This window comes from Myotis daubentonii, chromosome X (genome assembly GCF_963259705.1).
Source record: "Myotis daubentonii chromosome X, mMyoDau2.1, whole genome shotgun sequence".
NCBI classification, from domain to species: Eukaryota; Metazoa; Chordata; class Mammalia; order Chiroptera; family Vespertilionidae; genus Myotis; species Myotis daubentonii.
The window spans coordinates 132,960,432-133,104,610 of NC_081861.1; the positions used below are offsets into that span (position 1 = coordinate 132,960,432).

Below are 144,179 nucleotides of genomic sequence, written 5' to 3' on the forward strand. Positions count from 1 at the left end.
GGGTATGAGGGGTGCAGGAAGAGACTGAACAAAAATCGTGCACCTATGGATGAGGACAGTGGGGGCGGGGGGTAAGGGTAGAGGGTGGAGTGGGAACCGGGTGGAGGGGAGCTATGGGGGGGGAAGAGGAACAACTATAATAATCTGAACAATAAAGATTTAATAAATTAAAAGAAGGAAGAAAGAAAGAAAGAAGAAAGAAAGAAAGAAAGAAAGAAAGAAAGAAAGAAAGAAAGAAAGAAAGAAAGAAAGAAAGAAAGAAAGAAAGAAAGAAAGAAAGAGGAAGGAAGGAAGGAAGGAAGGAAGGAAGGAAGGAAGGAAGGAAGGAAGGAAGGAAGGAAGGAAGGGAGGGAGAAAGGGAGGGAGAAAGGAAGGAAGGAAGGAAGGAAGGAAGGAAGGAAGGAAGGAAAGAAAGAAAGAAAGAAAGAAAGAAAGAAAGAAAGAAAGAAAGAAAGAAAGAAAGAAAGAAAGAAAGAAAGAAAAGCAGAGAGCTCCTAACTGGTATAAATACAGGGTTGGATGGCTTTCTCTTTGAGGTAATAAACATGCACATGGGGAAAAGGGTCTGGTTTTGTGGTATACATAGTGGTGAAGAACATGAAGGAGAGCAGAATATGCCACCCCAAAATGTATCTCTTGGGCATATGGGTTATTGAGCTGATTATTTTTAAGGAACAGCAGACACAGGAGAATCTCTGAAAACAAAGTAGAAGTTTCCCTTTCATGAGCAAAATACACATTTGTGAGAGAAATCTCCATTTGTAAGGGTGCCTCTCTCGCTATAACAGAAAGAGGATGGTGACTATAAATTTCTAGAAACTCTTATCAATGGAGAAGCCAAGGACTGAAATCTGTATAATAATCTTACCCTTGTTTACTGTGCTTTTGCTGGTCACCTCCCATAACTGACCCCCTCCCCACCTCAAACACCTTTTATCTCTAGCTGGGAATGGTATTTAAGGTGCTGGCTTTGGCCATTTCAGAGAGTTACTCGGTTTTCTTGGGTCTCTCTCATGTGTACAGGAAGTTTACATGTTATTGAATTTCTGTTTGTTTTTATCCTGCTAATCTGTCTTTTATTAGAGGGGGTCTTATCAAAGAACCTAGGAATGTAGAGGGGAAAATTATTTTTCCTCTCCTACAAACATTACTTAAGAGTCTGAAAGCAGAAATTCCAATCCCAAGTCAGCCCCTCCTGTGAGGCCCAAGAACACTTCACTTGTCACCTTTGGGCATCGAGTTCTTAACTATGAAATAAGGGGTGGTCCAGTATAATTTCTGACAGTCCTCCTACTGCAGATACCAAAATTTTAAGCTTCAAAACAAAGTAACCCAGCAGATATTGTTACCAGTTAAAAGAACAATTCAAAAAACAGAAACATTTATACATCAAGAATATTAAAATGAATGTGCAAATGGGGACTGGCCTTTGTTCCAGGAGTTCTGGGGAGGGAACTCTGAGTGATAGAAATGTCTCTATTATTCAAGGTGGGCCCTTGTAAAGGAGATGACTCAGGATGGAGACAAATCATAGGATTAGACTAACCATATGATCCAAGGGTTGGGGCTCTGAGCCAGGTGATATAAACCCAACCTCCAGGGGGTGAGGGGTACTGTTAATGAGTTCTATCACAATCAATCATGCTTCTGTAATGATACCTCAGTAAAAACTCTGGAGACCAGGCTCTGGTGAGCTTTCTGGTTGGGAAATACATATGTGTATTGAGGGGATGATGTGTCCTGATTCCACAGGGAGAGGGCTTGGTAGCTCTGCATTTGAGACCTTCCCAGACCTCACCCTATGTGTCTCTTCATTTGACTAGCCCTCATCTGTATACTTTATAATAATACTATAATAATAAATATACAGGTTTTGAGTTCTGTAAGTCATTATAGTGAATTAGCAAACATAAAGGGGTAGTGGGAATCCCTGAATTTGTAGCCAGTTGGTCAGAAGTGCGGGAGGCTTAAGGACCACCAAACTTGCAGCTGACATCAGAAGTGAGGACAATATTGGGGACTGTGCCTTTAACCTACTGAGTCTCATTAATTATAGGTGGTTAACCTCAGAATAGTATTGCAGAATTTTAGAGACAAAACCCTTCCTCCAGTGAGGGAGGGAAGTTGATGGGACTTTCAGAGGACAGAATTTGCATGTCCATAGACAATAGTTGTTTTGCTATCAGTTATCCACAGCTTACAGTTATAAAATAGCTTTCATAGACTCAAAATGAGATGATGGGGAACGGTGATCTATAGATAATGCATAGCTTCCCAATGAAGCACTAATTTTTATATATTTTCTTTACATACAGAAGAAATGGAACTTAAGATGTCATTAAATCCAATCTCCGGCATCTAAGAGAGTCTGCCTAAAACCAGCTCAAGCTGAACAATAAACAGTGGTCAAGTCCCAAATTTAAATAATCAGAGAAGATTAACTCCACCTCCATTGGCACCCAGTCAGGAAATTCTTTCAAATGTGTAACTCAGCACAACCCCGTGCACCCTGTGAACATTAATAATCATGAAATTAATAAATAACCAAAACCCCTCTGTTCAGATCCTCAAGGCTGGTGTATCCTCCAAATAAAAGATGTGCATCTCATGCACAAATCAGCATTCCATCATCTTCCCAGTCTTTCCCTCTCCCCTCCCTGTACACACACTGCTCTCTGCATTGGGGCTTATTTCCCTTTATGCTCCCAACAGTTTATCCACATTATTTTTCTTGCTTTGCAGTCAGCTGCTGTTTTGTATGTGAAACCAGAAGTTCCTGTCATGCAAATCACATCATGGGCATCCAAAGTCAGCATCTTCCATGTGACTCCGAGTCCCATGCTAACTTGATCTACTGGGGATTCAAACATCTACAAAGAAAGAGGTACTTGGGTATAAGTCCTCAGAGTCATGTGTAAGTCATCCTTTAAGGTTTAGAAATAACCAGAGCAGTGGTTCTCAGAGCCTGGTCCCTGGCCTATCAGCATCTTCTGGCAACTTGTTAGAGGTACAAATTCTTAGGCACCACCCCAACCCAGACCTTCAGAATCAGGAACACTTGGGGTGGCCCTCCAGAGGATTGTGTTGCACACTGAAGTGTGAGAACCACTATATAGATTTTTAATTTTACTGGAATTTGAAACAGTCTGGCAAAACCATTGCCATAATGAAATGAAATAGTTTCTTGTCTCTGTTTCTGGTCATGACCTGGATACACAGCTTTACAGGCAGACTTGCCTGAGCTTTTAGGCTGAACCTAACAGAGTTGTTGTACTCCCAGGTTTAGTCATCTCTTTGCCCCAGGAAAGACTGCCCCTTGAATAGGAAAAGACCCATATAGAACTAATGGGAAGTTTAGAAATATCATTTTCATTCTAACCTACATTTTTGTTGGCTCCACATCTCCATCTGCATGTGGAAAAAGCTTCCAGTGGGCTCAGCTGGGCAAAACCACCACAGTGTCTCCCAGATGTTTTAAATGCTTGCTTCCAGATCACTGGACCCAATAAAATCTGGGGCAACAAGCTCATCCCACCTACTTGCCTGACTTTAGCCATGGTTCGGAGGGCCCCTGTTATATACTGTTTCTTGCTATTAGCATCCTCCTCCCTTCATTGGTATGACTCATCTTCTGGCACTCGATCCTTTCAACAAGAGGATGGACTTTTAATCATAGTACAAAACACATGATTCTCTCTTATGACATTTATTAAAACTTCTTTTCCAAATCTCCCTAAAGATTGCTGCCAGGGGTGGTGACTCCTCTCAGATGCTCATCTTGAAACTGAAAGTGCCCTCTAAAAGGGGGTGGAGAGGATATTTTTAACTTGGGGAAATGTCTTCCACTACTGTGGAATCTGGAAATAAATGCAGGAGGCTATCTTCAAACCAAGGCTGTGTAATTAGGCACTTCTGATGAAAATGACAGTCCGCAGGTGGCATACCACTTTGGAGGTATGATCACAAAACCATCCCTCTCAGGAGATAAGGTAGAGGCCTTTAGTACTTAAATTAGTTTATCGTTAATTTGCCTTTGATTTTGGTGTAACATTTGCCCACTAGGAGGTAGAGAGTTGATGAGTTGAAAGTCACTGTTTTGCATAAGAGCTACTTTCGCTTCAGCAAATCTGTAGAACTGGCATGCCTATGAACTCTGCATAGTTCACACAGCAGACTCTGCTAGACTAGTACACCGTAGGGGTCTTAGCTGTGGGAGGGGACATTTGGATTTGGAATACTGGTGTTCCCAGTAACGATTCCTTCACAAACATTTTCCCTCGCACTTGCAAACATTTCTTGGTAGTGAGAGGGAGACATCCTTATAACCAGGGTGTAACTCTTACAAAAGAGTAACTTCTGTTTTCAGAGATTATCCTGTGTCTGCTGTTTCTCAAAATAAATGGCCCAAAATGATCTTTATGCCAAAGAGGCATATTTGGGGGTGCCATATTCTGTTCTCCTTCATTGTATATTAGAATCCTCTGGGGAAGTTCTAAGAAATCCTGATGCCCAGGCCATATTCCACACCAATGAAATAAGAATCTCCGGGAGCAGGATCCAGGTATCAATACCTTATAATCTCCCCAGGTGAGGCCAATGTGCAGACAAATTTGACAACTGGGGGGGCGGGGAAGAGAACACAGGAAGGCATCACATTTCATCCATATCCTCAATTTGTCCAAATCCTGTTCCTTCCAGTGAATAGAGATTGCAGCATCTCTGCCTACACATTATGCTGGAACATAAGACAACCTGAGAACAAGATGCATTATGCTATTTGGGGATTGAGTGTGAAGATAAGCCTCAATCAGAAATCCCAAAGTGAGCAGCTTCCCTACCTGCCTTCAGGCTCTGTTTTTATAAATTCCTACTAAGCTATACTCTTTATCTTGGAAGAATTATTCTTAACCTTGGTTGCACATTAAAATCACTAGAGGAGATTTTAAACTCTCAGTGCCAAGGCCACACTGCAGTCCATTTAAATGGACTGGAGGAGTGGGGAGTGGCGGGGAGGAGGTGGTCATTGTGGTATGTGTTTTATTTAATTGAAATTTGTGTTGAGATCATTATAGATTAATGTGAAGTGGTTTTAATTTGCATTTCCCTAATGGCTAATGACGGTGAGAATCTTTTCATATGTTTGTTTGTCATCTATATACCCTCCTCAGTGAACTGTCTGGTCATATATTTTGCCCATATTCTAATTAGATATTTATATTTTTACTATTGAGTTTGAGTATTCTCTAGCCTAGTTACTTTGTAACATGTAAGGTTTGCCAATATTTTCTGCCAGTCTGTGGTTTGTCTGATTCTCTTCACAAGGGCTTTCACAGAGCAAAAGCTTTTAATTTTCATGAATTTACCCATTTTCCCTTTTATGGATTGTGCTTTTGGTATAAAGCCTAAGAACCTGCTACCTAGCCCTAGATCTTGAAGATCTTCCCCTATGTTTTCTTCTAAAAGTTTATAGTTTCACATTTTATAGTTTAAACTATGATTCATTTTTTAGTTAATTTTTATACAGGATGTGGGATTTAGGTCTAGGGGGGTTATTTTGTTTTGTTTCTGCCTATGGATGTCTAAGCATCAGTATTTTTTAACAGCTATCCAAGGTTATTTTAATATGCACTCAGGGTTGAGAACCAATGGCCTGGTGATTGAAGGACACGCCTGTTAGAAACTGAGTCCTAAGATCTTTTCATGAGCAACACAATAAGGTTAAAAAAGAATACAGAAATGTGTGCTTTTAGCACAGCACTGTCCAAAAGAAGTACATAGTTTTAAATTTTCTAGTAACCCATTAAAATTAAAACTAGGTAAAATTAATTCTAATGTATTTTATTTAGCCCCATATATCAACAAATTATTTCAACTTGTAATCAAAATACAAATAACTGAGACATTTCGCATTCTTTGTTCTGAAATAAGTCTTTGAACTACAGTGTGTATTTTACATTTACAGCACATCTTAATTGAACTCACCACACTCAAGTATTCAACAGCCACATGTGGTTATAGCTACCAAGTTGAAAAATACAGTTTTAAACCAAGACAGTCTTGTTCCCTACCCCCTGTTCTTTGCATGTTCACTGACTGAATATTAAATTTCTGTACCACTCTACCTGGCATAAATGTAAGACTACTCACTTCAAATAATAGAGGCTGTATTTAGAAAACCCGTTTCTGCTTACGGCAGGATGAAACAAATCTCTTCCTGACAAATGCACTCCTGGTGGAATATACTGTCATAAATATTTATGTTGGACTGACAGTGATGGGCCCACAGTCTTGGAGTCATGATGTCCTCACCCAAGCTTTGATTCTTATCTTACTTTCCATCAACTAAAGTTATTAAATTCACATGAGTTTTCACAGTGTTCTAAATTCATGCGGGCCTTGTTTATAGATGGAACTGTGCAGCAGTGAGGGTGGGACAAGGTAAATCTTACATGTCATCATTTACTGTCTAAGGAACAAAGAGCTGAGCAGGACTGATTTCCACTCTACAAATGAAAGGATGCCAGTTTAAATAAATGGACCCTTAGCCATATGACATGGACTAGAACAGAATTTCTCATGCTTAGCACAGTTGCCATTTTGGATTGGACCATTCTTTGTTGTGGAGGGTTGTCCTGTGCACTGTAGGAGGTTTAGCATCATCTCTGGTTTCTACTAGCCACACATTCTACAGTGTAACAACCCCAAATGTGTCCAGACATTTTCAGATGTCACCTAGAGGTCAACATTTCCAGAGATGAGAATCACTGAGCTAGAATAAATTAATTTCTGATTCGTGTATGCTTGTGTGTGTGAGGGGGGTAGGGGGGTGTATTTTTGGCCTAATTTGAAATTTTACATGACTAGCTGCATTTAAACTGTTAAAAGATAAACTGGGGCATAGTAATTTTTTATGAGCTTATTTGAGCAAAAATCAATTCAAATTGTGCAGTATCCAATCTAACAGATAGAAAGGGGCTCTAAGGAGCTGTACAAAATGAAAGACGCTCATAGGCAGAAGGGAGCAGGAACAAGAAAGTTGTTCTAGGCAAAAAAAGGAGGTTGGTTATTGCAAGGTCATTTTCCTCTAGGGGAGGGCAGGGGACGATCAGGCAGGTTATCTAACTAGTGCTGATCAAGTGATTCCTGATTGATTGGTTTGATTCTATTTTGGGGAGAGCTGAAACTAAGTTAAGTAGAGGTTTGGGGACATGGGGCTTAGCATAAGCTACTCCATTTTGGGCCTATTGTCTTGCTTTTTTTTTTAACACTTCATTTCAATATTATGGAATAGTTTACTCTCCAATTTGGAGGGAAATTATGTTTTCACAAGTGCCTGTGACAGTTTTTAATCAGTTAGAAAATGGCACCCTTAGTTTCAGATCATGGTACTATGGACTCCTTGAGACATAGAAGTAGGATACAGAAATTCTCCTCTAATCTTTGATATAAGATTTATCTTCAAAATAGACCTCTATTCTCTGCTTGATGAATTCCTACTCCCCCTGTAAGGCCAACTCAGATGCCTCCTCATTTGTGAAGTCTTTGCTAATTTCCCAAGAAAAATGATACCTTTGTCAGAGGTCTCCTTGCTTTTTGCTGAAGCTCCGCTAAAAGCATCTATTCATTATGACTGTCGTCCTCACACAGTGAGTGAACAAATGAATGATTACAAATGACATTACAGGTAGAAGCTGGAGGGTGAGGCACAGCCAACTCTTATTAAACCAAGAAGCTCATTTCATGTACATACAGACAACAGACAGACCAAAAGTAACTAGTAAATAGATAATGCTTTGAGCATGGCCAAGTAGCTTTCAAAAAATTTAAAAATTAATGAAAAGGATTGACAGCATCCATAAAGAGAATACAAAAGACCAGAGTAGTTATGAAATATGGTACTGCTCATAACCTTAAGTAAACTGGAATCAGTGTTGTAAATTCATCTTATCTCATAATCAGCAGCTTTCAAGATATATGAATTATTCACAGTAAATGTCGTTTACAGTCAATAGTCTGAATTGCCCCGGCCAGTGTGGCTCAGTTGGTTAGGCATCACCCCCTGTACTTAAGGGTTGCCAGTTTGATTTCTAGTTGGGGTACATGCCCAGATTGAGGGCTCTATCCCCAGTGTGTGGGGGGGTGGGGAGTGGGAGCGGGGGGTGGTAGCCAATCAATGTGTTGTTCTCACATCCATGCTTCTCTCCCTTCCTCTCTCTATAAAAATCAATAAAAATATTTTAGAAAAAGAGTGTGAATTAAAAAGTTAGTAGGTAGAAGCTGTTGATTTAGGTTTAGAGCAGTGGTTCTCAACCTTCCTAATGCCACGACCCTTTAATACAGTTCCTCATGTTGTGGTGACCCCCAATTTCATTGTTACAAATTGAACATAATTAAAGCATAGTGATTAATCACAAAACAATATGTAATTAAATATGTGTTTTCCGATGGTCTTAGGCGACCCCTGTGAAAGGGCCATTCGACCCCCAAAGGGGTCGCGACCCACAGGTTGAGAACCGCTGGTTTAGAGACTTTGAAGCTATTTTGTGAGGAATTGAGAAGTAACTGACTTTTTGGTCTCATTATGACCTGCCATTTTTATTTGTGTGGGTTTGCTAAGCTACAAATAGCAGATGACATGAAGAAGGGAAGAAACTTTAGATACCTTCACTTGAAGAAAAGGAATGAAACGTTGAGCGTGACAATCCTAATCATTGTTCAGCATTCCTCCCCTCTTCTTCCCAAAGGGGAGCCTAAGGTTTCCCATCTAAAGGGCTGACCAGCAAAGTTGTTTTAGATTATGTCATTTAATCAACCTTGAACTTCAGCTCCCACGCTCCTTGCCAAAGAGGAACAAATGGGCAGGTAGAGCAAAGACCACAGCACAGATGTGTGACTGGCTCATGGGATGTTATCAGAGGCTATCCAGGGAGAAAATGCATGGTTTTGAAGCTACTGGTTCGAGACCAACTTACAAATCACAGAGGGGTGAACATGGGGTGAGTAGAGGAGAATACTTGGGTGACCAACTTCTAGTATGGGGCAAATCTACAAATACCAACTGACCACTTACTCTGTGAGAGGCATGGTAGTGATACACTACAAGCCTGTGGGAGAAACAAGACTAAGTAAGATACAGTTCCTAAAGATACAGAACTTATTTATGTTAGTTTCCACGTGGCTCTCCTTATGACCAGCCTGATAGCACACAAACCATAGTTTCTATTTCCTGCTCTACTTGCATTTGTTTATGTGACTCCCAACTTACAAGAGAGGAAGGATGGGAAAGATCACAGCTTCTGGACACAGCACACTTGGGTTTGGATCTTAGCCATGTTGCTCACTATTTTTATAACCTTGGCCAAGTCACGTCACCTCGATGTGTCTCAGTTTCCTCATCTGTAAGGAGAGAACAATGATAGTACCTATTATGTACGTTTGTCATAAAGATTAAATTATAATATATTTAAAGTGCTGAGAACAGTCACTGACATATACTGAGCACTCAAAAAATACTCTTATTGTAACATACCAAACAGAACCTGTATAGCCAGTATTTTGTTAAATTAACACATTAGAAACAAACATCATTTTAAAAATAAAAATATTAGCAGGCCACAGCAGGAAAAGGAAGATTATTTTATATGTTGAAAATATGTTTTTATTGATTTCAGAGAGGAAGGGAGAGGGAGAAAGAAATAGAAACATCCGTGATGAGAGAGAATCATCAATTGGCTGCCTCCTGCACTGGGGATCGAGCTCACAACCCAGGCAAGTGCCCTGACTGAGATTAGAACCCTGACCTCCTGGTTCATAGGTAGATGATCGACCACTGAGGCACACTGGTGGGTGGAAGATTATTTTAAATAATGGCTCCAATATACATTGCAAAGACCTCATTTATAAGATGTTGAGGAAATATATTGGGTTCAAGTTCATTGTTCACATGCAGATAGTAGCCTAGTTGCCACTGAGCATGTTTATCTGTAAGTAGCAATTGACCCTGCCAAAATGAAGAAATGGATCAGGTCATGGAATGAAAACTAATAGAAATGAAATGATTTCTAGTAGTAATGCAAATAAGCAACAACAATGCATATATAATTTCCTATTTTTTCTTTTTTATAAAATATATTTTTATTAATTTTTTTTTTACAGAGAAGAAGGGAGAGGGATAGAGAGTCAGAAACATCGATGAGAGAGAAACATCGATCATCTGCCTCCTGCACACCCCCCACTGGGGATGTGCCCGCAACCAAGGTACATGCCCCTGACCGGAATCGAACCTGGGACCCCTGAGTCCGCAGGCCGATGCTCTATCCACTGAGTCAAACCGGTGAGGGCATGCTTTACCAAAATTTATTTGAGCTTGTTGTCATGTGTTTGAAATGTTATTTTCAAGAAGCTTGAACAGCAACTTCAAGTCTAACAAGAAAAGAGTTTTAATGTAGTCCTCTTCGAGATGGTTGCCAGAAAGGTCAGCAGAGAAGTTTCGTAATGTGAACATCTCAGCATTGCTTTCAAATTAGTGCTAGCACATGTTCTAAATACAAGAAACCAAAGACTTAGCTGTCAGAAAACTGATGCTAGGGGAAAAGGGTCATGAGACCCTCTTGTAGCAAAATAATCATATCATGCTTCTCCTTTTGCTTTGCTATGCAGGAAACAAGGGTGTTAGGTGAAAGAGGGAAGAATCTTTGACCTGAGAAAGAAGAGCAAAATGTTATGAAATCGGTGTAAGCATGTGACTTTTCTGTTTGTGGTTCTGATGGGAAGAAGCAACTCATCAGCTGAAAAGAGAACAATGAAAAACAATTTGGTTCTAAAACCATGGCTTCAGAATATGAGTTTACATCCTTAGATCAGGATTTTGCAAACTCAGCACTATTGACATTTTGGGGCTGGATGATTATTTGTTGTAGGGGCTGCCCTATGCACTATGGGATGTTGAACAGTATCCCTGGTGTCTCCTCACTAGATACCAATAGAACCTGCCCAGACTTTGCAATTTTGAGGATCAAAAATGTCACTAGACATTAACGATTGTCCCCTTGATAGAGGGGTAAAAATCACAGCCTATTGAAAACCACTAGATCAGCGGTTCTCAACCTGTGGGTCACGACCCCTTTGGGGGTCAAACGACCCTTTCACAGGGGTCGCCTAAGACCATTGGAAAACACATATATAATTACATATTGTTTTTATGATTAATCACTATGCTTTAATTATGTTCAATTTTTTTTAGTATATATTTTATTGATTTTTTACAGAGAGGAAGGGAGAGGGATAGAGAATTAGAAACATCAATGAGAGAGAAACATCTATCAGCTGCCTCCTGCACACTCCCCACTGGGGATGTGCCTGCAACCAAGGTACATGCCCTTGACCGGAATTGAACGTGGGACCCCTGAGTCTGCAGGCCGACGCTCTATCCACTGAGCCAAACCAGTCAGGGCTAATTATGTTCAATTTGTAACAATGAAATTGGGGGTCACCACAACATGAGGAACTGTATTAAAGGGTCGCTGCATTAGGAAGGTTGAGAGCCACTGCACTGGATGGTGTGATCCAGAACAGAAGAGTTAGAGCAGTGCTTCTCAAAATATCTATAGTGAAATACAATTCTTTTTGTAAGATTCACATGAAATAAAATTATTCTGTAAAGTTGACAAAAAGTTTCTGAATGCTCACTCTCCATTTCTGTACTTATGTGGACCAGTAATGAACAGTAGACTGGCCTAGCCTTCAGTACCACTAATTTTGATGACATTAGAGTTAAAGAGAGAAAACAATGCATTCAATCGAGTAATACTTGCAGCATACACTATTCCCCCATTATCCTTGGGGGATATATTCCAGAAACCCCCAATGGATGCCTGAAACTGCAGATAATATGGAGGTCTATATATACTATTTTTGTCCTATACATACATACCTATGATAAATTTCTAGACTAGGTACAGTAAGAGATTAACAATAACTAATAATAAAATAGAACAATTATAATAATATGCTATAATAAATGCTATGTGAATGTGGTCTCTCTCACACTCTCAAAATATCTTATCCTATCTAATAATAGACAAACATGGTAATTGACTGTACCTTCGCTATGCCTCCCATTGGCTAATCAGCACAATATGCAAATTAACCGCCAACAAAGATGGCAGCTAATTTGCATACTGCCGGCAGGGCGGGACAGTGTGAGCCGCCAGCACGAGCCACCATCCAGGCCCCGTGTGCAACCCCAGAAGCTGCCTGCCTGCCGCCCGTGATCGGATCCAATCCCGGGCCGCAGACCGGCCCCAAAAGCCCCAGAAGCTGCCTGATATGGTAGTAACTCTATCAGTAAGCACTCTGAAAGTCAGTGGCATAAATGCACCAATTAAGAGACAGATTATGAGCGTGAATCAAAAACAAAACCCACTTTAAATATAAAGACACATATAGATTAAAAGTAAATGAATTAGCCCTGACTGGTTTGGCTCAGTGGATAGAGCGACGGTCTGTGGACTGAAGGGTCCCAGGTTTGATTCCGGTCAGGGGCATATACCTTGGTTGCGGGCACATCCCCGGTGGGGAGTGTGCAGGAGGCAGCTGAATTGATGTTTCTCTCTCATCAATTTTTCTAACTCTCTGTTCCTCTCCCGTTCTCTCTGTAAAAAATTTTAAAAAAAGTAAATGAATTAAGCTGCAGCCTGTTTTGCACAGTGGATAGAGCATTAGCCCGTGGACTGAAGGGTCCCAGGTTTGATTCCAGTCAAGGGCATGTACCTCAGTTGCTGGCTTGATCCCCAGTCCCTATCAGAACATGTGCAGGAGGCAACCAATCAATGTGTCTCTCCCTTTCCCTTCACTCTCTCTAAAATTCAATGGGAAAATATCCTTGGGTGAAGATTAACAAAAACAAAGTAAATGGATTAAGTAACATTAAAGAGATTATAATAAAAATATATTCCAAATTTTGTTTTTTGTATAATGGTTATGTTTAAATTATTAACACCTAAAAAATTGGGTGAAGGGTACATATAATATGCTGTAGTATTTTATAGGTTTTTTTTTACATGTATGAGATTATTTCAAATTAAAATATTAAAAAATTAAAAGTTAATAAAATATTAATTTAAATGTATCTGCATTACATGAAAAATATCCTAGTTGCTTCTAACATAATTTATTAAATTGTGCTAAAATTTACAAGGGTTCAATTAAAAAATATCTTAATTCTAAATGATATAATAGAAAATATATAATAGTGCAGTTATAAGCACTTATCTGAAAATAAAAATTTAAAGAAGTGAATTTAAAGAAGGGATTAGCCAAAGAAAATATATGCACAACCCACGGACACAGAAAACAGTATGGTGATGGCCAGAGAGAAGTGGGGGGCAAGAGCTGGGTAGAGGGGGCAAAAGGGGGAAAATAGGGACATCCTATATAATAAAAATAATAAAAGGCTCATATGCACATTGACTGAACGACAGAATGACCAGTTGCTATGATGCGCACTGGCCACCAGGGGGCAGACGCTCAATGCAGGAGCTGCCCCCTGGTGGTCAGTGCACTTCCGTATGGGGAGTGCCACTCAGCCAGAAGCTGGTCATGGCTGGCCAATGCAGTGGTGGTGGCAGAAGCCTCTCTCACCTCCGTGGCAGCACTAAGAATGTCCAACTAACGGTTTAGACCTGATCTCTTGGGGGTCTAAGCCTTTAGTCAGACATCCCCTGAGGGCTCCCTGGTGCCAGAAGGATGTCTGACTGCAAGCTTAGGCCTGATCCCCCGGGGAGTGGGCCTAAGTCGACAGGTGGACATACCCTAAGGGGTCCTGGACTGCAAATAGGCACAGGCCAGGCTGAGGGACCACACCCCCCCCCCCAGTGCACAAATTTTTGTGCACCGGGCCTCTAGTTGTACTATACTTACCCTCCTTCTTGTGATTACATGAGATGATAAAATGCCTATGAGATGAAGTGAGGTGAATGGCATAGGCACTGTGACAGTGTTAGGGCACTATTGACCTGATTATATGTCAGGAGAGGATCATCTGCTTTGAGTGGTCCTGGGTCATCAAGGCATGATGATGTTGATGGTTGGATGTCAAGAGAAGACAATGTTGATGTTTGGGGGAAATTTCATATTTTTGGACCATAGTCAACAAGTAACTAAAGATGTGGATGGAAAGTAAACTCACAGCTAATGGGGGACTACTGTACTAAGAAATTATTAAGTTTTTATATTTGTTCAAATTTTTGTCACCTTTAAATTACATGATTTAGGTCAACTTTAGTAGTTTTATTGGTCACTTTTACTGAATTGTTAAAAGGAATAAATGCCTTTGGAAAAGCATGATCATTTATAGCTATTATGTATGGCAAAGCTGGCTGTGAAGACTCCAGCTGAGATAAAATGTTTGACTTTTAGATAGTACATCATTTCTCTGATTCATTTATTTATTCGTTAATTCAACATGTATTTGTTCAACAACCCATACAGTATCAGGCATTGGGCTGGGCCCTGGGGATCCAAAGATGAGTGAGGGAGAAATTTCACCTATGAGGGAGGATAGTGGCATCCAGAAACCTTCCTGGAGAAAGTGATACCAAGCAGAACCCAAGGCATAGTAACAATCTACTGGGTGAAGGAAAGGAGCAGAGAGTGTGTTTCTGGCAGAGGGTACTGCCTAGGAGACAGTCAGCAGTTATTCCGGACCCTTCCAGGGAACTGTAAGTAAAACATGGCTGGAATTGAGAATTGAAGAGGAAGAGGCAAAGATGATGCCCTTGTCAGCGAACAGTAACACTAGCATCACCTGGGAGATTTTTGTAAATACAGACTCCCAGGCTGTACCCCAGATCATTGATGAGGCAGTGGAATATTCTAGGACGGGTTGGAAACTACAGACTATAAGCTAAATCTGACCTACCACTTGTTTTTAGAAATAAAGTTTTATTGCAACATAGGGCACACACTTAGATATTGTCTATGGCTGTGTAGAGGAGGAAAAATCATTTTTCTTCTACCTTTCTAGGTTCTTGGCTGATATCCCTCCTGTACTCAGGAAAACTGAGTAACTCTCTGAAATGGAAATACCATCCCCAGCTAAAGACAAAAGAAGTTTTTTGGGATGGCTGGCAGTTGTGGGACATGACCAGGAAAAGAAGAATACAAAGGTAAGGTTGCTATGCAGATTTAAATTGATGCCTTCTGCACTGATACGAGTTTCTGGAGGTCTAGAGTCACCCCTTCCTTCCTGGTACAGAGAGGGAGACACAAATGGAGATTTCCCTTAGAAATGTATATGTTCATTACAAATGGAGAACTTCCACTCTGTTTTCCTGTGTCTGCTGTTTCTCAGTAATAATCAGCTCAAATGTCTTCTCCACAACAACTACAACAAAAAAATGTTAATGTGTCATATCGTGGATGTGTTAACTAACCTCATTGTAATAACAATTTCATAATATATATGTGTGCCAAGTCATCACATTGTATACCTTAAACTTACACAATGTTATCTGTTAATTATATCTCAACCTGGGAAAATTAGAATGTATTTCTATTAGGTGTATTAAATGCATTTTTTAAAAATATTTTTATTTCAGAGAGGAAAGGAGAGAGAGAGAGATAGAAACAGCAATGAGAGAGAATCATTGATCGGCTGCCTCTTGCATGCCCCCGACTGGGGATCGAACCCGTAACCCACGCATGTGCCCTTGACCAAAATCGAACCCGGGAACCTTCAGTCCACAGGCCAACACTCTATTCACTGAGCCAAACCAGCTAGGGCTTAAATGCATTTTTGAATTAAGATATTTTCAATTTACGATTGGTTCATTGGGACATAATACCATTGTAAGTAGAGGAGCATCTGCCCTCTAGCATGAAGTGAAGTTCTCAGCAGAATTTCTGCCTTCAGAGAAACATCAAGATGGAAAATAAGACTCAAAAACGAAATGCCATTAACACACAGAGAGACAGGGTGAGATGAAACAATTATATGTAGTTATATCCAAGTCTGTCAATACTTTAAAAATGCCATTAACTTTATGCATACTTCATGCAATCAAGTCCCCTAAGTTAGGATACTCATACGCCCTTGAGGTCTGCTTGGATTTGCTCTTTGTGAAAAAAAGCCAACAAAGATGGGTGTGTTTCCTGGAGGTGGTAACTGCTGGTGGACCAGGAGCTCAGGCTCAAAGCTGTGTGTGGGTTGGCTGAAACCCTGCAGAGCAGAGCAATAAGGCTGGCTCCCACAGTGAGCTTTCATCGTAGTGAATTGCAAAAGTGTTTCACATATTTAACAGATCCACAGAAAGATAACAGAAAAACATTGTTCCAAATAGGGATGAGAAGGAAGGGGGAGTCAGACATATGCAATCTGGTCATGACTAAAATATAAACTAGCTGTAGGGGGTAAAATATGACATGGAAATGCAAATCCACAGGAAGTACACATAAATACGTTTTCTTTATTCATTCATCCATTGGTGGACACTTAGGTTGTTTTATGCTGTAATGAGCAGGGGGGTGCATATACCTATTTCAGTTAGTGTTTTCATTTTCTTCAGGTAAATACCGAGAAGTGGAATTGCTGGATCATATGGTAGTTCTATTTTTAACTTTTTTGAGGAGCCTCCATACTGTTTGCCATAGTGGCTGCACTAGTCTGTATCCCCATCAACAGTGCACAAAGGTTCCCTTCTATCCACATCCCTGACAACACTTGTTGTCTCTTGTCTTTTTGATAATAGCATTGTAACAGGTGTAAGGTGATATCTCATTGTGACTTAGACTTGCATTTCCCTAATGATTAGTGATATTGAGTATCTTTACATGTACCTGTTGGTCACTTGTATAGAAAATTGTCTATTCAGATCCTTTGCCCTTCTTAAAATTGTTTTGTCATTGTTTTTTGTTATTTACTTGTATGAGTTCTTCATGTATCTCGGATACTGGCACCTTATCAGATATGATTTGCAAATATTTACTCTCATTTAATAGGTTTCCTTTTCATTTTATTGATGGTTTGCTGTGCAGAAGATTTTTAGTTTGACATAGTCTCACTTGTTTCTTTCTACTTTTGTTGCCTTTATTTTTGAAATCAAATAAAAATAATCATCGCCAAGACAGATGTCAAGCTTACTGCCTTTGTTTTCTTGTAGGAGTTTTATGTTTTCAGGTCTTAAATTTCAATCAATCAATTTTGAGTTAGTTTTTGTGTGTGGTATGAGGCAGTGGTCTAGTTTCATTCTTTTGCATGTGGCTGTACAGTTTTCCTAACACCATTTATTGAAGAGACTGTTCTTTCTCCATTGTATATTCTTGTTTCTTTTGTTGTAAATTAATTGATGATATATGCATGGGTTTATTTCTAGGTTCTTTATTTTGTTCCATTGGTCTAATGTCTGTTTTTATGCCAGTAACATACTGTTTTGATTACTGTAGCTTTGTAATATAGTTTAAAATCAGGGTACATAATGCCATCAGCTTTGTTCTTTCTCAAGTTTGCTTTGGCGAATCAGGATCTTTTGTAGTTCCATACAAATTAAATTTTTTTTTCTATTTCTGTGAAAAACTGCCATTGGAAATTTGAAAGGAATTGCATTGAATCTATAGATTGTTTTGGATAGTATGGACATTTAAACAATATTAATTCTTCCAAGCAAGGAGCAGAATCTCTATTTGTGTCTTCTTCAGTTTCTTTCATTAATGTCATAATTTTCGGTGTACAGGTCTTTCACCTCCTTAAATTTATTCCTAAGTATTTTATTCTTTTTGATGCAATGATAAATGGGATTTTCTTAATTTATTTTTCTGATAGCTAATTACTGTATAAAAACACAAAACATTACATATTGATTTTGTATCTTGCAACTTTACTGAATTCATTGATTAGATATAATAGTTCTTTGGAAGACTATATGGTTTCTCTATCTAATACCGTGTTATCGGCAAGTTGTGAATTTTATTTCTTCTTTTACAATTTGGATGCCTTTTGTCTTTATTTCTTGCCTAATTTATCTGGCTAGGACTCCCAATACAATGTGGAATAAAAGTGGTGAGAGTGGGAGGAGAGGGACCTTTTCTGAGCAAATGTTGATCTGAGAGCCAGGGTGAAGAGGTGAAGGTGGGTGGTTGAGTTGGAGAATTCCAGGCAGAGACATAACCAGACCATAAAGAGGGAGAAAGGGTTAGTGAGGCAGGAAAGGGTGGGAAGGGCCAGATCATTCAGGAATTTGTAGGCCCAGTTAGGAAATTTAATCATGGGCTAAGACATGGAAGCCACTTCAGGGCTTTAATCTGGGGAGTGACATGAGATGATGTGCAATTTCAATGGGTCCCGAATATCCTTGAATGCAATATGGAGATAGGACTGCAGAGTCTAAGGGCATGTCCAGACACTTCCTGCGATTGTTGCAGAAGTCCAGGTGGGAGATACTGTAGATTAAAGAAGTGTGTGTGTGGGGGGGCTGACAGAGGAGAAGGAGAGAAGTAGAAAGGGGAGGGGTCCTGTGGGATCAAGGATAAAGGTCAGGTTTGTAGCTGGTATAAATGGATGGGGGTGGTGCCATCCATTGAGATGGGGTCTGGAAGACTAGGTTCAGGGGAAGATCATGAGTGGCTTTTGATATTTTGTGATGAATACCTGAAAATGCCGAGTTGATGGTAGATATATATGTGTAGACTTAGAACAGATGTCTTGTTAGATTATCCAAGGGTTAATGGCTTACTGATGCTAAGTGTAGCCCTGGGTGTGGAGGAGATCCCAGTTCTAACTTTAACATCTTAAAGACTTGGTGGAGGATGATGAGCCAGTAAAGGACACTAAGGAGTGTTGATGGGAGAAGAAAAACAGGAGTTCATCTTCTCAGAAACCTAGTGGTTGGTAGCCAAATGCTGCTCTAAGAGCTCACTTCAAATTCAGGCTGAAGTATGTCCATTGATAAATGACAAGGAGGTAATTGCTGGACTTTAGCAAGTACTGTTTTGTCAGAGTGATGGAAATAGACATTAGAATGGAAGAAAAAACAGGGAGTGAGATAGAAGTGGAGATACGGTGAGGAAGGAGCCTTCCTAAAGAGGTTTGTCTAAGGTGAAGACCAGATTTCAGTTCTGATTTTGGCCCTATGTGAGCAACCTCACTAACTGTAACTCTCAATCTTAGAACATTACATCCCCCCAAATACAAATCAAATTCTTTATCTGTTATCAACATTAAAGTTTGAATTCACTAAGCTATGGGTTACTATATCCGTCTCTATCGGCCTTTGGAGTCCCATGTTGTTCTGCATCAGGATACTTTGAGTTGCTGGTGAAAATTTGAGCGAGAAAGAGCTGAAGATTGTTGTAAAGTACCCGGGTATTCCTAGCGGGAGCTCTCCCCACAGGAGCTCTTCTGTTTCCTAGAAATCATGTCCTTTAGGAAAGGAGACCATGCCCACCACAGTAGGTGTGGCACTTCTTCTTAGGTTACCCTTTTCTTTGTAAATCAATTTTTATTTTCTCCGATGGGTTTGTATTTCTACCTCTTTTTCTGTTTAGAAGATAGACCTATCTTATTCATTTTACTTCAATGGAGCAGTAGCTGCCACCGGGAGGTTGTATTTTCTAGTGGCGAGGGGATCATACCAACCCTCAACCATACCCATATCTATGCCCATTGCACCAGGACCTCCTCACAAGGACTGCCTTCCATGTATGTGCTCAATAGTCAGACAGGAAGGTATGCGGGTGGAGATAGGGATAGCGGGGGGAAATGGAGTAGCTCTGGTGATAGGTCTCACCATGGAGCCCCCCTGTGTGACAGTGATTCCAATGCTAAGTCGGAGGAAAAGAGAGCTCCAGTGAAGAGAAGCCAGACCCTGACATGGGGCCATGAAAAGGAACACAGTAAGGACAGGTCACCTGATAAAACACGTGCATCTTTGGAAGTTTGCAGGGATGTCCTTATAAAAATGCAAAAGTAGTGCAAAAGAAATTAATGTGACCTTTAAAAGATCAGAGTGAGCCTGAACATTGGTTTTAAGATGCTTTATCAATTAGAGACCAGAGATTTTTTTCCTGATGATATTTATTTCATAAATGTAGTTATTTTTCTAAAACATATTAAAATAGAAAACATGTTCTTTGATCAATTCATACAAAGAAAATACCAGTATAGTAATAAAATACTGAAAATATATGAAAAGCACCAGAACATTAGAGAAATTACACTGGCAACAATTCTAGGAATATATTTTTTTGCAATTGTACAATAAAGTGCTATTAAATCCAGTCAAAATTAGTGGCAATATATAAAAAGGTATGCTATCATTATGAAATTTGAGGCTAGGTTTACCAGCAATTGCATTTTTAGGCAACTTGCAGATCAAACTAATGATATCTCAATGTTTTCATGCAAAAATCTATTCATTTCCATCAAGTGAAAACAATCTAAATCTACATATATGTTGGTTCTTGGTAATTTGGTCATGAAAAAGTAATGACATGATTCAAAATAAAATAATTATAGAGTACCAAAAATAATCATACAAATGTGATTAAATAAAATCAAGACAGAATAAAATCATATGTAAAAACAGTGATTAATCTAAAAAAAACAGTGATTAATCAAGACATGTACACAAGTTTAATGCCTTTGATTTTATGGTAACTTTTCAGTAATATTGCTAGTCACATTTAACAGACACACAAATGTTAATAAGATATGTTATTAAATTCAACTGACCAGACATTAAGGAAGAACATTTTAGTGAATCAATGGAATTTTTATATGAAAAATTAAAGGAAGACTGTTAAGATAGTATATTTCCAATTTTGACTAATTATTTCCTCGTTTATTTGCTGAGGAACAAAAAGCATACATTTTGGTATTTGATTATATTAAAGCCAGAAATCTAACATATAAGAGAAAACCGCTGTGCACAAACACAGGGGGATACTATGGATAGTACTTAGGGTGGACTGCAGTCACTTTCACGTCTGGAGTTGGCAAACTGAAACAGAAAAACCCAAATTAAGACAGAGTATCAGACCAGTGTCCTTTTAAGGACTCTAGTATATGGCTCTTCATAACTCAGTCTTGGAATCATCAACTTCTACAGATGAAAACTATCAACACTACACCTCAGAATAAAAAAAAATCTCCAAACATGACTCAATGAAGACTCACAATTTATTTTACAGGCAGGCTATTTTTTTCTTTCATATAAAGTAGATTTACATGTGAACCAACATGGACTGAAACTGGTGATATTAATGAGGACAAACTAATTTAATAGCAAGGTGCTTCTTTTTAGGAATTTAAGAACCGCCTGGTTATTACTGGGACAAGGCAGAGAATCAGGCAAGTAACTTAGCCCTGGTCTGAAGGTTTTACAGCTCATCACGAGTTGTTTTATACTTGTAAAGTGAAGAGCTGACACTTGAGTTTTGCTTTTTTTTTCATGCTTAGAGATACTCCAGTCTTTTGTCAAGTTCCCTTTTTATGGCTGACTTGAACAAGGAACTGAAATGTAAACGAATTCTATTGCTATTTATCTCAAAAACTAACTCTGCAAAAGATTTTATCTAACTCTTTTAAGGAAAGAGGGTGAAGACGGCGCAATAGATGACCAGGATTTTATAACAAATGAAGCAAAGGGGTGAGGGTACAGCCATAGTGAGCAACATGAAAATGGCATAAAAAAGACTGGAAAATGGAACTGAAGAGATTTTCCCTCTGGACATCACCAACAGAATTAAAAGAAAATCCAACCGAACTTAGTTTTTGAAATTCTATCTAAAGGAGAGTGTTCAGAAAAAAATCCCAGCCCTGGCCAGTGTGGCTCAATTGGTTGGGCATCGTCCCATGCACCAAGAGATTGTTAGTTCGATTCTTGGTCATGGCACATGCCTGGGTTGTGGGCTCCTTCCCCAGAAGGAGGCAGCCAATTGATGTTTGTCTCTCACATCGATGTTTTCTCTCTACCTCTCCCTTCCTCTCTCTCTAAAATTGGTAAAAACATGTTTAAGAAAAAGTCTGGCCCTAGCCGGTTTGGCTCGGTAGATAAGAGCATCAGCCTGCGGACTGAAGAGTCCCGGGTTCCATTCTGGTTAAGGGCACATGCGCGGGTTGCGGGCTCAATCCCCAGTGCAGGGGCATGCAGGAGGCAGCTGATCAATGATTCTCTTCATTGATGTTTCTATCTCTCTCACCTTCTGCCTCCCTCTCTGAAATCATTAAAAATATATATTTTTTAAAAAGAAAAGAAAAAAGTCTGAGACTAATAAAATGCAGGCTGTTAAGGAAGACAGAAAAGAAAGGCAAAAGGTGGCTTGGCATTAAGTAGTTTTACATTCCAAAAGAATATTGACTAACATCTTCAGAAGTAACTCTCAAAATTACAAAGTCATGATTACAGAAATTACTCTGTATGTTTTGTTTCAATATACATGTTCTATATATACAGTATAAAAAAGCTAATAAGTTGGCTCAGCTATAATAATCATGTCATAAAAAAATCAGATTTCATTCTTTTGGCCGCAACAAAGCATGTTATAATTTTCAGTTCTGCTAACATATACATAAGATAAAACTTAAGCTTTAAAAGTATTAAAATCAAAAGAAAAAAATAAGTTATATCTAAACTATTAATTTACACAACAAATATGCTTTTACATATTATACTAACCAGCTATAATCTCATCAATTTCTTAAGTGTTTCTTTATTCTAACAGTTTGTTTTCAAGATGTGTATCTGTTCCCCTTTAAGTGTTGCACATTTCCTTTTAGGAAGCACAGATGTGTGACACTGTTAGTAGCATGGTGGAGAAGTTCTGGGTTTTACTTTTTCCAACTAATGGATGAAACAGTCATGTTTCCTACCAAGCACCACTTCTTTGGCTGTATAACAAATAGAAGAAAGAGATGACAAAAGCAAGCAAGAGCACTGTTAAGGAAAGCAGCAGCTGCTGGAACCAGATACAACGCTGAACTTGGTCTTCAAGCTTTCTATTGCTTTCTAGTAAACGATTGAGCTAAACAGGGAAAAAAGGATGAAAGATTTGTATTAATAAAACTGTACATTAATCACGTGAACGACAAACAGGAATATTAGAAACCAATACATTTACAGGATGGGTCCATTTATTCTGCAAGGCTGGTAGCTGGAAATGCAATGAGGAATTAGATTCATTTGGTGACAGACGTGCATTGGCTTACTCTTGTTTTGAAAAGGTCTAATTTCTAGTTGAGAAAGGAGCAAAGTAATCACTCCCTGGAAGTAGCAGAAGCAGCTACTCAGAAAGAGTATTCCGTCCTCTTTTTTAAAATTTACCAGTAATGCACTGCATGGTATCTCTTCTGTGAGACAGAATTCTTTGATTACATCCCAAAGCACCATGCACTTTGTGATATGGTTCCTAGTTCAAATTGAAACGGCCAGAACTTTGCCCTGGCTTGTATGGCTCAATTGGCTGGATGTCATCCCATGCACTAATGGGCTGCTGCTTAGCTTCCTGGTCAGGGCACATGCCCGGGTTTCGGGCTTGATCTCTCTTGCAGGAGGTAGCCGATTGATGTTTCTCTGTCATCAATGTTTCTCTCTTTCCCTCTCTAAAAATCAATAAAAAATCTTTGAAAAAAAATGGCCAGAGCTTTAAAAGTTAGTAGACTTCCAAAAGTAACTCGCAGCTTACCATTTGTGATTTGGTTTCCCTTTACAAAGAAGAGAGCATTTCTGTTGTGTCTATGCCAAAGGTTTTCCTTATGTCAGTGGGAAAAAATGGATTTCTAATGTTAATTAGCATTAACAACATTGTTTTAGTTAGGAAGAATGAGCACTTACTTGTAGACACATATCTTCACTGGTTTTATCTGACATGTTAAAAGCACCGTCTTTTAATGTAAGACTGGTTGGTTTACTGCTCTCAACAATATGGCATCTTAACCTATGAAAATCCAAAGGAAACATAACTTCTTAAAATTAATTTTTAAAAATAAAAGTAAAATATAAAATTTTTAAAAACCCACAGAAGTATATGTAACACAGGTAAAAATACTCATTCCTCTACCCTGATTTACCTAAGGTAGCAGTGTATTTATCTTTGAAGGGGACATAATTTGGCACAAATATTATCTTAACCTCATTAAAAAAAAATACAAAAAAACAGCAGACACCGGAAAAGCTCTGAAAACAAAGAAGTTACCCCTTTGTAAGAAAGAGTTACATTTACAAGGGAATCTCCATTTGTAAGGGTGCCTCCCTCTCTGTACCAGGAAGAAGACTAAATCTGTAAACTTTTATCAATGGAGAAGGCATTGACCTAAATCTACATAATAGTCTTATCCTTGTTTCCTGTGCTTTTCCTCATAACCTCCCATAGCTGGATCCTTTAACCAACATCATCTTAACTGTTGATGGTATTTAAGGTGGTGGCCTGGGCCATTTGGGGGGTGTTTTATTGTTTTCTGGATCCCTCCTATGCACACAGGAGGATCTATAATAAAAGTATAATATGCTAATTAGACCAGAGGTCCTTCTGGAGGACCTTCCGGATGAAGCCGCATTGGCAGGGGCCCGAGGCAGAGTGGGCAGATGCCATGGTGGTGGTGGGGGGGGGGGGGCCGCGAACCCCTTGCATGGATTTCGTGCATCAGGCCTCTAGTTTACATATATTAAACTTCTGTTTGTTTTTCTCCTGTTGTCTGTCTTCCATTGTGGGGGTGGGGGTGGTCTCAGCCAAGAACCTAGAAAGGTAAAGCAAAATTACTTTTCTTTTTCCTACAGTATGGTGACCCACTATGGGACCTGCTGAGACACCATACTCATTTGGGAGCCTGCAGGTTGGATCCTGGAAACTGGCAGAAGCTGGCAAAGGGTAAGAATTCTTTAAAAAGTCAGCTCTCCTGGATCTCACTCTAGCACCAGACTGAGAAGGGAAAGCCCTTGTCCCCTCCTTTCCAAATTTAGATTAGAAAGAGAAATATTTGTGTGAATTAGTTCCTTTGGTATTGGTATAGTGGTTTTGGTAGAGAGTTTTGTTGCATACTCTTATTTTCTTTTTTGTTATTGTTAATCCTCCCTGAATATGTTTTTTTTCCATTGCTTTTCAGAGTGAGTGGAGGGGTGGAGGGAGGGAGGGAGAAAGAGAGAAAGAGAGAGAGAGAGAGAGAGAGAGAGAGAGAGAGAGATCCATTGGTTGCCTCCCACACACACTCCAACTGGGGGCGGGGAGCGACTCACAACCCAGGTGCCCTTGACCAGGAATTGAACCCTTGACCCTTTGGTGCATGGGCCCACACTCTAACCACTGACCCACACTGGCCAGAGCAGTACTCTTGTTTTCTATTGATCCTTTTCCCTCCCAGAGACAGTCATTGTTTTCTTTTGTGTCATTTGTCATAAGGAGAAGAACCATGTGCCCAATGAAGTTTTCCTTTTGTCTTGTTCTATGTCTTGAGAGTTTGGCTTTGTGACCAATTAAGGATATTCTCTCTGGAGACATGCATGCATCTGGTGACCAGCTGAATAGGCTTGGGGATCAGAGACACAAAGTGACAAGCGGCATTCTCTTTGTCCGACTGTGCCAGCTCCCATGGAAGTTTATCATAAGGGGCCCTGGTCTATAAGGGACATTTGTTGTCTCAACCTTCATTGTCTCCTAAGTGCTAGAAAAGTCCCATTCCAGTAGCACCTGCCTGGTGTCAGAGATTAGTGAGTCTGTGATTGGAGGCATCTCACATTTCTTGTGGGAAACCAGAGACGTGCTTGCACTATACTATTTTACTGCCTGAGACAATGAAGATTTTTGCTTTCTTAATATAGCTAACTCTGCAAGTGAACTTTTTGAACTTGTGAGGACTGCATTTTTTGAACCCTCTTTTGGGATACCTCTTGCATCCATGGTTAAACCATAAAAAGACTTATATTAATCTCATGCGCCATTGAGATTAATATAAGATCCTACTGATCAGTGGCCAGGTGATAGATCCTATGAAATGTAAAACCATCCATGTTTGAAAAAAATTTTAGACCGCTCTCTTCCTAAACAATTTTCTTATTGGTATCTATGGAAAGACCAAATTGAAAGGACAGGAAATAGTATGGCAAAGTCCCTAGCCTTAGGGACTTTCTTATCAAGATGAAATGATAAGGCTCTCTTTCCCTCTACTTTCAGAAGATATCTATCAAATTTAGAGAAGAGTTGAAAAAGATCAGTGGCCATTCAGTCCCTAATCACAGGGACCATGACTAACTGCTAAATCACACTCTTCCCACCCATGATTATACTGAAGTTATCAGACAATATCTGTGCGTTGACACATCCACATTCTTGTGACTGGCCGGAAAAACTAGTGTCTGTCTGCTATTAGCAACCATCTTGAGAAACTCCGGGTCTCATTCACCTGGGCACCCCCACAGCCTCACAGAACTCAGGGCCCACACTAGATGCCTCAATGTCTGCCAAGCACTAGAAGGCATGCCTGCCTAGCCCACGTAGGCACATGTCTTTTTCTGATCTTTCCCACCACATTTGAATGCCTGTGAGTAAAAGCATACCTGTGCTCCATCACTTTGTTCCTGGGAACTTCTTTCCAGAACTGAGCCAGTTCTGCTGGGCCTGTGCCAGATGTCTGTTCCATTTCTGCAGCCATTATCAGAAACCGGTCTTGGGCAGAGACTGCAAAGCCTGTGTTCAAAAGGGCAAAATATTTGAACAGGAATCTTTACCAAAGTTTAGGTGTGTGGCTTAAGGTGTTATTCTAGAAAAAAGTAAGGAAAATAGGGATATGGAACTACCGTAAAAAAGGGAAAAAGTTCTAAAAATGAGTTCGTTTTTGAAATTCATTTCAACTGGTATCAGCTGAAACAATTTTATTCATTAAAAAACAAGTGAAAATTATTTAACGCTGGGAAGGACTTGGGAGACCCATTTGCCCATTTCATTTTACATGTGGGAAAACAGGTGCCTACAGTGCAATGGCTATCATATGACAACTTACCCCCGTGTGGAGACACAACTATATCAATTGTTGCTCCAGGGTCACAGCTGCTGTTACTAGGCTTGACTCTGTATTTTTCCGGAGCAGTTGTTCTCACCTGTTTATCAATACAGTTGTCACATAATAAACTCTATGCTTTTTGGGGAAATGGCTTAAAAGGGACTTTTAACAAAATTAGCAGTTAATCAATAACCAAAATTTATGAAATAAGCTTTGATGATTATGCATAAAATATATCTTTCACCTGAATTAACACAAATTCAAAAACCTGAATCCACATGTTACAATAGTGTTCAAAAATTAAAAAAAAAAAAACACAACAGCTGATAATCAAAGGACATCCAGACATCCTAATGGTTAAATTTAAATAAATAGAGGACTTAAGGAAGTAATACCTACAATATGGGATGTGGTGAACTCAGTCTTGTGACACTAAATGCTCAATATCAGATTAGTATCCAGTATAAACTAATATTCCTGCATATACTATACTTGGGAGAAAATGCACATTTGATTTTATAATTTTAAGAACTATTATTAAGAACTATTCATATAATGAAGAGTGATTTCCTTGGGGTTTTTTATTTACAACAAATGTTAAACCCTGGAATTGATTTGGGCATTAGCCTATTATTGTAAATAAAAGATTGAAATACAGATCCCAGGAAAAATTTTAGATAAGCTAAGGCAGTATCACATACCTAAAAAGATCATAAATACAACCATTGTGTAAGTTCAAAATTACCAATCTTTCAATTAATATTGTCTAAAATCACTTTCCATGTCAAATTTTCACACATACTTTATCCTATATTTCAGAAATTTACCTTAAATGCCACTATGTTTTTAGTTACATTTGTCAACACTATTAAAGTTTTCTTCTCTCCAGATTCTGTACTTCCAAAATACAGTTCTTCTGCTGGGCTAAGTAATGACAAAAACATAAGACATCTATATTACTCAAAATAAATGACAATCTAATCTAACTTGAAGAAAAAAATTTGGTTAATATTTTATGCTCATTTGCATAAATAAGTTTTATCAAAAAAGACAAGATTACAAAATGACCTAATATATTTTGTATTTTAATCTTATTAATCAAATGCCTGCTATTTAAAAATTCCTATGGTTTCCCCAAGATCAAAAGCAAAATAGGGGAAAAAAAAGGCAAAATAGGAAGAAACACAGAATTAGATTCTGAATTAGTCCTATAATCAGCTCCAACTTAAGGTACACTTACTTGAACTCTTTGGAAGGTTACAGACAATAATCAAAGCAATGACGGAATTGCTGCTTCAACTTCATCTAATTACAACAGATTAGAGTGGAGCATATTTTTATATACCAACAGAGAAGAGCATAACTTCAAAAGAAAGATCATTAGAGATGTATTCAAGTAACAGAATAATTTCTTACTAATAAAGGCCTTTTCTGTGTAATAGGGAAGAAAAAAAATAAACACAAATAAAATCTAGGGTGAGAAGTGCAGGAAGAACTTGTCAAACAGTAAAGTCAGAGAGCTTCAAAATACAAATTTTACTGTTCTTGGCTACTGTAATGCCCGTGACCTAAAATGAAAACACAAACACTTCAGCAAACTTGTCCAAACTAGATCAGGTGCCTCCAAACAATGGGAAGGACAGTATTTTTGTTTTTGTTTTAGATAAAAATGTGAATTCTTCAGATAGCTCTTGACGTAGAGCTGCACCTTTAAATAGATTCATGTTATGACAGGAATGTCTTCACATCAGAGATGTTTATTCATTTAGAGAACATACATTTTTTAAAAATTTTTTTAATTGATTTTTTACAGAGGAAGGGAGAGGGATAGAGAGTTAGAAACATCGATCAGCTGCATCCTGCACACCCCATACCGGGGATGTGCCCACAACCAAAGTACATGCCCTTGGCCGGAATCGAACCTGGGACCCTTCAGTCAGCAGGCCGATGCTCTATCCACTGAGCCAAACCGGTTAGGGCGAGAACATACATTTTTAAGGAAGTGCTCTCCCAGTAGGGCTTTGCCCAGCTTTGGATAAGACGGTAAATGATCAGGGCTGTTGGTTTCCTTTTCGGACTCAAACTGAAGTATGCCACAGAAAAGACAGAAGGTTTTGGATCTCAGAACTGCTCTCAGAAACCAGCACAGAAATTGTGAGAAGCTCTAGGGAGGCAGACATAGGCTGGGTCCTTGGGTGTATGTGGAAGCCCTGTGACTTTCCTGGGACAGAGGCAGGTAATGGCAGAGACCCAAGTCCCACTTAGGCTTTCTCCCTAATGAGCTCTTCCGGCCATACCATCTATAATATTAAAAGCGTAATATGCTAATTAGACCGGACAGCCCCCGCAACTGTGAGGGCTGAGGCAAGCCGCCGTGGCTATCAGGGCCAAGCCCCTTGCACAAATTTTGTGCATCGGGCCTCTAGTGATATTTATAAGCCTTGATATTACAAATATAAATATAAATATTTATAACCTATGGTTTTGACAGGCCTCTAGTGAACAAAAATGGAGTAACTTCCAAACCAGTAGAGGGAAAAATGGGAAACAAACTTCAAAGAGGTAAAATGGCAAAGAAAAAACATGGTAAACTGAACATTCACGTGTGTTTCTGTTTCTCTCACATACATACAGACATGACAAATCCAAATATAATAGTAATCATAATAAGTGTAAACAAACTAATCTTGTCAGTTTGAGAATCTCAGATTCAATTTTTTAAAACTTTGGCTGCATTGTTCATAACAGACATAACTAAAACAATTACATTGAAAGGTTTCAAGTAAAGGCATAGAAAATAATATATTAGGTCATCACTAAAGAAAGATGGTATAGCAACATTAATATAAGGCTAAATAGATTTACCAACCAAGAAGCATCATTAGAGAGAAAGAGGTCTTTGCATAAAGATAAAGAAACAATCCTGAATCTTTTGAATTGCACAACCTAGAAACAAGAGATGGGCTGAATTTAGCTTTAATAAAACTATTTTTCCGGTTCAGCTTTAGCTTTTGGAAGGTCAAAGGGATAAACACCTACATTTCAATGTTGTTTCTGGAATCTTTGAACTTGTGCAAAGTCTAACAGTATCAGTACAATGAGAAAAATACATGTCATTCAGATTTACTGTTAATATATGAATATGCACTCTTATTACCTGATAAGATATGAGGGCCTTTTAAACACACCGAATGGAACATAACAAAAAGGTAGCTAAAACTATCCATTATGTCTGGAAACCAAGGTCTTCAGATAACCCTTAATTTTTGTATTTCGCCAGTTTCAAAAATAGTATAGAAGTTTTCTTACTTTGCAGTTCCCTGAAGATCAAAATATGTTATGAAAGCATAGCTAATAAAATCTTCCATTATTACCTGATGTGTAATAAGGGCCCTTTAAATACACTCAATGGTTTTTTGAAAGCTTTAGTCTTGGAATCAACTTTTTCATTTTCTTCTGCTTTGGAAGTAGATTCAGTTAGGTTAATCTAAAGATTAAAAAAATATGAAGAAAAGATCAAGAAATTTAGTTTCATACTTGATGGTTGGGCAGGTCAATAGGTCAAAAAGTAAACATTACATTGATTCAATGCAAATTATAATCCTTAATGTAGCTTTATACCCAAATTATATAATTAATATATATTAATGTTACATTAACATACAATTGAGTGCCTACTATAAATGTGATTATAGAAAATATAACATGGTCCCTCCCTTAAGAGTCTTTGGATTTGTTTTAAATTATAATGTATTTATCAAGCCCTTGATTATAAGATGACAAGTAAGTGCTTTCTAAAATATGAAACAAAAAGAGGAAGTAGATCAAGAAGGTAAAGTTTTTATTTTATTTCAGATAAATAAAAATATTTTAGATAACACCGTCAAGTGCATTTTGCCAATTTTTATACAAAAGTATGGAATCACCCCATCCCATCCTTCTTTCTTTGTACATACAAAGATGCAGAGGGACAGGAAGTTGTGACTTATCCAAAATCACATAGCAAGCTATTAGAATTGGGGCTAGGCCACAGCTTTTGACTTAATTTCATCTTATTATTAAAATTACCTTTTTCAGAAGAGCTGTTTGTTCTTCACCAAAAATTGTTTCCAAGATGTCTTTGCCATCACTTTCTGTATCTTCCTTACTCGAAGCTTCATCCTCACTGGCAATAGGCCCATTTTCGCACAATGGTGTCTGGAAGTCATCATCTACTAGTGGTGGATAGCTATACTTGAAAGGATCCTAGAAGAAAAGAATTTTGGATCAGCTTGCTAAAGGATGTGTAGAAAAAGAATTCTCTTAGTAAAGGTGAAATCCATTCATTTGGCCAAGGAAATAGACTGAATCAGACAGTGAAATTTAAAACAAACCAGAAAAGGAAAAAGTAATCAGTGGTGTGAGACAATTGGCCAGCCATCTGTAAAACAAGCAAACGGGATCTTTAGCTCACACTTTACACCAAAAAGAATTTCAGATGGATGAAAGATTAAGTGTGTTTGCAAGTCTGTGTGTGTATTTATTTTTTAAAACCATATAAGCTCCAGAGCAACACACAAGAGGATAAAAAAAAAAAACTAAGCAGGAATAGCCTTTCTAAGCATAGCACAAAAAATAAGAAGGCATGCAAATATTGATAAAAATTAAGCACACTAAAATAAAACTTTTTAAAAAGGGCCACAAACTGGGAAAATGTACACCACACATAGAATAAAAAACCAGCTTTTATTAATATATACAAGTAAACAAGGAAAGAATAACCCAAGAGAACAAGGAATAAAGGAATAATACAGTTCACAGAAAAATAATGAAGGCTGCCTTTTAAGTCATTAAAACATGCTCAGCATCACTGACAATAAAAGAAATGCAAATTAAAACTATAATGAAATATTTTTCACCCGAAACTGGCAAAAACAATATATGTGGTATTGTCAGAAATGTGGTTCAAATGTTCTCACACATTATTGGTAAATGACCACAATCTCTTCAGAGGAAATTGGCAACAGCTATAAAAATTAAACACTAAATATACCCATTGACCTAACATTATTTCCTGGAGTTTATCTTCTATATATACTGCCGCACCTGCCCATGAAAAATTATTTACAAGGATAGTCACTGCAGCACTATTAGTAATGGCAAAAGATTAGAAAATAAGTAATGTACCTTCAAAAGAGAACTGATTAAATATGTTATATCCACACAATGGAATGTCCTGCAATGGTCAATGCGTCAGGTAGACCTCTATGAATCAATATGGTATAACCTAAAAATAAATGATGTAAAAAACTCCACAACAGCCCTAGCTTCTTTGGCTCAATGGATGGAGCGTCGGCCTGCTGACTGGAAGGTCCCAGGTTCGATTCTGGTCAAGGGCACATGCCCAGGTTGTGGGCTCAATCCCTAGTGGGGAGCGTGTGCAGGAGGCAGCCAATCAATGATTCTCTCATCATTGATATTTCTCTCTCTCTCTCCTTCTCCCTTTCTCTCTGAAATAAATAAAAATATTAAAAAAAAAACCACAACAGAATACATATAACATGTGACCATTATGTAAAATAGTATAATGGACACAATATCTCCAGAAGGAGAGAAACTTGGAGGAAGACATACTTTTCACTGTACTGTTATACTTTTCAGTCTTTGGTATTCTTTTCTGTTAAAAACTGTGTTACTTTTTGAAGACAAAAAAATGTAAAAATATTAGTAGTCCTAATGACAATTTTGACTACAACCTGAAGAAATATACCACTAACATCAGAGAATGGGAAATAAAATAACCTTTTATACCTCTAAAAAGAAAAATAAATTTTACTAAATGCTATTAATTTTAAGATACAATTCTATGGGCAAATGTTAAAAAATGTCAAATCAATAAAATCACCATTTTAACTAAGGGTTGTACTTGAAATGAACCATAGTCTGGTTTTTCTAGGTTAAAATATGAAATATGAAGTCCCAGAATAGGAAAGCATCAAACTTCAAATTAAAAATATTAGTTCAAGTTTTTTTAATCAAAGAAAACAAACATGGACATACCAAAACTTTTCATCTTGCTATCCCCTTGGTTCTGGTTGAATACAATTTTGCCAGGCAGGCAGTATACAAAGAAGATTATAAAAATCAAATAGAAATATTGTCAATCAAGTTAACCCAAGGCATACCACTTCTATAGGATTTACAGTTTATAAATAAAGTCATTATCACAATATGTTTCATTATTATGTGGTATTAAGAATTTAACACCTAATTACTCCTAATTACCTAATTACTCCTGATCTCTTATTTGTAAATAGTAAAATCATTTGCAAAAAATCTTGATAGTATACATTATCTTTTATTTATTTTTTAATATTTTTTATTGATTTCTGAGAGGAAGGGAAAGGGAGAGATAGATAGAAGCATCAATGATGAGAGAGAATCATTGTTGGCTGCCTCTTGCACGCACCCCCACTGGGGACCAAGCCTGCAACCCAGGCATACGTCCTGACTGGGAATCAAACTGTTGACCTCCTAGTTCATAGGTCGATGCTCAACCACTGAGCTATGCTGGCTGGGCTACATTATTTTTTAAATGAAAAAGACTGTTCAATAGTAAACAAATGGAAACAAACTAAAGACACATCAAAAAGAAACTAATACCTAATGGTTATTAATAAATAATTTATGATTCATCTCTAGACACTGGAATATTTTGCAGTCAGGAATTAGAGTAAGACAGCTTGTCACATATTGATTTGAAATTATCTCTGAGACATGTAAAGAAAAAAGCAGGATGCACAGTAGTGTATAAATATACTACTTGTTTAAAAGAGAGGGGAAGAAGGAAGAATTGTATATGTACTATATTTGCTTATACATATATTCTACAGTTGCTTATATAGGCAATACAGATTCCTGAAAATAAATATAATAAATTATGGAACTGGGGAGGGGCACGGGGTGACTGAGATAGCAGTAGAAAGACTTTTACTGAATACTTGTTTCTAAATACTGAATACATTTTTACTGAATACTTTTCAGTTAAGACCCATTCAAAAATAGCAATCTAACAACTTGAAAACTTAAAAAAATGTAACACTGCTTATTATTTTGGTGAATCTATGATCTTCCTTTGGATATTATGACACTGCTTTTCCTATTTCCTTGAGGAAAGAATACAGGCTCATGTGCCATGACCCAGTCTTATTTTAGGAACAAGTTTCAAGTACTGTACTTACAGTTCCACCCATGTGGGAAGGCAGGTATTCTACACTGACATAGTCTTGGACTTCATGTTTATTTGTAAACTTCAACAAACTCACTGCTTCTGGACCGAGCCAGGATTTCACAATTTTGAAAGCAGCTGAAGAAAAAAACAGTTACTTAATTAAATTCTTTTCATTCTCTATCTCAATTAATTTTACTGTAGATGCTAACTCAGGTCTTCTGAAAATAGGTTAGGCTAAAATTTGTTAATATGTATATTTCCATGGCATAATACTTAACATTGTCTAATTCCTATAGGCATTTACACTGTGACTGTCCCTTACAGATTTCAATGGTCCATAAAGATTCAAAATTCAATTACTCTAATGTTCTCAAATACACTCATCAGAGTTTTGGCCTCTGCACAAATCCATCAATAATCCCAACTACTAAGATTTCCAGACACTAAATCAAACAGCACTGAACAGGGAATAACTGCACAATATTATGGGAAGAGTCATTTGCCTTATGTTTCTGATAAAACTCCCAGTCTGAAAAACTTTCTGAAATGGGAAGTAAGGAAGAGAAGTAGGCCACCTCATAATGGGTGTGAGCTGGACCCAGATTTCCATTCTAACCCTAACCTTCTCTGCCTTTCTCTCAAGCCCTCCAATCTATGTAATTGTGAGGAATTGACAGAATCTGCAATAATAAACTGTTATCAAACCCAGCTGTTTAATAATTATAATCTGTTCTGTCATGCCATTCTGTAAATACTTAATTTTTTAAAGCTTCTTTCAATTGTGACATTCCAGACACATTTTAAGAGGAATCCTGCATTAAATTTGCAAAAGCATCAATTTAAATCAAGAAATAAAACAGTATAATAATGGAAGGAGCTTTGACTTGGGGTGGTGAATACATAATACAATGTATAGATGATGTTACAGAATCGTACACCTGAAACCTATATAATTTTATTAACTAATGTCAAGCCAATAAATTCAATGAAAAAGAGAAAATAAGAAAAAGAAATAAAACAGCATAACAAATGCTGAATATAGTAGTTCAGAAAATTATATTTTTACTTTGGCTAATTGTGCTTAAAATTTTTTACATAACATTTGCATTTTCATTTCTATCTAAAAAGTTTGAGTTGACATATTTAAAGTTATACTGCTTGAATTATCTAAAGTGCTATATCTGTTAGAACAGTTATTGAGATATAATTTACATACCATAAAATTTATCCTTTTAAAGTATACACATCAATGGTTTTTAGTATATTCACAGAGTTGCACAACCATCACCACTCTCTAATTTTAGAACATTTTCATCACACCAAAAAGAAACCCTCACTTATCAATCTCTCCTTGTCTTGTCTTCTCCCATTCCATGATAAACACTAATCTACTTTCTGTCTATATGGATTTGCCTATTTCGGACATTTCATATAAATAGAATCATACAATGGTATTTTTTCTACTGGTTTTGTTCACTTACTTAGCATACTGTTAAGGTTCATCCATGACATAGCATTTAAAAGGTATTTGATTCCTTTTTATGACTGAATAATTGTCCATTTTATGGGTATATAACACTTGTTTATCCTTTCATCAGTTATGAATATTTGGGCTGTTTCCACTTTTCACTATTATGAGTAAAGCTGCTATGAACATTTGTGTACAAGTTTGTGTATGAGCACATGGTTTCACTTCTCTTGAAGATATATAGCTAGGAGTGAAATTGCTGGGCCATATGGTAATTTTATGTTTAACTTCTTTGAGGAACTGCCATTTTTCATTCTCACCAGAAATGTATGAGGGTTCCAATTTTTCCACATCCTTGTCAACACTTGCTACTGTCTCTTTGATTATAGTCATCCTAGTGGGTATGAAGTACTATCTTATTTGATTTTGACTTGAATTTTTTTATTGAAATTGAGCATCTTGTCATGTATTCATTGCCATTTACATATCTTCTTACAAGCTTGTCAATTACTTTTTTAAAAAAGGCAGCTGGGATTTTGACAGGGGCTGCATTAAATTTGTGGATCAATTCAGGAAGTATCGTCATCTTAACAATATTAGGTCTTCCAATCCTTAAATAAGAGATGTTTGCCTAGGTCTTTAATATCTTTCAGTGGTGTTATGTAGTTTTCAGTGTACAAGTATTAAATTTCTCTTAGTAATTTTATTTTTAAGTATTTTATTCTTTGTGATGCTATTATCAATGAAATGTTCTTAATTTCATTTTTGGATAAGTCCTTGTGAGTATATAGAAATACAATTGATTTTGTGTATTAAGTTTGCATCCTGCCACCTTGCTGAACTCATTTATTAGCTCTAATAAGTTTTTGTGTGTTTGTATTCCTTACAATTTTGCATATAGAAAATTATGTCACCTGCAAATATTGTTAGTATTACTCCATGTTAGCTGTGCGTTTTCACAGATGCAGGTTTTACATAGATGCCCTTGATCAGGCTCTGAATGTTCTCTTCCATGTAGTGAAGACTTAACCTTACTCAAAGAAAGGTCTGGCCTTTGCCTTTAGCTGCTGGGAGATAATCTTCATGCTTGACAGAACTGTCTTTGTTTGTCTGGGGGCCTTGGGTCACACAGGAACAATATGACTTAGAGTGGGGGCTTTGCATCAAATAGTTATCAGTAAGCCTCCGGGGAGACTGGGGTAAACATTGTGGTAAGTCAGTCTGGCCTAGGTAATGAAACCCCAATAAAAACTCTGAGCACTGAAATTTGGGTAATATTTTCTGAGTGGCATTACTCCATGGGTACTGCCCCATATTGATGCTGGAAAACTGACTTGCTCCACATTTGGTATTTCCCTGGATTCGACTCTGTTTTTCTTTCCTTTGCTAATTTTAATCTGAATCTTTTCCCTGTAATAAACTGTAGCTGCGAGAATACCTGCTTTCAGTGAGTTCTTTAAGTCATTCTAGTAAACCTGAATGAGACTGGTTTGGGGAACCCCTTGACCTCACAGTTTGTGTCAGAAGTGAGGGTGTAGTTTGTGTGGACTACTGTGGTCCCCCTAACTTCACAGTTGCTTCAACGATTTGTGCCTTCTATTCCTAGTTTCTTGAGTGTGTTTATCATGAGACTACTGAATGTTTTGAAATGCTTTTCCTGTGTCTATTGAGAGGATCATGTGTGTTTTTTTCTTTTAGCCTATTAATAAGTTGGATAACACGGTTGATTTTCTTATGTTGAACTGATTTTGCATTCCTGAGATAAATCCCACTTGGTCATGGTGTATAATCCTTTTTATAGGTTGCTAGATTCAGTTTGTTAGTACTTTATTGAGGACTGGTCCATCTATATTCATTCATATGAGATATTGGTCTAGTTTTCCTGTGATGTTTGTGATTAGGGATATATACTTGCTCATAAAATGAATTCAGAATTGTTCCCTCTTCTATTTTTTTGTAAGAGTTTACAAAGGATTGGTGTTGCTTCTTTATGTTTGGTAGAATTTACCAGTGAAGCCATTTGGACCTGGGATTTTCTTTGTGAGAAGTTTTTTGATAATTACTGTTTTCCAATAATTTAAAATATATATATTATGACTGTCATAAGGGGTATGTGACTACAGAGATTTGGAGTAAATTTCAGATTCATCCCACCTTCCTCCTCAACACCTAAAGCCCATGAGAAAACCTAGCTAAGGCCTGTGTTTCATTAAATACCCCACCTGTGGGAGAAAAACTGAGGCTTCGGACTATAGTTTTACCTCAGGTTGACTATCCTGAGGCTGGTTTTAGAGAGACTAGTGGGTGACCCCATGGGGTAGAAAATTAGACTTGTTTGCTTTGGAAAAGCCTTTGAATGGTTTAGATCTAGCCTCTTAAGAGTATATACACCAAGCACAATATAAACATTTTTTGAACAACCATAGCAATGTGGCTAAGTTGGCAAAGAAAAAAGGAAATCCGACATTCTGTTTTAGAAAGTATAGGTAATATACTCACCGTTCATTATCCAAGGCATATCGAAGATCACTATTTTTGCTGAAAGATGAAAAAAAAATTCATTGAATGTGACTTAGTACCACTATAGTAATATGACATATATCTGACCTAGAAAAAATGATATGAATGTAACAAAAAACGGAGCTGGCTGACTCATTTCTAAGTCAGTGAAGGGTGAGTGGTGCTAGATCTAAACTAACTTCTCAAAATGGTGAAGAGCCCAGCCAGAAGAATAGCTTGTAGGAAATAAACATTGCATTATCACTGTCCTTTGGCAAGTAGCTTGGCCTTTTGTTTATTGTTTTTGTTGTTTGCATAAAGGTACAAAAGAAAATTGTTAAGTGGGTAAATGGAGTCTGGATGTGGCATGTCATATTACTGTTGAAATCCATTGAACTTTAAAACAGTTTCAACATCATATTCAAATGCAATACACTATAGTTGTTTTCTCAATGACAATTTATAAATAGCAATTAGTAACACAATGTACTTTATCTATGAATACTGCTTATGACAGAGTCCACTTTATCAATATTATTTATCTGTTTCTTCTATGTAGGACATTCCATATAATAAATATTTTCTTGTATTTGAAATTGATTTTTAGAGAGAGGAGTGGAGAGAGGGAGAGAGAGAGAGAGAGAGAGAGAGAGAGAAATATCAATTTGTTGTTCCACTTATGCATTCATTGGTTGATTCTTATATGTGCCCTGACTGAATCAACAACCTTGGCATATTGGGATGATGCTCTAATCAACTGAGCTACCCAGCCAAGGTCAATATAATAAATATTTTAAAGGATTTCTGAATTAAAAGATTAGTAAAAATGGGTTAATCTTTGAAATAAGTGTATGTTTTTATGCACCTGTGTGTGTGTGTATGTATGTTATAGAATGCCATATGTACAGTTTAGAACTTAAACTCTTAAAACTAACTCTAAAGGACATGATTATTTATGAAAATTTCCCCCTGTGCCTATTACAATATGTGCTTAAACTTCTATGAACACATTTAAGCTCTTCATCAGAAAACAGTGTTCAGCTATTACAGTCTGTAATATAAAGCTCTACAATTTTCAGACATTGTTTACAGTTTCTACATTTCATCCCATATAATAAAAGCCTAATATGCTAAGTATCTGACCGTTCGACCAGTCGCTATGATGTTCACTGACCACCAGGGGGCAGATGCTCCGATTGGTAGGTTAGCTTGCTGCTGGGGTCCGGCAATAGGGACTGGGCAAGATGGGCCAGACATGCCCTGCAGCCCTCCCGTAGTCCCGATTGGGCACCGGTAGGGTCCCTTAGCCTGGCCTGTGCCCTCTCGCAATCCTGGACCCCTCGGGGGATGTCAGAGAGTCGGTTTCGCCCGATCCCTGCAGGCCAGGCCGAGGAACCCCACCAGTGCACGGGCCTCTAGTATGTTTATAAAGGAGTAAGTTACTTACAGAGGTATTTAGGGTAATAAACCTTAAAGCAGTTGATGATAAAGCGCACAAAATCCATGTCCTAAAAAAAGATTATACATTTAAATCTTTAAGACTATCCACATTAGATAATTTTAAACTGCATATTTCTAAAAGTGATAAATTATTAAATACAAATGAGACAATTATTAAATTCTTTAAAAATAAGCTCATGTATAAATATATAGATTCCCAAGGATAAGGGTCTTAAGTCATTAAGCTAATTATAATAATCAGTCCTAAAACTAAGTTAAAGAAATCAGAAGCTTAAACATCATTCATGTTACCTCAAACTAATTAGATATCTCAGGCTGCTAAGATAGCATGGAATTATAAAATGGAGGTAAAAGCAATCCCCATAGAGAAACTCTAAAAAATCTGCTGAATAATTAAAGAATTAATGAAACATGTATAAAATTTATAACCTGACCATTTGGGATAATAAAACATATGTATATAAATTCTGCAATATTTGATTTTAAAGCTAATTTCTATACTTCATAATAGCTTGAATAAAACATTTTATTAATCTTTTATTCCACAATTAATCTTATCATATTGGCCTGCTGTATCTATTTTACTTCTAGCTTCTTTCCTCTTATTTAGAGATCTAGAATGAGAATTAGAATTTCTCAGTTTATATTCAAGTGTTGTTCTTTAACTTCCATTTCTGCAAGCCTTTATAAGCATAGTTATCTGGTTGGCTCCACTGCATTGAACATGAAATTTGGTTATTAGGATTACTATTCATATGGATCATTTCATTACATGTTATTCCATGGCCATACACTGACTTACTAATCCTGACCAGCCTTCTTATAAGGACTATAGGATGAAAGCTACATATAATCAGGCAAACTTAAAGCCATCAATTCTGAAAGGTGAGTTGTCCTAGAAATGAGAGTCTATTAATTCGTTCCTAGAAGGTGAGTTGCAGCATCTTTAACTCCAGTAAACTGTAAAGTAAGCATCCTTACCTATCTTAAGCATTTATTATGGGATAAATCCTACTATGTAGTAACACCTTTATAACTAATCATTATACCCACTGTGCAGAGAGCTTAGTAATTTGTAGTCAAGGGTTAAAGAAAGATCTCAATAACTCCTTATATATATATTTGGTTACCTAGTATATGATCTGTGCCCCTCAGAGACTTTGCCTAAAAACTCTTTATCCAATATTCTTGTTTTCATTTTTTCTGTAATTGAATGGCCTTGCTTATAAAATCCCAAGTTACTGTTAATTCATGTGGATTTGATAGGATGCCACTGGTGTACATATATTAGTGGGTACTACATAAAAAAGCTCTATAAAATGATTGGTCTACATTCTGGGAGAATGTTTTCAAGGACGCTATTCATTATCTTGTAAAATGCCCTCCCTTTGAGGACTCATGAAAGACTTTTCTCTCTACTTTAAGTATCAGGAATGCATATACTTTTCCTAAGACACTGGTTTTAAAGTATAATCTCTGAATTTAAATGATTCCATTTCTTTCAGGTAGGCAGCTGAAAGCTTAGAGCCAAATTACTGGTCCAACTCTAACAAATAATTCTTTAAATTTCTTGCCTTATAATTCTGTATACATCTTTATAAACCAACTTAAATCCTTCATGAGTTATTAGGGTCATATATAAAAATAATTTACTACGATTCAAGTATTTTAAATCGATAATCATTTAAGTATTTAGTCATGCAAATAAACCTTATTTACAAATTAAAGATAATGAGATAGCATATCTTTTGTAGCTTGGAAAAAAATCAGACAGGTCAATTCTTTGCCCCTATATTTGGCAATAAAAAATATTAACATTTATTTTTCATTATTCTGGGTTAATACTTAGAAAATTATTGCACATAAAAGATAACAGAATCATGATTTATTTTTATGAAATATTATTTGCCTAGGCATTTTGATTTAGATTTTGGGCATAAAACAATTTACTCTGTAATCTAAAACTCACTGACACAAAACTACACTGAAAAAAATCCAGGACAATGAACTCTTTAAATATAAAGCAAGATGGGGGAAAAAAAAGTCTGTAGTTCCACCACCCATCTCTACTCACCTCTAGTTCTCTCTAGTGGTTCTCTCTAGTATGTATTTTGTTTATATGTTGTTGTTTTCTTTTTAAATGTCTAAGGTTTACTTTCTGAGGGCTAGGTTTCACTGTGATATAATCCTGTTGTCATTTTCATTTAAAAAAGGTATTTTCCAGTATTACTGCAAATTATTTATAAATACCATTATACATACTCCATAAATGAGTAAACCACAATTTACCATTTCACCGTGTGGATGTATACATTTTTCTAATTTTTCATTATTATTATTATTTTTAAAAATATATTTTATTGCTTTTTTTACAGAGAGGAAGGGAGAGGGATAGAGAGTTAGAAACATCGATGAGAGAGAAACATTGATCAGCCGTCTCCTGCACACCCCCTACTGGGGATGTGCCTGCAACCAGGGTACATGCCCTTGACCAGAATCGAACCTGGGACCCTTCAGTCCGCAGGCCGATGCTCTATCCACTGAGCCAAACCGGCTAGGGCTAATTTTTCATTATTTTAAATGACACTCTGAAAAAAACATTTTGATGCATAATACTTTTTCTGTACTCAGGATTCTTTCTTTAGAATAGATTTCCAGAAGTTAGTTACCAGGCAAAGAATATGAATGTGAACACTTTAAGATTCTTAACATACTTTGTCAAGTGGATTTTCAAAAAGGTTTTAACACTGCCCTAGGCAGGTGTGCAAATGACACTTCACTGCTACCAGAATTAGCCATGGTGTGAATTTAAGAGACATCCGTTCTAATAAATTTGCTAATGGATCACCATCCCTGCTGAAGGGTTTGTAGTTACCACTAAGGCAGCTGTGGGCAAACCGGATCCGGCCCGTTTGAAATGAATAAAACTATTGAAAAAAAAAGACGGTACCCTTTTATGTAATGATGTTTACTTTGAATTTATATTAGTTCACACACACACTCCATCCATGCTTTTGTTCCGGCCCTCCGGTCCAGTTTAAGAACCCATTGTGGCCCTCGAGTCAAAAAGTTTGCCCACCCCTGCACTAAGGTCACAAAGGCCCAAAATAAGGACTGGTAGCTTTTACTTATTTTTTAAGCTTGGGAAAATCACCTGGAGAAAACTGTTTTCCAAAGCTAACCAAACCAAACAAACAAAAAATCCAAACAAGCAAACAAAGGACCCCAACCAAAATCACAAAAGTGCTGTATGTGCAAAACTCAGGTGTGAATCTAATGGTACAACAGAGCAGACGTTACTGGTCCAACTCTAACAAATAATTCTTTAAATTTCTTGCCTTGTAATTCTGTATACATCTTTATAAACCAACTTAAATCCTTCATGAGTTATTAGGGTCATACATAAAAATAATTTACTACGATTCAAGTATTTTAAAACAATAATCATTTAAATATTTAGTCATGCAAATAAACCTTATTTATAAATTAACGTTAAAACACAGTATGAATCTAATGGTACAACAGAGCAGATGTCACTTTCCTCAGTGTTTACTGAGTACATTACGCTGTGCCAGGCACAGGGTTAGGTGCTGTAGGATAAGAGCTTTGATAGAAAAGTTCACTGTTACCACATCTACTCATTACCCTGCCAGCCACCACATCCTACATTTATATCCTGTGTATCAGACAAGGAACATTTCTGGGAAATCTACAGTTTCAATGCCAAACACTGAAGCAAATTTATTTCTTGCAAATTGTATTCTATATTTGACTTCACTCACAATTCAGGGGAAAAAAATAAATCCTCAACATAACCTGGTTAGCTCAATTTTATAGCAATATTTTGTTGGGGGGGGGATGGCAGAGAGGTTAGGAGAGAGAGAGCACACCATGATGAACAATCACTTAGAATTTTAAAAAGTGCTTACTATGCTATTAATTCCAGTTTCTGACAGGTCAAACATCACTGTGATAGGTTTTCCATTTTCTCTTTTAGCGTAACGTTCCAACCAGAATGCGATAAGCTTCTTTTTGTCCAATATGGTTTTATGGTCTTTTACATGATACTTCACCCTGATCCACACTTTGAGGATAACATTAGATAAAAAAATAAGAAAATTGTTTATGGCTTTATAATATTATTTTATACATATATCATTCTATCCCTTTTCATTTTCCACTTATAATTCATTTTATTTCTCAGATTAAAAATATCTCTTCCTTTTTTAAAATGAGAACTAATGCACACTTGGGAACCTTAAAGAAGAGTAGCAGGAAGGAAACTATTTTTCCCATCCCCTTAAGAAGTAAGTAAACTTCACTAGTAAGTGAGGGGGAAAGAAAATACAGGTGAACAAACAATATTTGGTAATAACCTAAGAGTACTCTTCACCATGCTTAACCAAAAAAAGCCATTGGTTCTATCAAGCACTAGAGAAAATGTTCTTCCAGAGGAAAAAAGCCCTACAGAGGCACTATGCAAGTGTGAGCCTGTGCCCTGCATGTGGGCGGAGTGTGGCAAAGAGTCCAGAGTGGTGGCAGCTGAGGAAACAAGTGATGAGTGGTGAGAGAAGCTAAATAGACAGAGTGGGTGTGAAGGACCCTGAATGAAATGCTAAGGCGTTTTTGATTTTCCTTTTGACAACATCTCTCAGGCAGCAGCACAGAGGGGAGAAAGGAAGGGGTAGAGAAGGAAACCCAACAGGTGATGCCCTGGAAAGGGATTAGGGAGAAGGGGGCAGTGAGGGACTAAACTGAGAAGTACTGGTGAAATGGAGAGGGGTTCCCTGAAGCTCTGGCGTATGTTTGTTAGCCTGAGCTGGGCCGTACAGAGACAGAGCAGGGGGTGGGACACAGATGTTCAGCTGTGTGTTGTGTTGAGGGCAGCAGGCCGGCAATCAATCTGGTGGCACCGGTCAGTGAGGTATGTGCACGTGGCCTGGGATGCTGCGGGCTTGCCGCTGTTTGGGGAGCGGAAGGAAGCTGAGGCTGTCACGGTACTTGAGATCACCTGCAGAGACTGTATCAGCTGGAAAGTAAAAAAGGTCAAGGAAGGAATGAAGCCAGGGAAGCAAATTTAAGGGAGGGTGGAAAGGGAGAAATGAGAAAGACCAAGAAGGAGGAGCCAGTGATAGGAGGAAAATGCAAAGAGAGTACTGAATTGTTCCAACAAGAACAGACCGCACACCACAGAGGGCGAGCAAATTACAGACTCTGCTTGGGATGGGGTTCTGACACTCCTGCCTAGGCTTAGCCTTGGTACTAAACAAAGCTGGATTTTGGGCTAGGGGGAGGGAAGAGAGTCCTTGGGACAGCAGGGATTAGTGCCACTGTTCTTCCTGCTACCACAGGAAGAAGCTAGAGGGGCAGATTGGGAAACTTGAAAAAAGTCCATTTATTAACCATTAGGGACCATCCAAGAAGTTTTCCTGTAAAAATACTAGGTTGAATTTTACTATCACAGTCAAATTACAAAGAAGATAATGACTCTGACTTACATAATTCTGGCTGTGGTAGAGGATGTAGCATTTGCCTTTGCTGTCCGTTTTATTATAATGCAAACAGCAGTATAACTACTAAGTATCTGATGCTCAGTCAAGATGGCCCTAACAATCCCCAGTTACAGGAAACTTACAAATAGAGAAAGTGCTGCCTCTTACTAATTCTGTTGGGAGAGATACGTACATCTCAAAGTCTTGAAAAACCAGTACATAAGTTAAATATACGCACACAACTTGTTGCCTTCTTTGTCATAACCATGGAGATAAATACCACCAATTTCCAGTAACCATTTGGGAATAGAGGCTTCAGTCAGATCTAAAAAGTGATAAACTTTGATGAGTAATTGTAACTTAGGCACCTTTTAAAAAAGAAAACTCACAATGTAAAGGTTAAAGTTCTATAGTAGTTCTCATAGAAAAAAGAAAAGATAAAGCTTATTCAAACATCTGGATAGAATGGCAATAAAAATGATGTTTCTTACTAAGTAAACAAACTACATAAAAGCATAGATGAGAGAAATGAAAAACATCCATCGCCCTTTGACATCAGTCATTATTTATGTAGACACATTTCCATGTTCTGTGTTCCACATATAGACTTGCAAACAAATAGTATCACTACTGGCCAATCTCAAGAGAACATGTCAGCACATATCCACATGATAGCTTCAGAATTAATGAAAAAAATCACTGTGGTTTCTTTCGTAAAATACATTTTTTTCTACAGAGTTTGATATCCAGCAGAGTTTAATACATTTTATAATCTTGGGGCAATTGAAAAATACTTCAAAAAAATGCTAGCTCCTTTAGCAGGAGGAACAAAAGGGGCCTGTTTAGTCTCTTAGTGAGGCTAATAACCAATGGAGCAAGGTGGCAAGTGCCAAGGCTTTTGTTACATTCACTGCTAGTCACCTAGAACTTTCTATATCCTCCCCCACTCCCTATTATCATCTATCTACTGTTTGTAACTAGAAACAAGCAATTCTATATAAGAAAAACTGCTAAGTTTAAAAGTTTATTCTGTACTTCAGTGATTTAGAAAGATCAGATTTATATTTATAAATGTTTCACTGTTTGTTGTTGAAATTACTAGTTTTGACATTTCCAAGCAAATTATTATTTTTAAAATATTCCCCTCTGAAGGATTCCTTCTATACGAGTGAAGAGTGGGGAGAGGGTCTACTCTGGATTTATTTGTTGGTTATTTTGTATAAGTCTTCAGACTCAGTCACTGCAGAGTTTATAATCCTCAAGGTCAGAAAATCCTTCTTTATACCCCATCAAAACCAACAGTTATGCCAGTTTCTTGGTAAATTTTTAGAGGAGAGATAATGGGTAATCTTGCCTGAGAAGAGTCCTTTATATACTTGAAGGCTATTATAACCCCTCCCCCCTCTCTAATTTTTAAAACTCCTGTTTGTGGAGAAAATTTTAATCTTGAAGTGAGCCTTCAAATAAAGCAGTTAAAAGAAGGCTGCCAAAGGCATCCTTGAGGATAAGCTTGCTTTTTGGGGATCCCCATTCACTAATTCTATATAGAACCCCTATTAGCACAAGGAACTCTGGGGATAAAGACGTACGCCAACAACAGAGAGAAACAGGCAAATAGTATCCCCGTATGTCCGGGCCTGAGAGTGAAGATGCTGTCTTGCTATTGTTTAATGGTACTGAACTAAACAAGCACAGATTATGAGACTGCTGTGAGTGAAGAATCAGTGTAATTCTGCTCCTTGGTGACCTGATTGCCTTTCGAATGATCCACCCTACACTTAAGTCTTATGACACTCCTTTCAAAGTGTTAGTGGGACTGTGTAATACATTGTAATCTGATGTTGATGATTGCCAAGGATATTGGCAAATATACTGTTACATAAAAGTAAACCAGTAACATTTGTACAGGGGACAGTACTGCCAAGGTTAAATTGAACAGCTTACCATTGACAGCCATTTCTTTCCTCCACTGAAAACTCTCATCAATCATCTTCAATGTTTCATCTACAACATCATGTCTCCAACATAAGTAACTTTCAACCCAGTTATCATCTTGTTGTAGCCTTTCAACATCACGTGGATCATATTTATCTGGCTTATCTAGGGGACAAACAGAAATAAACATCCAAGTCAGATAGATTCTGCAATGAATAATAACAAACACTAATGCCAAAGGAATAGAAAGAGCCAGAAGAGAAAGCTAATCTATTTGAAAATAGAACAGGGATGTAGTTCAGATGAAAATGCTACTTAAAGGATTAATGAATTTCTAAGTGTGAAGACAATAAAGTTATCTAAAGACTACAAGTTTACTTTAAATAAACCACCAAAGATTTAAAAAACAAGACCATAGTACAATATTTTGCACAACACTCTCTAAAACTATAAACCAAATAACTTGGAAGATCAATTATGTTACCTGAACTTGAAATCCTTACCCTAGTCAATGAAAAAGTTTTATATGTAAAGAACTAAGTTGTACTTAAGACATGTTTGGCTAGTGTCTTTTAAAATAAATTAACTAAATACAAAATAGAGCCCTGACCGGTTTGGCTCAGTGGACAGAGCGTTGGCCTGCAGACTGAAGGGTCCCGGGTTCGATTCCGGTCAAGGGCATGTACCTTGGTTGAGGGCACATCCCCAGTAGGGGGTGTGCAGGAGGCAGCTGATTGATGTTTCTCTCTCATTGATGTTTCTAGCTCTCTATCCCTCTCCCTTCCTCTCTGTAAAAAATCATTAAAATATATTTTTTAAAAATAGAAAACTGACCATTAGGCAGCAGTTAACATTTCCTGGGAATAATTGTTTTCAATAATTTCTCATTATCTGTTTACACACATGCGATGGTCCTACCAACCTGTATATCTGATATTCCTCCTTCCATATCCTTTTATTTTTCTGTATCTGAAGTTTCCTGGTCTCCACACAACCACCTATGAACAAATTCTACCATTCTTCAAGCCTCCTTTCAAATGCTTCCTCTTCCATAAAATTTTCCCAGAGCCCAGAAGTCATTCCTGGCCACCTGTGAACAGCTACAGAACTTGAACTAAGGCTTTAAGGCACTTACCACTTTTCCCCTTGAGTCAGTTACTGGCATGCATGCCCTAACTTTTCATATAGAGACCATAACAGCACTGTCTATCGATTCTAAAAATCCCCCAAAGCAGATTGTAGTAGTGCTGATGAAAAGGCCTTCAGGAAACATTTGTTTGACTGAATCTATTCCTTCTCTATTTTTATTTTCTCGGTTAATGGTACCCTCCCAGGACCCCAAATAAGAAGTTTCAGAAAAATTCTCTGGCTCCTTCATCTCCATTTTATTTTTGCAGCTATTAGTTGCCAGGTTTCATAGATTCTATGTCCTCCATTTTCTGGGACTTATTTCAGACCCCACAGAGATAATAGCTAAAAGGGCAGGAAAATACAAAGTGCATTCAGAGAATTATCTTCTTTGAGTCTCAATTTTCTTATCTTCAAGCTTTATGTACTCACAGGGTTGCTTGAGGATCAGATGAAAATGTATGTATGAAAGTACTTGGAAGTCTAAAGCACTATAAAATATAAGATTCAGCCATAAATCATGCATTTTTAGAATGTCACCTTGGAAATGGCTTTCAGTATCTGGGCTCTATTTTTCTGATTGATCTACACAATGAATGGCTCTTCAGTAGGTAAACCTTAGAAAATATTTTTAGCTCTGTTATTTGAAAACCGATCACTATTCAAAACAAAACTTTTATTGAATTATAATTTATAAACATGAGTTGGATATAAAACACTTTATGCTGTTTAGTATCAAGAGAGCCTTGGGAGTACCTGACCCCTGAAGAAGCACCATCCAGTTTGGTTTCTGAACAGCTCTCTGCACTGGACCAAGGAAGTGTTTTCCTTGAAATTACAGGCTGATTTCATTCATTTTTCAAGAAGATTTCTGCCCAATACCCAAGTCAGAATAACCAATTTACTTGCCAGTTGTTTTTTCAAATAAAAGTGGTTTGTAAAAAAGTGACTAATTTAGCTGCCAACTCAAGCATGTAGAAGTGTTTGATGCATACTTCCCGATTTTATCACAGAGAACATTAGAAAACACATACTCAAGGGTCAAGTATTAATAAATTTACTGCTTCATTAGGGGGTTTCTAAAATAAAATTGACTTAAAAAGACTGAAAATGCTGATAATGAAGAATACAATGACCACTATCTTTGATTCAGGCTGAGGAGCCAGATTCATATGTGGATATGTAAGAGATATAATATCTTAGATGACACATCTGTCTGCTGATCTGGTATGGGTCTTTCAATGTTCTTTAATAACATTTTATAATTTTTCTTAAAAGAAAATGTCATACGTTTCTTCCGTTAGATTATTACACAGTTTAGAGATTTTTGTGTTGCTATCATGAGACAATAATGATAGATTGACAAACCTCACATCTATTTTTCTTGCCATATTGATAACTAGGTCATTTTATACAATGTGGAATTATAAAATAGTGGAGAACATGTCTTTTCCCTGACTTTATGGGAGTTATGTTGAAGTTTCACAATTAAACATGACATTTACTGTAGGCTTTTAGAAGATACACTTAAAGTTTTCCATGTTTGCTAAAAGTTTTGTTTGTTTGCTTTTCATAAAGTTGAATTAAACCCAGTTTGGTTTCTCTGTATTGAAATAAACATTTTCCTCATTAATTTTGTTAATGAATATACTATGTTTGTATTGGCTTCAACAAATATAGAAAAATGAAAAAGATACAAATATGGTTATCTAAAGAGGGGAGAGAAGGGAGTGAAGAGGCACAAGAGATGAAAGACACTTCAATGTTGATCTTCTTTGATTGCTGAACTGGATCTATTCAAACATTTCATTGAGAAGCATGATATTAATGTGATAAAATTCCTCTGCTGCATTTTCTGACTATGAGTCATCTCTGCATTCCTGGGACCAACAAAACTGCCTGCACCTTATGTGTATGTGGGATGACTTCATGGTGGCAGGCAGTGAGAATCATAGAGATCTATGACTACAAACTGAATTTCTTTAATAGTCACTGATCTATTTACATTTTTGACTTCTCAGAGACAATTTTGGTAGTCTTTCTTTCTCCAGAAAGTTTTATATCTAATCTAAGTTTATTAACTTAATGTGATAAAACTGGGCATTGTATTATTCTCTTATGATTTTAAAAATCTGTTATATACTAGAGGCCTGGTGCACGAATTTGTGCACCAGTGGGATCCCTCAGCCTGGCCTGCAGGATCAGGCCGAAACGGACTCTCCAATATCCCCTGAGGGGTCCTGGATTGTGAGAGGTCTTAGGCCTGGCCAAGGGACCCCACTGGTGCACGATCGGGGCTGGGGTGGGATGCAGGAAGTTGGTCAGCCGGGGAGGAACCATGGGAAGTTTCCAGGGTGTGTCCGGCCCATCTCAGTCCAGAGCGCCCGGACCCCAGCAGCAAGCTAACCTACCGGTTGGAGCGTCTGCTCCCTGGTGGTCAGTGCACGTCATAGCGAGGAGTTGAGAGGACTTAGCATATCATTAGCATATTACACTTTGTTTGAACTGATGACTAGACACTTAGCATATTAGGCTTTCATCATATATATCTCATATATAGCTATCTGTACACACACACACACACACACACACACACACACACACACACACACACACAGAGGCCCAGCACACGAAATCCATGCATGGGTAGGGTTCCTAGGCCTGGCCTGCGATCAGGGCCGATCTTCCCCGGCTGCCAGCAGCTGGCCTTGGCCCCCGCCACCAATGTCTGCCACCACTCACCCCCAGTTCCCTGTCCCCATTGGGCAATCAGAGCCTGCCGGCTGGGGGTGGGGGTCAGTGGGAGAGAAACCAAGAGGTTGGCTGTTCCTGCCTGCTTGCTGGCCCCGCCCCCCCACTGCTGGTAGCCCTGTGTGTGGAGCGACCGGTGGGGCGATATAGGCACCGCTTGCTTGTACCACCTTGGCTTGGCATTGCCCGCATCTGCTGCCATGCACCCCCAGGTTCCATTCCCCATCAGGTGATCGGAGCCTGCCAGCTGCGGGGAGAGACCGAGAGGTTGGAGGGCAAGCCCCATTGGGTGATCGGGGCCTGCAGGCTGGGAGCAGCTCCTGCATTGAGCATCTGCGCCCTGGTGGTCAGTGCGCATCATAGCGACAGGAAGTTCTGCCATCCGGTTGATTTGCATATATATATATATTTATACCTGCCTTTGTTCCTAGTGTATTCTTTGCCTTCTCCCTTTCTTTGTGATCAGTCATTTTATTGTACTAGTCCTTTAAAAAATCAGTTTATTATATCTATTATCCTTTTTCTCTATACCATGAATATCTACTCTTATTTCCTTCCTTCTACTTTCTCTGTGTTACCTTGTGGCCACTTTATAGCTCTTTGAATTGAATCTTTAGCTGATTTTTATTTGGGCCTTGTTTTTTAATGAACACACATACTATAAGTTGTGGTGGCTCAACTTTAAGTATTTTGCAATATCCATTGTGATATCCTCATTAGCCCACAGGGTATTTAGCAGAAGAACTGCAAACTCTGTTAGGAAGATGTTAATCTATGGGTTATTCAGAGGTGTGTTATTTCAGTATCCTAGCATTTGATTTGTTTATAAGTACTTATTTATTGTGACTACTAATGGTTTCTTTTTTTTAAATTAAATCTTTATTGTTCAGATTATTACATTTCTTCCTCTTTTTTACCCCCCATAACTCCCCTCCTCCCAGTTCCCACCCCACCCTCCGCCCTCACTCCCCACCCACTGTCCTTGTCCATAGGTGCACGATTTTTGTCCAGTCTCTTCCCACACCCCCCTCACCCCTTTCCCCCCCAAGAATAGTCAGTCCATTCCCTTTCTATGTCCCTGATTCTATTATAATTACCAGTTCATTCTGTTCATCAGATGATTTATTCACTTGATTCTTAGATTCACTTGTTGATAGATGCATATTTGTTGTTCATAATTTGTATCTTTACCTTTTTCTTCTTCTTCTTCCTCTTCTTAAAGGATACCTTTCAGCATTTCATATAATACTGGTTTGGTGGTGATGAACTCCTTTAGCTTTTCCTTATCTGTGAAGCTCTTTATCTGACCTTCAATTCTGAATGATAGCTTTGCTGGATAAAGTAATCTTGGTTGTAGGTTCTTGGTATTCATCACTTTGAATATTTCTTGCCACTCCCTTCTGGCCTGCAAAGTTTCTGTTGAGAAATCAGCTGACAGTCATATGGGTATTCCCTTGTAGGTAACTGAGTTTCTTTCTCTTGCTGCTTTTAAGATTCTCTTTTTTTCTTTTGCTCTTGGCACTTTAATTGTGATGTATCTTGGTGTGGTCCTCTTTGGATTCCTTTTGTTTGGGGTTCTCTGCACTTCCTGGACTTGTAAGTCTATTTCTTTCACCAGGTAGGGGAAGTTTTCTGTCATTATTTCTTCAAATAGGTTTTCAATATCTTGCTCTCTCTCATCTTCTGGCACCCCTATAATTCTGATGTTGATACACTTGAAGCTGTCCCAGAGGCTCCTTACACTATCTTCGTATTTTTGGATTCTTTTTTCATTTTGCTTTTCCGGTTGGGTGTTTTTTACTTCTTTGCATATCAAATCTTTGACTTGATTCTTGGGCTCCTCTGGTCTGCTGTTGGGAGTCTGTATAATATTCTTTATTTCAGTCAGTGTATGCTTAATTTCAAGTTGGTCCTTTATCACAACATCGAGGGTCTCATTAGATTTCTTGTACATCTCATTAAGTTTATCGGCAGTCTCTAGAAGACTCTTGAAAGACCTCAAAAGTGTGGTTTTGAATTCGATATCCAGCAACCTGCCTTCCTCCAGTTCTGTCATTTGTGTCCTGTTTCTTTGTCTCGGCATTTTTCATGTTTCGCTGTGTCGACAGAGTGGCTTTCTGTGCTAAGTGTCCCAATTACCTGAGGTAGACACTCTTAGTGCACCCCCTAGTGGTCTTTGTGCGCAGTCTTGTTGTAGCTAATCCTTGATTGTTGTAGGTATCACTGGGAGGGATTTGACCTCCAGGCCAACTGGCTGTGAGAATTAGCTGTGTCTGCAGTGGGAGAACTTCTGTCCTCTAGGGAGGTGCTAATCTAGCCTTTGCCTGAGGCTATCCAGCAAATGCCTGTGTGCAGGGCTTGGGTGGGGCGGGTCCCATGGGATCAACAGGGCGGGCAGGCGGAGTGAGCAGTTATGGCTGCTCTCAGTCCCGTCCCCAGAGGCTCTGCCTCTCAGAGTCCCAACAACTGCTGCAAACCTCGGAGAGAAAGCTGCCCTCGAGTTCCGACCGATGCCAGACAGTCCCACTTCTCCCGTTTGAGTCTGGGTCCCTAGAGACTTGTCCGGAACTGGAGCTCAGAGCCTGAGACTCCCTCCCGATTGAAACAGACAACCGCGTCCTCAGCCGCCAGCCCGCTCCGTGCGCACCTCCGCACCTTAGTATTTCACTTCCGCACTGTGCCTCCTCTGAGTCTCGGTATGCTTTTCTCTTTCCTTCTAGTTGTGGAATTTCCACTCAGCCAGCCTTCCTGTGGTTCTGGGTGATGTCCGTTCCATCTTTTAGTTGTATTTTTGAAGTGGTTGTGTGAGGCAGCAATCTCCAGTGTTTACCTATGCTGCCATCTTGGTTTTTCCCTCTAATGGTGGTTTCTTAATGGTGTGTGAACATTGTCTGTACGATCAAGCTCCTCTGTAATTTCTGAGACTTCCTTTATGACTTAGTATGTCATGAGTGTTTGAAAGCTCCAAATCAAAAATATATATTCAAAAGAATATATTCTCTATTTGCTGGATAGGAGAGTCTGTACACTCATACATACATACTTATCATCAACTTTGTTCTGGGGTGTTAACATCTAAAATCTTAGGGATTTCTTGCTTGCTTGTTCTGAGTATTTCTCAAAGAGGTTTGTTAAAATCATTCAATATTTTTGTGGATTTCTTGAGTTTCCCTTATAATTCTGGGATCTTTTGCTTTATGTATTTTAAGGCTGTATCATGTACTTTGTATGTTGTTCCTAATTGTTATATCTTTTTTGGTTCCTTTTATCTCTAGTAGTACCCCTTTTTATATGTATTTTCACCCTAAATAATATTTTGTCTAATGAAAGTACAGATTACATAGGATTACTCTGGTTAATATTTGTTTTATATATACATATATATTTTCCATCTCTTTATTTCAACTTTTCTACATTAATTTCTTTTAAAGTAGTCTATTATAGGCAGCATGTAATTAAGATTTTAAAAATCTGCTCTGATAAGTATATATTTGTTCATATTTGTGGTAACTATCAATAAAAGTAGGATTATTTCTGCTTTTTCACTGTATTTTCTAGTTACTAGGTGGGTTGTTTCCCCCTTTCTTGCTTCCTACTGGAGAGAGAATGTTTTCCCCACTCCCCTTTTCATGCCTCTACTGCATAATTTGATGTCAAAAATGCACAAAAAAGTACAAGAAAGGAAAATTACAGGCCAATTAGTGAAAACAGATTCAACACTCCTAAATAAAGTATTAGTTAACTGAATCTACCAATATGTTTTAAAAATCTAATATAATCTACCATACTATTAAAAGAAAAATACCAGATGCAATTAATGTGTTCAGTAGATGAACAAAATGCATTTACTAAAATTCAACCATCAGTTATGATGGTAACAAAACAAAACAACAAATAAAAACCCAAACTAGCAAACCAGGAATAGAAGGAAATGTCTTTATTTTGATAAGGGATCTCTACAGAGACTGCTTCATGATGACATGTTTGGAGCTATCTTTCTAAGATCAGGAATAAGACAATGTGGAGGAAAAGGGGCCACAGGCTGACCTGACAAGCTCAGGAGAGGCCTGCATGGCAGTTTTGCAGACTTGGAGACCTAAAGTAACCACAAAGGATGGTCTGAAATTAAACCTTAACTAAAAGCAGTTATGGTGGGCAGTTATGTCCTAAGAGGATATCTTCACTGATAAGGTCCACCTTTACCGTAACTGAGCCTATCTGTCTTTTTGCATCTATGATAACATGTCCTTGGGATGTCTGGGTAACTTGTGACTTCCCTTTTTGTGGAGTCACTGGGGCTCAGCCAGGTGTGCTGGGCCCAGGACAGATACCACAGATTCCTTGTTCCTGCACCCACCTAAGTATGTGTCCATCATTTTACTTTTTATCCTATCACAGAGGTTTGTTTTCCTGCTTCGCTTAATCCCACCTCCTTAAATCTGTCACCAATGAATTTCATGTATAAATATGGATGTAACCCTGCCATTCTCGGGAGCACTATCTCAATTTGTTGAGGTTTTGCTTCCCGGCATATGTCGACAGTTTGGCTCAAATAAACTCACAAAAATTCTTTACAGGTTTCAATGGTTTTTTTTTACGTTAACAACAAGTAGGCTTTTATCATTGCTTTACTCAATACTAAAGGCTCCATCCAGTGTAAAGTAACCGCATTTGAAGAAATAGAAAGTTAGGAAGGAAACTGTCATTATTTCAAGATGATATTATTGTATATGCATAAATCCCAAACTAATCTAGAGATAAACTATCAAGATTAAGACGAGTTAATAAGGTTTCTGAGTTCAATATTAACGTAAAATAGCCAAATGCACTTTCTACAAACCAGCAACAATCATTTAGAAAATAAATTCTTAGAGGACACCATTTAAACAACAGTAATAAAAATATTTTCAAAAAATTAAAATTTAAAAAATCACAAAAACATGTCAACTACCTGGGAATAAATTTAACAAAATGGGTTCACCTTTATGGAGAAAATTATAAATCTTTCAACAAGAAATACTTTAGCAGATAGGAAGATATACCAGGTTCTTGGACTGGATGATTGAGCCATGATAATGTCAAGTCTCCCACAAATGATCTTCTGATTAAACACAATTCCACTCAAAATCCCAACAGAAGTATTTTACCCGGAAACATGATAAGCTAACTCTGTAATTTAGATGGAGGAACAAAGCACCAAGAGCAAGAAGAAGTGACTTTTACAGAAGTGGAAACCAAATGGCCCATAGAGATTTGAAGAAATGCTCAATCTGATTAGTACTCAAAGAAATGCAAATTAAAACCACAATGACATATCCCAAGATCCCCATCAGATGGGGAAAAAATAACAATGGCAAATTTTAGGGTATGGAAAAACAAGGACACTCAAATACTGCTGATTAAAATAAAACTGGTACAATCACTTTGGGGAATAGTTTGGCATAACCTAGTAAAGTTGAACATGTGCCTATTCTATGACCCACCCATTTCATTGTTGGGTACAAATTCTAGAGCAGCAGTTCTCAAGCGTTTTGGTCTCAGGCCCCCTTTTACACTCTTAAAAATAACTAAGGACCCCAAGGAGACTTTTTGCTTATACGGGTTATATTTATTGGTAGTTACTATATTAGATATTAAAGTTGAGAAAAATTTTACACATGAGAACACACAAGCAGTCATTCTATTGAGGAGGAAACTGGTCTTGCAAGGCATGTCAGGCCATAAAAACTGTGAACAATGCATTGCCCTGGGGTGTGGGGGGGGAAGGGTCCTTATGGCTGGCCCCAGGACAGATCATCTACACCTGAGGGCCTTCCTGTAAGCCCATGAAAGGGGGCAGAACCATATCTGCAAGACAATGACCCCAGAAGGTTATACAAAGTGAAGCCTCTGAGTGTTACTTAGCTCTGATTTGGAAATTATTCCGGATTCCGCTGGTATAATTAAAATAGTGTCCCTCCACTTCTTTAAAAGGGTCACTTGGTTTTTCTTGAGTATTCTGCAACACTATCAGGTGTCAAGAGAAATGACATCATCATGTGCCCTATAACCTCTACAAAACACCACTGTCTGCTTGTGAGAGAATGACAATGAAAAAGGAAAATGATGTTTAAGTGTTATGAAAATAGTATTGCCCTCTAAAACACCTTAAAATGGTCTCAGGGAACTATAACTGCTGGACCAACTTTCAGAACTACTACCTTAGAGAAAGTCTAAGCACCACATAAGCATGAGAATGTTTGCAGCAGCATTGTACATAATAGCAAAACCTAGAAATAACCCCAAATCCATCAACTGGTATATTCATTCCATGAACTACTACACAGCTATAAAAAGGAATAAATGACAGTATGGCTCTATTAGCCAAGATGAATGACTCTTGAGCAACAGAAGCAAGCCATGGAAAAATATATTCAGCTTTTATTTAAAGTTCAAAATGAGGTAAACTTAATAAAGCACTGGTGAAGAATACATTATAGGTGGCAAAGCTAATGCAAAGCAAGAGAATGAGTAAGACCAAATGCAGGACAAACAGTTGCCGGGAGGGTGCACAGGAAGGGATAAAGGACAAATGCAGGATGATCAGGGATGGGATACATAGGAAATTTTATTTCTTTGGCTGAGTGGTGAGTACATGGGTGTTTATTTTATTCATGCTTTATACATTTTGCTTATATGAGACATTTCAAAATTTAAAAAAATAATAAACCAAGACAAAACAAAAATTGAGACTAGAAAAATTTATTGGATGAGAGAAAATTATCTAACTTAACAACAATGGAAGAAACCACAAAGGAATGGGTAATTTTGAATACATTGAAAAAAAGAAAAAAGTAAAATTGACATAAACAAGAAAACTCCAAACCAATTATAAGGCCACTGTAATAAAAATTAAATTATAAATGGATGTAGACATATGAAAAGAAGTTTAATCTCACTAGTAATCAAATGCAAACTAAAACAGAACCATAAGTTAAGAAATGATGACACTAAATATGGGTTAGGCTATGGTGAAACCAACTTTTTTACGGGCTGTTGGGAATGAATCTTGGTGCAACTTACAATGAATAAAGTTTAGCACACATAAAATGAAGTATCTTAAAAATACACTATTATAATCAGAATTCTACTTTTAGACAAGAGTTTTAAGGAAATAATCTGAACTATTGCGCACAAAAAATTGTATTAAGAAGAAATGTCCAAAAAGGGACTATTAAGTTAAAGAATAAGACTATTATCTTTAATTTATAGAACTGAATATTGATAGTAATATAAAATGTTGCTAACTTTATATATCTGGGGAAAGAAAATCATGTCAGTAAGAAATGCAACACAAAATTACACACAGAATGGGTTTTTAGCTATTTTTTTCTATGTATAGAAAAACAGACAGGAAAGAATGCATCTACCCTTAGAGCTATCTCTGTATGATGAGCTTATGGGGGATTCCTCAGTTGTTTGGGGTATCAAAATTCGTTTTAATGAATTCTTATACTTGTAAAGTCAGAAAACAAACCTAAAATAACAAAGCTCACAAAACAGTCAATAGCTCTCCAAACTCACCAAGCACAAAGGCATCACTTAGGTGCCCAAGGCTCTCTACACTATTGTTCTTAGCTTACCCTCCCTAGGCTCCTCAAAATGGATTCCCTCTGGCTTCCTGAACATGCCCTCATACCTTCTCACTTCAGCAACTTAGCCCACACCATCTGCCTGGATCGCATTCTCCACCTGGTCAAGTGCCACCATCTTCCAAAGTCCATGAGAAACACTTTTTTCTGTGAAATTTTTCCTAATTTTGCTAGCTTAGCCACCCCAACCAGATGCGATTTTTCCTTGTTTGACTTCTACAGAAATGACTATAGCACTCTTTCTACAAGTTGTCTTAACTTTAACAGTTCTGTTTTAATGCTCCTACTAGATTCTAGGAGTCCGAGAAGGGGCTCTACCCTTCTTCAGCTCTTTCTCTAATACTGATACACTGTTTCGCAGCATTGAACACATATTGAGTATGTGACGAACTGAATAAATTGTCACAATGGATTAGTCTTTTGCTTTGGCCACAAGAAGAAGGAAGAGAGAACAGGAAATGTTACTCATTTGAAACTCAGCATAGAATTTCTCCCAGAAACAATGAGAAAAAATGGGTTATTAATGAATAAAAAATAATGGACTTCTATTTCATTCTTTTGTCAGCTACAAATCTATCCATAATTGGTAACTTTATTTCTATGGAAACAAACATGCAATTTGAGATCCCAAAGATCTACCTCCAAAGAGTTTCTGGAGTACAGCCAGTGCTTAAAATGATATACTTGCAGATAATATTTTCCTTTAGAAAAAACATGGTGTTGCTTAAATCTGCCTTAAGCCTCTTCTGAAATGACAATAGGAAGGGTTAAATAAAACAGAAAAAAGTGGATGTTCTAAACTCCTGAAACTTTAAGGGGAGAAAGTCTTCAAAGGTTATTTTCCATGAAAATCTTTAAATTAATTAAATTAATATTTACAAAGTTTGTGCAGATAACCCACCCATGAGTTCACACATACCTAAGTGTGTATATTTAAGGACAAACCCTCCCTATATTTAATAGCACACAGGGCTTTACTTAGAAATAACACTGTCTTCATCAGACATATTGTGAGGGCTGCTCTTTGCCAGATTTTGGTGGGGGAGGGAAGCCGGTTAGGACAGCTCTTAACACTGACTTGGACTATCTATGTATATATTTAAGCATTGCTCTATATGCATTCATTCAATATGTATTGAGAACTGTGCTAGGTATACAAAGGTTAGTATGACCTTGCCCTCAATGCCAACAGGTTGCCCCAGACCTATATACATTCTACAGGAGGGACTGCACAATAAGCAAGTAAACAAATGAATGAGATAATTACAGGTTATGGTAAGACCTGCAAAGGACACAAAATAAACAAGACAGGGAGGCTATTTAATAATTACCACAGGCCTCTCAGATACATTTAAACCAAGATGGAAAAGAAAAAAAAAGACCTAGCCATGCACACTACCTAGGCAAGAGCCTTCCAGGCATAGAGAAGTGGAAAGGTTTCCAGATAGAAACAGACTCAGTTTGTTTGAAGAACATAAAAGAGGCAGTGTGGCTGGTCATGTTTTTCAAACTGTGGGGTATGTTTGTTAAGTTGTGATAACAATTTTGTGGGTCACTGCCTCAAGGGAGTTATAGGTTTTCAGAATAAGTATTCTTTAACAAATTTTTGCTTCAGTTTTGTGTGTGCACATGTACTGGATTGCAATATATAATACATTTCCTACTGTGGGCCTTGGAGAAAGCAAGGAGAGTAGGAACAGAGGACGATGAAGGGGTGGGTAAGAACTAGGGCATGCCTGGCCTTGCATTGAGGCCACCATTAAGAATTGGAATTTTTATTCTAAACAAAGTAGGAAGGTACTGAAGGGTTTCAAGCTGGGGAGTGACATGAATAATTCGACAGGATGGTGTTACCAAAAGATTACTATAGCAAAATTCAAAGATCTGAGCACCTCCCCTGGCCTAGCCACTAACACAAGAGATTTTGAGCAAATCACATAATCTCTCTAACTTTACTTTTCTTCATTTTACAAATAAGAAGGTTGGAGCAAGATGGCCTTTGAGATCTAATCTATTGCTACATTCCTATGAGTACATCGGGGGCAAGTGAACGACTACTGGTAGACACTAGGTCAGGTTTAAGTTATTTCTTAAACTATTATAAACCACGTAGCCATAAAAGTCTCATTTCTATAGAAAGAAATTTTAGAATTATTTCTTTACTGGAACCAACTATGTGATTGGAAATGAGATCTCTGGACTCAAGGTGAATCAGGTGCTTTTGCAACTCTCTGGTGCAAAGTTTAGGATGGGAAGGGATTAAAATATTTACTGACCAGGTTTTTTTTTGGAACAGATTTCCTTTTTCGTTCTAGGTTATCAACTGACATAATATAGTGCAGTCTAAAGTTGCAGGGAACATCTTTTAGCACTAAAGTCTAGATGTGGAAGCTTAGCTCCTTTCACAGTAACCAAAATGAATATAGAGGCAAAATATTCATTGACAGACTACTATATGCTAACCCCACGCTAGACAGTTTGATATATGTTTTTTACTTAATACTCCTAACCCAATTATTTCCATTTTACCACAACAGAAACAGAAAAGACAATTAGCTATTCAGTGTGCTCATAAAAGACAAGTAAACTATCAAGTGGCAGGATTAGAATTAGAATATTTATATCATGTTTATAACAAATTATCCTGCATGCTTTTAAAATTACAAGGATTGAATCATCGGTTTTAACTGGACAACTCAAGTATCTGTGACATATGGGCACAGAATGTTTAAGCAATAAATCAATTCTGGACTCTCGGGTACTTTGCTAGGTACAGTGTGAGATAAAAAGATGAGAACTTGTTCTAGCACTGGAGAGCCTACGCAGTTGGTAGCATGCTGGGTTAGTTGTATGACGTGGAATTAAGCAAAATATCCAAGGAATCTGGATCACCGCTTAAGTACACGTGAATAGGATTATGGCAGTTTCCAGGTTCATTTTCGCGATTGCTGCTGGTGAAATGTCAGCAGAGGAACCAGGGACTGGGCAGTGTCACCAGTGCCGTGAACGTGGAAAGTGTCCTGCAAGTTCCATAAACTTGTGATGCTAGATACACTGATTTCCAACTTGCATTAACCCTTTAGCAAGCAATGGACGCATCAGCTGCCCAATTGGAGCAGTGTGCATGCCATGTTACGGAGAGGAAACCCTTGGAAACTTGCAGGGCACCGTCCCGTGAGGGTCGAAATGGTCCCTAACACTTCCCACTGGGACACCCGCAAACACACCAGCAGCAAAGCTGGGGATGCTCACTGCACACCTGCCTCAACACCGAGAACGCGGTACCCACCTGTCACATACTCGGCTTCGAACCTTCGTCGGGTCTCAGAGATGAGCTTGGCTTTATTCTGGGCGTGACACTGGAAGGGAGACAAGAGCAAGAGACGCTTAGCAAGCACACCAGCCTGCTTCCCCTGGGCTCAGCCCATCTGCACCTGGGAGCGTCCCCCCCCAACCCCCCGCCTTCACCCCGAGCTCAGAGGAGGATTCCGGGTCCCAGGAGGGGGCAGGCAGCGCTGCGGTTGCGCTCGGCTTCTCACCTCGGCCATGGTCGCGGGCGTAGACGTGATGGCAGTCACCGTCCTCACTTCCACCGCTGCCGTCCCAATAGCTCCTCACCCGCGGGCCGGCCCGGAGGTAGAGAGGGAAGGGCGGGAGGTGGAGGCGGTCGCGTGACACCGGAAGGCGGGCGGAGGTGTAGCTGCGCTGCCCAATCCCATACGGCCGCCCGAGTCTGGAGGCGGGACCTTGCCCGAAACCTGGCCTCTCATTCGCTTCTTGGTCGCGCCCCGCCCCCTGTGTCCCTGCACTGCGGACCCACCCCCGCCAGCCTCGGACAGAAGGCGCTCCTCCCACCCCTCCCTCCCCACGAACTCCGCCCGAGCAAGCTCCGCCTGCTATTCGCTTTCCCCAGGTTCCCGGGAGGCCCCGCCTCCTCCACCTCCCTCGGCGCTGCTGGCTCCACCCCCTCAGAGCCGCCTCCAGTGCAGCCCTCCCAAGATGCCGCGCGCCGGCGGGAGGTTTGGAGCCTCCGGAACTGTGTGCGCGGGTGGAACTTCAGGAACCCAGGGGCTGTAGGATGCGGGGTCCCGGGCGCGGAGGTAGGGCCAGCGAGGGTTTCCTTACCCGACCTTCCTGGAGGGGGGCGGCGGGGCTGGGGGTGCTTCCTTGTCATCGTTGCGGGAGAGCAGGGAGAAAGCGGGCATCCCTGGGCCTGTGTCCATCATCCCTTGGAGGGACATCATCCTATGGAATGATAACGAGCTTTTAAGTGCTGGTTATATTTGGGAATATTTCACTTGGCAGTTTCTCCACCTCTGTAACAACTTTCTGACTGGGCACTTAACGAATGTATCATTGAAATCTTTGAAACAAAGTTGCATGAAGTTAAGAGATGTAAATTGTATACTTTAGTGAGATAATTGTTCTCAAAGCAAGGGGGGTAATTGGAAATGTCTGGAGGCGTTGCTTTTTAAGAATATTTTTATTGATTTCAGAGAGGAAGGGAGAGGGAGAGAGAAAATCACTGATCAGCTGCCTTCTGCACACCCCACACTGGGGATCGAGCCTGCAACCCAGACATGTGCCCTGACAGAATGGAACCATGACCTCCTGCTTCCTAAGTGGGTGCTCAACCACCCCTGCCTGACTGGAGGCGTTTTTTGTTGTCACAACTGGGAGGGGACCTGCTACTGGCATCTGGTGGGTGGAAGCCAAGGGTACTGTTAAATCTGCAATGCACAGGACAAGCCCCACAAGTTATCCAGTGCAAATTATCAGTAAGTGCCAAAGTTGAGAAAGATTGACTCATAAGTTACTGGGACAGATTTTATGGCTGTTGGTTAAAAAATTGAAAGGAAATTTTCGCATTCAATGATATTGCCTTTTTTAAAAAAATTTAAAGGTGCTGAAAACTGCAAACTTTGTAAGAAGAACAGTCCCCATGTTTCCACCATCCATAGTCAAACGTGATTGACACTTTAGCATCTTTCATCCAGACTTTTTTGTTTACATTTTTTAGAGAAAAAATGAATAAATTGCTTAAAGATTATTTGGGTATTTCTTAATAATATTTTAGATACAAGCACACCTTGTGTTTGTTTTTTTAAAATATATTTTTATTGATTTCAGAGAGGAAGAGAGAGAGGTAGAAACCTCAATGAGAGAATCGTTGATGGGCTGCCTCCTGCACACCTCCTACTGGGGATCAAGCTCACAACCTGGGCATGTGCCATTGACCAGACTCAACCCAGGGCCCTTCAGTCCCCAGGCCAATGCTCCATCCACTGAGCCAAACCAGCTAGGCCAGGCACACCTCATTTTATTGCACTTTGCTATATTGTGCTTTATGGGTGTTGTGTTTTTACAAATTGAAAGCAAGACCCTCCACCAGCAAAAAGATTATGACTTGCTTTATTGCGATACTGGCTTTATAACCATGACCTGGAACTGAACCCACAATATCTCTGACGTATGTCTGTATAGCTTAGGTCTTCCTCTGGCTCCATTCCCCCTGAAATCTATCCCTTTCTCTAGAATAAAGTCATTCAGAATGTGGTATGAATCTGTACAACTTTTTTTTAATTTTTTTTTTGTGCCAGGCTGCCTGGATTTGAATCCTGACTCTTGCACTTCCTTTTTGTAGACCTTGAAGAAGATCCTGAAACTTCCTGCCTCAGTTTCCCCATCTGTAGAATGAAATGATAGTGCCTGTGGCATAAGGATGTTGTGAGGAATAAATGATTGACTCCAAAGTCCAACAGTACCTGGTACAGAAAAAGCATTCAAAATATAGGCATTGTAAGGTAAGCAGAAAATATATAATGATGTTTTGTGTTTTGATTTAGATAAATAATGTACTGCCATATACATTCTTTTGCAATGTATTTTTTTCTCATTTTATTTTTGAAATCTAGCCATGGTGATACACATAGATCTAACTTATTTCTTTTAACTATGTTGTGATATTCCATCTGTATTTATACATTTCATTATTGGTGGTCATTGAAGGTTTTACTACTTTTTATGTTACACATAACAACACAGTGAACATTCTAGAGTAATATCTTTGTGAATTATGTAGGATTACTTCTCTTGGGTCACATTTAGAAATGAAATTACTGGATATACCAGTATGCATTTCCATTTATTGCCATATTGCCTTCCAAAGTCGCCTTTCCCTTTAATTAAGTACTCATCATTATTTCCTAATTAATGGCTCTGCCTTCAGTCTGACCTCACCCGTCTTCAACACTGTCACCCAAATCTTTATAATTCAGAAATATAATACTGGGATTTCTATTTTTTAAATCTCTTGGTGGTTTATCATTGCATAGAGAAAGTTAGAAGTCCTTAGTATGACATAGAAAACCTCTTTAACTTAATCTTTCCTAACTCTGTTATTGGATCACCATTTCCCATATTCACCTGTATTTAAGATCAACTAAATATTGTTGAGAAAGGGAAAAGGGAGATTAATTCTGGGGAGGCCTCAACAAATGACTTCTAGTCATATAGGTAGGAAAAATTTTTAACACTAGTTCTGTAGCCAAGTTAATTTACTTAGGTAATAATGTCTATATGTTGAAAAAATGACATCTATCAGTATTATGCTCATAAGATTATGTTTAATATGATTAATTTAAAATTTTACTTAGCACTTAGCTTTCTTAATGCTACCTTTTTCCCCCCAAAGATATTTTATATTGGTGGAAATTGGTGTGGCTTCTTAGAGACATTTTTAAATTTCATCTACAGATCATACTACCAGACTGGTAGTAACTAAAAGAGTTCTGAAATACAAAGTGTCCAAATGAATTTAGTAGCTTTTAAAGGCAACATTGTGTATTTGTTTGGGAGACTGGTGGAAAAAAAATGGATGAGGATAATTTATTGCCAACCTATTATATTTCTGCTGTTATGTATTGTTTTTCTAGTATACTCACACATTTTATGTATAAAACTAGAGGCTAGTGCATGGATTTGTGCACTGGTGGGGTCCCTCTGCCTGGCCTGTGGGGATAGGGCTGAAACTGACTCTCTGACATCCCCTGAGGGGTCCCGGATTGTGAGAGGGCGGTTCTTGGGTTATGTACTCCGGAATCAGGCTCCCTCCTCTCTGGTTCCAGGTGTATCACCCGAGAACCCGCCCCAGTGACCACAGCTCGGCAGCTCCTGCGTTGAGCGTCTGCCCCCTGGTGGTCAGTGCGCGTCATGCTACTGGCTGGTCAGTTGGTCAGCTGGTTGCTTAGGCTTTTATTTATTTTTTATTTTTTAAAAATATATTTTATTGATATTTTACAGAGAGGAAGGGAGAGGGACAGAGAGTTAGAAACATCAATGAGAGAGAAACATTGATCAGCTGCCTCCTGCACACCCCCTACTGGGGATGTGCCCGCAACGAATTTACATGCCCTTGTCTGGAATCGAACCGGGACCCTTCAGTCCTCAGGCTGACGCTCTATCCACTGAGCCAAACCGGTCAGGGCAAGGCTCTTATATATATCGATATATACAGTAAAACCTCAATATAAGGGACTAATTCAGAATATCAGCCAGCATGTATTTAAACTTCTCCAGAAAGTCACGCCATGTGACAACAGAAACAGTTACCACTCTAAATGCAGTGTGATCACGTGCTAATCATTCCCCAAACATTGTTTACCAGGGGTGACTCTTGGATTTAAGTATGTAGACTATAGTTGTAGATAGGTAGTATTTACTTATGTCTGTGAAATTACTAGTGTTTTTTTGAACATACGGTTTATTTGCTAAAATTTGTTAAAAATAAGTGAATTAATCAGAAAAAAATAACCTATTAATTTAATTATAAGCAAATCTTGGTGAAAAGCATTTTAAGCCCTGGCTGGTATAGCTCATTTGGTTGAAGCAACATCCCATACACAAAGGTTGTGGGTTAATTCTTGGTCAGGAAACATACGTAGGCAACCCAATCTATGTATCTCTCTCACATCTATGTTTCTCTTTCTCCTTCTCTCTCTCTCCCCCTTTCTTCCTCTTTAAAGAAATTTTAAAAAGAACAAAAAGGATTTTAAAATTAACAGGGTGTTAATTTTCACATATGACATACAGACCAGAAATTTTGTCTGTTAAATCTGAAGTCCATTCAGTTGACAATTTGATGTACTGTCAACTTTGGTGTAAAGTAATATGGGACAAGAAAAGCTCATACTAATTGCATACTATGCTATATAATAAAACCCTAATATGCAAATAGACTGAACAGTGGAATGACTGGTCTCTATGATGCACACTGAACACCAGGGGACAGACGCTTAATGCAGGAGCTGCCCCCTGGTGGTCAGTGCGCTCCCATAGAGGGAGCACCGCTCAGCCAGAAGCTGGTGAGCGCAGAGGTGGTGGCGGGAGCCTCTCCCATCTCCACAGCAGCACTAAGGAGCAGTGAACTAAGTGGTAAGGAGCAGCAAGCAGGCGGGCGGTAAGCAGCGAGGGGTCCCAGACTGCGAGAGGACGCAGGCCGGACTGAGGGACTCCCCACCCCCAGTGCACAAATTGCACTGGGCCTCTAGTTTTGTAAATAATTTGTTTCCAAATCTCCTGCCCCCCATAGTTGGAGTAGGAGGTAAAATTTAATTGGTTTGAGTTACCTGTTTTTTTCTGTAGCCATTGTTTTAAGGGTATAAATGATGAATAGGCTGAAATATGATAATCACGGTTTGATTATTCAGGGCTTGTTTATATTGGTTTAGGAACCTCCAAATTGAACCTGAGTTTCACTTGTTTCCAGATTATTTCTATCTAAAAAAATAAAAATAAAATTGCCATTTACTCCATAGATTTAAAGGTTTATTTTATGAACATATGCTAAGAACTTTTACTCTTAAAAAATATTGCATTAGTATAAAATTAAAGATATACACATATATGTGCATTTATCAGGCCTTGAGATTACAGAACGTTTGAGGAAAAATTTGTCTTAAAAAATTCATGACATATTAGTAGCTTCTAATTTTTAACTCTAAGGTGGCCCATTTAAATAACATTGAAAATATGCATGCTTTTGCAATAGTGTTGAAAAATAAAAAATAATGACCTTTTTTATAATAGTCATTTGTGTTTTTAAATCTGTTTGAGACTAAGCCCATGAGAGTAAATTTGCTTTTGCTTAGAGCTCATGCTGAAAAAATGTTGGGTTAGGATTATAACAAGGCTTTTTGAATATCATGCTGAATTTTATAACAGTGGTTTGTAACATTTTATCTCTATGTCATTCATATATTCAATATGTTAACATCTATCTTTCCAGGTAGTAATTCAAGGATTATGAATCTATTGAAAAGGGCTGGGGTGTGCATACAAGGTTTTTAAATTAGGAGGCAGTTATCAGATAAAGTTTATGTTTCAGAACAATAATTGAGATAGCATAAATAAATTGATCTATTGGAGGGGGAGAGAGTAGACTAAGGAAGACCAATTAGGAGCTTTAACCACAGCCTAAGTGAGAAGATGAAACCCTGAACTCTCCTAATGGCATCTGGAACAGATAGTTTGAAGATGGCTGTTTCTAAGTTAAAGAACATGGTGATATATTGCATTAAAAGAATCTATACTAATAAAAATGTAATATGCAAATTAAGTGTCACTCCACAACAAAGATGGCAGTGCCCATAGCCACAAAGATGGCGGCGCTGGCCAGAGCCATGGAGCCGGCTGGAGTGGGCAGGATGCTTGGCTTCCTTCATTGCCCCAGCGACAAAGGAAGCCAAGCCTCCTGCAAGCCCCAGCCAGCTGCCAAGGGCCGGCCTCTGGGCAGCAGCCATGGAGCCAGCCGGGGCAGGTGGAAGGCTGCTCCAGCCCAGAGCGAAGGCGGAAGGTGACGGCCAGAGTGAAGGGCCAGATCCCTGGTGCTGGAGGGAAGCCAGTGCCGGCAGCCAGGGGAAGGAAGGCTTCCTATTCTTGCATGAATCTTCGTGCATTGGGCCTCTAGTAGACTATAAGGGGCCTGATTTTCCTAAGTCATAACTTTGTCAGGGTGTGATAATACATACTCTAAAGTTCAGTAAAGGGGGAGAGTCTACTACTAACCTTTTAACTGTCAGATTCTCCTTCCTATCACACTTGGATATTAGTGAGTCAGAGCACTGTGTTGGTTAAATATTACCTGTGGCATTTAATATTAAAATAAAATATTTTTCTATACAGAAGTTACTTTTGGTTATTTTAGCTACTAATATTAATGTATTTATGAATATTAATTTTTTGCTCAATCTTTTGGTAATTTCAAGGCTTATTAAATTCACATACATGTTTGTATTTTTTATGTTTTTGCTAATTCAACATTTGTTTTAAGAGTAAAAACTCTTAGCACATGTTCATAAAATAAACCTTTAAACCTGTGGAATAAGTGGTAATTTTATTTTTAAAAAACTTTTCTAGTAGGTAGTAAAAGACAATGTGCTCTTAGATCTTTATCTTTCAATATCTCATCTTATACTTTTCCCTTTTTGGCTATCTTCTAAGAGTCCTGACATGTCTGGAAAATTTGAAATACAGGAATTACTATTCATACATTTTGGTGTAATGTAACTAACATGTTTATTTCCTTTAAAGTAAAAGGTAGTTTCATATCTAAAAGCCACACCTTTTGATTTACCTACCTATCTTTACTACGGAAGCTGAAACTACTTTGTTTGCCTCATATCAGCGGTTCTCAACCTGTGGGTCGCGACCCCTTTGGGGGTCAAATGACCCTTTCACAGGGGTCGCCTAAATACATCCTGCATATCAGATATTTACATTACGATTCATAACAGTAGCAACATTACAGTTATGAAGTAGCAACGGAAATAATTTTATGATTGGGGGTCACCACAACATGAGGAACTGTATTAAAGGGTCGAGGCATTAGGAAGGTTGAGAACCACTGCATATCTTTGACAATTTCCTAACAACACACCAATAAGCCATTGACATCTGCTAGTTTGTATTATGATACATTATCGCCAGTTACTTCACGTCACAGATTTCATGAAGTTCTGAAAAATAGTATCAATTTAATTAAAAAAACAAAAGCCATAGTGGAATGTATTTGTGTGTTGCTGCAACAGACAGATTTAGCAGCTTAAAGCCACAGACATTTATGATCTCAAAATTTCCTGAGCCAGAAAGAATGTCTGCAGTCACTTCAATAGAGCCCTACAGCTTTTAATAGTTGCTGTTAACACATCCCATTATTGTTTGTGATGCGGTTGCTTGCATTCTTTGCAAACTGTGTTTTTTAAGGGCTCTACAGAAATAATACTTAGGATATGTTTTTTGATGTGTGACATTAAGATAGCATAAAATGCTTAAAAATGTTGACTTAATAAAATTTATAATAGTCTAACAAAGGCAATAGTTCCCGAACAAAAATGTGTATTCTCTTCAACTCTGCCTACTTGATGGCAGTTTTTCTCATTTCATTTTTAGGTTAAAAAGCATTGAATGTAATCAATTTGTGTTCCAAAACTGGACCAACACAAAGACTTGATGTTGTGGAATCAGGAGCAAACAAGCAATGTCATCTAATGAACAAGAAAGAGTCTTGTGTTTTAATGGTGAAGTCCTTGTTTTTCAATTGTCTAAAGGAAATTTTGCAGATAAAGGGCCTGCAGAAATACCCGTATTGCATGTCAGAAGAATGGTATTTGACAGAGAAACAAGTGCATTTGTTCAGAAGTCCACTGGATCCTTTAGCATAAAGGAAGAAGACTCTGATTTAAAAATCTTGTGTTGCAACTGTGTGTCAGATTTCAGAACTGGAATGAACCTCCCTTATATTATGATACAGTGCAATGAAAAGAATAATGTTTTCGAATTTGTCCTACTATTTCTTCACAGTACCAATAAATTTGAAAAACGTTTGAGTTTTAAACTAGCCCATGAGTTGAAGGATGGCCTAGGGGTCTTTAACGGGCCTTTAATTATATGGAAACATGTTAAAACATTCTTCTATCTCTCTCCCCAGACTAGCGAAATTATTACTGTGTCCACTAACTTTTCCTCTATTGAGTGGGCAGGAGAGATTGAAAATCTAGGTATGGTTTTATTAGGACAAAAGAAATATTATTTATCTGAGGAGGAAAGCACCTCAGAGCCTTCAAAATCAGATTATGCAGTTTGGAACACCAGATTTTGTGTATGCTTTCTTGAAAGTGAAGAAGTAATAAGTGATACATATATTATCCCTCCTGCTTATAGCAGTGTGATAACTTGTGTGCATGTCTGTGCAACTGAGTTTGTCAACAACAAGCTAAGAATGTCTTTGATTGCCCTTACTCGGAGGAATCAGCTGATTTCATTCCAGAATGGGACTCCTAAAAGTGTGTGCCAGCTTCCATTTGAAGATCCTTGTGCAATACAACTTATGGATTCAGGCGAAGACCGTCTTCTCATTGTGTCCTTTAGGTCCAGTGCTTGTGGTGTTTGGGAAAAGAACTTTCAGGTACAGTACTTATTCTCATAATTATTCACTCCGTGTAGTCTTAGATCTAGTAGCATTCCTACACTTCATAGAGTTCATCCTGGAATCTTATTCTCCAAACCAATTTTCAGTGCTGCAATTAAAAGAAGATCATATATGCTCTTTTTTCTTAGAATTATCAGACTACTACCTGATAAAGGTTTTGCTTTGCCATTTTGAGTCATAAAACCTTTGAGTTATTTGGAAATATATAAATATATAACTATAATTATTACTATTTATTTGTCTTTTAAAGTGATGATTGCTAATTTTTATAATGTGATAATTGGATGTGTATTTTTACTTAGAACCTATAATAACAAAAGTGTAATATGCTAATTAGATCAGACGTCCTTCTGGACAAAGCCGGGGCTGTGAGGGCCAACGTGGCTGCCGCAGCGGTGGTGGCAGCAGCCTAGGCAGAGGCAGCCACCATGGCGGAGGGGTCTGAGCCCCGTGCACGAATTTCGTGCATTGGGCCTTTAGTAAAATTATAAGTGATTTGACTTCATAAGCTTTCTTAGAAAACTCAAATAAGTTTAACTTTTTAGAAGCTGGTGATTATCTATTTAAACTTAAAATCTAGAGGAATTTCTTTAAATGTGTCATTGTCCCTTAAGAAACAAATAATTGTTCTCCAGAGATGGAAGTGGTAAGTGTTATTTTTTCTAAAAACTTGCTTAGACAATTTTATGATGTTGTATTTTGAAACTCGGAGTTATTCTTAGCAAGCATTGACATTTTATCCACATTTACGTTAGTTGCATCTTTTAATGTAAGGTTAGGAAATTGCTTTAAAATATTCTCTGGTATTGAGTGTTCAATAACAGGTAAAAAGATGCAAAAATGAATAGGAATTTGGAGGTTTGTAGCAGGGTATCTGCACCAATAATATTTCTCTGACACTGATTTTTGGTAACACTGAATCCTGCTGGCTTTAGATATATATCAGCTCATCCAGGTATGTGATGTGAGTGTTTACAGTTCAAGATAAGTACTCATTACTTGTCAAAAATGTCTTTTTCAAAAGTGATTTTTTAGTATATTATACATACAACTTTTTAAGTTGGAGATAGTGCCTTTCTTTGTGTGCCCTAGCCATTTAATTAGAAGCTCAATTATAATTTCTATCACTCCATTATCACCTTGACATGGAATATTGATAAATATTTTAGAAAGTTTGAGAAGCATTTTTTTATGTGAATTGTTACTTTCTGTATGTGCAAATGTCAGGTTGAAATTGTGTTTTATCAGACTTTGCCTTGTAAATTACCTTTATGGTAATAGGGATTATATAACTATATTCATTCTCAGTTACACATACAGGACTTACATCCTCAAAAGGAAAATAATTTGAAAGCTATCCTGTTTTTTTTTTTAATTTTGTTTTATTGCTTAAAGTATTACAAAGAGTATTACATATGTCTCTTTTTTTTTCCCCCTTGACATTCCCCCGGCCTCCCCTACCCCCCAGTGTCTTGTGACCATTGGTTATTCTTATATGCATGCATACAAGTCCTTCGGGTGATCCCTTACCCCCCCCCCCAACCTTTCCCGGCCTTCCCGCTGTAGTTTGACAGTCTGTTCGATGCTGCTCTGCCTCTGTATCTATTTTTGTTCATCAGTTTATAATGGTCTTTCTTATCCATAAATGAGTGAGCTCATGTGGTATTTTTCCTTCAGTGACTGACTTATTTCACTTAGCATAATGCTCTCCAGTTCCATCCATGCTGTTGCAAATGGTAAGAGTTCCTTCTTTTTTACAGCAGCATAGTATTCCATTGTGTAGATGTACCACAGTTTTCTAATCCATTCATCTGCTGATGGGCATTTAGGCTGTTTCCAAATCTTAGCTATGGTGAATTGTGCTGCTATGAACATATGGGTGCATATATCCTTTCTGATTGGTGTTTCTGGTTTCTTCGGATATATTCCTAGAAGTGGGATCACTGGGTCAAATGGGAGTTCCATTTTTAACTTTTTGAGGAAACACCAAACTGTCTTCCATAGTGTCTGCACCAGTCTGCATTCCCACCAGCAGTACACGAGTGTTCCCTTTATCCGCATCCTCTCCAGCACTTGTCGTTTGTTGATTTGTTGATGATAGCCATTTTGACAGGTGTGAGATGATACCTCATTGTTGTTTTGATTTGCATCTCTCGGATGATTAGTGACTTTGAGCATGTTTTCATATGTCTCTTGGCTTTCTGAATGTTCTCTTTTGAAAAGTGTCTATTTAGGTCCTTTGCCCATTTTTTGATTGGATTGTTTATCTTCGTTTTGTTAAGTTGTATGAGTTCCCTATAAATTTTGGAGATTAGGCCCTTATCAGACATGACATTGGCAAATATGTTCTCCCACGCAGTGGGCTTTCTTGTTGTTTTGTTGATGGTTTCTTTTTCTGTGCAGAAGCTTTTTATTTTGATGTAGTCCCATTTGTTTGTTTTCTCTTTAGTTTCCAATGCCCTAGGAGCTGTATCGGTGAAGAAATTGCTTCGGCATATGTCTGAGATTTTGTTGCCTTTGGATTCCTCTAGTATTTTTATGGTTTCCCATCTTACATTTAAGTCCTTTATCCATTTTGAGTTTATTTTTGTGTATGGTGTAAGTTGGTGATCTAGTTTCATTTTTCTGCATGTATCTGTCCAATTTTTCCAACACCATTTATTGAAGAGACTGTCTTGACTCCATTGTATGTTCTTGCCTCCTTTGTCAAATATTAATTGAGCATATTGGTTTGGGTCGATTTCTGGGCTCTATTCTATTCCATTGATCTATATGTCTGTTCTTGTGCCAGTACCAGGCAGTTTTGAGAACAGTGGCTTTGTAATACAGCTTGATATCTGGAATTGAGATCCCACCTACTTTGTTCTTCTTTCTCAGGATTGCTGCAGCTATTTGGGGTCTTTTTTTTTATTCCAGATGAATTTTTGGAGAGTTCCTTCTAGGTCTGTGAAATATGCTGTTGGTATTTTAATGGGAAGTGCGTTGAATTTATAGATTGCTTTGGGTAGTATGGAGATTTTAATGATGTTGATTCTACCAATCCATGAACATGGTATGTTCTTCCATCTGTTTTTGTCTTCCTCTATCTCTTTTTTCAATGTTCTGTGGTTTTCTGAGTAGAGGTCTTTTACCTCTTTAGTTAAGTTTATTCCTAGGTAGCTTAATTTTTTTGGTGCGATGGTAAATGGGATTGCTTTTTTAGTCTCTCTTTCTGAAAGTTCACTATTGGTGTATAGAAATGCCATAGATTTCTTGGCATTAATTTTGTATCCTGCTACATTGCCGAATTCTTTTATTAAGTCTAATAGTTTTTTGATGGAGTCTTTAGGGTTTTTTATGTACAATATCATGTCATCTGCGTATAAGGACAGTTTTACTTCTTCTTTTCCAATTTGGATGCCTTTTATTTCTTCTTCTTGTCTAATTGCAATGGCTAATACTTCCAGTACTATGTCGAACAGGAGTGGTGAGAGTGGGCATCCCTGTCTTGTTCCTGTTCTTAAGGGAAATGGTTTTAGTTTTTGCCCATTGAGTATGATGTTGGCTGTGGGTTTGCCATATATGGCTTTTATAATGTTGAGGTATGATCCTTCTATTCCCGCCTTGCTGAGTGTTTTTTATCAAAAATGGGTGTTGGATTTTGTCAAATGCTTTTTCTGCATCAATTGATATGACTATGTGGTTTTTTCTCTCAATTTGTTTATGTGATGTATCACGTTTATTGATTTGCAGATATTGTACCATCCTTGCATCCCTGGGATAAATCCTACTTGGTCATGGTGTATGATTTTTCTGATGTACTGCTGAATCCGATTTGCTAGGATTTTGTTGAGGATTTCGGCATCTAAGTTCATGAGGGACATTGTCCTGTAATTCTCTTTCATTGTGTTGTCTTTATGTGGTTTTGGTATTAGGGTGATGCTGGCTTCATAGAATGAGCTTGGAAGTAAAGCTATCCTGTTTTAATTTGAAAGCAGTCTTTTAAAAGCACATTATACTATTACTTGAAGGTTATTTGGAAGGTAGCATTTTCTATCTTTTTATACTTCTTTTCCTTCCAATAAATGGTGGGGGGAAATCATCTGGTAAAGCCCATAATCCTTATTGGGGTCAGGGTCATGGAAAGAACACACTTAACCTAGGTTTGAATCCCAACTGAGGCATTTACTAGTCTTACCTTAAGGAAAGTATTTCATTTTTGTGAACCCGTTTTCTGACTTTATGAAATTGACATCATCCTGTCTCTTGAGAGGGGAGCATTAAATTAAATGACATTGTTAAGTGTCTAGTACAGTGCTTGGTACCTAGGAGAAGCTCAGTAAATTGTGTTCTAGGGTTCTTTCTCTACAATGGATCACCATCCTTTCCACAAGTTACTGGAGGTCCTATCCTTTATACTACCTCTGCAGGGAGTCTGTACTTCTAAACTATTTGCAAATGCCCTCATATCTGCCAAATTAAGTGTTTCTAAATTGCCTTTGTAATCTTGGAGTTTTGGATATAGCTTAGGGTAAAATATTTGATTACTTTAAAAGTGGGAATAAGTGCTAAGAATCTACAAATAAAGGGGGAAATAGTTGAGGGAAGTAATTGCATGTGAACAATTACACTTAATTTAGCAGTTAAGACAAAAAAAGTAAATATAGCAGGTTTTCAATTGAAGGGAACATACACTATTAAGGGAAAAATACTTTCTAACATTGAGTTCTGAGAGGAATTTACTGATTGTAGTAGTCTAAGAGGTTTTGAATAATAAAACAAATACATTATTGAAAAATAAAATCGTGTCTGTGATAGCAGTTTTTTTCCTCAAATGGGAAAACAACAGAATGGTCTTCCTTTAGGTTGGCTAGGGACTATCCATCCATCCTTTTGGTACCTCATGCCATAAAGGAATTAAGGCAGTTTAAAAAGATAGGTTAACTACAAACATGCATAAATTAGAATAAGTAATGAAAGTCAAGTTTAGTGTGTTCTCATTTCAGTCCTCCCAGGTACAATGTTGTATCCAGTGACAGGACTTGAAACATAGAGCTGATTCTAGAGAAATACGAGTAGCTTTTCTCTTCTTAGGCTTTCTCTCTTGAATTGAAATTACCTCTGCAAGTTTTGGCAAGAATTTGCAACAGGCTTTTTAAAATTGAGATCATTGTGAAGTATATCTGGTTCTAGAAGTGTTCTGTAGCAGAAGTGTTCTGATGTAGCCACTAGCCACATGTGGTTATTCAACATTTCAAATGTGGCTAGTCTGAATTAGAATATGCTAGAAATGTCAAATATACACCAGATGTCAGAGATGTATTAAAAAAATGAAGTCAAATATCTAAATTTTTATTGATTATATTAAATTGAAATTATTGTATTTTGGATATATTAGGTTAAATACAATATAATAAAGTTACTTTTACCTTTTTCTTTTCACTGCTACTAGAGACTTTTATTGGGTCTTGGGATATTTAAAATTATATATGTGCCCAGCATTTGTGGTTTGCCTATATTTATTTTGGATGACTATTCTAGACTTCTGACTTACAGATATGTGCATGCATGTATGAGTGCACAGCTTTATGGTGTTTGCATAATGAGCACATTTTTATCACTAATGTATAGTTATGATATATAATATATTTTATATAGTTATTGTACTCCATGATACTCATGGGGAGGAGGGAGAAAGAGGGCATGGGTTTGCAAATAAGCTCCTTCCCCACATAGGAAAAAACCACTGCGTTAGCAATTAGCCTTATAAAGCAGTGGTTCTCAACCTTCCTAATGCCGCGACCCTTTAATACAGTTCCTCATGTTGTGGTGACCCCCAAGTTCATTGTTACAAATTGAACATAATTAAAGCATAGTGATTAATCACAAAAACAATATGTAATTATACATGTGTTTTCCGATGGTCTTAGGTGACCCCTGTGAAAGGGTCGTTCCACCCCCAAAGGGGTCGCGACCCACAGGTTGAGAACCGCTGTTATAGAGGCAAGGTTGATATTTGGTTATATAGATGGAAGAGTCTTATTTATATTCTTGCTCTAATGCAAGCTGCCCCCCTGTATCATAGATGATGTGTCTGTGCTTCTGGGATTCTCAGTGGGAGTTTTAGTTTTCTGCCTGAGGGAAAAGGGTATCTGATTCCCATGGTGTTGGTTTTCCAGGGGACTAATCTGGAGGCTTTCAACTTTATGGACCTTTAAGAAGTTGTCTTCTATTTTAAACTTGGAATATCATGGTCTAGTATAAACTGGTCAAATCAATCCACTAGGCTAGGATGGTTCTAAGTGCCCCACTATTAGAATCCCTCCCCTTTTGTGGCTCTGATAATAACTATGTTCTCCCCAACCAGAGTTTAGAGTATTAAGTTAATCTTGACTCTTTTCTTAAAATGTTTAGATTAAGTTTATTGGATGACACTGGTTAATAAAATTATATAGGTTTCAAGCATACAATTCTATAATGCATCATCTGTATGTTGCATTGTGTTTACCACAAATTTCCTTTTGTCATCTTGACTCTTAAAGTTTATTCTGCTTTGAGAGAGCTCTTATTGTGTCTAGTGGTACTTTCTAGTTACCTACTATAACTACATTTTTTGATCATAACTATAGGATAGGGCAAAAGTAGGTTTTCAGTTGTGAGTACTGAAACACAGAGTTTATTCTGTAAACCTACTTTCCCCCTACGCTGTAGATATTGGCTTATGGTTGTGAGGGCCATCCTTAAATTAAACATGTTAGAGAAAGAAACCGCTAGAGTTATTCACAAGAAACGTTAGAATTTCCAAAATAGTCTTGAGAAGTATGAGAATTTATAAATTATAATAAAATTTTAATATAGAAATCAGCAGTGTTATAGTCCCTGGAGAAATGTTGATAAAATATTGAATTTAGGTATCTTGATATTTATAAAGGTACAACTCCTTATGTTTCCTGATCTCTCAATATATTTATTTTAGTTTTTACTGTTTATACTAGTACCATTTTCATTACTTGTTTATGAGATTGAAGATACCAAATTACAACAACATGCAACAAAAGGATTTAGTTAATGTCACATCTGATTTTTTTTCCTTCTCTATTCTTTATCATTCTTTCAGGTTGCTGCTAAGTGGGAACAAATTAGCTCAGTACTCATAGATGACTTTATTGGAACTGGAACAGAACAAGTACTGCTACTTTTAAAGGACTCCTTAAATTCAGATTGCCTGAGTTCATTTAAAATAACAGATCTTGACAACATAAACTATTCAGTAAGTCCTGTTTACTTTTTTTGCATTACTTTAAGTACCATTTTAGAAAATCTGAGTGCTTTAAAGCTTTTGACCCACTATTTAAGTATTTGTGATTTCATACTTTAAGTAAACTTTTTGAACTTTAAAAATATATGGATTGAATCTTTTAGAAATACAGTCATATGCCACTTAACAATAGGGATATGTTCTGAGAAATGTGTCCTTAGGCAATTTGTCATTGTGCAAACATCATATAGTGCAGAACACAAATCTAGGTGGTATAGCCTACTACATACCTAGGCTATGTGATATAGCCTATTGCTCCTAGGTTAGAAATCAATACAGCATGTTACTATATGAATACTGTAAGCAATTGTAACACAATGGTATTTGTGTATCTAAACATATCGGAACATAGAAAAGGCATAGTAAAAATCCTATATAATAAAAGGCTAATATGCAAATCGACCAAATGTCAGAACAACTGGTCACTATGACACCCACTGACCACTAGGGGGCACACACTCAATGCAGGAGCTGCCCCCTGGTGTTCAGTGCGCTCCCATTGCGGGAGCGCCGCTCAACCAGAAGCTGGGCTCACAGTGAGTGCAGCGGCGGTGGCAGGTGGTAAGGAGTGAGGGTTCCCGGATTGCGAGAGCCCTGGACTGTGAGAGGGATGTCTGACTGACTGCCGGCTTAGGCCTAATCCCAGGGATCAGGCGTAAGCTGACAGGCCGACATCCCCCAAGGGGTCCTGGACTGCGAGAGGGCACAGGCCGGGCTAAGGGGATGCACCCCCCCCCTCAGTGCACGAATCTCATGCACCGGGCTTCTAGTATGGTATAAAAGATAATAAATGATACACCTCTGTAGGGCACTTACCATGAATGAAGCTTACAGGACTGGAAGTTGCTCTGGGTGGGGCAGTGAGTGAGTGTTGAGTAAATGTGAAGGCCTAGGACACTACTGTAGACTTTAGAAACACTGTATACTTAGGCTATACTAAGTTTATAAAACAACATGATATTAAGTCAAGCATAATGATGCAATCAAGAGGTGTGGTAAACATGAGATATATGAGGCTGCTGCTGGTGTAATAAGGCATACTATTTTACAACACACGTTTGTATAAGTAGAAAGAGTATAGTAAAAATTCTAATATAGTAAATCTATAAACTAGTGACAGTTTATTATCATTATCAAGTGTTATGTACTAGATGTAATTGTATGTACTATACATGTACATGTGCCTATATGTTTATATGACTGGCATATAAACATTTATTTACACTGTATTACCAAAAATATGTGAGTAATGTGTTGTCCTACAATGTTATGATGGGTCCAGTGTCACTAGGTGATAGAAAACTTTCATGTTCATTTTATAATCTTATGGGACCATAGTTGTATATGTGGTCCTTTGTTGACCGAAATGTTACATGATAAATGATTGTATGCACTTACTGTCCTTTCAACAGATTCCTAGGTATGTAGTAGGCTATACCACTTACATTTGTGTAACTGCACTCTATGATGTTTGCACAATACAGATTTACTGTGCTTTTGACTATAGTATATCTGGTGGTCAGTCAAATGATAAAAATACTGTAAGTTAACTTATTATTGCTTCTGAAAATCCTTTTATATCAATAACATGATAATATTGGATTAATTAAAGGATAAAATGAAGTGAAAGAGCTTTATTAAAGAAGCAACAGTTCATAATATCTTAAGATTTGAGGCATAAGGGAAATGATACACCTGAAGTTTCAGATCTATATAAAATGCCTCTGAGCCTCAGTTTTTTTCATTAGTAAAATGAGGGTAATTCTTATTTTCTCTAGTTGTGGGATTTTATAAAAATCTAGTAAGCTAATACTTTTTGAAGCAGTATACAACTGTTACATGGGTGGTAATAGTAATAATTATAATTTTTTCTGGTTACAAAAAGATGGGGAAAATATATATTTTGTCTTTTATATAATAGTGTCTAACAGAGAAAATTGTCCTCTGATTGGATAAACTTTAATTGCATGTTGTTAATATTATGAATTTTAAATTTCAAAATTTCAGTTTCAGTATATTTATTTATTTATTAGAGTCAAACATTGGATTGCAATAAAGATGACATATTTGAAGACAAAGAAGATAATCGTTATTTGGTGATTCCAGCTCTGGAAAGAAGAGTGAAAGTTAGTGTCTATGTTTGCTTTGTGCTTTTCTTTTTTGGATCAGTGCTATTTTAAATGAAAAAGAATAAAGAAAGAAAGTTCTTTAAAATATAAGCAACTCAGTGATTGGGAAACACAGTATTTAAAGGATCTTTACCTTTTCTGTACCTCTGAAAGAGCTATTACATTATTTACAAATGTAGCATCTAAAAATCATACCTTTTTGTAGTAAGATTATGTATATTTAATAAACTTCATAAGATAAAATATAAGAAACTCACTTTTTTTGGCTTTTTGAAATCCTTTATATTACAGATGTCCCTCTTTTCCCCCCCATTGCCCTCCTCTACCCGGTTCCTGCCCCGCCCAAGGACTTTGCCACCCTATTGTCTGTGTCCATAGGTAATGCATATATGCACGTAAGATCTTCGTTTAATCTTTGCCCGCCCTCCACCCCTCCATTTCCATGCCTCTGATTCTATTTTATTCACCAGTTTATTCTGTTCATTAGATTTCTTATTCGTTTATTTTGATTTTTAGATTCAATTGTTGATAGGTATATATTTGTTGCCATTTTCTTGTTCATATTTTTTTTATCTTTTTCTTCTTCTTCCTCTTATTAAAGAATACCCTTCAGCTTTTCATATAATGCTGGTTTGGTGGTGATGAACTCCTTTAGCTTGTTCTTGTCTGTGAAGCTCTTTATCTGACCTTCAATTTTAAATGATAGCCTTGCTGGGTAGAGTAATCTTGGTTGTAGGTCCTTGCTATTTATCACTGAATATTTCTTACCACTCTCTTCTGGCCTGCATAGTTTCTGTTGAGAAATCAGCTTACAGTCCTATGGGCATTCCCTGTAGGTAACTTAACTGTTTTTCTCTTGCTGCTTGTAAGATTCTCCCTTTGTCTTTTGCCCTTGCCATTTTAATTATGATGTGTCTTGGTGTGGGTCTCTTTGGGTTCCTCTTGTTTGGGACTCTCTGTACTTCCCGGACTTGTAAGTCTATTTCTTTCACCAGGTAGGGAAAGTTTTCTGTCATTATTTCTTCAAATAGGTTTTCAATATCTTGCTCTCTCTTTTTCTGGCACCCCTATAATGTGAATGTTGGTACACTTGAAGTTGTCCCAGAGACTCCTTACACTGTCTTCATATTTTTGGATTTGTTTTTCTTTTTGCTCTTCTGGTTGGGTGTTTTTTGTTTCCTCATATTTCATATCATTGATTTGATTCTTAGAACCCTCCACTCTACCATTGAATCCCTGTATATTATTCTTTATTTCAATTGGTGTATGCTTAATCTGCAACTGGTCCTTCTCCTTTTTGAGGTTTCTAGAAGATTCTTGAGTAACCTTATAACCATGGTTTTGAACTCTATATCCAGTGGTTTGCTTTCTTCCATTTCTTTCATTTGTGACATGTTTCTTTGTCTCTGCATTTTGGCTGCTTCCCTGTGTTTATTTTTATGTATTGGGTAGAGCTGCTATGTCTCCTTGAGTTGATAGAGTGGTCTTGTGAGGTAGGTGTTCTTTAGGGCCCAGTGGCTCAGCCTCCCCATTCCCCTGAGCTGGATGCTCTAGGTGCACCACTCTGTGGGCTGTGATCACAGTCTTGTTGTAGTTGAGACTTGATTGCTGTTGGTGTCACTGGGAGGAATTGACCTCCAGGCCAATTGGCTGTGGGGACCAGCTGCGACTACAGTGGGAGAGCTGCTGTGCAGGAGACACCCCTGTGGAGCAGGACTTGCTTCAGTGGGGTTTTGGTGCTCACTGAGTCTGCCCCTTGAGTGTGTCGCTTATGGATGTGTATAGAGTTGTAATCTGGTATGGTCTCACACTGACCACTGGGTACACTGTCTCTTGGGTCTCCAGGGAGTGGCAAAGTCAGCCACTGCCTAGGGCAGCCGTGGGTAAACTATGGCCCGCGGGCCGGATCTGGCCCATTTGAAATGAATAAAACTAAAAAAAAAAAAAAAAGACCGTACCCTTTTATGTAATGATGTTTACTTTGAATTTATATTAGTTCACAGAAACACTCCATCCATGCTTTTGTTCCGGCCCTCCGGTCCAGTTTAAGAACCCATTGTGGCCCTCGAGTCAAAAAGTTTGCCCACCCCTGGCCTAGGGCCACGCAGCAGGAACTATAGCGAGAGCTGCAGATTCCTCCTCTTTGCATCGGGTTTGGAAGTGCCCAGATGAGGCCCAGCCACAAAGCAAGGCAGGGTGGTGCTGGTGCCGGGTCTTGGCCCTCTATTGAAAGGTTTGGGGCTCCCTGACTTAGCAGCAGCTTACTCGAGAGACCCTAGCCCAGGGGTGGGCAAACTTTTTGACTCGAGGGCCACAATGGGTTCTTAAACTGGACCAGAGGGCCGGAACAAAAGCATGGATGGAGTGTTTGTGTGAACTAATACATGTTAACACTGCTGCTGGTGAAGGAGTGGAGGGGAGAGCAAGAGAACCCTCTGCTCTTTCGGTTCCGCGGGCCAGATAGAATAGCCGAATGGGCCGGATCCGGCCCACGGGCCGTAGTTTGCCCACGACTGCCCTAGCCTGAGCAAGGACAGGCCATTCATATACAAAAGCCACTGCACACAGCTTGGGTGGGGTTGTGAATTGGATGAGGTGGGGTCTTAGGGACTCACCAGGGCAGAGCAAACAGAAATGGCTGCCAGTCAGCCCTGCGACTGACTGGGGAGGTCCCAGCATAGGAACAGTGATCCCCGTGAGCACCTTCATCTGGGAGAAATCCGCCCTTGAGTTCATGCCCTGATGCCAGTCAGTCCAGTTCCTCCTTGCATGTGTCTGTGTTCCCCAAAGCCTCGCCCTGGCACTGGAGCTCAGAGGAAGCAGGACCTCGTAAGTTCAGTTCATGGTGCCAGCTTTTATGAGGAACAGCTGGGTCTCCAGCAGCCTCTGTGTCACTGAACTCCAATCTGCACTGGTTTTTATAGCCCGTAGGGACTTCTTTTCCCAGCACTGGGAGCCTGGGCTGGGGGTCTGGTGTGAAGCTGAGACCCCTTGCTCCTCTGGGCGGCCTCCACAGATACATTCTCTCTCCTGATTAAAAAAGTGGAACACATGGGTGCCAGACCAGCCAGTTCCCTGACTCCGCACCTCCTATCATTCTCAGTGTGCTTTCTTCTTTACTTCTCTAATTGTAGGACTTCTATTCAGCCAGCTTTCCAGCAGCTCTGGATGATGGTTGTTCTGATTTTAGTTGTAATTTTGATGTGGTGGTGGGAGGCTGTGAGTACAGGTGTTTACGTACACCGCCATCTTCTCTGTTCCCACCAAGAAACTCACTTTTAAAGATACGTTCTTTCTGGTCTGTAGGATCAGTGTACTACATTATCTCTTTTTAAGAAGCAGCAAATATGATAAATCATAACATGTTCCAAACATGGACAGTTCACCCTCAAGTTTTCCATACAGAGCTCTCTAAAAAAAGAGTTGTTCCTATTGTCTGAAGGTAATTCACACTCCCTGTAAAATACTCAGACTGTGCAAACAAATGTTATAAAGAAACTAACAATTACCTTTGATTCTATTACTGAGATATAATCAATTTTAACACTTTGGTATGGATATTCTTGCAGGTTTTTAAAATGAATATATGCAAATGTATATGGAAATGTGATTATAAGATGTTCCTTTGTAACTTGCCCTTTTCCATTTGTAAAAATTTTCAAATATACAGACATGTTCAAAGAATAGTATAGTGATTATCTCTGTAGTTCCCACATTGGTTCAACTATTGTTTCGTGTTGAAAAAAATCATATTTTCCTCATCTATTTGTGATTGTGTACCTTTATGTGTACATTTTTGCAGAATCATTTGAAAGTTGCAAATATTATACTACTTCACTCTTACATATTTTAGCAAGAATCTCCTAAAATTAAGGACATTCTCTTAGGTAACCAAAATACCATTATTGCACTTAGAAAATCAATAAAAATCCCTTAATCATATTCACTGTTCAGTCCATATTCAGATGTCTTTAACTGCCACAAAAATGTTGTTTTTAAATCCTCACCTGAGGGTATGCTTATTCATTTTAGAGAGAGGGGAAAGAGAGAGAGAGACAGAGAGAGAGAGAGAGAGAGAGAGAGAGAGAGAGAGAGAGAGAGAGAGAGAGAGAAAAGCATCTATTGGTTGCCTTCCATAGGTGCCCTCACCAGGAGTTGAACTCTAAACCTAGGTATGTGACCTGATAGGGAATTGAACCTGGAAACTTTCAGTATATGGGGTGATGCTCCAACCAACTGAGCCACACCGGCCAGGACAAAAATGTTTTTTATAGTTATTCTTTTCAGGATTCAATCAAAGTTTACACTTCCATTTGATTATTGTGACTCTCATTGATCTTTTTATTTAGAATAATGCCTCCTCCCTTATTTTTAAAATAATACCAATGAGCAGGCCAGGTGAGGTGCTCCTCCTTTTGGATTTGTCTATTTCCTTATGATATTGTTTAACATTTTCCTCTATCCCTGGCAAACTTTTCTGTAAAAGGCTAGATAGTAAATATTTATACATTGCAGGCCATTTTAAAATTATTTGGAACTACTTTAATTATTAAAGTGAATTCAGCAACTGCTTACTGAACACGTGCTAGATATGAATGTGAACAATAGATAAATAAAATATCATAGTGGACATAGAACCATAAAGGAAAAGATTGATTACATTTAAAACTTTTGTACTCAGAACAAAGTAAAATAAATAAAAAGACATATTATGTGTTAAGAAACTATAACACAGAACAGAGGATTAATTTTCTTAATCTAAATATTTATTCTGAGGAGAACCAAGATGGCAGTGTAAATGCCAATACTCACCCCCTCCCACAATCACATCAAAATTACAACTAAAATACAAATAAGAACTGCCTGAAAGCTGGCTGAATGGAAGTCCTACAACTAGAGAAGTAAAGAAGAAAGCACATTGATACTAGTAGGAGAGGCAGAGGTGTGAAAGGGAATTGGGGAGAGCAGGACCTTGGAGAAACTTGTGCACATATATAAGAATGTTCACAGCAACATTGTAATACACCATGTCTGGACATAACCCAGATGTCCATCAACAGCAGACTAGAGAAGTAAGCTAGTGTAGTCATATGATGGCATATTATAGAGCAATGAAAGACATGAACCACAGCTACTAGTGACAAATGGATGACATTTAAACCTAATACATACAGAATGATTCCACTTATAAAAAGTTCAGAAGTAAAGGGTCAGGGTAATGCTGCCTCCAGTGGAGAAAAAGAGGGCCCATGGACAGCTGGAGTGCTACGTTTTGACTTGGGTGTTGTTACATGGGTGTTCATTAGTCTGTAAACTGTTCTTTGTGTGTATTATGTACTCTTCTGCATGCATGAGAGAGATCAGAGTGAAAAGAACAAAAAAACAAGGTTCGCTATCATGCAGTGTAGTATGCTCTTATATATGGTTTTGTTTGCGGGGAGGAGAAGGAAAGCATTCCTTAACATATGCTACATGGAAAAATTCTGGAAAGGTAAAGTGTGTATGAAGGGAAGATGAGATGTACTTTTATGTTATTTAAATTTCTTACCATATGCTTATTTTCAATAGTTTTATAACAAAACTTCATAATAAAATATTTGAGTAGTCTAGTGATTTACCATTTAGTCCTGAAGCAGAGGGCATGTTGAGGGGAGTAGGGAAGAGAGAACAGGATCGTTTCTGAGAGGGCCCTTATTTTCAGCCTGACCACATATTCCTCTCTTCATTTCCTCCCTCTTCAGCAGTCTCAGATTTGCTCCACCTCTGATGGGCACCTCTTTCTTCCCGTAAATTACAAATTACTCAGCAAATGAGTGATGGAGTGAGAATGATATGGAGCCCACAGAATTAGGTCAGCAGATGAAGTTTTTAAAATATTAGCTAGATACTTTACATACTTTGCATAGTGAGGTAAAATATGACTCAATCTTCATTCTCCAACTGCTATTCATTGATGCAAAGAAAGAATGTACCTGCCTTAAGATGAAATTTAAAAGAAAGGAATTATAAAACAGGATGCATTGTGTGTTTTCAATCTAGAAAAACATTTATATTAAAAATTGGATTAATACTTAAACAGCCTCAGATATCAATCTGAAATGAAACAGTTTCTATCAGTTCAATGACATGACTCTTTAAATTTTCAGTAACAAAATGTATTTCATGAATGTTTCATATTTTATGCTGAAATCTATTTATCTGGTACAATAAAAGGAATGGATTGTTCTATGCCTAATTCAGAGCCAATTTTCCCCCCAGTAGTTAAGAGTCAATCCTAGTACTGAGTTTATTAGCACAAAAATAAACATGTGACAGTTTGGAGGCTGTTAATGTATTATCTTTAATTTTTTAAATAAAGGTTATATGAATAGAGGATTTCAAAGAGTATCAAATTAAAAGTGACTATTTCTGTTTATAATTATGTCTTTTAGTTTCTGAAACAGAAATTATTTCAACAAGAAAAACAATTTCCTTGTGGGGATAGGAGTGTTGATAGGCTTTGTTTTTTATTCATATCTATCGGACTTACTCATAGTCATATTGATTACTAAATTCAGTAGTGAAACTAGTGCTAATACATTGGCATTCTCTCAATTTGATATGTACAATTTATTGCAGTTACTTGCTGTGTTTTCTTTTGTCATTAGAGACTTAAAATTTACAAGTAAAATAGTTTTGCTCTGAGAAGTATTCTCTGCTTTTCTATAGAAAAATAAATTAATATGCAGATTTGGAGAGAGCACTTCCTGAATTAATGGTATGTCAGTTTTCATATGAAACTATGTCTCTGGCAATGATTTTTCTTTCTACTTTACAGGTTGGCTTGGCTTCTATTCAGGAAGTTCAGAAGCATCTTTTGCTTAAGGAAAAAGTTATCTTAAAATCTTACAAAGCTTTAATGAACTTGCTTCAAGGAAAAGAATGTAGTACATCAATTGCAGAGGAGGTAAAATTAATCATGTGACTGTTTTATCATTTTATTAATTAAAACCTATTGAAGAGTTATTTATTTAACTTTATTTTTATTTTCGACACTATTACAGAAGAATTATTTGAAATGGAAATTAGAATATAATAGAAATACTCAATGGATCAAGAAGCAAAGTGGCAGGGATTATTAATGGTAGGCTTTTATGTCATTGAAAAATATGTGATTAAGAAGCCAATATTTTACCAATTTGCAAGTTATTCTTATTCAGTAGGATATCAAAATCTCAGTTACCAGGAACCTTGGGAGAATAAGTCCTTTTGTTTAAAAAATATTTAACAAAACTCTTTTATTTGTATAGTTTGAATAGAAATTACTCCTAATTGAATTATATATTTTCTGACTTCTTAAGCAAAATTACTGAACATTATTTAAGCTTGTATTAATGACACAATTTTATCATTAGTATAATTGTTGTTCTTTTAGTCTCTTGCATGGTTCATTTTTAAGGATATTTATTTCTCTGGTTAATGTCCCTAAATTGCTCTGATTTTTAGCCCCTATGTCTGCTTTTTATCATTTTACTGTCATTTTCTTTGGGGTTGACCATCATCTGAATCTCTTTAGTACCTTTTAATTATTTATGCATGTACAGTAATGTAGAAAGTTAGCAAAAACTGCTTAGACTTCATAAAAATAGTATTTATGCACATTAGTTCCCCCAGAGGAAAATGTAACAAAGTTACAAATAAATCAAGAAAATCTGGGCAGTGCTTTGCTCTGACACTCTTCAAGGTTGACCATTCTTGTAATGGTCTGTATTTCAGTCCTAGAAATATGAGGATTTGGGTCCAAAATATGATTCTGTGAGTATAAGAAACATAACAAAGACCCATCATGTTACATTTCTGTAATACTCTTCTAGTTTTCTGAGAAACCTCCTGAAAGTCATTGTTAAAAGTCTCCCCCTTTCCCTTCCTTACCCCACCCCAACAATTTTGCCAGTATTAGAAAAGGGGAACAAATTAGTGCATTGAAACCATTGTGTGTGAGATACCGTTTGGCCCTTTACATGGTTAATTTGAACAGTAGTCCTGGCAGGTAGTAAACATTTCTGCAGGTTTGGGATGAATAGTCTGCCTCACATCTCACCGCTACTGACAAAGTGTCAGACTCCTAGGAACATGTGTAGTCCACTCTAGTGGAAGTGCCCTTATCGTTTTTTCAGTAATTGGCACATAGAGGGGTAATATAGATTAATGGTTAAGGTAGAGCATGGGCTCTGGAACCACTCTGCTTTGGTTCAAATCCCAGCTGTGCCCCTTGCTAGCTGTGTGATCTAGGACAGTGATGGCAAACCTATGACACATGTGTCAGAGGTGACACGCGAACTCATTTTTTTGGTTTTTCTTTGTTAAATGGCATTTAAATATATAAAATAAATATCAAAAATATAAGTCTTTGTTTTACTATGGTTGCACATATCAAAAAATTTCTATATGTGACACGGCACCAGAGTTAAGTTAGGGTTTTTCAAAATGCTGACACGCTGAGCTCAAAAGGTTCGCCATCATTGATCTAGGCTAGGACAAGGTACTTAACCTCATTTTTTTAAAATCTGGAAAATTTAGATAATAATACTATGGACCTAGGGGAGTGGTCAGCAAACTCATTAGTCAACAGAGCCAAATATCAACAGTACAACGATTGAAATTTCTTTTGAGAGCCAATTTTTTTAAACTTAAACTATAGAGGTAGGTACATTGTTATTAACTTAATTAGGTACTCCTAAACTGGCCTTTGCTAAAAACGTCCTCAATCTGATTGACGTATGTTCGCTGAGGTCGACCCCTTCCAACTCTCCCATCCACACTCGTCTTGTATACTTGTTTCGTCCATCTCCTTTCGTTCATCCTCTCTATATGTCCAAACCATCTCCACATACCTTTCTCCATCCGCAACACTACATCTTCTTTCACTCCACAACGTTCTCTAAAATTAACTTAATAAACTTTCCTTAAAGTTTTAAGTCTTAGTTAAACTATAGGTACGTTGAATAAGACTTGATATCATACTTAACGATATTATTTATTGATAAAATTAAATTCCTTACAATTTACCTTACAATATCCATACAATTAAATCATGACAATGACTAACAAACACTAATGTGAACACCTAAGAAAATGTTTCATTTTATAATAATAAAGCCACCAACACAAAATAATTACAATTCTTAGATTGATGACAAAAATACCTGTAAGATTTGCAGCTGGTTGGAAAAATACAGGTAACTTTATGCTTCGAGTAGGTACTTTTGTCACCCGCGCGTGATTTGCGGACGCGACTAGCACTAACCACTGCACAATGAGACTGCTGACTGACTGGCTCACTCAACTCCTGCATGGATCGCGCACGCCTCCCCCGCGCTGCATATCCCGCGGCCCACCTGTGCCTTGTCTCTGGTCGCCCGACCTACCGACACCCCCCACTTCTTCTAACGCCACTTCTTCAAAATAGACTCACTCAGGCCTAAAACCCACTTCTGCGCATGGTCCACGAAGTTTCAATCGCACTGTATATGCGCGCCCGCACGTGGTATTTTGTGGAAGAGCCACACTCAAGGGGCCAAAGAGCCGCATTTGGCTCCCAAGCCGCGGTTTGCCGACCACTGACCTAGGGCATTAGGGTTGTTGTGAAGGTTAAACAAATACAGAAATGGCATTAGAACAGTGCCTAACCTATAGTAAGCATTCAGTAAGTGTTGTTTATTATTATTATTATTATTATTATTATTATTATTATTATTACTACTATTCTTCCTCCTCCTCCTACTGTTACTCTGTTACTATTGTTATTAAAGTCCATATGTGTGGAAATGAGTATGGCTTGGACTTTAAGAATAAAATTTTAGCAATAACCGATCAGCAGTCCAAAGATACAGTAGTTTAATCAGTTTTATTCATACAAAAGTTAACATTCATAGGTTTAATATAAGTCACTGGTAAGATAAAGATTGGATTGTTTTCAGCATGCCTGGGGTACATATTGTTTGATTATTTTGAAGATGGACTCCAGGTTTATATCCCTTCTGTGTTGGATACCCTGTCTTTTTTCTAATTAGGCCATGCTTCTTAATCTGAGTAAATAGCTAATTATATATATATATATGTTTTATTTCAGTGAATTAGGTATAATCTATAAATATACATAATTTATTTTAAAATAATTTACACTTTTTTTAGTTTGGGTACATTTGGTAGGGTTTTTTTTTGCAATTAGTTACTTAAACATGCTTTTCTATAAGGAATGCCTTGTTACTCTTTGTGGTGAAGAAGAAAATCCTGTTCATACTTGTGATAAGAACTTATCAGGCAATCCTCAAGATTCAAAACAGCTAGTAGAGAAGACATGGTATCGTGTAATAGATGATAGTTTGGTTGTTGGAGTGAAAACCACATCTTCTTTGAAGCTGTAAGTAAATTCTAACATGATACTGTTATCTTTTTAAAAAATTTCTTTATTGATTAAGTTATTACATATGTGTCTTTATCCCCACATTACCCCTCCATCCCCCCACTCATGCCTGATACTGTTATCTTAATGTTCTAGAGCATCACTGTCCAACAGAAATAATGCAAGCCACATATGTAATTTTCAGTGTTCTAGTAGCCATATTAAAAAATGTAAATAGAAACAGGTGAAATTAATTTTAATAATAGTATATCCCCAAAATTATCATTGCTGAGGGATAAATAATGTTCTATATATATTTATTTATGTTTTATATGTTTTTATGGGTTTTTACAGAGAGGAAGGGAGAGGGATAGACAGATAGAAATATCAGTGAGAGAGGAACATCATCAATTGGCTCCTTCCTGATTGAGCCCGCAACCCAGGCATGTGCCCTTGATCGGGAATTGAACCAGCGACCTTTTTGTTCCTGGGTGGACACTCAACCACTGACCCACACCAGCCAGGCAACAATATTCTGTATTTAAAAGCAGATTTTATTTAAGTAATTTAGAGGAGTATAAAATGCAGTTTTTACTTTAGAAGTATTTGCATTCTAAATTATTGCCAAAATAAAGTTTTTTTAAAAAAATTAGTATTTTTTTTTCTTGTTTAAAGGAAAGTGGGGAGTGGGAGGCTTACCAGGCATTAATTTTACCATTTTTTCCATTAAAAAGTTACTTTCCTAAAGTCCAGCATATTTACAATGTTTTTGCTTTCTTATTTTAAGAGAGGTGTTAATTATAGGATTTTTAAAAATGTATTTGGCTTTTACACCTAATTTTCTGATACATTTTACATTTAAAATTAAGTTTCCTAGGAAAGGAGAGAATAAAATGTGTTGTTGTTTGTATGACATTTAATCATCTATTTAATTTTAAAGAATGAACTTTTAGACTAAACTAAACTCTGGATGTTTTACAGGCCTCTGAACCAGGTGACTTTATCGTTGTTAATGGATGAACCCCATAGCTCCAGCTTACAGCTTATTAAGTGTCAAAATAGGGTGATCAAGTTGAGTAGGGACTCTTTTTCAGCACCCTGCTCAGTGCCATATGAAAAAGGACCAGAGGCAAAAAGAATCAAATTGACTGTTGATATTGAGGAAGAGGATGAAGAGAGCTTTGTTTGTGGACAATCATCTGAGAAAGAGTGTGTTCAGATAGTTACTGCCGTAACATCTCTTTCGCCACTTTTAGCGCTCAGTCAGGTATTTTGCATTGTGCTGCTGCAAATTAGGGAGAGAGAAAATGATAACTCTTCTGAACATCGTTTTTTTCCATGTGGCAGACTTTTTTTAAGTCTAGAAGATTTTTCAAGTGGGAAATACCTAGTGACTTTTCCAAAGAAACCTATAGGTAATCTTTGTTGGTACTTTTTAATCATATACCAAATTGAATCAAAAAATTTTAAGAACTCTTATTTATTCGATAATAGAATTTAATGAAAAAGCTTGTGACGTGTTTTTCTTGTAGAACAAATGGAAGATCTCTTTGCACTTCTTGCAACATTGCAAAAAACTTGCTTCCAAATTACATCAGCCAGATATGCCCTGACTTCAATGAAGACATGGCTCTTGGAACACATGAAATGTGAAGTAATCAAAAAATTTCCAGAAATTTGCTTTTGTAAAGGGTCAGAAAATTTGTATGGGACACTCTTCCACTGGCAACAAAGGACACCATTTGAAGGGATTTTAATAATCTATTCCAGGTAATGCACATCAAATTGGAATTGGTCCACCAAACTTAGTATGTGGTGAATGTGTGGTCCAACAGGAATCCCCATGGTAGAATTCTGTGCCATTGTGGGACATGTCCGGGTCATTGCCTGGTTTGGCATGAATGGGCTGGTGGCCTCATATAAAAACTATAGCTGTTTTAATTTTGTTTGTTTTTGCCTTTTTTATTTTTGGTTGAATTGGGCCTAATAATTATTTTAAGATTTTTCCTTTACCTCTCCCCCTCATTGACATTTTTAAAAATATATATTTTATTGACTTTTTACAGAGAGGAAGGGAGAAGGATAGAGAGTCAGAAACATCCATGAGAGAGAAACATCGATCAGCTGCCTCCTGTACACCCCCCACTAGGGATGTGCCCACAACCAAGGTACATGCCCTTGACCAGAATCGAACCTGGAACCCCTGAGTACGCAGGCTGACGCTCCATCCACCAAGCCAAACCGGTCAGGGCCTCATTGACATTTAAAAAAAATAATATTGATCTTACTACTCAGAGAAAAAATTAATTAGGAAGCAACCTCATGAGTATTAAATGACTTGGTGTAGGATATGTATTTTATATTGCTACTGTCTGAATTCTATCAATAATCACATGCATGCATTATTGGTTCTATTCATTGCTAGAATATTTATACATGAATATTAATTGATTATAATAAGTTGTACACAACTGCTTTGTATTGTCTGAGTTTTGTAATATTGTGTGTTGTTTTTTTTATTTCCAGGAATCAATCAGTTTTGTTTCAGTGCCTTCGTAATCTCACCAGAGTTCTCCCTATAAACTGTTTCTTGAAAAATCTAAAATCAGGAAGTGAGGATTTCCTAAGTGATCATTTGGCATTAACGTTGGAGAAGGAATTGGCTATCCTTGGTTCTCTTTCTTCTGCCTTAGTTAAGGTTGAAAACAACTTGGTGCAGAGCTGTGAAGCAAGCAAAGAAAATAGTAGTGGTGTTCTGACTGTTTTATCAGACAGCAAAGAAAACATCCAGCCCTACAGAGAAGAACTTCAGAGAGAAAAGCAAACGTTGGGGATGGACCTAAAAGTGAGTGGTGCCCTTTATAGAGAACTAACTTTGCAATTAGCTGAGGTTCAGCTGAAATCAGACCTTACTGCACAAAAATTGAGTGGTCAGTAATTATAATCTCAATTTGATTATATTTTAAAATATTTTCCCTGCCAGAATAGTTTGATTTCACTTGGTTTTATTTCACATTACATGCCTCCTTTGTAAAAATTAAAAGTGAGGCTTTTTGTAGAATCATGTTTTGATGATGCACAAAATATCAAGCCTTAGGGCAGCACTTCTTGAACTGGGGCCATTTTGCCTCCCTCCAACCTTCTCCCCCCTTTCCTCACCTTCCCTGCCCAGGAGCATTTAGCTTGTTTGGAGACTACTTTTTTTTTTAAATGTCAAAAGGAGTGGACAGTGGGGAGGCTGACGCAGGGGTGCTATTCACATCTGGTAGGTAGGAGCCAGGGATGCTGCTAAATATCCTAGTGTGCACAGATGAACTCCTCTAGAAAGAATGATTCTTGCCCGGCTGGTGTGGTTCAGTGATTGAGTGTCGACCTATGAACCAGGAGATCGGGGTTCGATTCCTGATCAGGGCACATGCCCAGATTGTGGGCTTGATCCCCACTGTGGGGCATGCAGGAGGCAGCCAATCCATGATTCTCTTTCATCATTGATGTTTCTATCTCTCGCTCCCTCTCCCTTCCTCTCTGAAATCAGTAAAAATATATTTAAAAAAAAAGAATTATCCATCCCGTAATTCAGAGGTTGAGAAATCCTGCCTTAGAGTTACCACTTGAGAGAAGGCAGAAGTGCTTTAACAGTATTTTGCTCTAAATCTTTTTTAAAAACTTAAATAGTTCTTTTATTGTATTCTGCTTAATAAAATCTAGCTTATATGAATTAACTTCAAACAGTCAGAGTTGTCAGGATTCACAAGTTGTGTAAAGACCAAACTCTTATGGGAATTTAAATGGTGGACTGTCTGGGTGAGATCATTAAAATGAAAATGTTTGGACCCTTGTTCATTTAAATTGTATTAGAAAGTTTCTCTAAATTGTTTAAGTTTATAAGTATGAAAATTTTAGGCCATTTCTCTAAAAAGCATCTCTCTTTCAAAAGGTTAAGTACAGGCCACTGTTTTATTTTTTTTAATTAAAAATGCCTTTAAGCCATGTGAAATTCTAACTCTGAGAAAAACTAAAATAAAATACTCTAACTAAAATAATTTAAAGAATATGGTGTTTCTCACGGACTGAAAAATTTAAAAATAATTTAAAATTCACTTCAGTTAGGAAGTGATTTTTAAGGGATTCAGTGAGACATTTCAAAGGGATAAAAATTCAACTTATTCCTTTTTAAAAAAAATGAATTCTGGAGTAAAAAGAGAATGTCAGGAGAGGAAAAAAAGGACTCAAAAGGATATGGGCCAAGAGGAATGTTTCTGATCCTTTTTCACTCTAAAATCCTTAAGTGAGATGGAGGAAATAAAGATGATAATGGAAAGTGGTAATTCGTGCTTGCAGCTATGAAGTGCTAATTCTTCCCATGCCTTCAAAATGCTTGTACCTAATGATCTGATGATGCAAATGGGTTTTAGAAAATGTAGGTTATTTTCTTGTCTCAGCCTTTGTGATTGTCCGTATAATGTGCTCTTTTTTTTTAATTAATTCATTGCAAATTGAGACAGCTCTCTTTCAATGGAAAATATTTCAGACTTTCTGGAAGTGGAAATGAAATAATTTCAGGATTAATTGTGGAAATCTGGGAGTAGTATGTGTCAGTAGATATATTAAAACTGTCCATGGCATGTTCTGAAAGAACAACCAAGTATAAAATATAGGAACTAAATTAGAAGATGGAAGCTATCAGAAAACTAAGTACAATTTAATTGCCATAGTTTACTGGTAGGAAACTTAAAAGTAGCATTTGCTTATATTTTCTTTATAAAAGCAACCTAATGTTACTGGTATTAATGAAGATATACCAAATAACCTCTTTACTAGTGAGTTTGCTACTTCAATATATATCTTTACTTACTACAAACTAGAAAGTTTGAGGAAATGATGACGCCGTTCTCTCATGACTCAGTTGTCTGCCTCTGTAAGCCTGTTCCTCTGACTGCTGCCCTCATCATGAATGGGAAGTTCCTCTCAAAAACACAGTCCTCCCAAATCCACACTGCTGAAGTGAAAACCAGTTTTGCTTTGGAACAGAGTATTCCACAGTTTTCAAGCACAAAACTTTCTGTTGGCCTCCTGATCCTTTAACAAAGGAATGTGTGCAAGCCAACATTATTCAGTTTAGTGACCAGTTGGAGGAAGGAAAAAGAAATGCAACATTTATTGACTGCCAACTATGTGTAAAACAGTAAGCTTGAAACATACACACACACACATACATGTTCATGTTCATATCCATACATATATATGGGTTAATTCTTCACAGCAACCCATTAAAAGTAATTAGTATTGTCCCCAGTATGAAAAGGAATGTTAAACCAAATTAAGCGGGTGCATGCAAGCAACTTGAACCTGTGTCCTTGTTAGAAATTTTTCAAAATCAGCAGACCCTTTAAGAATTCTAGTAATGTACAGGCCCTGGTTGAGTAGCTCAGTTGGTTAGAGCTCTGTCCCAATAGGCCGGGGTTGCACGTTCAATCCTGGTTGCGGCACATGCAAGAATCAACCAATGAATGCACCAGTAAGTGAAACAATAAATCAGTGTTTCTCTTCTCTCTTCCCTCCCTTCCCCCTTCCCTTCCCCCCCTCTAAAAATCACTAAAAGTAATTTTTAAGAATCATAATACTATACAAGTGAATATTGTCTTGATAAAGCTTTGTTTTCCTTCTTCCATTCTTCCTTTTTTTGTTGTTGTTTTTTGCCTAAAAGTTGGGCAGTATCAGATATTGAGAGATATCCTTTTTTCTTCCTTGTACTTAAACTTGTAAAAACAGCCGTTTCCATTCTCATGGCATGAGTGAAAGCTCTTTTCTTGGATAACCCCATCTAGAGGACTTTAGGCTTTTATTGCTAAAGACAGTATGGTGCAATGGAAAGAATGCTGATCCATAAACATGTACTGAGTTGAATCCTTCGTCAGTTCTGTTTTCTCTTTGAGAGTTTCCTTGATCTGTTACTTGAATTGCTTACTCCCTTAACCAAAAGCCCTATCCTATTGTGTCGAGTATCTTCACAGTGCTAATTGTCTGGCCATCTTCTAGGAGCTTATTTCAATAATCGTGTTGGTTTTTATTCAGTAGGGTAGCAGGCACTATTCAGATAGTGAGTGTTTATAAGGGCCCGAAAATCAGACACCTTCTGTGCTGCACTGTTCAGATTTGTCCTGTGTTATACTTGTGAGGAGCTACACTGGACAAAGTACCTGTGTGCATAACTGTAGGTCAACATAACTGTGCTGAGTCCAGCTAGGAAATTTCTTTAGCATCATTAACTTCATCTTTAATTATCCATTTCACGGCAGCAGTCACTTACCCCAAAAGTATAAATGTGTTACTGGCCAGTAAAGCATACCATTAGCAATCAAGCAAAGCATTTAGCACTAGATACCCTGTCAGTGCAGAGTGGGAGAGAAGTGTGATGCATTCCATTGATGGCCTGTTGCACATCATTTTCTTCCTTTTCTTGTACCAGAAACTCTCATTTTGTTAAAGAAACTTCCTTTCCCATAGTTCATGTGATTGCGGGAGTGCACTCTATTCCCAGTTCCAGAAGCTAGTCCTGACTCATCTAAGCTAGTTGGTGCAAGACATTTCCCTAAACTGGTTTGGATGGGCGAAAGACTTTAATTGGACCTAATTGGTCTGAGGGGAAGGACTGGGTTCTTTGGTTAGGAAGAGGTTCTCTTCCTGTCCCATCTAGAAGTAGGTGACCCTAATTTAAAAAGTTGAGAGTTACCTTATAACCACAGGAAATTAGGCTTTCGGATGAATCTGATGTTATTGACTGCATAATTGTTTTATCATGCTGCTGATCAAACCTAAATCTCACCCTTTTCTAGGACTTCCTATTACTTCAAGAAAAAGTAATTTGTAACAGAAATCAAGATTTCTATTACTTGCATGTAAAATAATATCTCACTGCTAGAAATGGGAAAAAGAATGCCAGAGAGTGAAGCTGACTGTTGGACATGTGGAGTCCCCGAATGGGAATAGTTTAGTACAGGAGCAGGTTGCTTGTACCAGCTAAAAGAAGAGTAGGGCTCAGTCGCTATGGCTCAGTGGTGAGCGTTGACCTATGAACCAGGAAATCATGATTCAATCAATTCCTGGTCAGGGCACATGCCCTGGTTGCATGCTCGATCCCCGGTGGGGGATGTGCAGGAGGCAGCCAATCAATGATTCTCTCTCATCATTTATGTTTCTGTCTCTCTTTCCCTCTCCCTTTCTGAAATCAATAAAAATATGTTTTAAAAAAAGAAGAGAGGGAAAGAGCCACCCACTCTGCCCCCACTTGCCCCTTTCATTGACTCGCTAGGCTTCTTTATTGTTGTTTTTTTTTAGTTTACCACTCAAATTATTTCACATCTCATAGTATTTTATATATAAGATCAACTTTTTTTTAAGTCTTTTAAATATTTTCTCTATCTCTTAGCTTCCCTCTGGTATTATACCAGGCTACTTATTCAATTAAGACTTCCTCATTGGGTTAGAGATATATTTCAGATTATTTAACCTATTTCTCCATATTTCCTGTGTCAGAATATAAAATTATGAATGTCAGTACCATATCTTTTATGTTTCTTAGATATGAGAAGAATTCAAACTTGCAATTCTCTTCTGACAACTGTTCTCATATCCTCAGTTATATCCTGTCCAGTAGGAAGAGAAATCTTTATCAATTTTGATTCTTCTAGGAGTCTTTGTGCTAGAAAAATCTGATTTGATATTATGGGACTGTTTTGGAAATAGAATAGTATTCCTATATCAAAAGAGATGCACCGTGTTATTAATTCAGTGCTTGTAGCATTTTCAAAGCTAACAAATATAGGTTAGAACAGGAGTAGTTGCCTTTTACTATATACTAAGGTAGCAAATATAACCTTTTCTAACTTCATTCTAAGCTCATTAAAAACAAACAAACAAGGTTATGGGCATTTTTAGTGTAGTTTTTGTAAGCCTGAGGAGATAGTTTAAGGTTTAGAATGAGTAATTTGGGTATGTCAAACGTGATAATAAAATCCTTTTAAAAGTTATCCACGCAGGAAATGAATATGCTCTAACATTTGAAAGATTCCGGTAAATGTAAAAACTTTGGGAGTGGGGATGAGGGGGGAAGCACCTGAAGGGAACCAGGACCAAATGTGCTCTTGATAGTTTGCAAAATCTTCAGAGAAAGTGAACATGCTGTACATGTGTTGGGCCCAAGAAGGAGGTGGGGCTTGGTTTGCAGACTGGTCTGGTGTTTTCTGAAGCCAGTGCCAATGGAAGGGGAAAGAATTAGCCTGGAAGTATAAATAGTAGGAAAAATAATTATTCACAAAATTTGTGGAAAAAGTTGAAGAAAACTATAGCCTACACTTGCATACCAGTTTTGTTTTGTAATGTGGCATGCTGAGAAATAGCAATAGCTCATATTTATTGATAATTGTGTATCAGACATTGATTTAAATACTTAGCCCATCTGACCCTTAAAAGTGTATAAAACTGTGCTTTCCAGGACAGTAGCCACTAGCCACTGACTATTTAAACTTATATTTAAGTTAATTAAAATTAACTTAATCATTTTCTTAGTTACACTAGCCACATTTCAAATACTAAATAACCACATGTGGGTAGTGGCTACCATTTGGACAGTACAGAATAGAACAATTCCATAGTCCAGAAAGTTCTATTAGACTAGAGGCCCAGTGCATGAAATTTGTGCATGGGTAGGGCCCCTAGGCCTGGCCGGCGATCAGGACCAATCTGTGGGGCGATCAGCAGGGCATTTGGGGCGGGGGGGCCCACTGGCACCTGCCTTGGCCAGCCTGGCACCATCTGCTCACCAGTCCCGCCCCCCGCTGCTGCCACCAGTCACCTCCTTCTGTGAGGCTACCAGCAGGGCAATGGGGGGGGGGGTGGCGGGCGGCATCTGCCTTGGCTGGCCTGGGGCCCACGGGCTGGGGCAGCTCCTGTGGTGAGCATCTGCCCCCTGGTGGTTAGTGCACATCATAGTGAGCAGTTGAGCGGCCTTAGCATATCATTAGCATATTATGCTTTGATTAGTTCAACGAACGACTGGACACTTAGCATATTAGACTTATTATATAGGATAATGCTGCTATAAGATGTGTACTGTTAACAATCTCTTGTTTGTAAATCAAGAAACAGACCCACACAGGTTAAATAACATACCCAAGGTCACATAACTAGTAAGGAGCAAAATCAGGACTCAGGTCCAGTGTAGCTCCAGACCTTTTGCTCTTTCACCACTATGCTATTTGGCTTATAAAGTCAGTGTGTAATAAAACAGTGTATGTCTCTGACTCTTATATTAACAAAATGCATTTATTGCAAAAAAAATTGTGGGCCATGCTATATTAAATCCTATAATGAGCAAGTTCTTAGAGTTGATTGATGGCCTCAGCTGAATTTTATCTCTTGACTACTTCCCTCCAACTATATCTAAATGCCTGAGTCTCTTCCTTATTTCCGCTCTAGATCAGTGGTTCTCAACCTTGGCTGCACATTAGAATCACCTGGGAATCTTTTTAAAATCCTGATTTCTGGGCCTCATCCTCCGGAAAGTCTGTTTCTTTGTTATGGGGTAGGGCCACAACATTAGTAACAAAGAAACAGAATTTCTTTGTTATGGGGTAGGGCCACAACATTAGTAACAAAGAAAGAGAATTTCTGGAGGATGAGGCCCAGAAATCAAGATTTTAAAAAGATTCCCAGGTGATTCTAATGTGCAGCCAAGGTTGAGAACCACTGCTCTAGATGTCTAGTTTAGAAAACTTACATCTTTAGTACATGAGTACTATATCACTTGAGAAGAAAAGGAGTGGAATTATTTTTTCACCCTTTGCATGGTGTAATCCTCTCAAATGATTTGCTGATGGAAAAACATTTCATCTCTTTAAAGCTATCAGTGGTATATCAAGTGGAAGGGAATATAGAGTTCTTTCATTTGGTCATGTGTTTATTGATATTTCATTATTGTGCCCAGACATATAACATGTGCTAGAGATATAGAGATACATATGACTCTTCTTGGCTTAATGGGAGAGACAGTGGCACAATGGATTAAGTGGTAAAATATAATGGCATTTTGCCTGATGATTCAGGGATCATTTGCCAGACCTATGCTGGCCCAGGGAGAAGTGTATACACAAAGAAAGAAGTTCAAACCAGAACACTTGGGACAGTAAAAAGGGGTCTAAAATATTTAAATCATGTGATTTCTGAAATATTTATTGATTGAAAATTTTATTATATTGGTGAACCCATAAAATAATTATATTTAAAAACCTGGAAAACAAAATTTGTTTTAAAATTAAAACAACATATTCATGTACATTAAAGCAAATTATTTCTTCAAATTGATTGTCTGAATTATTTTGCCTGTTTTATTGTGGTAAATACATAACATTGAATTTATCATATTATTTTAAAGTGTACAGTTCAGGAGTGTTAAGTATATTTACATGGTTGTGCAATAGATCTCTAGAACTTTCTCATCTTGCAAAACTGAAATTCTATACCCATTATACATTAATTTTCACTTCACTTCCTTCCAGACCTTGTTCCACCCTAATAATTCTCAGCCATGGTTGTACCTAAGAATCACCTGAAGACTTCTTAAGGAGATTTGCTGATCCTAATCCTTACCCCAAAGATTCTGATATAATTGATCTAGGTTCTGCCTTTGGCCTTTGCATTGGTTTGAAAGGTTCCCTGGCGGTAATTCTGATGCGCCAGGCTTGAGACCCACCTCATTACAACAAGCACCAAATCAGCTTGACTATTTGAGGGGGCATAACTTAACAAATTTATTTTTTTCAGTGGCCTCTTTCTCTTCATATTGTAATATGCCATGGTTCTCAAGGTTTTTTTTAAAATATATTTTATTGATTTTTTACAGAGAGAAAGGGAGAGGGATAGAGAGTTAGAAACATCCATGAGAGAGAAACATCGATCAGCTGCCTCCTGCACACCCCCCACTGGGGATGTGCCCACAACCAAGGTACATGCCCTTGACCGGAATCGAACCTGGGACCCTTCAGTCCGCAGGCCGATGACACTCTATCCACTGAGCCAAACCAGTTAGGGCTCAAGTTTTAATGTACATACAAATCATCTGCGGATCTTGTTCAACTCTCTATTCTGATTCAGCAAGTCTAGGGTAGGGCCTGAGACTATGTCTAACAAGTTCACAGGTGATATTATTGCTGTTTTTGAATACCCTATGTTGATTGGCTTAGGTCTGGGTTATGAGAGGGAGACTTTTTATCATTTACTGTTTACCACTCCTTAAATGTGTTTTACCTAAGCATTTGTTAGGGTGTGGATTGTGTCCCCCAAAAAGATATGTTCAAGTCCTAACCCCATACCTCAAAATGTGACTTTGGAAATACAGTCATTTAAGATGTGATTAGTTAACGTGAGATGAGGTCATACTGTAGAGGTATGGGCCCCTAATCCAATATGACTGGTGTCCTTATAAGAAGATGTGAAGACAGAGACAAGGAGAATATAATATGACACTGAAGGCAGAGATTGGAGTTATGTAGCTGCAAGCCAAGGAATACCAGAGATTGCTAGCAAACCACCAGAAGCTAGGAAGAGGCAAGAAGGGATTCCCCTACAGATTTCAGAGAGAGCATGGTCCTGCCTACATCTTGATTTCAGATTTCAAACTCCAGAACTGTGAAACAATACATTTCTATTGTTTTAAGCCACACAATTTGTGGTATTTTTGTTTCAACAGCCCTAGGGAATGACTATAACAGTTATCCATGACATTAATTTTAAAAATTAAAAAAATCAAGGGTATTTTGTAGGAAAGAAGATAGGTCATTTTAAGGCAGTGAAAAATAAAACAGTGTAATGTTTGCTTAGGACTATAAATCAGGTGGTTGTTAATATCTACACTAATAAAAAGAGTATGCAAATTAACCCAACAAAGATGGCCGTTAAATTTGCATACTGCAGGTGGGGTGGGACAGCGCAATCTGGGCCTCATGTGTGCGATCCGGGGCAGCGGGGCAGGGCAGCGTGATCGGCCACCTGCCCCGCTGCCGGATCCCGGCCTGCTGTGTGAGACCCAGGGAGCAGGCCTAAGCCAGCAGGTGGTTATCTCCCGAAGGGCCCCAGACTGTGAGAGGGTACAGGTCGGACTGAGGGACACCCCCCCCCACCCCTACCAGTGCACAAATTTGTGCACTGGGCCTCTAGTTAAAGTATAAAATCCTATTAATCTGTCCTAAATATCTTTCAAGTTATCAAGCTTTCTTCTATTTTTCATGGCTACCTCCCTATTCCATGCTACCATTATTTCTTACATGGACTAATTCAGCAGCTTCCTAACTTGTCTCCATATTTTTCACTCTTGCTTTCTTCCAGACCTGTTTTCTAAACTGCAGCTACAGTTGGCAAAGCTCAAATCTGATCTACTGAAAAGGCATTCATCATCATTTCATTGTCTCTGTGTTCATTCAGTGGCTTCCCATGACTTTAGAATAAAAGTCAACATCCATATGTGGTATGTAAGGTATGCTGTCATCTAGGCTACTCTTGAGCCTAGCTAGGATATTACTTCTGTCCCTATTGGGCACTACTAACTAACATTCCATCAGTTCTTCAAGCACAGCATGTTGCTTTCCTACCTCAAACTCTGCACATGCTTTTTCCATTACCCAAGCTGCTCTCTCTCCAATCCTACTCTCTTCATCTAGTTTCATGCCCATGTATCCTTTAAATCTCAGGAGTTAATTCACTTCCTCATGGACCTCTGACCTTCCAAGACCAGGTCAAGTCCCCCTCCTCCCCAATATACACTTTTGTAGTATTCCATACTTCTTTCCAGTGACTATAATTAGAATTTAATAGCTAACTAATTGTAGGCAGGAACTATAGTGAACTATGATTTGAAATCAGGGCTGTTGACTTCAAAATGGAAAATTCTTAACTTCCTTATGGGTAGGGCCCATCATCTGTCTTGATTACCTTTGTATACCATATAGCATAGTATTTTGCATATAATTGCTGCTTAAATAATAGTGTAATTTTTAAAAAAGAAAACACTAATGAATGAAATGTAGATTTAAGAAATTAAATAGCTAATCTTGGTATGTATGTGGGAGGGGGCAGAATTTCCATATTAAGAACATTGTACTTAATTCTTCTATCGCTAATTCCCAGACTTTGATCATGTGGGTAGTAGTAATTGTAAAAATCAGGGAGGCAAGAACAGAACAGAGAACCTAGAAATAGACCCAAGCCATTAAGCTCAATTAATATTTGACAAAGGAGGAAAGAGCATACAATGGAGTCAAGACAGTCTCTTCAATAAATGGTGTTGGGAAAATTGGACAGGTACATGCAAAAAAAAAGAAGCAAGACCACCAATTTACACCATACAAAAGAATAAACTCAAAATGTATAAAAATCTTAAATGTAAGTTGTGAAACCATAAAAATCCTAGAAGAAAACATAAACAGCAAAATTTCAGACTTCTCGTGTAGCAGAATTTTCACTACTACATCTGTCAGTGGTTGGCAAACTCATTAGTCAACAGAGCCAAATATCAACAGTACAATGATTGAAATTTCTTTTGAGAGCCAATTTTTTTAAACTTAAACTATATAGGTAGGTACATTGTTATTAACTTAATTAGGGTACTCCTAAGGCTTAGGAAGAGCCACACTCAAGGGACCAAAGAGCTGCATACGTACAGTGCGATTGAAACTTTGTGGCCCATGCCATGAGGCCAAAGAGCCGCATGTGGCTCGCGAGCCCCGGTTTGCCGACCACTGTCCTAGGGCAAGAGAAACAAAGGAAAAAATAAACAAATGGACTACATCAAAATAAAAAGCTGCACAGCAAAGGAAACTATTAACAAAATGAAAAGGGAGCTCAATGTATGGGAGAACATATTTGCCCATGATACATCTGCTAGGGGTTAATTTCCAAAATATATAAAAAAAATACAACTAAACAAAAGGGAGATAAAAAAAAATCCAATTAAGAAATGGGCAAAGGACCTAAATAGACACTTTTCCAAAGGGGACAGATGATCAAGATATATATGAAAAAAAGTTCATCATTAATCATCAGAGAGATGCAAATTAAAACAAGGTATCACCTCACACCTGCCAGAATGACTACCATCAATAAATCAACAAAAAACAAGTGCTGGCAAGGATGTGGAGAAAAAGGAACCCTAGTATGGTGCTGGTGGGAATGCAGACTGGTGCAGCCACTGTGGAGAACAGTATGGAGTTTCCTCAAAAAGTTAAAAATGGAACTTCCATTTGACCCAGTGATCCAACTTATAGGAATATATTCTAAGAATCCTGAAACACCATTCAGAATGAACATATGCATCCTGTGTTCATAACAGTGCAATTTACAATAGCTAAGATCTGGAAAAAGCCCAAGTGCCCATTAGTAGATGAGTGGATAAAAGTTGTGGTACATTTACACCATGGAATACTATGCAGCACTAAAAATGAAGCATCTTTCCCTTTGAGACAGCATGAAGGGACCTGGAGAGTATTATGCTAAGTGAAATAAGCCAGTTAGATAAAGACAAGTATCACATTATCTCACACATATGTGGAAAATAATGAACAAAATAAACTGATGAACAAAACAGATCTAGAGACATAGAAGCATGGAACAGACTGTTGACTCTCAGAGAAAAGGTGGGGGTGAGTGGGTGGGTGGGAAGAAATTAACCAAAGAACCTGTATGCATATATGCATAACCCATAGATACACTTTCTAGCGTGGTGATGGCCTGGGGCAGGTGGTGGGTGCTGGCTAGAAGGGGTCAATGGGGATAAAAGGGGACATGTGTGTAATACTTTCAACAAAAAAGACTTCTTTAAAAAAAGATGTGGTACATTTACACCATGGATTACTATGCAGCTATAAAGAGAAGGATCTCTTACCCTTAAGACAGCATGAAGGGATATGGATTACCCTTAAGACAGCATGAAGGGACATGGAGATTATTATGCTACAAGAAATAAGCCAGTCAGAGAAAGACAGCTATTACATGATCTCAGTTATATGTGGAATCTAATAAAGTAAACTAACGAACTAAATAGATCCAGAAAAATGGAAGCATGGAATAGACTGACCAATCTCAGAAGGAAGTGGGGAGAGGAGGTGGGAAGAGATTAACCAGAGAATTTATATGCATACTAGAGGCCCAGTGCACCAGTGGGGTCCCTTGGAGGTAGTGGTGGTGGTGGTGGGGGAATCGGGCCAAAACCGGCAGTCCAACATCCCCCGAGGGATGTAGTAGTGCATGAAGTGAGGCTCACTGCTGCTCCGCTGTGGTCTCCGCTTGCCTGTCCTAGGGCAATACCAGCGCACCCATGACCGAGAAGTGGCCATGGTCTTGTGCCCAATCAGTCCCGATGTCGATCCCAATCCCAATCCCAGTGGGGGAGGGATGCGCAGGGCGAGTGCAGGGGAGGCTCATGCATCTGCAGCTGTGTTCATCGCAGCTGTGCTCACCAGCCATGAGCCCGGCGTCTGGCTCCCATTGGTCAACTGAGTGGTGCTCCCGCTGTGGGAGCACACTGACCACCAGGGGGCAGCCCCTGCGTTGAGCGTCTGCCTCCTGGTGGTCAGTGCACATCATAGCTACTGGTCGACCAGTCAAATGGTCGCTTAGGCTTATATATATATAAACTAGGGGCCCGGTGCACGAAATTCGTGCACTGGGTGTGTGTGGGGGGGGGGGGTGGGAGTGTCCCTCAGCCCAGCCTGCCCCCTCTCACATACTGGGAGCCCTCAGGCGTTGACCCCCATCACCCTCCAATCGCAGGATCGGCCCCTTGCCCAGGCCTAACGCCCCTGGCCTAGGCATCCGGCCCGGGCAGCGGGGACCCGCAGCTGCAGCGGCCCCGCGATCGTGGGCTTCGCTTTAGGCCCAGGCAAGGGACCCCTAGCTCCTGGGACTGCCAGCTTCGACCGTGTCCAGCTCCCATCGCTGGCTCCACCCCTACTTCCTGCTATCACTGGCCAGGGTGGAAAAGGCACCTGATTCTCCGATCATGGCTGGGGGGCAGGGCAAAGGCGGCCCCGGGGCCGCCTTTGCCCTGCCCCCCAGCTCTTAGCTCCCCCCTGGGTTTCCGATCACTGTCAGTGGCAGGGGGCTTCTTCCTGCTTTCCCTTTCGCCTCCCTGCATTGTGCCTACATATGCAAATTAACCGCCATCTTGTTGGCAGTTAACTGCCAATCTTAGTTGGCAGTTAATTTGCATATAGCCCTGATTAGCCAATGAAAAGGGTAGCTCGTACGCCAATTACCATTTTTCTCTTTTATTAGTGTTGATATGTATTGCCCATGGTCACAGACAATAGTGAGGTGAAGCCTGGGGAGGGGCTGGAACTGGATGGAGGGGCATTATGGGAGGAAAAAGGTGGGAACATCTATAATACTCTCAACAGTAAAGAAAAACTTTTAATCTTACAAAACAAAATCATTGAGGCCAGCATAGATTTAACAACTTTTTTAATGCTTTATATTTGATAGTTTTATATTTTTTATTTTTGTTTTGTCATGTAAGGTTAAGTGACACCATCATTTTATAAAACAAAATATATTGATACTAAATATATAATCATAGAATATAGATTTAAACTGAATAAATTTGATTTTGTGGAAAAGTCACAGCATTGGCTGTATTTTCCCAGTCCCAACATGCAAAATACCAATTTGGAAACTTATGGACTAGCAGTAGTCAGTGGACATAGGCTTAGGAATCATAGATGGGAAGTTCTGAAGGAATTTATGTTGACAGGTGGCATAGTCTGATTTTTATTTTTATTTTTATTTTTTTGGTATATAATGCAATTTCTTTTCTTTTTTTTTATTGATTAAGTTATTACATATGTGTCCTTATCCCCACGTTACCCTCTATCTCCCCCCACTCATGCCCTCACGCCCCTGTTGTCTGTGTCCATTGGTTAAGACTATATGCTTGCATATAAGTCCTTTGGTTGATCTCTCTCCCTTACCCCCACTCTCCCCTACCTTCCCTATGAGGTTTGACTGATTTTCCTTTTACATAGATGACCTTGTTAGCTGTTTGGATGCTGGAATGTAAGGAACAAAGAGTAGATTCAGGAATAGCAATGGGGAGACAGCTAGAGTGGTCTAGGTAAGAGATGAAGTATTGATTTAAATTGGCAAGGGTAAAAATGAAGAAATGTATTGCAGAGATATTGAAGATATATGGTCAACAGGACTTACTTTGTAATTTGTTAATGGTTCTTAAAAGGTGGGGGTCAGAATCACTGGAGTTGAATGTGTGAGTGTGTACGCACAGACATACACATTTATGTGTGTACTTGCCCTAGACATGAACCCAAATGGTCAAGGGTAGAACCTGGCTATATGAATTTTTTAAAGCTGCAAATGGGATTTAGATGCTTACCATAAAAACCATGGATAGATGGTCAGAGGAAGGAGAGGGAGTAGACACGGAGGACTCTCAGGTTTTTATTTTGGGTTAATGATATGGGGATTTAGGGAGATGAGTAGTTTGAACTCCTTCAATGAATATATCCCATTTTTATTAAATGGGCTGAACTTATTGAAAGCCATCTTCTTTCCCTAGTCAAGTAGTATTTCTTGTACAACTGTATACCTCTGGTACTTTTAGGTACAGAGAGCAGTTACACTTTTTCAAATATTGCAAAGTTCAGTCCAAACTATTGTCTTTAAAATTAGACCATATGAGAAAGAAAATATATCATAATTACAGTAACAACAAAAAAGTATCTAAAACAGGAAATGTGGAATATCTGAATGAAGAAAATATTTAAATACTACTAAGTGATCCCCCAAAGACTAAAAAACAATAATAGATATATTCTTAGATAGGAAGACTCAATGTTGTTAAGACGTCAGTTCTCTTTGTTAGTTTATAGATTTAATCCCATCCCAATAAATAAATTCTAAAATTCATGTGGAAAAATCTGTTAGACAGAAAAGCCATGAAAACTCTCCAAAAGAAAGGCATGGCAGGGAATGGAGATTAACTCTACTAGGTATTAAGCTATATAGTGAAATATCAATAAGTTAAAGTGTGTTTCTAGTGCACAAATAGATAAACACAACGATAGAATAGAAAGTTCAGAAATATGACCAAAAGCATATGAGAACTTAGTTTATTATAATGACGTTCCACTTCAGTGAGGGAAAGATGGTCTTAGAAAATCTGAGTAGTAATCTGGTGGGAAAAGGGAGAATGTGCCATTACCAGGTTCAGTATGATATGGATCAAAATTTCAAGTATAAAAAATGGAAATAAAAATAATGATGAAAACAAAGGATAACTTCTGTGTTAACTTGGATGGGGAAGGCTTTATCTATTTCACAAAATCCAGAAGCAGTAAAATGCAGTCACATAAAAAAAAAGTTATAATGCCTTCATTAAAAAAACAAGATGGTGCACAGCCAGCATGGCTCAGTGGGAGCATAGACCTATGTACCAGGAGGTCACAGTTGGATTCACGGGCAAGGGCACATGTCTGGGTTGTGGGCTCAATCCCTGTTAGGGGGTATGCAGAAGACAATCAATCAGTGATTCTCATCATTGACATTTCTCTTTCCCTCTCCCTTCTCTGAAATCAATAAAATATTTTTTTAATGGCATAAATCAAAAGACAAGATAATACTGGAAAAACAATATCTGTGACATATCTCAAAATAAGGAGTGTCCACAATACACAGAAAAATGTCTAGAAAATGATTAAGAGAAATAATCTAAAGAAAAGGGGGGGCAAAAACTTTAAAATTTAGTGAAAAAGAATGCAAATAAACATTCAGAAATATAGGCAACTTCACACAAATATGCAAAATGAAATTAAATTGCATTGAAAAAATGGTACTTTCATGTAACAGTAAAATGAAGCAGGTTGCCACTGACCAATTCTCCCACTAGACAAAACGGGATACATTACAGAAATCACCTTTTATTTTTTACTTTTTTTTATTTAGTGGTAAGGATTTTAATATTTGTCTTGTTTTAATTTTTCAGAAATCACCTTTTAAAGGATTTGGAGAGCTGTAGAAACAAGGAGTAGACGGCTTAAAATTACAAAAAAGGAAAAAATTGACTTGATAATGGCCAACCCTTTGTTTATCAGAGGGCAGGCTGTGGATCAGGCTTGGTTCAGGCAGAGGGCTTCTGCTTGGAGACGGAAGTCAGCAACCTTTTAGCAGATGTATAGTGCTATAGTGACAAATTGAAACATTAAAGGGTCTTAAATGTGTACAGTTTTCACCTTGGGCTATTTTCATGGTTCTGTGGCTGCACAAGTGGGGAGCTAGCACAAAAACTTCTAAAAGGCATACTGAAATCTCTTTCAGTTGCACAGTCCTGCCAGGGAGGAGCTCTGCTTCAAACATGGCTGGTTTTCCCTTCAAGATATCTGCAAAGTTGAAGCTGAATGAAGTAGGAGGCTAAAGGGCTAAGATGAAAACTTCTGAGGGTCAGAACAGTCTTTTGTTAGCTTCTAGGGCCAAAGAGATCTGTGCTTCTGGAATCTAGGAATAGGAACATACCAGAGTAGATTGAGTCTTACTAACCTTGCAATAATAGGTCTCCGATCAAGCTCAATTTCTGATTGGATTGAGTTAATCAGCTAGTCATTCTAATTGACTAATAAAATAAAGAGACTCTCCTTGCCATGGAACCTCTATGGTTTTTCTGTACACATTGTCTGGCACAATAAAATAATTTCTAGATAGCCCTGGCTGGTTTAGCTCCGTGGATAGAGCATCAGCCTGTGGATTGAAGGGACCGGGGTTTGATTCCAGTCAGGGCACATGCCCAGGTTGCAGGCTTGATCCCCAGTAGGGGACCTGTAGGAAGCAGTCAATTGATGATTCTCATCATTGATGTTTCCATCTTCCTCTCTCTTCCTCTCTGAAACCAATTAAAATATATTTAAAAATAAAATAATTTCTAGATATGCAAAGAGACAAGGCTATATGACTAGTAATTAAGAGGAAAAATACACAGATGTTGCTGATATTGAAGTTAGCAGATACGAATTCTAAAATATGTTCTATAATATATTCAAAATAGAGGAAAAGGACAAAACAGATGAAAAGATAGAATAATTGAAAACAATTGGAATCTAAATAATCATATAGGAATATTATAACTGAAAAGTAATATCTGAAGTTAAAAACTCAGTGTATGAGTTTAGCAGCAGAGGGACATAACAGAATATAGGATTAGTGAATCGGGATATGGGTCAATTAAAAATATTCAAACTGAAGCAGAGAGAGAAAAGATGGAAAAAAGATTTGAGTAAAAGAGACATGTAAGACATACTCTATTGGTTTAACATTTATGTAATTGAAATTCTGGAAGAAAAGAAGGAGCATGAGGCAAAAGCAATATTTGAAGAGGTAATAGTTGAGAATGTATTAAATATGGTGAAAGATATCAACTCAGAAGTTCAAGAAACTCAGAAAACTCTAAAAAAAATAGGAAATCATACTTATGCACATCATGGAAAAACAGCTGATAAAGCCAAAGCCAATTAGAAAAGCTTAAACGTGGTTAGAAAACAAAGATACATTACCTTCAACAGAACAACAGTGTGTAACTGATGCCTAATTCTTAGCAGAAATAATTGAAACCAGAAAGCAATGAAATTCCATCTTTGAACTGCTTCATTGTCGCAAAACTCCAAGGTTGCAGGATTGATCGCTGGTCAAAGCACATACAAGAATCAACCAATGAATGCATAAATAAGTGGAACAACAAATCAATTTCTCTTTCTCAAATTAGTAAATAAAAAAATAAAGGTGATGACATTTTCAGACAAAGATTAAGGAAATTCATTGCCCACGGGCCTACTCTGAAAGAAATATTATAGGAATTTCTTCAGGCAGGAACAAAATGATACTTTATGGAAACATGAAAATGCAGGAGGGAATGAAGAACAAGGAAAGATATAGTTAGTAAATATGCAGAAATAAGTATTTCTCAAAACAATAATTGTCATGTCTTAAGTTTAAATTTTTTGTAGAATTTAATGCATGAAAATGGGGATTGACATAACTAAGATGGTGGAGCAGGAGACCCAAGCCTCTGTCCCCCCACAAACGAAAACAGCTCCGGGAGAGCTCAGGAGTCCATTTAAGGAGCTTCAGCAACAGAGTGGACCAAAAAAACTTGAGAATATCTGCACACAAAAGGGAAAGAAGACAGCCAGGACTATCTGCTAACTTTAATTTTGCCTGCATCCTCCCAGTGCCTTGTCAGCACTGCTCATAGCTCCCTGACCCAAGATCGCCTTGCTGGGGAAAGGAAAACAGGGTGAGCAACGAGCTTCCCTAGCCTTTCAGAACACTGCACAAAAGACCCACTTTGGTTTCACCCCCCCCCCCCCAGAAACTGGCATCGCTGAGACATCTAGAGATGGCTAGGGATAGGGAAAAAGACCAGGGACTACCAGTGTTAGCCATGCGGTGGGAGTGAATATTGTTTCCAGGTTCTGGTCTGCAGAAGACGCCAGCAGCCTTTGTCACTGAGGACTCCAATAGGCCTTGTAGTAAATGCTGTGGACCCCTACAGTTTTCATCACTGACTACCTTATCACTGACCCAAGCAGACTGCTCTACAGAAGATCTAAGCAGCTTTTGCCACTGAGGAAACCAACTACCAGCACAGCCACTGCAGATCCTTTCTAGCACTTACCACTGAGGACCCCACAGGTTTTGCATTTGTAGACACAAACTGCCTAATTCCCTCCCCATACCCCTTTTCCTCTCCTCGGCCATCATGCTGCAGAACCCCAGGATTTGCACTGGCAACGAGACATGGCCTCAGTGGCTGTGTGGATGCATAATGCCAGCTTAGGTTTATGTGGCCAACCTGCCACTACCATGCACATAACTGCAGTTACCCCTGAGTTCAGGCCTAGCACCTGCTTGTATGCCTGGATACAGCCCAACTCCTGTTACATGACTCCACTGCCATGCACATTCTCACAGTAACCACTACAGCCATGTATCTGCATGGCCCTGGCACCTATATCTAGTGCTCACAACTGAGCATGTGCACACCACCAAGCACCGTTAAGGACCCTAACATCCATTGCAGGCACCACAGACACCCTGAAGCTCTCACCACAAAGGGTTATTCAGTTGTCAACGTGGGAAACAGCTTCCTGAGCCAATGAGACACCATGCCCCCACCCTCCAGGCCGGATGCCCCTACTACACTGGGCACCCTACACCACTAGACCAAGGGCCACAGCATGCTCCAGCATACCATGACGCACAAGTGAAGGTTTTTTCATACTAAATTTTGTCCATAAATCTGGAAGAGGTAACTGCTTGAAATGTGCAGACCCATAAGCTAGGCTACACAGATCATGATGAGTCAGGGAGACATGACACCGCCAAAGGAACACAATAAACTTCCAGTAACTGACCCCAAAGAAATGAAGATCCATAATTGCCTGACAAAGAATTCAAAATAATTCTTCTGAAGAAACACAAAGAGCTACAAGAGAACACACAGATGAACATTTTAACAAAATCGGGAATACAGTACAAAAAAATGAGAAGTTCAACAAAGAGAGAAAACATTCAAAAGAACAATCACATTTTTGAGCTGAGAAATACAAAAACTTAAATATGAAATGTAACAGAAAGCCTCAACAGCAAACTCCATCGAGCAGAATAAATACTCAGTGAACTAGAAGACAGGTGATTTGAAATTATGCAGTCAGAGGAAAAAAAAGGAAAAAAGAATGGAAAGGAATGAACAAAGCCTGGGGAAAGATATGGACATTTAGGTACATGAAGCTCAAAGGTTCCCAATCAGGTTCAACCCAATGAAGACTTCACTGTGACGCATTATAATAAAACTCACATATTAAAGACAAAGATAACATCTTCAATGCATTAAGGGAAAAGAGGCCCATCACATACAATGGAACACCCTCTCCCCCTATAAAGCTGATGGAGTTCATCCCTACTAGACCTATCCTATAAGAAATGCCAAAGGGAATTCTTTAAAAAATGTATATATAAAGCAATTATTAACAGTTCTAAAGGGAGAAATAGATGGTAATAAAGTAATAGTATAGGACTTTAATATCTCACTTTCAACAATAAATACATCATTCAGACGAAAATCAGTAAGAGCTTTGAGCCTGCCCTAGCTGATTTGGCTCAGCGGATAGAGCTTTGGCCTGTTGACCAAAGGGTCCTGGTTTGATGCCAGTCAAGGTACTTTGGTTGCACGCTCCTCCCTGGTCAGGGCTAGTGCAGGAGGCAACCAATCAATATGTTTCTCTCACATCGGTGTTTCTCTCTGTCTTTCCCTCTCTCCCACTCTCTCTAAAATATAAATGAAAAAAATATCCGTGGGTGAGAATTAACCAAAAAAAAAAAAAAAAAAAAAAAGCTTAGAGCCTGAACTATATTTCAAATGGACCTAACAGTTTTATATATAACAGGAGCAGAATAAACATTCTCAAGGGCTCATGAAACATTCTCCATGTTAGGCTGAAAAACAAGTCTTAACGAATTTAAGAAGACTGAATAATATCAAGTATTTTTTACAATTACAATGGTATAAGATAAGAAATCAATAACAGGAGGAAATCCTGAAAATTCACAAATATGTGGAGTTTAACACACTCCTGACCAACCAATGGATCAAAGAAGAAATCAAAAGGGCAATCAGAAAATAAAGAGACAAATGAAAATGGAAACACAATATACAAAAATTTATGGGATGTAGTAAAAGTAGTGCTAAGAGGATAGTTTATAGCAATAAATGCTTACATTAAGAAAAAATAAAGAGCCTGGCTGGCATGGCCTACCAATCAGGAAGTCATGGTTCAATTCCCGGTCAGGGCCTATGCCCTGGTTGCGAGCTCAATTTCCAGTGTGGGGCATACAGGAAGAAGCCAATAAATATTTCTCTATCATCATTGATATTTCTCTCTCTCCTTCCCCCTTCCTCTATGAAATCAATCTATCCTATATAATAAAAGCTAATATGCACATCGACTGAACTGCAGAATGACTGGTTGCTATGACATGTACTGACCACCAGCGGGGCAGATGCTTAATGCAGGAGCTGCCCCCTGGTGGTCAGTGTGCTCCCACAGGGGGAGCACTGCTCAGCCAGAAGCCGGGCTCACGGCTGGCGAGCTAGGTGGCAGTGGTGGGATGTCCCCTGAGGGCTCCCTGACTGTGAGAGGGCACAGGCTGGGCTGAGGAACCCTCCCCCCGAATGCACAAATTTTTGTGCACTGGGTCTCTAGTATGTATATAAATTGGATGCAAGTATGTAGTTGGGTGATATTCTTTTTGTGTGTGTTTGTACAGGAAGTACTGCAATACCAGGTTGATGTGTGGAGTGGCTAGTTAGGTGATATTCTTGAATGCAGCCAAAGAGTTAAATAAATAAATAAATAAATAAATAAATAAATAAATAAATAAATAAATAAATAAAGGTTTCAAAACAAAGTTTTTAAAAAAGAAGAAAAAATAAAGATATCAAAAAACAATTTTGTACCTTAAGGAACTAAAGACAGCATCAAAGGTCTGGCAGACAACTTTCAATAGGTCTGGTGTGAATATCTTGGGAAAACTTTCTCATCAGATGTCCTCAGTTTCAAATAAATATTTACTTTCAGGTCAACAGATGACATGTAAGTTCTGTCAGGCTTTTGTACTTTCTTCACAGTGTCACATGAATCCAAGAGTCTATTCCCCCTGAAGTTTGATGGCACACAGATTGGTTAGTAGTCACAAAGGTTGGATAGTAGTAAGTGATGGGAAACACTCTAGTAAAGTTGAAGAGAGTCTTTTTGGAGGTGTCTTTTCCAATAAATGAAATCTCCAGGTTGCAAACTTGTCTCACTGGAACATACTGTGAAAAGATTGCTCTACCAGACCTTGGCTAATTTTGATAGAAGCAATTTAACCTTTACAATAATGAAATATATCTCCTTTTTCAGCTGTGGATCTGTGGATCAAATGAGGCAGGAGTTCGCTAGGAGGACAATGGAAAACATCTAGCTTGTTTTAAACAAGGAGATGGAATGATCTGATTTGTGTTTGGGAAGAGTTACTCTGGCTACCATTTGGAGAGTGGGTTAGAAGGAGCAATACAAAGCAGGCAGAGTTAGGATGTTGCCACAATAATCCAGGTGAAAGATGTGGCCAGGACAAGGTAGTGGCAAAGCCACTGAATGGAAGTGAGAAATATTTTAGCACTCAAAATGATAGAACTCTGTGATGGGATTGCCTGTCAAGGCAGATATTGAATGGAGTGCCTGTGGTAGGTGGTGTCCTTGAAACTGATAACCATTGTCCTGTAAAATCTATTGCACTCCTTTAGTTATGTAAATACAAGTGGAGACTGCACCAATTATCCAGTATGGGAAAAGATACTGAAAATCCATACCTGCTTCCCAAGATTCAAAGTTAGGGAGACCTGTAAACATAGGCTAGAAAGACATCGTCTGAAAACTAGTGGTGTAGATGGGCAATTAGAACTGGTAAATACAATGACTGAAAAAGGGGACTGCTGAACAGGGACCAAGACAAGGGTGTTGGAATTTATGGAGGAGAGTTCTCCTTATGGAGCAGGGTTTGGGCAAAGTCTGTGGCTGGTGCTGGAGGCTTCTCCAGGTTATTGTATTATATGATGTTGCAGCCTGAGATGGGTTCTTAACTAGGCTTTCCAGATCATTCAACTGTACAGGACTTGTTGACAGCCGGAGAATTGTGTGAGAATTCTGTCAGCTGTTCCCTAGTTGATTCTCTACTTGGTGGTTGTATGAAGAACCAAGACCATCCTTCCCATCTCAATGCCAACCTTTGGATTGGGTAGTGCCTGGAAGTCATGGTAACTTATGGGGAGATGTGAGATAGAGGCATGCCATGGACATGCTGCTACCAGAAGGGGTAGAGCATTGAATACATATAATTGTTCATGTTTGTAGTGTCCTTGTGATGGGGAAACAGGTGATACTGGTTCTTATTGGGTGTTAGGAGTGAAAGAGAAGGATAAGTCAAGGTTGTTTTTTAGGATTTTGTTTTGGGATCTGAGTCAACAATGACACTATTCTCAGAATTGTGGAATTAGTTTCCTGTCCCTGTCTTTCACTTGGCTAGGCTTTTATGTCTCTATCCAGACACCACACAATAACTAGCATTTGCATAGTACTTTACCATTTATCAGGATCTTTCACATATATTATATATGATGCTTTCCAAAGCCCTGAGAATTCCACTAGGCAGTCCACTATTTCTCTTTTTTATAAGATAGAAGCTCAGAGGTGAAGTGAGTTGCTCAAGGTAGTACAGCTAATAAGAATTCCAGTTCTAAATCCAGTTCTTATAATTCAGTCATTTGCTTGTTCATTTATATATCCATTCTTTATTTCTTACACAAATATTTATTGGGTACTTCCTAGATCAGATTTCTCCAAGTGTGTAGAGGTATTGTAAGGGCACAGAGAACTCTATATGAACCAGCTCCATTTTCCTACAGGTGGGGTTTCAACTGGCACATGGATGATGTGTAGGAGACATCAGGTATGAGGGAAAGAAAGACACTCCAGGAAACTCCTTTTTCTTTTTTTTTTTTTTAAGATAGTGTGAGTCTTTTTCTTTTTTAAAAATATATTTTTATGAATTCAGAGAGGAAGGGAGGGGGAGAGATAGAAACACCAATGATAAAAGAGAATCATTGATTGGCTGCCTCCTGCACGTCCCACACTGGGGATTGAGCCTACAACCCTGGCATGTGCCCTTGACTGGAATGAATCCGGGACCCTTCAGTCCTCAGGCCAATGCTCTAACCATTGAGAAAAAAACTGGCTAGGACAGAAAATGCTTTTTCTTATTGCATGTTCCATGGTTTTCTGATTTCAGAATCTTGAGTGTTACTGAGAGAAGTGTAAAGTTAATGAGATTGAGTTCTACCTTTTATTAAAAAACTAGAGGCCTGGTGCATGAAATTCGTGCACAGGGGGTGGTGTTCTCTCAGCCCAGCCTGCACCCTCTCCGATCTGGGATCCCTCAGGGGATGCCCGACATCCCTCTCAGAATCTGGGACCACTGCGCTAATTCCTAACTGTTCACCTGCCTGCATGCCTGATTGCCCCTAACTGCCTCCCCCTGCTGGCCTGGTCAACCCCAACTGCCCCCCTTGCCAGCCTGGCTGCCCCTCACTGCCCCCCCCTGCCAGCCTGGTCACCCTCAACTGCCCCCCTGCTGGCCTGGTGACCCCACACAGACTTCTGTTCAGTTGTGTGGTCATTCCTCACTAACCCCTCTGTCAGCCTGGTCGCCCCATGCAGCCTGCTGTTCAGTTGTTTGGTCATCCCTCACTAACCCCCCTGCCAGCCTGGTCGCCCCACACAGCCTGCTATTCAGTCGTTACTGTTACTGTGATGGTGTCCTGAACAATTTGCATATTCCTCTATTATTAGTATAGATAGGGAAGAATAAAATACGGACTAAATTGAGGGAGCGCATTGTATTATGCAAATGGTTATACTTCATTGCCGGGAGCCGGTCCATCCTTGCTGTTTCAAGGGACCTGGCATATATGGCATACTGTTCTTAATATGTTTGCGCACCTTCTTGGCACTATGTGTTTTAACCAAGGTCTCCTCTCTGAGAAAGTTTGCTTCCCCAGGTAGGGATTTTCCCCTGAAGTTAGGGAGGGAATAAAACCCCTCAACTAAGTGCCAGGCGGGTAATTAATCACTTTAACTATGAACAATCATGCTTAAGCTACATAATCTTTTCTCCCTGGAATGGAGATAAGAAACGCCCTAACCTTTGTAATAGAGATTGATAGGATTGAATCAACTGGTATAAATACAGATGTAACAAGACAGGGAGACAGAACTTAGAACACAGAACTTAGAAGTCAGAACTCAGAAGACAGAACCTACACAGAACCTACAGACAGAAGAACTTCGCTGGAGAGAACATGGCAAAAGATCCTGGACTGAACCTGACTACAGAAATTGGCAAGAGAACCTGACTAGAACCTGGTGACTGAACCTGGCTGGAGAACCTGGACAGAACCTGGCTGGAGAACCTAGCGAGGGAACATGGCTACAGAACCTGGCTGGAGAACCTAGCAAGAACCTAGCAAGAGAACATGGACACAGAACCTGGCTGGAGATCCTGAGCAGAACCTCTCTGGAGATCCAGACCAGAACTTGGCTGGAGATCCTGGCTAGGCTGCTGATCAACTGAACGCTGTCTCCGTGTCATTCCTTCTTCGCCGACTCCGTCTACGCCTTTAGGAACCCCTGGACCTGCTGGGGTTGGACCCCGGCACTTCATGAATCAATTCTTCCGTTAAAGGTCTTTTTAAAAAAATATATTTTATTGATTTCTTACAGAGAGAAAGGGAGAGAGAGAGTTAGAAACATCGATGAGAGGGAAACATGGATCAGCTGCCTCCTGCACACCCCCCACTGGGGATGTGCGCAACCCAGGTACATGCCCTTGACCGGAATCGAACCTGGGACCTTTCAGTCCGCAGGCTGACGCTCTATCCACTGAGCCAAACCGGCTTAGGCAAAGGTCTTTTTTTTAAAAAAATATATTTTATTGAATTTTTACAGAGAGGAAGGGAGAGGGATAGAGAGTTTGAAACATCAATGAAAGAGAAACATTGATCAGCTGCTTCCTGCTCACCTCCCACTGGGGATGTGCCCACAACAAAGGTACATGCCCTTGGCCGGAATCGAACCCGGGACCCCTCAGTCCACAGTCCGACGCTCTATCCACTGAGCCAAACCGGTTAGGGCGGCAAAGGTCTTTTTTATGTCAACTATTCACTAAAAGGAATTATGTTTCTAAGATGGGCAATATTCTCTCTTGTTTGAGCCCAGAATACTAAATATTCCTTGAAATTTGGGTAAATAGAAGTTTCATAACTAACAAATGTAAAATCATAATTGTTCACCAGGATTGCATAAAAATCTATCATTAGATCAGGTGAAAATATGGTGGTCCTTTTGATCTTTAATGGAAAATTTTGTGACATTTCAATGGAAAGAGAAGTTATAAAGTTAGATCTTTCTATCCTAATTCAGTTTGGGCACTGCTCCTTTTAAAAGTTACATGGTATAATATGTCATCCATTCATATTGAACTGAATGTCCTCTGAATTTTCTTGCATCCTAATGTATATATTTATTTTATACCTCCACCCCTATTTCTTCACAGCAGCTGATGGAAGGCAGACCAACACCAACTTCCTGTCCCAAAGCCCTGCACTGCCTCCAGCACCATCACACTATAAATGGGAAGATTTCTCCATCATTCCAACTGTACCCAGCCCCATCTTTCCTTTTCCTTTTAAGGTATGAATCTCGTTACCTTGCTGTTGTTAGTAAAATTAAGATCTTCCTTGAAGAACATATTTAGAAATGGCAAATGAAACTTCTAGGGAATATAATATAATTTTGACCAATCTATCTTGCCATAACCCTGCTCCTACTCCAGTCATGTTAAACTCATGGCCCATGGGCCACATGCAGTCCAGAACAAATATTTTTTACAGCTCAGCCAATATACCGGTATGTAAGAAATGTTTTAATAAAAATTCCGTAACTTATTTTTTACAATATCCTGTTATACATCATTATTAATAACGAACTACAACGTTCGCTAATGACTGATTACTATAATCGGGTTGCATTCATTTCCCTTACGCACAGGTGCCATTTTTCTCCACTAATACTAGCAGCGAATATTTTAGCAGCTGATTGCCACATCATTAGTCTTGGACTGACTTGTTTGGTGTGTGCAACAAGAAATATTTTGCTTTCGGAGAACAAGAAAAATAGGTTATTTGCATTACGCTTATGCATTTGTGCAGTTATTCAGTGTCTGGTAAGTTAATGTTCAAGAAAAAATATTAATTTTTATTAAAATGTTCTATTACTCATGTATTTCAGCCCTTTGTATTCAGCATGTTTCTATAAAAATAAACCTACATTTCTATGAAAATTGAAGCTTTTGTTTTTTTTGTGGTCCACAGGAACTTAAACCTTGTTTATTTGGCCTGTGTTAGCCTTTGAGTTTGACATGCTTGTCCTACTCTACTGTGGTTTAAGACAGAGACCTTGCTTCTGGCAGAAGTTTCTGAGGCTATGACCCTAGCAGTGCACTCTTCCTGGATGGCCCATGTCCCTTGTATCTAGAATGTGAACACCTAGGTCTTTGTCTCAATAAATGTTAGTTGAGTGAATGAGGTCATAGAGTAAACACCTAACTTGTCTGGTTCAGTCTCTTTCCACTTTGGAGGCATTACTTGGAAGGCTTCTCTGTCTCTAGAAATATATTGTTATTGGGATGTCACTGTACATATCTTCCAGGGTGATCTCACTCATTGAAATGGCATGACCTATCATCTATTTATTGGTAAATCCTAAGTTTAAAATTTATAGCCTCTCTCTTCATTCTCCATCCCCTCCATTCTTATCCACTTCTCTCTTCTATTCTTTTATGTCCTCCATAATAATAGACCCTTTACATTCCCAAGAAGAATTCAAGGGCTGCCTCAATAACCCTTGAACTCCCTGTTAAGTGCATGTAGAAGAGAGTATAGAGAGTAAACAAATTAAAAATATAGACTTAAACAAAACACAAAACAAGCAAACAAAAACCAGGTCTCTATGAGTTCTTTAGTGAGGGCCTCTTCTTTGGTGTCCTATCTAATCTTCAGTTTTGTCAGTTCTTCCATCCAACAAATAGCCTCTTGGATCATTGACTCCCCCTCATTTCTCCTTCCCTCCTCCAGTTTCAGTCCTTATTTTTTCACATTTTATTTACTACAATAAAACTGTTGGTCTCCCTGATTTTGTTTGTTTGTTTGTTTTGCTTTCTCTATTTTGTTGTACAGTAGTCTTCTTAGAAATCTGTTCTTGTCTTGATATCTCATTCTTTCTTTTTTTTAATTTTCCTTCTTTCTTGGTGGATAGTATAGAGTGGCTCCACTTTGTGTATGAGCCCATATGCAGTCTCCCTCCAGGCACTTGAGTCTGCCATACAAGGGCTTTATGTCACCTGACAACCCTGCTTCCCATCTCTAAAACGCACCCCTAGACCTGTCAGCCTAATGCATAGCCACTAGCCACATGTGTGATTAAACCCTTGAAATTTGTCCTGAAGGCCTGAGGAATTGAATTTTTCATTTATGTAATTTTAATTGATTGCATTTAAATTTGAAAACTGAAGGAATTTTGTCAATGGAAATATTAACAGAAAATGATTTGGGGCATTTGATTCGTTATTATAAGACATTTAGGTTATGTTTGGAACAACTTGAGTATGTGAATTCATCCTTTCAGTTGTAACTTTTACAAATCTAAATTCAGACCAAATATTTCTGATGAATTTAGCATCCACATTAAGATATGCTGTGTGAAATGCATGTTAGCTTTCATACTTAGTATGAGTAAAATAATGTAAAGTATCTCATTAATAATTATTGTGTATTGAGTACATATTGAATTAATAACATTTTGGATATACCGATTTACATAAAATGTATTTCAAAATGAATTTAATCTGTTGCTTCTGCTTTCTAATGGTGCTACTAGAAAATTTCAAATTGCATAAATGGCACATATTATCTTTCTATGAGACTACTATTTTAGAATAATTGGACCATTTTCCTATTCTCTCCTTCCTTCAACTTAGATTTTTTTCAGGGCAGTCTAATTTTTTAATATTTCCCATACCCCCCTCGTCTTCATAAATAACTCATACTTGTTAGATAACCTGTTAATAAGAATGGCTTAGCAAATGTGATCCAAGCTTCACCCCACTCTAGTATTTTCTAGTGTTGTTCTTAACGTTTGGATCATCCTTGTTTTCTTTTCCAAAGAAAGTTCAGTCACTTGAATCAAGCATCAAGCATCATCCCTCCTTTGACATACTTACCAGATCTAAACTACTATTTTTTGAGCAATACAAAGGCTCAGTAAGGATTAATAAAACTAGGGCTTTAGCTTCAATTCTGCCTCACTGGGCACCTGGCCTTGGGCAAGTGCACTTCACCTTTCAGGGATTAACTTTCTGCATCTAGAAAACAGATTAGGTAATCTCTAAGGTATATTGCAAATCACATATTTTATAAGCCTGTGATGGAAATCTTTCTCAAACGCCTTACACACTACTCCAAATGTTTAAAAATAGAATATGCTGAATAGAAATTAGCATTTTAAAAAATGTCAAAGTCATTATTAGGGATGTCAATTATTATACACTGACAGTGTAATGTGGCTAAGGGGTTATTGTGATGTGTGTGGCTGCTTACTTTTCAGATCATGTGGTTTTTATTTTTAATTAATGCCTGCCTTTTAATTTCCTCTTGATGTCAGACTGTCCCGGGTCAATTATTGCTGATGCTAGCCCTGCCTATATTAATAGCTTCTGTGTCTTCATCTCACCTACTGTAGGACTTCTAACCTAAGATGATGGGGAGAAGCCCAGTAATGTTAAGCTTGTTTGACTTATGTCTGAAATTGGTCATTTAGTCACTCAGCGGCCATTTATTGGGTGCCTGCACCTGTGTGCAAGGCACAAGCTAGTGCAGGGGGTGAAGAAGAAATAATTTATAAGCCATTCTAATAACCTTGGGAGACATCACAATTTTAAAAGTATGTAAAGTTTAGTGCAGGGCTTCTGCAGGCCTTTTTCTTCACTTTTCAGTTTCTGGTCCCTTTATTGGTGGCTAAATTTCCCAGACAAATCATCTATAGATAATAGAGAGCTTAATAGTAATAATGGTTAACACAGTGAGGATTTCTCACGGGAATATTCAAAGCGACAAGTAGAACAGAACAGAAAGTCTGGAAATAGACTCCATATATATGTAGGTCTTGGGCATATCCAGAAGTAGTTTCTTAAAACAGAGAGAAAAGGATGGATTATTTAATGTCTCATTTAATTCCTACAATAAGCTTGTGAGCCAGGCAACATTGTCCCCCCATTCTAGAGATAAGGTAAAAGGACAGTCAGAGATCTGCCCAAGTACCAGAGGTAGATCTGGGGGGAGAAAATATATTTTATCATATTTGGTCTATTTCTACCAGTGCTCAATTATTGGGTCATTTCATGTGTAAAATGGCCTGAACCCTGCCTGGTGGTCAAAGGAAGCAAATAGAAAAGTGGTTCTTAAACAGGAGTAATTTTACCCCCCAGTATAAAATGTAGGGAGATGGTTTTGATTTTGACAACTGGAGTGGGAAGGATGCTTTTGTCATCTAGTGGGTAGAGACGAGGGATATTGCTAAATACCCTGCAATACAGGACAGTGCCCCAAGAATGATCTTACAGTAAATGTCATTAGTGCCAAGATTGAGAAACCTTATCCTATCTAATAAAAGAGAAAAATGGTAATTGGCGTACGACAATACCCTTTTCATTGGCTAATCAGGGCTATATGCAAATTAACTGCCAACTATGATTGGCAGTTAACTGCCAACTAAGATTGGCAGTTAACTGCCAACAAGATGGCAGTTAATTTGCATATGTAGGCACAATGCAGGGAGGGAAAGGGAAAGCAGGAAGAAGCCCCCTGCCACTGACAGTGATCGGAAACCCAGGGGGGAGCTAAGAGCTGGGGGGCAGGGCAAAGGCGGCCCTGGGGCCGCCTTTGCCCTGCCCCCCAGCCATGATCAGAGAATCAGGCGCCTTTGCCGCCCTGGCCAGTGATAGCAGGAAGTAGGGGTGGAGCCAGCGATGGGAGCTGGGCACAGTCGAAGCTGGCAGTCCCGGGAACTAGGGGTCCCTTGCCTGGGCCTAAAGCGAAGCCCACGATTGCGGGGACGCTGCAGCTGTGGGTCCCCGCTGCCCGGGCCAGACGCCTAGGCCAGAGGCATCAGGCCTGGGCAGGGGCGGAGCCTGCAACCACGGGGAGCTGGGGGTCCCCTGCCCAGGCCTGACACCTCTGCCAGAGGCCTCAGGCCTGGTCAAGAGGCCGATCCGGTGATTGGTGATCGGAGGGTGATGAGGGTCAACTCCTCTGGCCGAGGCATCAGGCCTGGGTGGGGGGCGGAGCCGGGGATTGGGGGGATATGATGGTCCCCTTGCCCAGGACTGAAGCCTGGGTCAGAGGCGTCAGGCTTGGGCGGGGGGTGGAGCAAGCGATCAGAGGGAGATGGGGGTCCCCTGCCCAGGCATGATTCCTGGGTCAGAGGCCTCAGGCCTGGGCGGGGGCCAGAGCCAGTGATCAGGGGGAGATGGGGGTCCCCTGTCCAAGCCTGACACCTCTGGCCGAGGCATCAGGCCTGGGTAAGGGGCCGATCCTGTGATTGGAGGGTGATGGGGGTCAACGCCTGAGGGCTCCCAGTATGTGAGAGTGGGCAGGCTGGACTGAGGGACACTCCCCTCCCCACACACACACCCAGTGCACGAATTTCGTGCACCGGGCCCCTAGTCCTATATAATAAAAGCCTAATATGCTCAGTGTCCAGTCATCCAGTTGGCCATTCAACCAATCAAAACGTAATATGCTAATGATATGCTAAGGCCGCTCAACCGCTCACTGTGATGTGCACTGACCACCAGAGGGCAGAAAGTCAACTGGTCAACCAGTCGCTATGACGTGCACTGACCACCAGGGGGCAGACATTCCTACCGGTAGGTTAGCTTGCTGCTGGGGTCTGGCCTATTGGGACTGAGTGAGATGGACTGAACACTCTCTGGAGCCCTCCTATGGCCCCTCCCTGGCTGGCCAACCTCCCGCGTCTCTCCTCGGCCCCAATTGTGCACAGGTGGGGTCCCTTGGCCTGGCCTGTACCCTCTCACAATCTGGGACCCCTCAAGGGATGTCAGAAAGCCAGTTTTGGCCGGATCCTGCAGGTCAGGCCAAGGGACCCCACTGGTGCATGAATTCATGCACCTGACCTCTAATAACAGATAAAAGAAAGCTCTTAATCCTTTACTAGTAATGTGGGTTGGATTAAAATAAATAATTTATTTGAAGTCCAATTTTTTTTTTTATCACACCATACTGAAGCAATAAACAAATGAGAGAAAGGTGGGAAAAAGCCTCTGATGCTTGAACCCTCTTCATTTTATCTTTCTTATGGGAATACAGGGAAAAATCTAAAGATTTGCTACGTATTTGTAGTAGACATAATTGTTTCCCATCAAGATTTCTGATCCTTTTTTTGGGGGGGGACAGGGGCATATGCCCTCTTGAAGTTAAGGGCAGTCATGTGACTGAAATGTGAGTTATGTATGAAAGCCAGTTCCTGATTTTCCATGCTTTCTTCCTAGGCCACAGCAACTGTGGGAGTGTATGTTGGTATGGAGAAACCATCAAACCTAAACAATGTGGACACTGTGCCTATGCATGGAGATCAGCAATTCTGCCTATTCTCCCAGATCTGCTAACGACATTGTATGAGTAAGAAATAATATTTTGTTATGCTACACCATTGAGAATTTTAGATTATCACTGTAGTGCTCTCTAAATTATCCTGTCTAATACATCCAAGTTAATTAGCAAGGACCTTGGAATTCTTGAACACCCAAAATTTCTAGGGTGTTGCTTCTGCCTTGGGAATCAGGATATAGTAATATGTCATATACATAGTCCTTTACACTGCTTTCTCAAATTCTGATTAGCACTGAGGTCCTAGAAAGATGTTCATCTCTATAAAACTCCAGTGCCCCTGCAGTAAGCACCAAATGTTCTCACATATACTTGTTGGGACTGTGTGTGAAGGAATATGTTTTTTGGCTTTGGAAATATATTTTATGTCTGAAATGATTTCTGTTGGCCTCAAAATATGTCCTGAATGGTGACATCCCAAGCTTGATGACTTTTACCTGCTTATTATATAAATTCTATTATGTAATATATGATATAAATTTTATTTAGTTTCCTGAATTTCTAAATTAGAAATTGTGAAAATTCTAGGACAGTGGTAAGCAACCTCTCCCTCTTCTCTTCCACACACTTTACTCTCTCCTTGTCCCTAATTTGAATCAATACCATGTCATTATTTCTGTGACCTGTTGGAAACAGTATACCTATTTTTTTGTAAGTTAAGGATCCAGAGACTAAAGACAAATCTTTTAAAGTTGTCATTAGTTAACTTGTAACATTACTTTACACCTGCAATCCAATGTGATTTTTACCAACCCTTTTCTGTAAGTATATCCATTTTAACTACCATATTTATTATTGCATTTATTTACTTACTCAAAAGTATTTATTTTATAGCAATCCTATAACTTCATTGAATGATTTCCAACTATAACCTAAGGGTCAGCTGCTTAGAAGTCCCTAGTACTTTCTGTCTTATGGGAGTTGTGTCTCCTTTCCCTCTGATGTCAATTAAACTGCCCTAAGACACAGTCCCTCAGGTAGTAGAAAATTTAAGTTGACAAAGGGACATATAAAAGCTACTAAAAAGTAAGGACTGGCCCTGACTGGTTTTACTCAGTGGGTAGAGCATCGGCCTGCAGACTAAAGGTTCGCAGGTTTGGTTCTGCCCAAGGGCACATACCTTGGTTTCAGGCTCAATACACAGCCCCTGTCAGGCACATGCGGGAGGCAACCAATCAATGTGTCTCTCACATTGATGTTTCTCTCTCACTCTCTCTCCTCCTCCTTTCCACTCTTTCTAAAAATAAATGGAAAAATATACTTGAGTGAAGAGTATAAAAAAAATTTTTTTAAAGGTCAGGATTAGACTTCAGGTGGAATCAGGACTGGAGCTATAAGTTAGGGAAATAGAAGTCTCATCCATTTTGCCAAACTGCAGCCTTTGATTTCTTAGCTCTGTTAAGTAGGGTGGAACTGAGAACTAGAATCTAGCATTTTAAACTTACTCTACTTCTACAAGGCATCCTGTCAAAATTTGCAGAGGCAGGTAGCTCTTTTGCAATCTATAAAGCGATTGAGGTGAGTAATGAACTTGGGAAAAAGGATGAAATCTAATCCATATCAGCAGAATTATATCTTTATCTATGTATGCCATGGATGGAAAACAAGCATGATATTTGAAGCCAGAAATGTGCTAAATTTTCACTTATGATGCTTTATTTTTTTCTTAATATAACTTTTCTGATGTCTACATGATGCTCCTCTCCCTCCCCAAAAAACTTGGCAGGAATTTCTTCTTTCTAACATTCCTCCACCTCCAACCTCTGTCTCCCCCCTCACCCCCCTCACACACTCAAAGCATTATTGCCAAGTAATTTAACTCAGAAAGGCATTTCAAAATGTAATTTCTTTATTGGTAAAGAAACACATGTGATCAATATTTAAAAACACAAATGTATTTTTAAATATTGAGTGGTGAAGGGAATTCCTACAGTCTTTCAGACAATAGATTAAACTGGAGTCTTATTATGCAACTAGAGGCCCAGTGCATGAAACTCATGCACGGGTGGGGTCCGTGGGCCTGGCTGGTGATCAGAGCCGATCAGAGCCTTCTGGCTGCCAACCTGGGCCTTCCTCCTGGCTGCTGGCCAGAGCCTGCAGGACGTGGCGAGGGACCGTGGGAGGTTGGCTGGCACAGGGAGGGACCAGGGGAGGTTGGCCGGCCACGGGAGGTTGGCTGTGGGAGCACACTGACCACCAGGGGGCAGCTCCTGCATTGAGCATCTGCCCCCTGGTGGTCAGTGTGCATCATAGCGACTGGTCGTTCCAGTCGTTCCAGTTGTTCTGGTTGTTCTGGTGTTCTGGTTGTTCTGACATTCCGGTCACTTAGGCTTTTATATATATAGATAACATTTGCTGGCACCAAGTTTATTGCTGAAATCTAAGTAGCATCTCTGCTTTGCCCTGGCTGATCTGCACATCTTGTCTCTAAGAATAAAAGTCACTCCTTTAAGGGGAACACCAGCCTGAATCATTCATAACCAGATCCTCTTGGTGTATACAAATACAGGATGTCCAAAAAAATGTATACACACTTTAATAGCTGGTAGCTCAATTTTGAAAATTAAATGTTTTAATAAACACTGTTTTATACTTATTCAAAGTGTGTGTATACATATTTTTGGACACCCTATAGTAGGTTTTTTGGAGTCAGAGACAAATTCATGAGGTCAGCACCATGGAATGGCCAAACAGACTCTTTTCCACTAATGCAGACATCTTGGCTCTCAAAATGAAGGTTGGTTGTTGTATACTAAAATGAAGAAAATTTATTCAAGTCTCTGCAGTACCTAGACCAGAATATACTAGCATAGGTTCCCTAATTTTTAGAAATTCTTGTATTTAGTTTACACTGAATCTTTTCTCCTTCTGAAATACATTTCTAAGGACTATGGTAGGAACCACTGCCTGGTGACTTGAGAGAAAAGGATTGACTGACTGAAGGCCTGTCATTTCTTGAGTTGTTTGATTGCACTTCAGCTTAGAAAACAAAAGAAAAGAGACTACCGCCCTAGCTGGTTTGGCTCAGTGGATAGAGTGTTGGCCTGGGGACTGAAGGGTCCCGGGTTCTATTCCAGTCAAGGGCACAAGCCTGGGTTGTATGCTCGATCCCCAGTAGGGGGCATGCAGGAGGCAGCCAATCAATGATACTCTCTCATCATTGATGTTTCTATCTCTCTCTCCCTTTCCCTTCCTCTCTGAAATCAATAAAAATATATTTTTTTAAAAAAAGAAAAGAAAAGAGACTGCCATATCCAGTTACCTGACATGAATAGGCTTTTGGAAACTGAAACTTTAAACAAAACCAATTTGTATGTAGACTGGTTGATATCAACAAGAGTTAAGTTCCTACATCATAGATCTGGTCACAAAAACATCACCAAACTTCTAAATAAAGAACCAAACACTCCTAATATGAAACATTGAAATAAATGTGAGATATATATATATTTAAGAAAGATAGATAAAAACAGGACAGAGAGTTCTTTTTCAACCAGCTTATTCCAGTTCAGTGCTGTGGTGGCCAGAGGTTCTTGAGTCACTGCAGTTCACCAAGTGGGAACCCACCCTGGAAAGGATGCCTGTCCATCTCAGGGCCACTCACACCCACCCACATTCACTTAGACTGTGGCAGTGTAGACACAATGGTTTACCTCACAATCACATCTCTGGGGTATGGGAGGAAACCAGTCTCCAGAAAAAAAAACCCAGGCAGACATGAGGACATGAGGAGAATGTGCAAACTCCACACACAGTGGCTCCTGTCTGGGACTGATTTTTTTTTTCTCATCAACATTACAAGGAAATGATGTTGAATGAAAAAGATGTTATTTGAGGACCTGCTGTACATGCTTGCATGTTGACAAAGACTGACAATGCAGCTCAATTCTCACTCTTCCAAGAGCTAAATAAAACTGCCTAATTAAGAGAGCACGAACTCAGACACTGGAACAACCTATGACAGTTTGGTCCTAGCAACTTTGGTCCTAGGGATTTGGAAGCCTGTTCTATGGCTCCACCATTTGAGACCATTTCCAGCAGTCGTACTTGTGCTCTGGTAATTTCCACTGTTGTGGCTGCTTATTGCGCATATCAAACTGACTGACAATTAGTGTCTGAGTGTGTAAACAAAACCCATGCAGAATTTAAATCCCTTACTAATGTGTGGTGATGTTTGTCAAGAAAATACTGTTGTTTCTACTCCATTAAATTCCACTTGCAAAAATGTTGTTTGGTATTTTTGCAGCCAAGTGAGAGGGGAAAAGAGGAAATTAGAGATCAAGGCGGATATAAACAGGCCAAAATATTAAGTACTATAACTGTCACATATGTCTTAAACCAAGTTTAAGTGAAATTATTTGCTTGCATAGTTAATTGAATCTAATTGTTTATTAAATCAAAACATTTATATCTTGCTTCCCAAGCAGATACAGAATACAGTATATGCAGTATAGGTTCAATGCAAGGGGAGATTTCAGCTAGTCAGTATCTATCTTTGATACTTCCTGTATTTGTTTCCTAGTGCTGTTGTAACAAAGTACCACAAACAGGGTGGCTTAAGCAGTAGAGATTTATTCTTTCACAGTTCTGGAGGCTAGAAGCCTGAAATCAAGGTGTCAGTAATACCATGCTCTCTCGAACACCCTAAGGGGGGATCTTTCTTTGTTTCTTGCTAACTTCTGGTGGTGGCTGGCAGTCCTTGGCTTGCCTTGGCTTCAAGATTCATCACTCCATGCGCGGAGTGGGCTGGCGGTGGAGGGCGTGGTTGCCTTTTTCAATCGGGAGGGAGTCGCAGACTCTGAGCTCCAGATACAGGCGAGTCTTTAGGGACCCAGACTCAAACGGGAGAAGCGGGACTGTCTGGCTTCGGTCAGAGCGAGTGCAGCTTTCTCTCCGAGCTCTGCAGCGGGTGCTGGGACTCAGAGAGGCAGAGCCCCTGGGGACAGGACTGAGAGCCGCCATAACTGCTCTCTCAGGCCCACCCTGTTGATCCTGTGCGACCCGCCCTACCCAAGCCCTGCACAGAGGCATTTGCCGGATAGCCTCAGGCAAAGGCTAGATTAGCACCTCCCTAGAGGACAGAAGTTCTCTCACTGCTGACACAGCTGATTCTCATAGCCACTTGGCCTGGAGGTCAAACCCTCCCTGGGATTAGCTACAACAATCAAGGTTTAACTATAAGACTACGAACAAAGACCACTAGGGGGTGCACCAAGGAAGCATAACAGAATGCGGAGACAAAGAAACAGGACAAAATTGTCAATGGAAGATATAGAGTTCAGAACCACACTTTTAAGGTCTCTCAAGAACTGTTTAGAAGCCGCCGATAAACTTAATGAGATCTACAAGAAAACTAATGAGACCCTCGATGCTATATTGGGGAACCAACTAGAAATTAAGCATACACGGACTGAAATAACGAATATTATACAGACTCCCAACAGCAGACCAGAGGAACGCAAGAATCAAGTCAATGATTTGAAATGCGAGGAAGCAAAAAACACCCAACCGGAAAAGCAAAATGAAAAAAGAATCCAAAAATGCGAGGATAGTGTAAGGAGCCTCTGGGACAGCTTCAAGCGTACCAACATCAGAATTATAGGGGTGCCAGAGGATGGGAGAGACCAAGATATTGAAAACCTATTTGAAGAAATAATGACAGAAAACTTCCCCTACCTGGTGAAAGAAATGGACTTACAGGTCCAAGAAGCGCGGAGAACCCCAAACAAAAGGAATCCAAAGAGGACCACACCAAGACACATCATAATTAAAATGCCAAGAGCAAAAGACAAAGAGAGAATCTTAAAAGCAGCAAGAGAAAGAAACCCAGTTACCTACAAGGGAATACCCATACGACTGTCAGCTGATTTCTCAACAGAAACTTTGCAGGCCAGAAGGGAATGGCAAGAAATATTCAAAGTGATGAATACCAAGAACCTACAACCAAGATTACTTTATCCAGCAAAGCTATCATTCAGAATTGAAGGTCAGATGAAGAGCTTCACAGATAAGGAAAAGCTAAAGGAGTTCATCACCACCAAACCAGGATTATATGAAATGCTGAAAGGTATCCTTTAAGAAGAGGAAGAGGAAGAAAAAGGTAAAGATACAAATTATGAACAATAAATATGCATCTATCAACAAGTGAATCTAAGAATCAAGTGAATAAATCATCTGATGAACAGAATGAACTGGTGATTATAATAGAATCAGGGACATAGAAAGGGAATGGACTGACTATTCTTGGGGGGGAAAGGGGTGTGGGAGATTCGGGAAGAGACTGGACAAAAATTGTGCACCTATGGATGAGGACAGTGGGTGGGGAGTGAGGGCGGAGGGTGGGGCGGGAACTGGGAGGAGGGGAGTTATGGGGGGGGGGAAAGAGGAACAAATGTAATAACCTGAACAATAAAGATTTAATTTAAAAAAAAGATTCATCACTCCAATCTCTGCCTCTGTCTTCATATGCCAATTTCTTTATGTATCTCTTCTTTACATGGTGTTTACTCTGTGCCTTTCAGTACAGGCTGATAGCGTTTTCGCTGGTATAAAATTCTCTCAAAAATTTGTCAGTCTCCTGGTAAAATTCACAGGAGTCAGAGCCATTAACATGCGAGTCCTCCACAGATCTTTTCTGGATAACCCCATCTCTGTTCCTGGCTTATGCCAAGGTGGTTGATTGGATCCATAAATCATATCTAAATAGGCTGAGAATTTTCCAAATCAAGTGCTGGTTTCTGTTTGCTTAACAATTCCTTCTCAATTTATCCCTTTCCTTTAACATTTTATTATAAGTAGCAAGGAGAAACCAGACAATACCTTCCACTTTTTCTTTGGGAATCTCCTCAAATACCCAAGTTTATCACTTACAAGTTCTACTTTCTATAAAACTTTAGGATGATTCAACCAAGTTCTTTACCATTTTATAACAAATATTGCATTTTTCTGCAGTGTCCAGTAACATTTTCCTCATTTCCAGCTGAGACCTCACTAGAAGCACCTTTAATGTTCATATTTCTACCCGCATCCTGTTCGTGATGGTATATGGAAATCTCTGAGATAATAGAAGCTTTCTCTACTGTGTCCTCACTTCTATCTTAGCCTTTACCAGAATCACCTTCAATGCCCATATTCCTACCAACCATCTATCTCTTCAAGGCAATCTAGGCTTTTTCTGTCAAGCTTCTCAAAATTTGCCAATTCCAGACCCATTGCCATATTTTCACATATTTGTTATAGCAGCATCCCACTTCCAAGTACCAAAACTTGTATGAATCAGGGATCTCCAGAAAAACAGAACTAGTACAATATATACAGATGCATTTATCTGTATTCATATTAGTATCCATATATATATATGAAGGGATTTGTTTGGAGGAATTGGCTCACATGTTTATAGGTGCTGGCAAGTCCAAAATTTGTGGTGCAGTCTGGCAGTATTGAAACTCAGCCAAGAGTTTATGTTACAGTCTCAAGGCAGAATTTCTTCATCTTTGAGAAGCCTCAGTTTTTGCACTTAAGGCCTTCAATTGATTAGATGAGATCCCAATCACATTATAGGGTAGTCTCTTTTATTTAAAGTCAACTGATTGTAGATGTTAATCACATCTATAAAATACCTTCACAGAAACATCTTAATTAGTGTTTGAATAGATAACTGGTCACTATAGCCTAGCTAAGTTGATAAATAAAAGTAACCATCATATTTACAAAGGCAGAGTTGGCCACATTCTGTCATAAATTATCAATAAGGATCTGATCCTTTATAAGCTCGAAATAATGCTTATTTATGCTTTTATTTGTAAGTTTTAAGCTTCATACTTAGCCAGAAGTCTCTTGTACAGCAGGTCCTCTAATAATGTAATTTTATTATAATGTTGACGAGATGCTGTTGGAACTTAACTCTTGTCTGTTTCAATTAGCCTATGGTAAAATTAGTTTCATTATACATTGCTTTGTTTAATATCACAGAACCTATCAATGACATTGAGGACTTACTGTATTTGGTTTATTTTATATCCTTGCTTTGTAATATATATGATTTTGGAAATGTTAGGTATTAAATGCTCTTATCTTGAGTACTATACCTCTATGTAAAACATAATGCTTATTTTTTACATTAAGAAAACTATTTTAAATTTAAACATTTCTTTAATGAGGTTGAGTTATCTATCAGAGGAAGTTTTCACACCCACTTGCATGATATGGTACAACATATCATGCAAGTCACAGGGATATGTGCTTGCTCACTAAGGCCTTAAAATATTAAGAGACACAAGAGTGGATGAAGATGATAGAGGAAATGCTTGACAACTCATGGGAGTTACATCAAGAGCTTTTAAGAATCACAACACAACCCAATTAAATCAGACGGTCCAGGGGTAGTAACTAGGTGTCAGAATTTTTAAAGCTCCCCAGTTATTGTGGTTTAAAAATATACCCACAAATTTTTTGATATTCCTTTCCTTAAGAGGTAAAATTTTCCTCCCTCCTTGAGAGTGGGCTGGACTTAGCAACTTGTTTCTATAAAAAGCATATGGTGGCAGTGATTTCCAAAACTAGGTCATGCAATATTTGAGCCTTTCTCCTGACTTTCTCTCTTGAATCATGTATTTTGGGAGAAGCCAGCTACCATGGCCATGAGGACACTCAAGCGGCCCTATGGAGAGTCCCATCTTGTAAGGAACTGAGGCCTCCTACAAACAGCTAGCAAGGATCTGAGGCATTTGTAATGGTTAATTTTATGTGTCAGCTTGTCTTGGTTATAGGGTGCCCAGACGTTTGGACAAACATCATTCTGGGCATGTCTGTGAAGGTGTTTCTTGATGAGATTAATATTTGAATGGGTAGACTAAGTACAACATGGTGCCCTCCCTAATGATGGGCCTCATCCAATCAATTGGAGACCGGAAAAGAACAAGACTAAGAGGGAACTCCTCTTGTTTACGTGCTTGAGCTGGAACATCAGTCTTTTCTTGCCTTCTTACTTGAATTGAAGCATCTGTTCTTCTGAAGCATGTAATTCATCTGCTTATACACAAGACACATTTTAACAATGTCCAGAGGATCCCAACAGCCCTTGTAACTTCTGCGGGCCATCCAAAGTGCTTACCAAGGACCATGCAGTTGTCAATGCTGTAGACTTCGGTAGCCTGAGCTAATGTATAACCACAGCCCCCTAGACCAGTGGTCGGCAAACTCATTAGTCAACAGAGCCAAATATCAACAGTACAACGATTGAAATTTCCTTTGAGAGCCAAATTTTTTAAACTTAAACTATATAGGTAGGTACCTTGTTATTAACTTAATTAGGGTACTCCTAAGCTGGCCTTTGCTAAAAATGTCCTCAATCTGAGGGGTCGACCTCAGCGAACATACCCTCACTTCTTCTAACGCCACTTCTTCAAAATAGGCTCGCCCAGGCCGAAAACCGACTTCTGTGCATGGGCCACGAAGTTTCAATCGCATTGTACGTGCACGCCCGCACGTGGTATTTTGTGGAAGAGCCACAGTCAAGGGGCCAAAGAGCCGCATGTGGCTTGTGAGCTGCGGTTTGCCGACCACTGCCCTAGACCCAGCGTTGCCACACACCCCTGCACATGGCACCGCTACACTCAGGGTCACAGCATACTTCATCATGTTCCCATCCATAAATGGAGATCTTTCCTTACTGAAGTCAGATAATAAAGTCCGGAAGAGGTGCCTGACTACTTCAAATATACAGATACCTATGGCAGGCTGTAGGGATCACAAAGAATCAGGGAACATGACTCCACCAAAGGAACAAAGTAAACTTCCAGCAACTGACCTGAAAGAAATGGAGATACCAAAAACTGCGTGACAGAATATTCAAAATAATTGTTCTAAGAATGCTCAGAGTAAACTACTAGACAACACTGATAAACAATGGATGAAATCAGGAAAATAATATAGGAACAAAATTACAAACTCAACAAAAAGATAAAAAGCAAACAAAAAAAATTAAAAAAAATTTGGAGCTGATAGAAACAATGACTGAACTGAAATTCAATAGAGAGCTTCAACATAGATAGGACCAAAGAGATGAAAGCATCAGTCATCTCAAAGATAGATCATTTGAAATTATCCAACCAAAGGAACAGAAAGAAAAAGGAATGAAATTAAATGAAGAAAGTCCATGGTCCTTAGCAACACCATTAAGAAAAATAATGTATGTATCATTGGAGTCTCTGAAGATAAAGAGGAAAAAGGGGGTATAAAGCTTATTTAAAGAAATAATGGCTGCGAACTTCCAAAACCTAAGGAGAGACTTGGAAATCCAATTACATGAAACTAATAGCACCCTGAGATTTCAATCCAAAACAATCTTCTCCAACACACTCTATACTAAAACTATCTAAAATAAAAAACAAAGAGAAAAATTTTATAGCAACAAAAGAAACAATTCTTTCATAAAAGGGAACTCCCATAAAGCTATCTATCACAGGATTCCTCAGCAGAGACCTTGCAGGCCAGGAGAGAATGGAATGATATATTTAAAGTGCTGAAAGAAAAAGAAAAACTGCCAGATAAGAATATTTTACCCAGCAAAGTTGTCATTTAGAAATGAAGGCAAGATAAAGACTTTAGCTAATAAACAAAAACTAAGAGAGCTTATCTTCACTAGTCCTGCCTCACAGGAAATGCTAAAAGGCCTTCTAGCTGAAATGAAAGTACACAAACCAGTAATATGAATACATATTAAAATATACAATGCTCTGATAAAGATACATTTATAGTTAAATTCAAGTACTCTAATACTACAATATGGTGGGGTATTAGCCACTTAACTCTAGTAGAAAAGTTAAAGACCATAAGTATTAAAAGTGGCTATAGCTACAATAATTTGTTAATGGTTACACAATACAAAAAGATTTAAATTGTGACATCAAAAACACAATGTTGGAGTAGGAGTTAAAGGATAATATTTTGTATTCAATCAAAGTTAAGTTCTTGTCAGCTTAAAATAGACTTCTATATCTATAAGATATTTCAAGTAAGCCTCAGGGCAAAACTCTATAGTAGTTACACATAAAATTAAGAGAAGTAAATCAAAGTATACCACTAGGGAAAATTGTCAGCTCACAAAGGAAGACAGCAAGAGAGGAAGAAAGGAACTACAAAACAGCCAGAAAACAATGAACAAGATGACAATAATAAGTCCTTACCCATCTAATTAAATATAAGTAGATTTTAACCAAAAGGCACAGAGTGGCGGGATGGATCGAAAACCAAGATCCAACTATATTCTTCCTGCAAGAAATTATTTCAGCTTCAAGGACATAGGTTGAAAGTGAGAAATGGAAAATAATATTCCATGAAAATAGAAACTAAAAGAGAGCAGGTGTAACTATAGTTATATTAGACAAAACAAATTTTAAATCAAATATTGTAATAAGAGACAAAGAAGGTCATTATCCCTATATAATAAAAGGGTAATATGTAAATAGACTGAACGGCAGAACAACCGAACAACCAATCAAAGCATAATATGCTAATGATATGCTAAGGCTGCTCAACCGCTCACTATGACATGCACCGACCACCAGGGGGCAGATGCTCTGATCAGTAGGTTAGCTTGCTGCTGGGGTCCACCTGATCGGGACTGAGCAAGATGGGCGGGGCATGTCCTGGAGTTCTCCGGTGGTCCCTCCCTGATCGTGCATCAGTGGAGTCCCTCAGCCTGGCCTGCACCCTCTGGCAATCTGGGACCCCTTGCCAGTTTCAGCCTGATCCTGCAGGCCGCTCCCCTTGGGAGGGTGCTAGATGCAGGGCTCATGGCTGGTGAGTGCTGCTGCAGCAACGCAAGCCTCTCCTGCCCTGGACTGATTGGGCGCGAGCCCGCAGCAGGCACAGTGGGGCCAGGATGAGCAGGAGTGGCAGGTAGGAGCTGCAGATGGCGTTGGACTGCGGGTTTCAACCCCATCCCCACAGGCCACCCAGAGGGACCCCACCCATGCATGAATTCATGCACCGGGCCTCTAGTATAATGATAAAGGGATCAATTTATCAAGAGGATATAGCAATTGTAAATTGGAGCACCTAAATATGTTAAGCAAATACTAACAGATCTGAAGGGAATAATAGATAACAATGCAATAATAGTAGGTGACCAATATCTAACTTTTGAAATAATCTAAGTGTCCATCGATAGATGAATAAATTAAAAAATGTGGTAGGTATGCATGCAATGCAGTATTATTCAGTCACTAAAAAGAAGGAAATACAGCCACTTATGACAACAGAGATAGACTTGGGGCATTATTCTAAGTGAAATAAGTCAGACAGATAAATACTATATGATATCACTTGTATAAAGAATCTAAAAACATGGAACTTAATAGAAACAAAGTCGAATGCTAGTTGTCAGGCTCTGAGGTGTGGAGGAAATTGAGAGATTATAGTCATAGCTCAAACTTTGAATTACAAGATGAGCAAGTTCTGGGGGTGTAATATACTGCATGGTGACTGTAGTTAACAATCCTTTGTTGTATGCTTGAAAACCGCTATGAGAGTAGAGCTTTGGTGTTCTCACTGTAACAACAATGACAACAAATTGGTAATTATGTGAGTTGAAGGATGTGTTAAGGATGGTAAACATTTTGTAATATACATGTGTATTGAATCATCACATTGTATACTTTAAATTTACACAATGTGGTATATCAATTATATCTCAATAAAGCTGAAAAAAAGAGGTAATGACAATGCATATTAGAAAAAGTCTGTACTTTAAATTCCATTTCCAACAACACAAAAATATTAAAATTGTGACATCAAAACCTAAATGGCACATTTCCTTTTTTTAATTTACAATATTATGAGTGGAAATATTATTTATGACAAAACATCTAGATTACTTCCAACTTACTTTTTGTGTATTTAACTCGACAAATTACAACTCCTTTAAAATGATGCCATGTGTTTAATTTTTTACATGATGCATTGATATTGAAACCCATCCTCTGATTTCCTGATTTCTGTTAGGAGGGACAGGTCAGCCAGGTGGGGAGGGAGAATCAGGTTCTAACCAAAGTAGGGCATGATAAAGTGACTGGCTTACATGGAGAACCTTGCTTTTTCTTCAGTTCAAACATATTCACCGTCTTGAGAAAGTCCTCTTGCTAATTTGTGCACATATTTCTTTTGAGATTGATGCTTTTGGAAGGAAAGTACAAAATGACAGTGTCTGAGAGCAGTGCTTTTAGCAATATATTCCTGACCCAGTTAAAGAAGTTAAAGAATCTCAAATTTCAGGGAAAAACCCATGTTTCCAATTTCCTCAGCATTTCTATGACACATATTTAGTGAATTTATAACAACTTTTAAACCTTTTCCAATATAAAATATTATGAATATAAATGTAAGATTTTTAGGTATAATACAGTTGTCATCCATTTTTTTGTTTTTTGTCATTCTTACCCTTGAAATGGAATGGAGGCTGCCCTGGAAATCAGGCTATTAAAATGTCCCTTTTTAAATATATTGACAAATATGATTGGTTCATATAAAAGAACCAATGGCTTCCTTAAGAAGAAAAGGTATATTAAAAATTGAGAGGATAATAGCAAGATTTATTGTTGCTTCAAATATAATGAACACACAGAACAGACTTTTTTTTATAGTCTAGGTTATAGTTTTAGCCATTGCAAGTTATAGCTTTCTCGCCCTTTCTTTAGGGGTTGCTGAAAAACAACAGGATAATCTCTCAGCCATAACATGTCCACCTTCTATGGTCTCTGTAGAAGATGTCTTTAGTGCCCATGTCACCTACCTCCCTTGCATGCATCTAATTTCAGCTATAGCTTGTTGCACAGTTCCTTACATGCTCAAATTCATCACAACAGTGTATCAGTTTGCTAGGCTATGGTAACAAAGTACCATGAACTGAGTGGCTCACATAACAGAAATTTATGGTGTTACAATTCTGGAGGCTAGAAATTTGAGATCAAGGTATTGGCAGGCCAAGTTCCCTCTGAAGGGCCAGGGAAGGGTCTTTTCTAGGCTTCTTTCCTGGTTTCTGACAATTCCTTGCCTGCGGCAGCACAATACCCATCTTCATATGACATTGCATGCATATATATCTGTGCATTTCCCTCTTTTGATAAGGAGACCATTCGTATTGTATTAGGGCCTACACTAATGACCGCATTTCAATTTGTTTACCTGTGTAAAGACTCTATCTTCAAATAAGGTCACATTTTGAGGTGCTGGGGTTTAGGACTACAATGTATGAAATTTGGGAGTCGGGTGAGGGGACACAATTCAACCCACCACAGTTTCACATCTTAAACTCACACCTTGCTTTCTCTGTGATGGCCTTCTCAAAGCTGAAGCTATGGAAGTCTGCAGGGCTTAGAAGGCGAGGCTGTTGACACCCTCAGGGCAATCTTTAATCAGTCAAGGATGGGACCCAGTGAAAAAGTGCACAGACTCCTCTCCTTTGAATGGGTTATTCTGGCAGGTATTTTGTCTTTTCTCAGAAGTCCTGATGGGACTGGGTCTTAATTGCTACAATAATAGCAACTTCATTAATACACCCTGACATTGGCTTTCTCCCTGTCTCAAGGTGCCTTTCTCATCCTACAATTTATTAGGATTTCCCTCTCAAAAAAATTCCAACACTCTGCTGAGATTATCTCTTGTCTCAGACTCTGCTTCTGAGATAATCCAAACAGCTGCTTTTGCTATCTTCAGCAGAAAAATCTAAGTAATCCCCTCTATAAGGTTGCATTTCAATTTAAGTTATATGTGATAGCAGTATCTGTGGTTATGATACTAACTCTAAAAAAGTATATTTTTCTAGTCTCCATAAACTTGACCTGTCTTGCTAGTATGATTAATGTAGACATACAGAAAATATAATTTTATTGCTGAAAATACCTTTGCGACCCTACTCCCATTTCCATAGGTGGCAAAACTGAAGCTCAGAGAATATAATTGATAACACAAGAAGTAGCATAGATAGAGCTAGAACCAGATTCTCTGATATCTAAATTAGCATTTTCCCACTACGCATTTAATTCCTATTGCCAGGAATACTTCATATAAATGTCATTCCTTTCAGAGGGTGTTTTACAAGCTTTTAAAATAAGGTAATAGGAACTTCTTTAAGACAGGGAAGATTCCCATTTATATTTGTGACAAATGGAATTAATGCCTTCCATAGAATGGGTGCTAAATAGATATAATCTTAGCTCCATAGTGGCACATGGTGTGTTTACTGATATATACCAAGAACCTAGAATAGTGCCTGGCACATAGTAGGTATTAAACAAACATTTGTTGAGTCAACAAATGCATGTGTACATGCTTAAAAGACAAGAAATACTTGTTTCTCTCTCTTTTGCCTTCTATTAGAGGGTCACCTAAAATCTTTTAATAATAGTATAATTATACATGTCAAAGAATGTTCTGGATTATTTACATATATCCATGATCTAATCTAATCATCACAATATCCCTATAAGGTAGTGAAACTGAAGCTTAGAGCAGTCTTATAACTATTCCAATATCACAAAGCTAATGATTGACCCAACCATGTGTCAACCATGTTGCCTCTGATTATATATAGCTTATATAACTCAGTGTTAACACTATAGAAAATGAGGGTACAAGGAGCTCTAGTCTCTAATTATAAATTAAGCAATCATCTTGCAAACACCATAAACCAAAAAGTGAAGTACTGAATCCAAGGTATTTCTAAACATTGAATCTGATAGAGAGTGATGGCTTATCATAAAATCAGAAAGAGCCTTTATTTCTCCCTGTTGGGTTGTTGTAAGTCTGCTGGGTATGAATTTTATTAAACTAAAGTGACTTTTGTTGTCATAATTCCTTATGTTATTAAGTGCCATTATTAATTGTTGGTTTTCTTTATCCAATTTATTCTTTCTGAGAAAATAATGTTAAACTGAACAGTGCCAAGCAAATAAAATCTCCTCCTTGTGAAATGTCAGCTCCCTTTGATAGTCAGAGACAATATATTCCAGAGGTTAAGTCAAGGGCTCTGCAGTCAACTGTGTGACTTTGGCAAGTTTCTTACCCACTTTAAATTCCATGCTCTGCATCCGTAATATGGGAACAAAAAAGTACTTAGCTTTGCACAGTACCTGAGTCTAAATGTATGACTTTTAAAAATGTCATAACACTGTTATTTGTTTGAAAAAAGATTGCCTTTGCTGAGGTATAGATAGTTGTTCTGGGCCTGTAGGCACAACATAGAAGGTGAAATTTGCCAAGATGATTTGTGTTCCTCCTTATGTGTTTTAGGGCGTCACCATTCCTTACAGCTGTACTGTCTACATCAGGGGTGGGCAAACTTTTTGACTCGAGGGCCACAATGGGTTCTTAAACTGGACCGGAGGGCCAGAACAAAAGCATGGATGGAGTGTTTGTGTGAACTAATATAAATTCAAAGTAAACATCATTACATAAAAGGGTACAGTCTTTTTTTTTTTTTTTTTAGTTTTATTCATTTCAAACGGGCCGGATCCGGCCCGCAGGCCGTAGTTTGCCCACGGCTGGTCTACATGGTAGCCTAGCCACATGTGGCTCTTGAGCACCCCAGATGTAGCTAGAACAACTGAGGAACTGACTTTTAAATTTTATTTAAGTTTCATGTGTTCAAATCAAAATTTAAATAGCCACTGTGGCTTGTGACAACCAGACCAGAGAGCACTGTGCTTTGTCATGCTGGGGATGGCACTTCCCAAACCTTTGCCAGCTGATGCCCTGTTTGGCTCTGCCAGTAGGGGTCAGTAGAGGGAGTGCTGGCCCTCTGATGGAGAGAGGGGGCTTTATCCCAAAGTTACTGCTGGATCTAGCCAATATATGCTGTTAGAGTCCAAAAGAGAACTCTGGTAACTAGATCTTGAGGGTGCTGGATCAAGGGTGAAGGAGCAAAAGATTGGGTCAAAGACAGTGTATTGAAGTGGGAGCACCCTCCTGGGATGCAGGATTTGACCCTCTGGCAAGGATGTAAGGAGACCATGCTGACACACAATTGTGATAACTCTCGGAAGCTTGGAGAAAACAATGGCTTGCACCAAGTCAAGTAAAAATGACAGAATTGCCATAGCAGATAGTGTAAGAAGGATCCAAAAGGATCTGAGAAATAGTCATTCTAGCCTGCAGGTTCTGTGTGAGACTGGAAAACCCAACACTTGATCATACTCCTAATCCCCAGAACATGTGAATATGTTACCTTCTATGGCAAAAGGGACCTGGCAGATGTGATTATGGATTTTAAGATGGGGCGATGACCCTGGATTACATCGTGGGCCCAATTTAATCACAAGGGTTTTAATAAGGGAAAAGGGGTGCAGGAAAATTAAGGAAAGGGATCTACGACAGAAGCAGAGGTTCAAGTGATAAGATTGTCAGCTTTGAAGATGGAGAAGGGGAACATGAGCTGAGGAATGTGGCAGCCTCTGGAAGCTGGAAAAGACAGGAAATGAATTCTCCCGTAGGGCCTCTCGAAAGGAACCCAGCTTTCCTGACACCTTGATCTTAGCTCAGTAAGACCAATTTCAGACTTCTGACCTCCAGAGCAGTAAGAGAATATATTTGTGTTCTTTTAAAAAACCACTAAGTTTGTGATACTTTGTTACGGCAACAATAGGAAGCTAATATTAATACAGGCATGGATTACTAACATAGCACAACTGCATGCACCAGTATATCTTCTCTGGTAGTTATGCCCCAGCATTTCCATACTGAAATATGTGTTGTTTTATTGTCAAATTCTTTTTCATGCTTCCTTTTTATTTCTTCCTTTTGGGTTAAAAATCCTGAAGATCTGTTCCCACAAATACCCTCCTGATTTTTGCTGTTATAACTTAAATTCCTAAAGATCCTCCATTGT

At 38.6% G+C, this 144,179-nt stretch overlaps 2 protein-coding genes across 3 annotated transcripts; one reads left to right on the forward strand and one right to left on the reverse strand.

Annotated features, from left to right (window-relative positions):
- Positions 1 to 20,215: 20,215 nt before the first annotated feature.
- Positions 20,216 to 62,231, reverse strand: MOSPD2 (motile sperm domain containing 2). 2 transcript variants are annotated; one of them, XM_059680177.1, is made up of 15 exons: positions 62,098 to 62,231; positions 61,848 to 61,917; positions 47,058 to 47,213; positions 45,352 to 45,438; positions 43,551 to 43,705; positions 39,608 to 39,668; positions 38,161 to 38,199; positions 34,204 to 34,328; positions 31,052 to 31,228; positions 30,358 to 30,470; positions 27,811 to 27,907; positions 26,984 to 27,080; positions 26,541 to 26,670; positions 23,826 to 23,928; positions 20,216 to 20,993 (listed from the first exon to the last, which is right to left on the reverse strand). In XM_059680177.1, exons 1-15 carry the CDS (start codon positions 62,104 to 62,106, stop codon positions 20,952 to 20,954), a joined length of 1,461 nt encoding a protein of 486 aa, XP_059536160.1. In that variant the 5' UTR covers positions 62,107 to 62,231; the 3' UTR covers positions 20,216 to 20,951. The 2 variants fall into 2 exon arrangements, with proteins under 2 accessions (XP_059536160.1, XP_059536159.1); XM_059680176.1 differs by lacking the exon at positions 20,216 to 20,993 and adding an exon at positions 22,250 to 23,016.
- A 314-nt stretch (positions 62,232 to 62,545) lies between these two features.
- FANCB (FA complementation group B) lies at positions 62,546 to 94,577 on the forward strand. The gene is made up of 10 exons (XM_059680485.1): positions 62,546 to 62,658; positions 64,203 to 64,362; positions 70,007 to 71,021; positions 78,142 to 78,294; positions 80,376 to 80,468; positions 87,289 to 87,417; positions 90,707 to 90,873; positions 91,837 to 92,270; positions 92,388 to 92,625; positions 93,382 to 94,577. The coding sequence occupies exons 3-10, from the start codon at positions 70,095 to 70,097 to the stop codon at positions 93,791 to 93,793; spliced, it is 2,553 nt and encodes an 850-aa protein (XP_059536468.1). The 5' UTR covers positions 62,546 to 62,658; positions 64,203 to 64,362; positions 70,007 to 70,094; the 3' UTR covers positions 93,794 to 94,577.
- Positions 94,578 to 144,179: the final 49,602 nt, after the last annotated feature.

Bases quoted from the DNA above. Each gene is read 5' to 3' on its own strand.
- MOSPD2 (XM_059680176.1), bottom strand. The intron at 47,214-61,847 runs GTGGGTACCGCG...TTTGTCCCCTAG, and splicing joins CGAAGCCGAGTATGTGACAG to ATAAGCCAGATAAATATGAT. The intron at 27,908-30,357 runs GTAATAATGGAA...GTCATTACTTAG, and splicing joins GGGCCCTTATTACACATCAG to CCCAGCAGAAGAACTGTATT.
- FANCB (XM_059680485.1), top strand. From the start codon at position 70,095: ATGTCATCTAATGAACAAGAAAGAGTCTTGTGTTTTAATGGTGAAGTC. The intron at 78,295-80,375 runs GTAAGTCCTGTT...TTTATTTATTAG, and splicing joins TTGACAACATAAACTATTCA to AGTCAAACATTGGATTGCAA. The intron at 87,418-90,706 runs GTAAAATTAATC...CTTTTCTATAAG, and splicing joins GTACATCAATTGCAGAGGAG to GAATGCCTTGTTACTCTTTG.